At 37.5% G+C, this 144,179-nt stretch overlaps 4 protein-coding genes and 1 pseudogene across 14 annotated transcripts; 3 read left to right on the forward strand and 2 right to left on the reverse strand.

Annotated features, from left to right (window-relative positions):
• The first annotated feature begins 28,405 nt into the window (after positions 1-28,405).
• On the forward strand, positions 28,406-30,564 carry LOC145805501 (uncharacterized). The gene is made up of 2 exons (XM_082900648.1): positions 28,406-29,604; positions 30,015-30,564. The coding sequence occupies exons 1-2, from the start codon at positions 28,406-28,408 to the stop codon at positions 30,562-30,564; spliced, it is 1,749 nt and encodes a 582-aa protein (XP_082756774.1).
• A 19,233-nt stretch (positions 30,565-49,797) lies between these two features.
• LOC114309711 (BTB/POZ domain-containing protein POB1-like) lies at positions 49,798-56,498 on the forward strand (annotated as a pseudogene). Its single transcript, XR_014349071.1, has 6 exons — positions 49,798-51,042; positions 51,838-51,959; positions 52,055-52,118; positions 52,442-52,712; positions 53,123-53,827; positions 56,170-56,498. The product of XR_014349071.1 is annotated as a BTB/POZ domain-containing protein POB1-like (transcript).
• Positions 56,499-83,125: 26,627 nt separating this feature from the next.
• Positions 83,126-94,020, forward strand: LOC114309707 (BTB/POZ domain-containing protein POB1). The gene is made up of 7 exons (XM_082902573.1): positions 83,126-83,577; positions 89,139-89,291; positions 89,650-89,771; positions 89,865-89,928; positions 90,190-90,469; positions 90,855-91,354; positions 92,892-94,020. Exons 1-7 carry the CDS (start codon positions 83,316-83,318, stop codon positions 93,695-93,697), a joined length of 2,187 nt encoding a protein of 728 aa, XP_082758699.1. The 5' UTR covers positions 83,126-83,315; the 3' UTR covers positions 93,698-94,020.
• Positions 94,021-95,185: 1,165 nt separating this feature from the next.
• On the reverse strand, positions 95,186-100,491 carry LOC114309709 (6-phosphogluconate dehydrogenase, decarboxylating 3, chloroplastic-like). 2 transcript variants are annotated; one of them, XM_082902572.1, is made up of 3 exons: positions 98,746-100,478; positions 96,104-96,144; positions 95,186-95,474 (listed from the first exon to the last, which is right to left on the reverse strand). In XM_082902572.1, exons 1-2 carry the CDS (start codon positions 100,205-100,207, stop codon positions 96,125-96,127), a joined length of 1,482 nt encoding a protein of 493 aa, XP_082758698.1. In that variant the 5' UTR covers positions 100,208-100,478; the 3' UTR covers positions 95,186-95,474; positions 96,104-96,124. The 2 variants fall into 2 exon arrangements, with proteins under 2 accessions (XP_082758698.1, XP_028111289.2); XM_028255488.2 differs by lacking the exon at positions 96,104-96,144 and having other exon boundaries at positions 98,746-100,491.
• Positions 100,492-103,615: 3,124 nt separating this feature from the next.
• Positions 103,616-119,060, reverse strand: LOC114309706 (ABC transporter C family member 10). 9 transcript variants are annotated; one of them, XR_014349072.1, is made up of 13 exons: positions 118,895-119,033; positions 112,107-112,211; positions 108,472-110,540; positions 107,458-107,946; positions 106,723-107,310; positions 106,480-106,644; positions 105,799-106,093; positions 105,249-105,463; positions 105,076-105,166; positions 104,861-104,963; positions 104,722-104,785; positions 104,399-104,638; positions 103,616-103,916 (listed from the first exon to the last, which is right to left on the reverse strand). XR_014349072.1 is itself a non-coding variant. In XM_028255484.2 (13 exons), exons 3-13 carry the CDS (start codon positions 110,515-110,517, stop codon positions 103,789-103,791), a joined length of 4,455 nt encoding a protein of 1,484 aa, XP_028111285.2. In that variant the 5' UTR covers positions 110,518-110,540; positions 112,107-112,211; positions 118,895-119,060; the 3' UTR covers positions 103,616-103,788. The 9 variants fall into 9 exon arrangements, 8 of the variants coding, with proteins under 8 accessions (XP_028111285.2, XP_082758703.1, XP_028111286.2 ...); XM_028255484.2 differs by having other exon boundaries at positions 104,861-105,166; positions 107,458-107,544; positions 107,626-107,946; positions 118,895-119,060; XM_082902577.1 differs by having other exon boundaries at positions 104,861-105,166; positions 107,458-107,544; positions 107,626-107,946; positions 108,472-110,545; positions 118,895-119,056.
• Positions 119,061-144,179: the final 25,119 nt, after the last annotated feature.

The raw sequence follows: 144,179 nt of genomic DNA on the forward strand, positions 1-144,179 counted from the left end.
ATTTTTAACGACAAATGCAAAAAATCGTCACACAAATTTAAGTCCAATTATTAGGACCTATTGGTAGTTTACCCAAAATGAAATCTATATTGCAATTATTTTGTAAGTATCCCATTGAATTATAATTTTTCCAAACATTAACTACTCTGATTTTTTATGGGAGATTTGGTCAACGTCCTCTTATAATAAAACTTTAATGCATTAAGGACAAGCTCAAAAAAATTTCCTTGAAAAGTCCAGCACATACCACTATTACTAAAATATTAAACTTTAAAATAATATAAATTTTGATTTAAATATTGACTTTTAATAAAATTAATATTTTTAGGATCTTCTCATCAAGATCTATCAAAAAAGATCCATGTTAACTATGAAATTCTTTAAAAACAATATTATTGCCATTAAAATTAATATAAACAGTAACATGTAACATGTTAATCTGTCTCATAATAACATGTTATTTTGATTCGCAGTAACATGTTACTCTGGCAATATTGTCCAAAAAAAAAAAAACAAGGATATTTTTACTTTGTCCATACTCAATTATGATTCGTAGTAACATGTTACTCTGGCAATATTGTCCAAGATATTTTTACTTTATCCTTACTTAATTATGTGTGTCCTCCTTATGAGGTTTATGAAGTAAAATAAATTGGATTGTCCTTTTTACCAAATAAAAATCCAATGGAAAGATTTGGACTAAATTTACCATTTTTGGGGAATGTCCACGTCTGCTAGAATTTTTCTTCATGTTGTCTAATGTTGGTTTACAACCTCATACAAATGGAAAGCCCAAAGGAAAGTCTAAGGCCCTCATTCAATCTCATTCATGTCGATTTGCATCCATCTGTCAATCTACCAATTCACTCAATCCATATTTGCCAATCTGGCGAACGGATGTAAATTGATTTTTTTTTAATCCGCCAATTTGGCAGACGGGTGACGAATTAGAGATTCCCGGCCACAACTGAACCACGAACACTACTAGTATGATGAATTAAGAGTTTTTATTTTTTGAAATATAAAATATCAATTGACTAATATCATAAATCTTGCTTTAAATACAATGCCAGTCTCTCTACCTGTAACGCCCTCAAAATAATACATAATCCCAACACCCGACAGTTCTATATACAAGATAGATAGATCACATTTCCATACATACATCAGAGTTAATAATACAAAAGAGTATTTCATATAAGTTACAAATGTTTACAAAAATAATAGAATGCCATGCGGGCTTACATCTTTCCAAGTTGTTACTTGGTTACATAAAAAAAAAGTTCTAACTCTTTTACAGGTAAAGCCCTCGGCTTGCATTTACATAAAATCAGTAAAACAAATAACAAAATCGAGTCTTCAATTTCGAAAACTCCTAAGCAAAGATTTTGAACTTGGCACGTCTCCGATACCTGAAAATGGTGTCCCAAGTAGGGTGAGCCAAAGCCCAGTAGAGATATACTATACCCAAAATGAGAAATAACTAAAACATTATCATTCAACAAGTGATTAACACGTGTAAAACCAATTCACATCCTTCTCATAGCCCAACAACGATTACATCCATGTTTCCATCCACCTCCCTTAATTACCCAATTCAATTCCTAGATATGGTTCATTATCTAACCCAAACAATTTAAGTGAGACTACAACTCGACTTATTAACACCTCCGTTTCCCACAATTCAAAATGAGACTACATCTCACGTAATTACTACTTCAATTGACAACTTCATTCCTGCACTTCAATTATAAGGTTTCAAGACTTTTACCCCGAACACTCCGGCCAGCTTACTTATCTATGGAGTACATCCCCCATCTCCTCCCAAACAAAGATACATAAACAATGTGTTAAAGTATATAAACACATATGGAGTACATCCCCCATCTCCTCCCAAACAAAGATACATAAACAATGTGTTAAAGTATATAAACACATATGGAGTACATATAAGCACATATGGAGTACATCCCCTATCTTCTCCCAAACAAAGATACAAAAAAACAATGTGTTGAAGTATATGAACGCATATGTGTGTGGAGTACATCCCCTATCTCCTCCCACACACTAGAGTGCATCCCCTATCTCCTCCCAAACAAATATACATATATAATGTATTTAAGCACTTCATCACATACAATGATCAATCAATACACATATTTGCTGTATTATTTCAACCATCATATTCAATGACACAACACGTTCGATTAGTTTCAATTTTCCCTAATCAGCATACAGTGTCTACAACAATCAAGACTATCCTCCACCGATAGCCCAAAGCAGTTATCTCTAAACAGATAATAATTTTATCAACAGATAAAATATCGACATTTTCATAGGTGAGTGATTAAATTATCCAACTACACCATTTACTCCCACAATTTCCCAATTTCATTATCCTCAACTCAATTTCACATTTTTCCAAATTAATTATTCAACATAATTAGGGCATTTTTTCCCCTTTCTCAATATCAACCCTAAGGTTTAATTTCATCAATTTAACAACAATAATTCCATTTTTCAAGGTCTCTCATACACATGGAGTTTAATATTTGAAACCACCCCCCCCCCTTTTTATAACCACCAAACAAACCCTAACTTTCCCTAAATTTCCCAACAATACCAACTAATCAAAATGAATAATATTTATGTCAAAACCCATAAGATGGAGTATGATATCCCTACCTCGAAATGAAGAGACCAAAGGAGAAGATGATGAAAACCCGAAGTGCTCCAAATCCACTATTTTTCAAATTAAAGTGAAGCCCATGCCACCCTCTATCTTTCTTACAAAGAGGTTAGGGTAGAAACACTCTAGAAGTAGATGAAACCCTAGAGAGAAGATGTATAGAGAGAGAGAGAGGTCGGATATAGGGTTTGAGTGAAAGAAGAGATGAAAAAGTGAAGTGTAATCCCACTGCTGTCTACTGATATAATCGAGCTCGCTCGAGCGAATGAGTGGTCGCTCGAGTGACCAGACACAAGAAAACCTCGCTCGAGCGTAGAAAGCCTCACTCGAGCCAACAATTCGAAGCTTCAGGTCTGCAACCCAGAAACACACTCGAGCGAAATAATGCTCGCTCGAGCGAAGAAACCCAAAACATAGACCTCGCTCGCTCGAGCGAAGGAAAGCTCGCTCGAGCCAAGAAACACAACCTTCAGGTCAAAAAGAGACGCAGACGCACGCTCGAGCGCAACACTTCTTGCTTGAGCCACCAGACACAAAACTCAACTCTCACTCGAGCGAAGGAACCCTAGCTCGAGCGAAGGATCTAAAACAAAGAGCTCGCTCAAGCGACAAAAGTCTCGCTCGAGCGAAGACACCAAAATCTGGGCAGCAACCATTTGTTCCCAAACACAAACAACCTGTTACAAACATGCCCACCACATCCTAAAACTCATACATAAGGAATTAAAGGACGGAAAAGAAGTATAACAACAACCAACACATGGAACCTAAGTCCGGAATACAACAACCAAATAGGGAAAACCGGGATCGCTATACACCTATAAAGCTAGATTCCTTATCTCACTAGAAATGCATCCCTACTGCAAAGCAAACCCCACACACTATAATGGCCTCTTCCACGTCTCAATTATTAGTTGTTAAATTAACACACTTATAGGAGTTTTTTTTTTTTTTTTTTTTGATAACTAAGTGTCCAGGCCAGCATCCCTTCGAAGTGTCGCACCTCAACTGATCTCGGTGCCCTGAGCTTTGTTTTCTAATCCTTTATAAAAAACTAAATATTTGTCTCCTTAATTCAACTCTCCTTAAAAGAGTTGAAACCTAAAGTCTCTGCCTACCATCAACTCTAGAATAGTGTCGACGAAGACAACATCAAAAATTTTACTTATATGAAAACAAAAAATTGTATTAATTCACCAAAATTTATGATTTCCATAATTTTAAACTAATAAAAATATGTGTTTTACTTAGATAACTGATCAACTTAATGATGGGTGGGTCATAGGTTTTTTTTTTTTTTTTGAACAATGTAGGTCATAGGTTGAGCCTTGTTTTACGTTTTATATCTAACATTTGCTAGCGACGTAGCAGAGGTCTCTCAGAGCATCTCTAATGGACTCTTTAAAAGAGGATTGTTGGCTATTATAACTTGCCTCGGCTTGTTTTATCTCCTTCAACGAGCTAGCTACTAAACTAGCCATTTTAACACAATTTCCAAGCTAGCTACATTTGGAGAAACTTGGGATACTCTCTAAACAGTTTGTGTAGATAAATAGGTAAAAAAAAAGAGTAGTGTTGGAGCACATAGATAAAAAAGTAGTTAGGTAAAATAAAGGGCATTCTTTTTTTACACTTTAGCTAGTGAAAAATAAAGAGTAGCGTTGGAGTTGCCCTCAAGCAAGTAAGCTAATACCTCATAAGCAGGTCCCAATAAAAGATAAATAGCAATAACATGTAAACATCTGTCTCATTAATTAGTTGCCATGTATATTATATAAATATTTTGAAAAGGAGTTGGATTTTCATTAGTTAATAATATGAAATGGAGGGCATTATTCAAGATTGTGGAGTTTATCATTGGTTATGTTTCGATAATTTGAATTATTTATTTTGTCAAACATTTTGTATATATTATTCACATAATAAATTGGATTAATTCAATAATCATAGCATATTTAATTATTACGTTTATCACAATAAATAAATATATAAAATGAATTGTTTATTTCAAAAATGCAATCGTCATTCATTTTTTGGGTGAATCACACTCACCATAATCTAAATTGGAGGGTGTTGTTTGGAACTATGGGGTTCACCATAGATTTCGTTTTGACAATCTGAACTGTTTATTTTGTCAAACACTTCGTGAATATTATCCATACAAAAAATTAGACTGATCCGATAATGGTAACCTATTCAATTTATCGCGTTTGTCATAATAAATGAATAAATAAAATGAATAGTCTGTTTCAAAAATACGTTCATTCTTTTTTTTTGGGGGGGTGAATTACACTCACCTCCCTTGAATTTGAAAAAATATACAGTTAATCTCACCCTTTTATATAATTACACTAACCTTCATCAAATTTTTTAACTCACATAACATTTTTGTCATTTTTTTTTCTTTATTTTTTAAGAATCTAAGAAGTTTATAGGCTTGGTATTAGTGCGTAAGTTAACTTTTTTAATTAATTTTTTTAACTTCATCAAAAACAAATAAGGACTAGCTTATAAAGATAAAATGCTTACATATCTAAGAAAGGGTTATAGAGCACGTAGTAGAAGAAGAAAACTTAAATCAAAATAGGCAACATTAACATTTAGGACCCTATCTATAAATATACACCTTTTTGCTGTAACAACTGAGCTTGAGAGGAGTAATAAAACACTTGGCCCATGATATTCGACTAGTACATTGACAAAGCCCCCAATTTACTGTCTATATATAGGGTTTGGATTAAGAGTGTTTAGGTTTGGTGGACTTTGAGACTAATTTTGGTGATCAAAACTATTCACTTTTTAGGACTTATTAAGTAAAATATTCATGTAAAAAATCAAGATAATCAAACATCGATAGATATATGTTTGAATCAGGGAATAATCTAACAAAAAGGGGAGAGAGAATGGGTGAAAGAGGTGAAGGTTCAAAGGGTGGATGGATTCCAGTGTTTCGTAGGAAAGCATGGTCAAACATGACATCTCAAGGTATTCACACAATTTTTGTAGACAACCCGCTTAAATCATTGGATACTAAGGGTCTGTTTACATTGTTCTCCAAGTTCGGAGTCGTAATGGATGTCTACATCCCCAACAAGATGAGGAAGATAACAAGTTCAAGATTTGGATTTGTGAGATACAATTGTCCAGTCGCGGCGAGAGTGGTTGTTCAAAGGCACATGGTACTTAGTGTGACAACCGCAAGATAAAGGTAAAAATGGCAGAGTTCAGTAAGGACCAAAACAAAAATGGAAAACAACAAGTATTGTAGAAAGATGAAGGCACTACAGTCCAAAGAAATCGAGTTGGCACAATATAGCAATCCCGGTTTTACCCCGGCCTTTATTGCGTTCCAGACTCGGGTCCCGTGGTTGTGTGTTGTTATCTTTATCTCATTTCCATCATTTAATTCTTTGTATTTGAGTTTTGGGATGTGTTGGGCGAGTTTCGAACAGGTTGGTTGTGAGTTGGTACAAATGATTGCTACCCGGGTTTTTGCTTCTTCGCTCGAGCGAGGGTTTGTGCACTCGAGCGAGTATTGTGGATCTTCAGGTTTCTTTTTCAAACGCAACTTCCGCTCGAGCGAGATTTCTTGCGCTCGAGCAAGCCTTGTGTCTTGTGTCTCTTTACTCGAGCGAGCTGTCTTGTGCTCGAGCGTGCGTCTGCGTCTCTTTTAGACCTGAAGGGTGGCATTCTTCGCTTGAGCGAGCTTTCTTATGCTCGAGCGAGCCCTGTGTTGTTGGTTCCTTCGCTCGAGTGAGAACTCATGTGCTCGAGCGTGCTTCTGCGTTGCAGACTTGAAGCTTTGCATTGTTCGCTCGAGTGAAGCTTTATGTGCTCGCGCGGGGTTCTTTTGTGTCTGGTCACTCGAGCGAGCCCTGTATATATCAGTTCACAGCAGCGTGATTTTACATCACTTTTTGATTTCCTTTTTACTCCAAACCCTAAAATCGACAGCCTCTCTCTCTACACTCTCTCTCTCTCTCTACAAATACTCCATGTTCTAGAGGTTTTCTACCCTAGTCCCTTTGTAAAATGGCTAGAGCATTGCGTGGGCTATCTATTGATCCGAAAAAGTTGGGATTTTGAGCATCTTGGGTTTCTCTCTTCTTCTCCTTTGAGCTTCTCCTTTTGAGGTAGGGATAATCTACTCTTTAATATGAGTTTTGATCTAAATATTAGTCATTTTGTATAAATGGTGGGATTTGGGAAGTTTGGGTGAAGTTAGGGTTTGGATTTGAAATTATGAAAAACGGGTTTTCTATTATTGCACTCCATGTATATGTGAGGTCCTGGATATAGGACTAGTTATGTATTATGGGTGAAATTTGGCCTTGAGTGCAATATTTGAGAAAGAGGGGAAAATGCCCTAATTGGGATTAAATAAATTATTTGTTTAAATGATGAAATCAACTGTGGAAATATGAAATTTGTTTGAGAATCATGAAATTGGAGAAAATTGTGATTAAATGGTGTTGTTGGATTGATAAATCACTCACCAATGGAAAAGTCGATAAATTATCTGTTTGATAGATTTATTTATCTGTTTAGAAATAACTGTTTTGGGCTATCGGTAGAGAATAGCCATGATTGTTGTAGAAACTGCATGATGATTAGGTGAATTAAAACTAATCAATCAAATTATGTCATTGAATATGACGGTTGGATATAAACATTGAATATGTTGTTTAATTGGTCATTGTATATGACAACGTGTATAAATACATTGTATATGTATCTTGTATGGGAGGAGATAGGAGATGTACTTCATTGTGTGGGAGGAGATAGGGGATGAACTCCATTGATAACTAAGTTGGCCAGAGTGTCCAGGGTATAGCGATCCCGGTTTCTAACTCGATCTTGATGGTGTTTCGGACTCGGGTCTTATGGTTTAATGTTGTTATTATGTCTCTTCCTCCTCTTACGCTTTGAATTTAAGTTTTGTGATGTCTTGGGCGTGTTCAGAACAGGCTGGTTGGTTGTTAGTCTAGGACCTTGTTGCCCAGAATTTTGGTCTTCTACTCGAGCGGGTCCCATGGCGCTAAAGCAGGGTTTGCAATCCTTCAGTACTTTGTGCGTCTGCAAAAGATACTGCAGAAGTGTATTTCACGCTTGAGCGGAGTCTCTTACGCTCGAGCAGGTCTGAGCTCGAGTGGCCTTTCTTGCGCTTGAGCGACTGTCTGAAGTCTGTAAAATACTAAACGAGTGTATTATACGCTCGAGTGGGTCTCATTGCGCTCAAGCAGGTAGTGCCTTGCTGTTGTGTCTTGGTACTCGAGTGGCCTTTGTTGCGCTCGAGCGGGTCTAATTTTTGTGTCTGACGCTAGAGCATCAAACTCTCCGCTCGAGCAGACTGTACGTTTATCAGATCGCGAAAGTGACATTTTAAATCACTTTTTCTATCCTTTCTCTCTCTAAAGCTTTCCAAAACCCTAAATTGAAAGCTTCTCTCTCTAAAATGCCCTCTCTCTTTACATTTTGGCCTTGATCTAGTGATTTCCAACCCTTGTGTCTTCATTAAAAAGTTGGAGCTTCTCAAGATCTTCCATTTGATCCGAGTAAAATCAAGTTTGGGCGTCATTGAGGTTTCTCCACTTCTCCTTTGAGCTTCTACACTTGAGATAGGGATATTCTACTCTCATATATGGGTTTTAACATAAGTATTAGTCATTTTGTATAAATGATGGGTTTGTGGAAGATTTGGGTAAAGTTGAGGTTAGGGTTTTGATATTTGAAAGAGGGTTTTCCTATTTTGGGTTCTATATGTATGTGAGACCTTGTAAATGAGGTTGTTTGTGTATAATGAGGAAAATTTGGCCTTGGGTGCACTATTTGAGAAAAAGGGGGAAAATGCCCTAATTTGAACTATATACATTATTTGTGAAAATGACGAAATCATTATGGAAACATGAAATTGGTTGGAGAATCATGAAATTGAAGGAAATTATAGTTAAATGGTGTAGTTGGATCGATGAATCACTCACCTATAGAAAATGTGTTACATTATCTGTTGAGAAACTCATTTATTTGTTTAGATATATCTATTTTGGGATATCGGTGGAGGATAGCCATGATTGTTGTAGAAACTACATATTGATTAGGTAAATTGAAACTAATCAATTGGAATATGTCATTGAATATGACGGTTGGATTAAAATGTTGAATATGTGAATTGTTGGGTCATTGTATATGCCAACATGTTTAATACATTGTATATGTATTTTTGTATGGCAGGAGATAGAGGATGTACTCCATTGTTTGGGAGGAGATAGGGGATGGACTCCATGGATAATTAAGTTGGCCGCAGTGTCCAGGGTGAAAGTCCCAAAATCTTATTTATATTTGGGTGTCGGTTCTCTAGGACGTAGTTCCGTAAAATGGCAAAGTTATGAAAGTGTATGAATGATGTTTATAATTGAAGTGTTGGTGAATGAGTTGTAGTCTCATTTTCGAATTGTTTATATGATAAGGAATTATGTCAATGAATTGAAATGTGGGTATCAATGTTGATTGATTATGGAAAACGTTTAAGATGGTTCATAAGTGTTAAACATTTATCGAATGCTAATGTTTTAGTTAATTCTTATATGTTGTTTAGCATATCTCTACTAGGCATTGGCTGTAACGCCCTCAAAATAATAACATTAAACCCAACAAATAAGACATGCATTGATATGTAAAAGTTCCACATTCTTCCATTTATCAGAATTCCATTACATAAGTATTACATGTTAACAACAAAAGCAAATGCCCTAAGGGCTTACAGCTTTCCAAGTTAACACTTGGTTACAACAAAAGAGTACTAACTCATACACATTAAGCCCTTGGCCTGAGTTTACATGTAATACATCAAAAAGTAAAACGACAAAAGTATGTCCGCCTCTAGCCTCCCAAGCTATGTCCTTGGAGGTGGCATGCTACCTGTACCTGAAAATGATATTCCCATATAGGGTGAGCCATAGCCCAGTAGAAATATACTAAACCAACCATGAACAATGACTAAAAGATTAGCAATTGATAGATGGCCAACACTGATACATTCACATAAATCACATAGTTATGTCATACGACTTATGAGTCCAAGTTACCTTTCATTTTCCCTTTTTCAATGGATAGACATATAAGCACTACCCACATTCTCAACAGATATGTATAACAACAATATCCACATTCTCAGATAAGCAAATAAGCTATATCCACATTCTACAACAGATATGTATAACAACAATATCCACAGATAAGCATATAAGCTATATCCACACTTCACAAAGATAAGCATATGAGCTCTATCTTCACTTCTCTAGACAAGCATATGAGCTGTATCTACGGAGTTCATCCCCTATCTTCTCCCAACACTATCCGGTTTAGAGGTACATCCCCCATCTTCCCCTAAACCGCGGAGTACATCCCTCATCTCCTCCTCTACACATAACGTATACAAACACATTGGTTCTATATACAATCACTCAATACATGTAGTTAATGTATTCTATCAATCGTCAAATTCCATGACACATTCCATTGATTAGTTTTCGTTTGCCTAATCATCATGCATTGTCTACAACAATCACGACTATCCTCCACCGATAGCCCAAAGCAGTTATTTCTATACAGAAAATAAATGCACAATGGATATTCAATCAACATTTCATTTCCTCATTCCTCACAATTAATTATCCCAATTAATTAAACAATGTAATTAGATCAATTCCCATAATTAACATTTCAACCCTTAGGTCCCATTTTCATCAATGATTTAACATTTATTCCATTTCTCTATGCCAAACATGCATCTAGGTTTATTATGAATAAAACCCCAACTTTTGTAAAATAACACAAAAGCCCCAAACTTTTACCAAATTACCAAACCAATCCCAACATCTCAAAATACTAAAATTTAAAGACAAAATCCATAGAGAGGAGTAGGATATCCCTACCTCGAAGTTTAAGCCAAAAAGGAGATGAAGACTCGAAGATCAACGTGCTCCAAATCCAAACTTTTTCAGATTAAATCAAAGCTCTCAACGCCCTCTATCTTTTTAACAAAAGCCCTAGGCTAGATTCACACTCTAGGGAGATCAATTCTTAGAGAGAATGTAAGTTTAGAGAGAGAGAGTCTCGGATCTAGGGTTTAAAAGAGAAAGTAAGTGAAAAAGTGATGTTCAAAAACGCTACTGCTCGCTGATATAAAACACGCTTGCTCGAGCGAAGCCTTTGTCGCTCGAGCGACCAGACACAGAAAACTCTCGCTCGAGCCAAGAAGTTCTCGCTCGAGCCAAAAACTCAAAAGTGCGCTCGAGCGAAAGAATGCTCACTCGAGCCAACAACTCAAACCCTCAGGTCTGCAACCAGAAGCACACTCGAGCGACAGACCTCTCGCTCGAGCGAAGAACAAACCAGACCGCTCGAGCCAAGAAAAGCTCGCTCGAGCCAAGAAATACAACTCTCAGGTCCAGAACTAGACGCCATCGCTCGCTCGAGCGAAGCCACTCTGGCTCGACCCACCAGACACGAACTCAACTCTCGCTCGAGCGACCAACTCCTCGCTCGAGCGAAGGTCAAAAAATCTGGGCAGCAACACTAGGCTCCCAAACACAACCAACCTGAAACAAACCTGCCCAACACATCCTATAACTCAATATACCAGTAAAGAGGATGCAAACAAGATAATAAACAACTACCAACATCCACGGACACATGTCCGGATCACTGCACAACAAGGGTAAACCCGGGATCGCTATAACCTCCCCCCCTTAAAGAATTTCGTCCCCGAAATTAAGCACAAGTTTTCAAAAACAAGTTTTTCTCCATTTTAAACAATGTTACATTTTAACATTTAACAATTCAACCCATTACCGGTCATCCCATCCCTTTAACAAGAGGCATTTCACAATATGTAAACAACATATTCAACATATATAATGTTACATTCAACTTCCATATGAGGCAAGTTCCCAAAACATACTTCCAATAAACCAAACATTTTCAATGTTTCACGACCTAAGACATATATAAAAGCTCTTAAGTTCAACAATTGTTCAAAATTTAAATACAAGATTACATATCAACAAACAAGTCCGGATATTTTTCACGGACTTCCAACTCACGTTCCCAAGTGGCTTCCTCCACTCCGTGATGTTTCCACAAGACTTTCACCAAAGGAATGGTCTTGCCACGCAGGACCTGATCCCGCCTATCCAAGACCCGAACCGGTCTCTCCTCATACGAGGCATCCTCATCTACCTCCAAATCGGTCCAATCCAACACATGTGATGGATCTGGCTCATACTTCCGAAGCATACTCACATGAAACACGTCATGCACTCCGGACAACTGCGGCGGTAAGGCTAACCGATAAGCAACCTCGCCAATCCTCTCAAGGATCTCAAAAGGACCAATAAACCGAGGGGATAACTTTCCACTCTTCCCAAACCTCATCAAACCTCGCCTAGGTGATATCTTCAGAAAGACATGATCACCTACCTCAAACGCCAAAGGCCTCCTCCTACGATCGGCATAACTCTTTTGTCGACTCTGGGCTGTAACAAGCCTCCTACGGATAAGCTCAACTTTCTCCGTCGTCTCCCTAACCAACTCCGGACCCAACAAAGGTGCATCACCCACCTCGGCCCAACAAACTGGAGACCTACACGGTCGGCCATACAAGGCCTCAAACGGTGCCATACCGATGCTAGACTGAAAACTGTTGTTGTAGGCAAACTCTACCAAGGGCAAGTGCCTCTCCCACGTCCCGCTAAAGTCAAGGACACAACCCCGAAGCATATCCTCAAGGATTTGAATAGTACGCTCGGACTGCCTGTCAGTCTGAGGATGATAAGCCGTACTAAAGGTCAACTTAGTGCCCAAGGCACTCTGCAAACTCTGCCACAACCTAGCAGTAAAACGAGGATCTCTATCTGAGACGATCATCACTGGGACCCCGTGCAATCTCACTACGTCCCGAATATACAGATCGGCAAGATGACCCACCGAATCTCTCACGCGCATAGGAATAAAGTGCGCAGACTTAGTCAACCGGTCTACAACCACCCAAATAGCATCACTACCCCGCTGAGTCCTCGGAAGACCTACAACGAAGTCCATAGTGACATGCTCCCACTTCCACTCGGCAATAGGCAAGGGTTGCAACAAACCCGCTGGCCTCTGATGTTCGGCCTTCACTTGCTGGCAAGTAAGGCACTTCGATACGAAAACCGCCACATCTCTCTTCATACCCCGCCACCAAAACTAGCGACCCAAATCCTGATACATCTTAGTACCTCCCGGATGCACCGCAAGGCGCGAATGGTGAAACTCTCGGAGTACTTCCTCACGGCAAGACTCCGGTACAAACAAACGGTCTCGGTATCTCACACTCAGGTCGGGATACACCGTCAAACCCTTATCAACTTTCCCACTGGAGATCTTCTCTCGGAGGGATTCTACCTCGAGGTCACCCCTCTGTGCCTCTAACACTCTAGTCACAAGTGTAGGCTGCGCAACAACAGAAAACAAGGCCGCAGCCTCAACAGATTCGCCCAGTAGCAAATCAAACTCGCCAAGTGCTCCCAATATCTCCCATTCCCGGATGGCTATACTAGCTATATCACTAATGGATTTCCTACTAAGGGCATCAGCCACAACATTGGCCTTTCCCGGATGATAGTGCAACTCAAAATCATAATCCTCGATGAACTCCATCCACCTCCTCTGCCTCAAATTCAAGTCTCTCTGTGTAAACAGATACTTCAAACTCTTGTGGTCCGAGAAAACCTCGAACCTCTCACCATAAAGGTAGTGCCTCCAGATTTTCAAGGCAAAGATCACAGCGGCTAACTCTAGGTCGTGTGTGGGGTAATTCTTCTCGTGTATTTTCAACTGACGTGAGCCATAAGCTACCACTTTCCCTTCTTGCATCAACACACAACCCAAACCCTCTCGTGAGGCATCACAATAAACCGCATAACTGTAGACACCCCATTTTTGACCGACCTTAAGACTCAGACGTCACCGATTGAGCGCTTGGTGATGTTGCATAATGTGCTTGTTCAGAAGTTTCAGAGTCACGGCCGTGAGCCCTGCCTCCGGACTTCCGAACCCTCTTTTGTACTTTGCCTCGGTTTGCGAACCAGGCTCGGTTTTCTTTGTTTCTTTTCCTGAGGGAAGGGAGAGGTCCCGTAGACCATCTCTCAATGTCCGTAGGCTACATTTGGTGGTCGTAGGCCATTTTGCCCATTTCGGAGTCCGGTTTCCGGTTTTTCGGGATCGTTGGCCGTGTGCCTTGGTTCGGGACCACCTAACCATCTCCGTTTGTTCTGATTTTTGGCATACTTCCGTTATACTCCCTTTTGAAGGACACTGGGGGCTGAGAAACCCACTTCGTGGCCGAACGCCACTTTCGGTGCTTGACAGCCCATTTTCGGGACCTCGAACTGCGCGTTTTGGTCCCCGAGCATTCATTTTGCAACGATTTTCGTTCATTTTTGGCAGGTACCTCTGTTTTATCACCGGGGAGGTCACTGAAGGGGGAGAGGCCAGTAATTGTTGCAGCAACCAGTTATACATCCTCCGACGACCTCCGGCGCCCGTTTTTCACACTTCCGGGCTAATGTTGAACACCTTGGGCCCACATTCTTGAACTTTGAACCACATATTTGTGATGTACACACATGGGAGGACCCTAAAAGTTGGTGGCCGGCCATTAATGTTACTTGACCCTTTTGACCCCCTCCTTCCGGGCTAATGTTGAACACCTTGGACCCATTTTCTTGAACTTTGAACCACATATTTGTGATGTACACACATGAGAGGACCCTAAAAGTTGGTGGCCGGCCAGTAATTCCACCTGACCCTTTTGAACCCCTCTTTCCGAGCTAATGTTGAATCCCTTGGACCCACTTTCTTGGACTTTTAACCACAGGGTTGTGTTGTACACAGATAGGAGGACACCATCAGTTGGTGGCCGGCCACTAAATCTGGTTGACCCTTTTGACCCCTAGCCGGCCGGCTAGGGGGTGTGGCCGGCCGGCCACCTGGAGCAAAAGTAACTGGCCGGCCGAGTTCCTTGCACTGTGCACTTTACAGCTGTGGAGCTTTATCCCCCAGAAAATATCTTTATCCGGGGGATATTTTGTAGGGGAAAGTTGCTCTCCTTTTCCCCCACCTTTACACCCCCTTTTTGGCCCTTATAACCAGCATTCCATATCATCTTTTGGGGTTAGAAAAATTTGTCTTCAAGCTTCCATACACAAATCCCTCTCTATACTTCTCATTTCCTTGAAAATTCCTAAGTCCCTAAGCACCATTTCTTCTACACCACCAAGCTCTACCATCACCACTTCATTTCCAGAAACAAGGAGGGCTTCTCAAAGGCTAAAGGAGCTGCAAATTGATCCAAGAAGCAACAAAAGCTTTAGTCTTCAAGGGTGAGTGATATTTCTCCTCTTTGACCCTTTTTCTTGATCCATTTGTAAGCCCCATATGCTTTTTGTTTCAAGCTCCGGCCCTAACTGAAAGTGGCCTTATTTTGAGCTCATTTTCATTCTTCATTAAGGGCTCAACCCTGTTTGAGCCCTCCATGATGCACTTGCCTCATTGATCCTCTTATATGTCATAATCTTGCATGCTATTTTTGGCCCATGAAAAATCTGTTTTTGAGCATGTTGTAAACTGATATTAGGCTTATTTTGAGCCCCTCTTCAACATTGAAGAAGGGCTCAACACCATTTGGGACTTCCATGTTGAACTTACCTTTATACTCCCCTTTTGGTCCCATTTTTGCATGCAATGGCAGCCTACCATGCTTTTGTTTTTGGCCATTTTACAGTTCTGAAAAAGTGCTTATTTTAGTCCATTATTCATGTTTTATTTGGGTCCTTTCATGGTTTGGGACCTCCATATGCCACTTCATGTTATATCTCTCTTTTATTCCCCATTCTTGCATGTTTAGTTACCCTATCATGATTTTGTTTTTGGCCATTTTACAGTTCTGGAAATAGTCCTATTTTGGCCCATTCTACATGTTTTATTAAGGGTCTTTGGCTGTTTGGTGATTATTTTGTATACTTCATGTTATAGCACCTTTTGAGCCTCAATCTTGTGCCTTTTTTTTAGCATGTTTGTATATTGATTTGAGGTTTGCCATATACTGTAAATATTCATATTTTTAGTCCCTCTTCAATGTTGTAGAATGAAATTTTTCAGTTTGGATTTTGCTTATATCACTTGCTTCATTACCCCTCTCTTGGCCCCTATTCTTGCATGCCATTTTTGCCCTACCTATGCTTGCTGTTTGGCCATGTTTATAACTGTGAAAGTGCCTTTTTTGGGACTTCCTAGCTTCTGTCTTTGCATTACATGTCCATATTGTGCATGTTTGGCATAGCTATAGGCCATTTCGGGTGCCTAAATTCTCATTTCGGGGCAATTCCATGCATTTAGTGTCATTTCGCCTCATTTCGGGACTGTTTTCCCCATATTTTAGTGCTGAAATTTTATTAGAATGATTGCTTTCCATTTCTATGTTATAGCGATCCCAGGTTTACCCTTGTTGTACAGTGATCCGGACATGTGTCTGTGGATGTTGGTTGTTGTTTATTATCGTGTTTGCATCCTTTGTACTTTGTATATTGAGTTATGGGATGTGTTGGGCAGGTTTGTTACAGGTTGGTTGTGTTTGGGAGCCTAGTGTTGCTGCCCAGATTTTTGGTCCTTCGCTCGAGCGAAGAGTTTGTCGCTCGAGCGGGAGTTGTGTTGCGTCTGGTTCTGGACCTGAGAGTTGCCTTTCTTGGCTCGAGCGAGCTTCCTTCGCTCGAGCGGTCTGGATTTTTCTTCGCTCGATCGAGAACTTCTTGGCTTGAGCGAGAGTTTTCTGAGTCTGGTCGCTCGAGCGACCAAGCCTTCGCTCGAGCGAGCGTGTTTTATATCAGCGGACAGCAGCGTCTAAAACATCACTTTTTCACTTTCTTTTTTATCCAAAACCCTTAATCCGACACTCTCTCTCTCTCTAAACTTGCACTCTCTCTAAGGTTTGATCTCCCTAGGGTGTGAATCTAGCCTAGGGCCTTTGTTAAAAAGATAGAGGGCGTTGAGAGTTTCGATTTAATCTGAAAAAGTTTGGATTTGGAGCAAGTGATCTTCGAGTCTTCATCTCATTTTTGGCTTAAACTTCGAGGTAGGGATATCCTACTCCTCTCTATGGGTTTTGTCTTTAAATTTTGGCATTTTGAGATGTTGGGCTTGGTTTGGTAATTTTGTGAAAGTTTGGGGCTTTTGTGTAATTTTACAAAAGTTGGGGTTTTATTCATAATAAACCTAGATGCATGTTTGGCATAGAAAAATGGAATGATTGTTGAATCATTGATGAAAATGGGACCTAAGGGTTGAAATGTTAATTATGGGAATTGACCTAATTACATTGTTTAATTAATTGAGAAGAATGAAGAAATGAAATGTTGATTGAATATCCATTGTGCATTTATTTTCTGTTTAGAAATAACTGCTTTGGGCTATCGGTGGAGGATAGTCGTGATTGTTGTAGACAATGCATGATGATTAGGCAAACTGAAACTAATCAATGAAATGTGTCATGGAACTTGACGGTTGATAGAATACATTAACTGTATGTATTGGGTGATTGTATATAGAACCAATGTGTTTATATACGTTTTGTGTAGAGGAGGAGATAGGGGATGTACTCCGCGGTTTAGGGGAAGATAGGGGATGTACCTCTAAACCGGTTAGTGTTGGGAGAAGATAGGGGATGAACTCCGTAGATACAGCTCATATGCTTGTCTAGAAGTGAAGATAGAGCTTATATGCTTATCTTTGTGATGTGTGGATATAGCTCATATGCTTATCTGTGGATATTGTGGTTATACATATCTGTTGTAGAATGTGGATATAGCTTATTTGCTTATCTGAGAATGTGGATATTGTTGATATACATATCTGTTGAGAATGTGGTTAGTGCTTATATGCCTATCCGTTGAAAAAGGGAAAATGAAAGGAAACTTGGACTCATAAGTCGTAGGACATAAATATGTGATTTATGTGATTGTATCAGTGTTGGCCATCTATCAATTGCTAATATTTTAGTCATTGTTCATGGTTGGTTTAGTGTATTTCTACTGGGCTGTGGCTCACCCTATATGGGAATATCATTTTCAGGTGCAGGAAGCATGCCACCTCCAAGGACATAGCTGGGAGGCTAGTGGCGGACATACTTTTGTCGCTTAACTTTTGATGTATTACATGTAACTTCAAGCCTAGGGCTTAATGTGTAAACGAGTTAGTACTCTTTTGTTGTAACCAAGTGTTAACTTGGAAAGCTGTAAGCCAGTAGGGCATTTTGTTATGATGTTAACATGTAATACTTAAGTAATGGAACTCTAATAAATAAAAGAATGTGTTTAGTTTATATGTAAATGCATGACTTATCTGATGGGTTTATTGTTATTATTTTGAGGGCGTTACATATGTCATTGCATCGCATTCTGTCATTGCCTCGGTTTGCGTGCCTGTGTGCACGCATTTCGAGGCACTTCATTTTCATCCGCCAGCATCCTATGTGAGTGTGGCTGAGGCTCACTCATGTTGGTATAAGCCCATATCATGTTTTCATGCCATTACATCGCATTCTACCATCGCCTCGGTTTGCGTGCCCGTGTGCACGCATTTCGAGGCACTTTATTTTCATCCGCCGGCATCCTATGTGAGTGTGGCTGAGGCTCACTCATGTTGGTATAAGCCCATATCATGTTTTCATGTCATTACATCGCATTCTACCATTGCCTCGGTTTGCGTGCCCGTGTGCACGCATTTCGAGGCACTTCATTTTCATCCGCCGGCATCCTATGTGAGTGTGGCTGAGGCTCACTCATGTTGGTATAAGCCCATGTTACATTTTCCATGTCATTTGCATTGCGTATGCCATCGCCTCGGTTTGCATGCCTGTGTGCACGCATTTCGAGGCATCTCATTTTCATAGCATAGTGCATACTAGGTTGTATCTTAGATTGCATTCTGTCATTTTCTCTGTTTGCGCGCCCGTGTGCACGTATTTCGAGGCATGTCATTCCATAGCATGGTGTATGTTAGGATTGCATCTTAGTTGCATGTCATGCATATTGCATCGTGTCCGGAATAGGAGTTAGCCCGGGCGCGGGAAACGAGGTGCGTTTCGTACTCCGAGTGACGGAACGCGTCTCAATTCCCCAGTCACCGACACTCCGGATCATCCATGATGGAGTTAGGTTTTGTCGTGTTTTCATGTACATTCATTCTACATTGAATTGTGCAATTCAGCTCCTCGGCCATCATGCATCGATATGCGTGATTGGTGGCACGAGGATCGAGGCATGCATATATTCGTGAAATACATTGCTATGCCCCTTTTCTGCTCTCTGTTGCAGCAAAAAATCAAGAATCAGCAACTTTCCGGAGTTTGGCGCGCATTTCAAGAAAAAATGCAAACAGAGGCTAATCGGGGCATCGCCGTGGATTTCCGCGCAAGGCAGCCTAAACATACATCATTCATCAGAAGCAAGGCAGTCCCTGGCTTGCACGCCAGTTTTACAGCTTTCTTGATTAATTTGATTAATTAATTAGGAATTTGTATATTATTTGGACTGTAATATTTGGACTGTAATATTCTTTTATTAGGGACTGTATTATTTATTCGAACCCTCTGCGCGGGGGCACAACTGTAATAAGTGTGCGTGTGTGTGTTGTATGTCTTCCAACCCCACGTCTTTCTTCCCTTTTATTTATCCGCTTATGATGGTTAGATTAGGGCATATTTCAATTAGCATACAGTATGATAGCATGTTTGCATTCATTCATCTGTTTTGCATGCACCGGGCTCGGCGCACCATACGAACTGCATCGTACTTTCAATTCCAAATTGAATAGATGTTAGTTGTAGCATTTCATATGCCATGTTTAGAATAGCCGAGCCTGCTATAGTTGGATTTTTGCATGTGTTGCATTAGGCATTTTTGTATACTTAGGATCATGCATGATTTCTAATGTAGTTTCTATTTTGGCTTGGAGTACTCGGTAAGTTCTATGCTTTAGCATCCTTGCATGCGTGTGAGTGACTGCCATGAATAACATGCTTACTATGAGGCTAATTGCTTATGTGATATAACTGCCTGAGTGCCTGTGGGTGAAGGTTGGGTTATTTGAATTGGAATAAATCATCAACTATTTGTTTTAAGCCCACTAGATAGTGGCAAAACCATCTTTTCTAAGCCCACCCGAGGGTGGCAAAATCTGCATTTTAAGCCTACTTGCGAGTAGCAAACCATCTTTCAAATAAACAAGCATGAAATGTTTTGTTCCAATTCGGGCGACCCAGTCTATACTTATATGCTGTGTGCATCACATAGTAACCTAGGCTAATAATCGGAATAAGGATACACAAAGTTTTCAAAAATAGATATCATGGTTAGTAGAGGCCGATCTTTGATCGGGCGAGCGGGGGTGCTCACGAAGTGACCTTCCCCAATCGTACCCAAGTTCCCGAGCCGAGGCAACTTTGGTGATGACGGACACGTGGCCTTAGGCAACGAGTCAGGGTTTCCTAAATTTCCCATTAAAAAAACATTTAGGTGGCGACTCTGTATCTGGCAAAGCAGTCCATGTTTGGCACTTCTTTCAAAAATCTGTTTTCTCAAAACGATTTGCCGGATTTGGACTCTTTGGTTCAGACTTAGAACCGTGACAAATTTGAGAGTCCTGAGCTGTAGTGACCCCAATATGAACAGAACGGGAGCTCGTTCCTCCCGGGGCGTTCGGGGACGTCTACAATAACCCAACCCTCTCTCCGGAATAATCAACACCGGAGCGGTGGTCAATCTAACTTTTAGCTCTTGGAACGACTTTTCACAAGTCTCACTCCACACAAACTTGACTCCCTTCCGAGTCAGTCTAGTCAACGGTGATGCTAGCCTGGAGAAATCTTTCACAAACCGACGGTAATACCCAGCTAATCCCAGAAAACTGCGGATCTCAAACACACTCTTAGGCTGTGCCCAATCCTGCACTGCCTCAACCTTGGATGTATCAACAGACACCCCTTCCCCAGATACCACGTGGCCTAAGAATTTGACTTCCCTCAGCCAGAACTCACACTTCCCAAACTTGGCATACAGCCTATGGGCTCTAAGCAACTCAAGCACCACTCTCAAGTGTTCCTCGTGCTCCTCCTCTGAAGGCGAATAGATAAGGATGTCGTCCACGAAGACGACCACAAATCGGTCTAAGAACTCTCGGAAATTCCGGTACATCAAGTCCATAAAGACTGTCGGTGCATTGGTAAGCCCAAATGGCATCACCAGAAACTCATAATGGCCATACCGCGTACGGAATGTCGTTTTCGGAATATCCTCTTCCCTGACCCTCAACTGGTGGTAACCCGATCTCAAGTCTATCTTAGAGAAACAATGGGAACCCTTCAACTGGTCAAACAAATCATCTATACGGGGCATAGGATGCTTATTCTTAACCGTAGCCCGATTCAACTTCCGGTAGTCAATACACAATCTCAAGGCACCATCTTTCTTTTTAACAAAGAGGGCCGGTGCTCCCCACGGCGAAACACTAGGGCGAACAAAGCCCTTATCTAGCAATTCCTGGAGCTGAACTTTCAACTCAACCAACTCTGCTGGAGCAAAATGGTAAGGTGCCATAGAAATCGGCGCCGTGCCAGGCACTAAATCAATAGAGAACTCTATCTCTCGGTGAGGTGGCAAACTAACAAGATCTTCGGGAAAGACATCCGAATACTCACAAACCACCCTCGGCAACACAATCTGGGTCTCACCACTCCCACCACTCTCAAAGCTGGCAAGTAGACTACTAAGCTCACTTCGCCCTCGCGAATCATACCCCGGTGGCAACACACAACCAACCCGGTCTCCCAAGAAATGGAACCACTCCCCGCTCAAGGTACATAACGTGACCCTCTGGCGGTAGCAATCAATAACAGCCCGGTATGACGATAGCCAGTCCATACCCAAAATAACATCAAAACCCTTCATGGGCATGACAACAAACGGAAAAGGAAGCCTATAGTCGACGACCTCTATATCACATCCTCTAACACCCTGTTTCAGGATCAACTCACCACCCAAAGGCGATACCACACAAATAGGAGATGCTAACAGTGCTAACTCCAATTCCAAAACAGATGCAAATGCAGCAGATACAAAAGAATGAGATGCACCCGTGTCTATCAACACACTAGCAACCGAGTTGCAAAATAGAAAAGTACCTCTCACTACCGATGGAGCCGGTACTAAATCCTGCGCGGTAACAGCATACACGCGCCCCGTAGGCCCCTGGTCTACCTGCTCACCTCTCGGAGCAAAAGACTGCTGCACTGACTGGATGACGAAGCTCCTGGATTGGCCCTTGAGGCCTGCACAGACTGAGCTGGCTGAAAACCCTGCGTCTGCCTAGAACCAGACGCTCCCGAAGTGGCACTCAACTGCGGGCAAAACCTCTTCAGGTGCCCAGGCTGTCCACACTGATAACAAGACAAGGGCTGCCCCCTGCCCAAACTCTGACTCTGCGATCTAGCTGAAGAAGAAGCAGCTCTCTGACCCCCACCCTTCTGCGGGCAAACAGAAACCTTGTGACCCAACTGGCCACACTTGTAACAGGTGAAATCCCCCTGACCACCTCTCCCGGAGCCTGCACTCGGCACTGGGAAAGTCGATCTAGCAACACCACCCTGCGACTGCTGAGGGTTAGAACCCCTCTGCCTCCTGCCATCGCCCTGACCATCTTGGCTCCTCTTGGAGCCTCTCTGCCCCTCATCCTCCTCCTGCATCATGAGCTCCATATGAGCTGCAGCGTCCACTAGGTGTCTGTACTCCCCGATGTAAGACCCACCAACCCTCAACTTGAGGCCCCGCCTCAACTTCCGCTCAAACTCATAACAACGGCGTTCCTCAGACGCCACCAGTTCCGGTGCAAACCTAGACAGACTGGTAAAAGTAGCCTCAAACTCGGCCACTGACAGGCCCTGCTGATTAAGCCGGCTGAACTGATCCCTCAGCTTCTCCCTAGCTGCTGCAGACAAAAACCTCTCCTGAAAAGCATTTACAAACGCCTCCCAAGTACCACCAACACGAGCCTTCTCGTACTTCCACCATTGACCCGCATCTCCCTTCAGTTGGAAGGATGCCAAGGTCACTTTCAGTGCTCCGTCCTCGATGCCAGGCATCTCGAACGTCTTACTCATTTGCTCTAGCCACTTATCAGCCTTCAGTGGCTCCTTCAGATCCCCGATAAACTCATCCAGATTAGATCGGAAAAACTCCCTCTTCAAGAAAGAAGGCCCCGCCTCAGCTGCCTGATTCCCAGCTCTAAGAATACCCAAAGCTCCTGCTATCTCTCTGGCCAAGGCACCCATGGCCTGCTGACCCGCTGGCTCGGCCACATTGGCCTGACCAACACCCTCCTGCACTGCCGGAATCTCACCCGGTAACGGTACTTCCTGCCTTGCAGGTCTACCCCGCCTAGCACCTCTTCCTCGTCCTGACATCCTAATAAAGGTAACACAGAACATTAGCACATTCACAAATGTGCCGAAACTAAACACTCATGTCCTAATGCATGGACAACTGTAATTTACTCCACGTAAGCACATAAACACATAAGCACTTACGAATTTCATTTCCGGATAATGATAGTCCCAAGGCGTTACTAGAGTTCCGATTAGAAACAGCATTGATCAAGTGCTTTTCCAACAAGACTCCCAGAAACCCAAGGATCCGATCAACATCCTAGAAATTAAATCCCATACCCACATAGTCACATAAGCATGTTATCATTTAAGCACATAGCATATGATACTACATCTAAGTCTCTATCAAGCGAGACAAGCCCATTGTGATCCTAATCACTTCCCACGTACCCAAAGTATTCGAACCCGGTACGCTCTGATACCAAGTTGTAACGCCCTCAAAATAATAACATTAAACCCAACAAATAAGACATGCATTGATATGTAAAAGTTCCACATTCTTCCATTTATCAGAATTCCATTACATAAGTATTACATGTTAACAACAAAAGCAAATGCCCTAAGGGCTTACAGCTTTCCAAGTTAACACTTGGTTACAACAAAAGAGTACTAACTCATACACATTAAGCCCTTGGCCTGAGTTTACATGTAATACATCAAAAAGTAAAACGACAAAAGTATGTCCGCCTCTAACCTCCCAAGCTATGTCCTTGGAGGTGGCATGCTACCTGTACCTGAAAATGATATTCCCATATAGGGTGAGCCACAGCCCAGTAGAAATATACTAAACCAACCATGAACAATGACTAAAAGATTAGCAATTGATAGATGGCCAACACTGATACATTCACATAAATCACATATTTATGTCATACGACTTATGAGTCCAAGTTACCTTTCATTTTCCCTTTTTCAACGGATAGACATATAAGCACTACCCACATTCTCAACAGATATGTATAACAACAATATCCACATTCTCAAATAAGCAAATAAGCTATATCCACATTCTACAACAGATATGTATAACAACAATATCCACAGATAAGCATATAAGCTATATCCACACTTCACAAAGATAAGCATATGAGCTCTATCTTCACTTCTCTAGACAAGCATATGAGCTGTATCTACGGAGTTCATCCCCTATCTTCTCCCAACACTATCCGGTTTAGAGGTACATCCCCCATCTTCCCCTAAACCGCGGAGTACATCCCCCATCTCCTCCTCTACACATAACGTATACAAACACATTGGTTCTATATACAATCACTCAATACATGTAGTTAATGTATTCTATCAATCGTCAAATTCCATGACACATTCCATTGATTAGTTTTCGTTTGCCTAATCATCATGCATTGTCTACAACAATCACGACTATCCTCCACCGATAGCCCAAAGCAGTTATTTCTATACAGAAAATAAATGCACAATGGATATTCAATCAACATTTCATTTCCTCATTCCTCACAATTAATTATCCCAATTAATTAAACAATGTAATTAGGTCAATTCCCATAATTAACATTTCAACCCTTAGGTCCCATTTTCATCAATGATTTAACATTTATTCCATTTCTCTATGCCAAACATGCATCTAGGTTTATTATGAATAAAACCCCAACCTTTGTAAAATAACACAAAAGTCCCAAACTTTTACCAAATTACCAAACCAATCCTAACATCTCAAAATACTAAAATTTAAAGACAAAATCCATAGAGAGGAGTAGGATATCCCTACCTCGAAGTTTAAGCCAAAAAGGAGATGAAGACTCGAAGATCAACGTGCTCCAAATCCAAACGTTTTCAGATTAAATCAAAGCTCTCAACGCCCTCTATCTTTTTAACAAAAGCCCTAGGCTAGATTCACACTCTAGGGAGATCAATTCTTAGAGAGAATGTAAGTTTAGAGAGAGAGAGTCTCGGATCTAGGGTTTAAAAGAAAAAGTAAGTGAAAACGTGATGTTCAAAAACGCTACTGCTCGCTGATATAAAACGCGCTCGCTCGAGCGAAGCCTTTGTCGCTCGAGCGACCAGACACAGAAAACTCTCGCTCGAGCCAAGAAGTTCTCGCTCGAGCCAAAAACTCAAAAGTGCGCTCGAGCGAAAGAATGCTCGCTCGAGCCAACAACTCAAACCCTCAGGTCTGCAACTAGAAGCACGCTCGAGCGACAGACCTCTCGCTCGAGCGAAGAACAAACCAAACCGCTCGAGCCAAGAAAAGCTCGCTCGAGCTAAGAAATACAACTCTCAGGTCCAGAACCAGACGCCATCGCTCGCTCGAGCGAAGCCACTCTGGCTCGACCCACCAGACACGAACTCAACTCTCGCTCGAGCGACTAACTCCTCACTCGAGCGAAGGTCCAAAAATCTGGGCAGCAACACTAGGCTCCCAAACACAACCAACCTAAAACAAACCTGCCCAACACATCCTATAACTCAATATACCAGTAAAGAGGATGCAAACAAGATAATAAACAACTACCAACATCCACGGACACATGTCCGGATCACTGTACAACATGGGTAAACCTGGGATCGCTATATTGGCTCACCCTACTTGGGACATCATTTTTCAGGTACAGGTGATATACCGCCTCTAAGATCTTAGCTTGGGAGGTTTAGGAGTTGAAGGCTCCATGTTTTGTTATTTTGTTTTGTTGATTAAATGTAAATTCAAGCCTACGGGCTTTATATGTAAAGAGTTCGAACTCTTCTTTTCTTGAGACCAAGTGGTAACTTGGAAAGCTGTAAGCCCGTAGGGCATTTACTTTGTTGATAACATGTAGTCTTTTTGTAAAGAAGACTCTGATGAATGAAAATGTATTCTTATCCCTATGTTCATGAAACTTGTTAATGAATGATTTATGTCTTAAATTGAGGGTGTTACGTCCCGAAATCTTATTTATTTATGGGTGTCAGTTCCCTCGGACGTAGTTTCGTAAAATGGCAAGAAATGGAAGAGTATGAATGATGTGTATGATTAAAGTGTTGATAATATGAGTTGTAGTCTCATTTTAAACTGTGTAGATGATAATGAACTATCTAAATGTGTTGATTTAGATAAGTAAATACAGGTGAATTCAAATATGAAGGTAGATGTTGATTGGTCATGGAAAGGGTGTAAGTTGGTTATATGTGTTAAACATTTATCGAATGCTAATGTTTTAGATAATTCTCATATACTGTTTAGCATATCTCTACTGGGCTTTGGGTCACCCTACTTGGGACACCATTTTCAGGTACAGGTGACATACCGCCTCCAAGGTCATAGCTTAGGAGGTCTTGGGCTGAAGTCTCTGTTTTGTTGTTTTATTTATGTTTATATGTTTTTTTTTCTTTCCAAGCCGAGGCCTTTAAATTGTAAAGGGCTTCTGACCTTCTTTTGTTGTATCTAAGTTATACTTGGAAAGATGTAAGCCCGTAGGGCACTTATTTTGTTAATAGAACTTAGAGTTCCATGTAGCAACTTTTGTAAGGAGGACTCTGATGAATGAAATATATCTTTTCTAGCATGTTTGTGGATCTTATGAATGATTGTTTTAAGTCTTATTTTGAGGGTGTGACACACAAAAAGCTTGCTTATTAATGGGCAAAGCTATGATAATGTGGTGGCTGATAGGGTTGGTGATGTGAAGGGTAATGGGCTGATAATCAAAGTACAAAAGTATGGAAACAATTGGCTATATGGGAGTCTAGTCGTCAAACTCAAGCCTTTTTGCCTTATCTCTGATTTCAAACAAGAAGTGTTTAACAAGTGCAGAATCGATGTTCAGCTAAGAGAGATTAGAGGCAAGTCAGTGATCCTTACATTCAATTCAGAAGAAGTAATGAGAAGTAAAAGCAAGGATTTGGAGCACTGGGTCCATGACTGGTGTGAGTCCATCACATAATGGACCAAAGACATAATCATTGAGCAGGAAAGGAAGGTATGGCTTAGCTGTTATGGAGTACCACTTCATCTTTGGAATTCTGTCAATTTTAAAAATATAGGCATGTTATGGGGTGATGTTATTAAGATTGATAGAGCTATTCTTGAAATGTCATCTCTTTGCTGTGGAAAAATTAGAATAGCAACCAAAGTTTTGGACTGCATCAATCAGGTGATAACCTTAGACTGCAAAGGAAAATTTTAGCAGATTAGAGTTTGTGAAGAACAAATAGTTGTCATGCAAAAACCAAGCAATTCTGATAGTCCTTTGTGGAATGACAGCTCTGTAAGTATAAACAGAGGTATTGAGCACTGTGTTGACAATGGACTGCCCTTTAGAGAAGATGATGATGATATGGCAATTGGTGATGAGTTGGAGAAGGAGAAGAGTTTGGGAGTTGACATGTGTACTACCTCTCAGAAGAAGGAAGTAGATTTGGCAGATAAAGATAGCCTCATGGCTATCTCTGTAATACAAGAGACGGCTAGTGGCTTGGGAATCATAAGTAATGGAGGTGTATGTATGACGAAGAAGACACTGTTGTTAGATTGCAACGGCCTCAATGATGATGGCAAAAGTCAAAGAGTCGATGGGCATGTGGTTACTTTAGGTTTTTTGAAAAGCTTGAGTAGGTCGGATCCCTCTCGGCCTAATGTAAATTTAGAAGTGTTTTTAGGCCTAGTTCAGATGGACAATTTAAATCACACCAGGTCTCAACCCAATCATGGCCTTAATGAAGTGGGCCTAGTAAGAACTATGAACCCAATCAACTCTGGGTTGCACAATTCAAGTGTACAGATTCCCTTATAACAACCAAAAGAGGTTGAATGTAAAAGCTCCAGGCTAGAGGCTGAAGTCAGTAAAGCAAAGAAGGTCAAAGGCAATCTTCATTCAGCAAAGAAAAACCCTAGGAAAGCTTCAAGGAGAGTCAAAGCCATGGAAATTGGAGGTAACTGAATCAAAAAGGATGCCTTATTCAGAGCTACGATTCAGGCACTATTTGACTTAATCTCTTTAACTAGCAATTCAAGTAAAGGAAGGCATCTCCTAAATGAAGCACAAGCAACCCTACGAATTGGGAAACTTCTTGGATTAAATTGTGAAGGAAATGAGAATGAAGTAATAGAGAAGATAATGGAGCTTGAAAACCAGGATTTGGTGAGAAGGGAGCAGTTAGATGCTGCTAAGTAGTCCTAATTTGTAGGATATGGTGGTTTGGGAGTCTTATCTAGTGTTCTAATGAAGTTAATGTCATGGAATGTCAAAGGATTAGGGAAACCTGAGAAAATGAGGAAATTAAAGGAGATAATTAGAATAAGAAAAGTGGACTTTGTATTAATTCAAGAAACAAAAAAAGCAGAGATGTTAGAATTATTTGTCAGATCATTATGGCCTGGGAATCAGATGGAGTTCACGGTTGTGGACGCAATAGGGAATACGGGTGGTCTGCTGTGTATTTGGAAACCAGAGGTTTTCACTTTGTCTGCTTGTTGCTGTCGTAAGAATTTCATCTTATTTTTGGGTACCACTTCTTCAAACTTCATTTGTAACATTGTGAATGTTTATGCTTCCAATGATATGTTGAAAATGAGGCATCTGTGGGAAACATTCACTAATCTTAAAAGCTCTTTTATCCATCCATGGTGCATTGAGGGAGACTTCAATGAAGTCAGAATTATTAGGGAAATGAAGGGTTTTGTTAGGAGGGATGTTGGGATAAAGGATTTTGGGGATTTCATTGAAAAGATTCAACAGGTGGATTTACCAATTCTGGGAAGAAAATACACTTGGGGCAGTTCTCAGGACGGATTTAGGTGGAGTAGAATTGATAGGTTTATCCTTAACCCTAAAAGGCTTAAATTATTTAGGTTCAAACTTTGGGGCTTGCCCAGAACCTTGTCTGATCATTGTCCTATTCTACTAATGGAAGATGACAGAGATTGGAACCTAGACCCTTTAGGTTCATCAAGGCTTGGACCAAGGACACCAACTTCTTTCAGACAGTCAAGCAAAATTGGGAGAACTCAAGTTCGAAGGGCTTCCCTAAAACGTTTTCTGAAAAACTGGAACAAGGAAGTATTTGGCAATATCAATGAAAAACTTAAAGAGAAAGAAGTTGAACTTCACTCATGGGATTTGATAGATAAGGATAGACCACTCCATGTTGATGAATATGATCAAATAAAGGAGTTATTGGGGGAAGTATGGAAATTGAGAAGATTTGAGGAAAGGCTATGGCTTCAGAAATCTAGGCTCAGTTGGGCATTGAAAGGTGACAAGAACACCAGGTTCTTCTCTATTATTGCCACAAGCAGACAAAATAGAAACTCACTTGACTCAATAGAAGTTAATGGGGTTTCAGTAGTGCAACCTGGAGAAGTTAAAAATGCAATGGTGAACCATTTCAAAAATCTATATGCAGAGCATTTGAAAATTAGGCCTAAACTGTGAGGGTAGTTTAATTCTATTAACACTCTTAGCAATGCATCTACCATGCTGGAAAATGTATTCACTGAAGATGAAGTTTGGGCTGCCATCAAAGACTATGATGGGAACAAAGCCCGAGGCCCTGACGGCTTCAATCTATCATGTTTTCAAAAGTGTTGGAAAATTATGAAACGTGACATTCTGAAATTTATGTTGGAGTTCCATGAGAATGGAATTCTAGCTAGGAGCCTCAATTGCTCATTTGTAAGTCTTATCCCAAAAAAAGAAAACCCCTTGTCTCTATCCGATTTCAGACCCATTAGTTTGATTAGCTCTGTCTACAACATCCTTTCCAAGGTCCTATCAAATAGATTGAAGCTTGTTTTGCCTAGCATAGTAAGTGAAGGACAGTCTGCATTCCTGGGGGCAGGAGTATATTGGATGGAGTGCTCATTGCTAATGAGATTTTAGATTGGTGGAAAAAATCAAATAAACAAGAGGTGATCATCAAGCGTGATTTCGAAAAAGCCTTTGATACTGTAAATTGTGAGTTCCTTTTTGATTTGTTGATCAAGTTTGGGTTTGGTTCAAAATGGTTGGGCTGGATGAAATCATGTTTAACAACTGCTAGCATTTCCGTTCTTGTCAATGGCTCACCTACAGATGAAATTCAACCAGAAAGAGGGCTTAGACAGGCTGATCCACTCTCACCCTTCCTTTTCAATATTGTTGAAGAGGGGTTGAATCTGCTTCTAACAAGAGCTAAGGATCTGGGCCTAATTAAAGGGGCTATTTTTGGACCCAATGGCTTGCATTTCACTCACATTCGATTTGCTAATGACACCATCCTCTTTTGTAAGGTTGATTTACTGGAGATCACAACCTTGAAGAGAATACTTAGGTGTTTTGAAATTATGTCAGGCCTAAAAATAATTTCCACAAGAGTACAGTTTGTGGTATTGGTGTCTCTGAGACTTTAACCAATGACTTTTCGTCAAAATTGAATTGCCTCAATCAGAAGCTACCTTTGAAGTATCTTGGGCTTCCACTTGGTGCCAATCCTAGAAGGAAAGCCACTTGGAAACCAGTTTTGGACAAATTCAAGGGCAAACTCTCTGGCTAGAAGAAGAGACTTTTATTATTTACTAGTAGACTCACCCTCATCAAATCCACTCTATCTAGCCTCCCAATTTTCTACATTTCCTTGTTTAAAATGCCAAAGTGTGTAATCAAAGAGGTGGATAAAATTCAAGCTTCTTTCTTGTGGGGGAGACTCAGATGTCAAAAGAAAGGTTCACCTGATCAGTTGGAAGGATGTTTCAATGACAAAGAAGCAAGGAGGATTAGGTGTAAGAAATTTGGGTCAAGTCAATGTTTGCTTACTTGCTAAATGGTGGTGGAGGTTCTGCAATGAAAATTAATTTTGCAGCAAGTATAGCTCCAGATCAGGTAGTGGGTTCCATTCTCATGGCAATATTACTAATTATTCTTGGATTTAGAAGGACATCATGGGCCTTGCTTTAGAAAATCCTATTTTATTCAATTTCTTCCTGATTAACTCAGAATTAGTTATTGATAATGGGGCCAGCATATCTTTCTGGAAGGATATTTGGGTGGGGATTGACTGCCTTCAATCTCAATTTCCTATACTATTAGCCTTTCTTCTGATAAGGATGGATCTCTGAAAGACTTTATTGGTAGGAAAATTAGCTATTCCAACTAGAATCTCAGGTTTAGGAGACCCCTATTAGCTTGGGGAAATGAAGAAGTCCATAATTTGCAAGTTTTACTGGGTGATGGGCCACCATTAAGGCATGGGGTGAAGGATAGCATGAGATGTAAAGCTTTATCTCAGGGTGTCTTCAAAGCAAAGGATTTATTCTGCTGATGGCAGTCCAACAGAGGGCCGAATTTGTCTATGCCCAAATTCATTTGGAATAACATCTCACCACCAAAAGTCCAATTCTTCTCATGGCTCGTTTGGAAAGGTAGAGTAAAAACATCTATTTTCCTTCATTATATTGGTGTTCTTAGAGAGGAGGATGTCACTCAGTGTATCTTTTGCAAAGCTGAACCTGAGTCCGTCAATCATGTTTTTCTTCTTTGTCCCTTTAGCTAGAAAATTTGGTTTGATATCATTGATTGGTGGCGTCTATTTTGGGTTTGCCCAGGCTCTGTTGTGGATTTGTTTGATTGGTGGCTTGGCATAAAAATTAGGAAGAAAGAATTACAGGTTTGGAATGCCATCCCACTTGCTGTTGTGTGGTCAATTTGGAAGCTCAGGAATTATTGGGTGTTCAAGAGTGCCTAGCCCAACTTCTTGGAGATCATTGAGTTTATCAAGGTTAGAATTGCAGTTTGGTTGAAGAGCCACTCTTTTGGTAATTTATATTCCATCCATGATTTTGTTTCCAACCTAAACCAAATTAGGCTGCGTATTTGATGGTCATGGTTAGCTGCTGTTGGTAGCTCATTGGCTTGGTGTTGGTGCAAAGGCACATCTGCTCTGTTATGTTGATTGTTGTTACTGCTGTTTTTACACTGCTGATGTATTGTTCCTCATTTTTTCTTTCTTCGTTTGCTTTTGATTGGTTTCTCATCAATCTTGCGTCAAGTGCTAGCAAATGATTGTGCTTCCTTTGCGGTGCCAACCTAGTTGGGATTGTTGAGGTTAGCTTTGATACTCAGTGCTCTTCCCTGCTTTGTTGATGTATTTTGCATATATGTTGTTTTTTTCATCAATAAAGCTTTTTTTGTTGATAAAAAAAAATGTTTGAATCAAGAGTAGGTTCATTATTTGGCTCACCCTGAAACATTTTTAACTGCTATCATATATTGCTATTATATAAATATATATATATATATATATATATGTTCAATAAGTCCTCCCATTAAAATTTTGAACACCCTGTTACTCCAACTCTGAACACCAAACAAGAAGTTTTTTGAATTTAAGAAACAAAAATCACCATAGTAGAGGTTTAAATGGTTCATTTTCGTCATGATTGAAGACAAAAAAAAAAAGTGTCAAATTGAATTTTTCGGTTTGGTTGGTTGAGAAATTGAAACTGACTTCGTGCTACAGTTTAGTTTGGTCGATTTAATATAAATGAGAGGTTTTTATGAGATTTTATAGAAATTTGTAAGATCTCAATTGGAAATAAATGAAGAAAAATGGTGAAATATATGATAAATATTGATATGTAGTTTCTTTTATATAATATATAAAATTTAAGTTTTGAAATATCTACCCTAATAAATATTTAGGTAAATTACACTGACACCCCCTGAGGTTTATGTTTATTACAGTTCCCCCTCTCACCTTTTGGAAATTACATCTCCCTTCCTGAGGTTTAAAGTTTCATTACAGATTTCCTCCTCAGTAATTTAATTTTTTTAAATATCAATTTTTCCCTCACTGGTAAATTACATTGACACCCCTCATATTTTAGAAATTACAATCTCCTCCCTAAGGTTTAAAGTAGCATTACCAATTGCCCCTCAGTTAGTATTAGTTGGAAAAAAAAATTATTGAAAAAAAATTTAATTGGAAAAAAAATTATTTGAAAAAAAAAATTTGTTAGTAGAATTTTTAAATTTCTGTTTAAAAACCAATGTAAACTCATTTTTTGAATTTACGTTTTTTCCTCAAATTTACAAACTGAGACAACCATTTACAAACCAAAAAAATTATCAAACAAGTTTTTATGACAGTTTTTAAAATTTTTGTAAATATAAATTGAAAACTGAAAACCAAATGGTTACCAAACAGGCTTCAGATAGTAAAAATGTTGTAAAATTAACAATTAATTAATTAAGTTACCAACGTAAGAAATGACTTATCAAAAGATTCAAAAGGTGACCTTGGCATCCTTCCAGCTGAACCGATCCATCGCATTTTGAACGGATGCGTGATGACGAGCGGACGGTTGCAGATTGATTTTCTCCAATCCGCCAATCTGACGGACGGATGGCAGATTTGAGATTCCTTTGGCCGCAACCATACCGCCAAACCGCGAGCACCCCTAGTAATTTATAAGACTTTGTGTTTTCAGTTTGTTTAAATATTCTGTTTGTATTTTCAATTAAAAAAGAGTTTAAATATTCTGTTGAAAAAAAGGTTTTCAACTTGAATATCTTTTTTGAATTGAAAAAAATAAACGTATTATTTATCTATATTTTTTAGTTTTTAAATCTATCTCTAAAAATAATAAATAGAAAATATGATATATGCTGATTAGTTTTTGTTTTCAAAAACAGATATAGACATAACAATACAGAGACATACAATCTCTACTACTGCTCTGTTTATGGTTTTGGTGGTTTGAATTGTTTTTATATTTTAAGAACCATAGATTGTAATACTTTATGTAGATAAGGCATGTTGTGACTGTGATATTCTAAAGTTTCAAATTTTCTTGTTTTGGATGAGGCATGCAGTGATTGTAATATTTTTTTAAGTCATTGACTATAATTCTTTCTTCTTTTCTTTTTCTTTTTTTTTTTTTTGAGGAAGTGCACAAATTGAATTATGTTGAAAATTTATAAAATTTTAAACCGCCAAACCCATTCGCATCCATCCGCCAAACTACCAATCCGCTCAATCCACATCCGCCGGATTGGCGGACGGATGCGGATTGATTTTTTCCAATTCGCCAATCTGGCGGACGGATGGCGGATTGGAAATTCTGTGGCCGCAACCGACCCGCGCCCACCCCTACTTTCTACTATTTTATGGAGTTATGCAGTTGAGAGAAGCTAGACAAAGAAGTAGGCAACAAAGAGATGGTGAGAATTTTACATTGCTTCATTTGTTGGCTTGAATTCCAATTTATAAAATACATCTGGTTGATACAAACAAAAACCAAAAAGCAATCCTAATCCAAAAAGTCTATCTAGAGTTATTACATATCTAAAAGTTGCACAAAAGTCTACAAGCCTAGGCATACGCTTACACAAAGTTTCCACAAAAATAAATACAAAGAAAAAAGTCTTTAGAAACATAAATGAAAAACTACAATTATTTGTCATCTACTAACAAATTACAGTTATATACGTTGTCTACCGTCCCAATGGTTCAAAGAGATAGACTGATATAGATAAGATTTCGTTGATTTTATTTGTCATGTAGTGTCGGCTAAAAGGATTTATCTGACCACTTTCCGCCTAATAATGTAAGTTGCTCCACGTGTCCTAGACAAGGTTGGAGTCGATCATGAGATAACTGCATGTGAGAGTGGAGTCCACTAGGCTTTCATCCTGTTTACGAGATTGTGACATTCTTTATTAATCTCTGATGGAGGAGAATCAGGATCCTAGCTGTATTGCTCATTTCGAAATTGTTCTACATCATCTGCGGTCATGGCTAGGAGAAAAAAATAATATCATCATTTTTAGTTTGAAAATGACACATATAAGCAAACTTAATATGCTCAGATTGTCTTCTTGTTCTTGAAAAAATAGGAATATGAACATTTGTTGAAGTAATAGATTCTTGATTAGAATTATTACTCGATTCACTAATGCTTAATTTTGGAAATACTTTGTTAGGAAAATCTCTTTCAAATATAGAAGTTGGTCTTTTAATTTTTTGAACTATATTTTGAATATATAAATTTTTTTCCTGATGCTTACGTTTGTATTTGTGCAGGATTTTTTGTTTTAGACAATTCTCCTTGTCCCAATAGATCATAGAGTAACTATAGTCGAGGGACTTCTAAATTGCTCCAATTCATTAGACGCGGTTGGATTTCCGTGTCAAATGGTTTAGGTTCAAAGATTTCAACGATTTTGTTATCGTTTGATCTTGTTTTTGTTTCCGGAAATTTGGTCAATTTGTGAATTGTTTTCCAACGAATAGCCAAATCATGGGAATTCGATTTCATTCCTAATCCTTGTGTTTTGATTCTTATTCTGACTATGTCTTCAAGATTAGGATCATTTATGGAAATAAATAAATTTGGTCTAACATTAAACCAAACTATTCCATTAGCCAAATTAGGTTAAATTCCTCCAATGATAGCTTTCATTGGGTCGGAAAATCTTTTATCAAAAATAACTGCCAAAATAGGAGTATCTATCCCTTGGCGGAATAAGTCTGTTATGGTTACTTATATTAATCCAATATGAATATATTGAATCTCAGGATGTTTCTTTTTCCATCTTGCAACATTTTTCTTATTAAAAAAAGGAATACCAATATTTCCTTCTTCTGACTATTTTGCTTGAGTGTTACCATTGTATTGTTCAAACACTCTTGCTGAAAAAAAGTTGAATTTTGAAAGTATGTAAATTTCTAGCACAACAACTTCTTGCATTTTTTCGAATTTTGCTAATTCTTCTTCGGTGAAAGTTTTTCTTCTCCAATTACATCTCCAAGTCTTATTGCTTGTAATTTTTCTTGAGATATACCATCTGCTTCTTGAGATATTTCTTGACTATCTATGTTAGTCACCATGAAGATTAGTTCTTCATCACTAGAAATTTCGTACGAGATTTCTTCTTCATCAGAAATTTCTTCGCCATATATTATTTCAAAATCTTGTTCTTCAAGAGCTTTGATAATTTTTTTTGCATTTTTTTCCCTTTTTGGGCATTTGGGTGCATAGTGACCCTCTTCGTTACTAATGTAACATGTAAAATTTATAAGTTTTCTTTTTTGAAACACTTATTGGTTTCTTTTTTCCAATATACTTCTTCTTTTTTGAAAAAGTTTGGTTCTTTTTTCAAAGTTTCCATTTATATTTTCTGCGTTTTTTGGAAAATCCTTTTCACTTGGGAAATGTATTACAACCAATATTTTAGTTTTCTTTCAAAATTTTATCACAACATTTTTGACTATATTGTGAGTTGAAAATTTGATTTTTTATTTGTTTTTTCGCCTTTGCTTCTAGACACTGATTTGCTATCAGTCTTAGAACATAATTAATGCGACAACCAAGATTATCATATTCTTCTTTCTCCATTTTTTTGAAAAAGTCGGGATATGTTTTAATAAATAGCTCATCCCACGGATTAGGGAGTTTATGGAAAAATTAATCTAACCACGGTTGATTTACTGGTGGATCAATAAGATAATAATATTTTTAAAAATTTTGAACATAGTCTTCAAAAAGATAAATGTTACATAATTCTAATTTAGTCAAAATATAATTTGCATTTGCTTGCAAATTAGTATCTCCTGCAAAACCACATAAATTTTCTTTTATGATTTTTTCAAACTCCGCTAATATTGTATCATGTGTGAGAAAATTTGCTAACAAAATTGTTTTTTTACTTTTTCCAATTTCAAATTTTTCCCACTGTCTTAACCATTGCAACACATCTCCCTGGAGAGTTGCTGCAATATAATCAAAGAATTTTTTCTTTGACCAACTATTTTTATAATTGGTAATAATAATGGACAATGATTGTGCCCAATCATCAATCGCCTATGGCTGGTCCTTAAATGAAACATGAGACAAGTCTAAATAAGTACCATTCTGAGCTATTGGATACTTATGATTATTATCTTTTCTAGATATTATTAGCTCAGGTGTAGGATTTGAGGTACTTCCAGTGTTAGTATCATTTTTAACTTCATTTGTTTGAATAAAGTCAAAATTTTCTCTATCTCCTCATGTGCCAAACAATTAGGGATCAATCGGCTCTTCTGCCTTTCTTTTTCCCTTATTTATTTCTGGTGAAACATCTTGATCTATTGATTCGTTAGATGAGGATGATTGACTATCATCACTATTAGTTGACATATTAATATCATAATTAAAGTGTCGTGAAAGGGTTTCATGTTCTAGATAAATTTCTCTTATCTGATCTAGTAGCCTAGTTCTTTCATCAATACCTAAATCTGGGTCTTTATATAATTTTCTCCAATAATCCAATATTTCAACAATATTTTCATATACAGTCCTATTATAAGTATTGGTTTAAAGTACCAGAATATCTTCTGTACCATAAAATAGCCTAGGAATGGAGTTATCTCCTTGACTATCCATTCCATCATTGTTTATGAAGGATATAGTTTCTAATTGAGTTACCAAATTGTTTATTTGGGTTTTTGCTTCTTTGTTTAAGTCAATAGTTATTATGGAACCTAAATTGTCTATTTTAGATTCTATAGACTCAACTTTGGATTCTAGATAGTTTTGATTTATTTTTTGATTTTTATCTAATTTAGAAAACCAAGAACACATAATATTTGTAATATTATTTAAACTAGAAGACACACTATTTATATTTGCAGACTTTTTAGTAATATGCAAGCTATTGTCATATTTATTCTTAACCTTATTTTTTGTATTTTCAAAGCTTATTATATCTTCAGGGTTAACTGCCATTATAGATTGTTGTTGGTACCTAAGACCTTCCTAGTGTATTTATCCGGTGCCTAAAACCTCTCTTTATGATCTTATAGACTTAAAAATGCCTAATTATGGCCAATAGTCAAAAGATCTTAATGAGTACATGAGCTTTGACATACACTAAGTATATAGGTTTTACAACCACTATAAATGAAACAAATAATTATGAAGATATAAAAAAAAAAAGGATACACAATTAAAGACTAAACTTGACTAATAATATTTTTTTGATTTTTATTTTATTTTATATCATTAAGCACACCATACACACTTATATATATATATTAAAATTAATACATAGATAAAAATACTCACATGGCTTGATCTTGCTTTCAAAAGCTCTTCGCCAAGTTCTGATACCAATTACAAAATAACAAAAGGAAATGAGCTTTCTGATATTTTTATTTTACTATTTTATGGAGTTATGGAGTTGAGAGAAGTTAGACAAAGAAGTAGGCAACAAAGAGATGGTGAGAATTTTTCATTGCTTCATTTGTTGGCTTGAATGCCAATTTATACAATACATCTTGTAGATAGAAACAAAAACCAAAAACTTATCCTAATCCAAAAAGTCTATCTACAGTTATTACATATCTAATTTGTTGAAATTTACAACACCAATACGTCCAAAAACTTTGCGACTTTGTACAAAAGTCTGTAAGCCTAGGCATAGGCTTACACAAAGTTTCCACAAAAAACAAATACAAAGACAAAAATCTTTAGAAACATAAATTAAAAACTACAATTATTTGCCATCTTCTAACAAATTACAATTATAACAAATCTCTCTAATTAAACAAAAACAGAAGCTTCAGGGGGCTTCAGAGACGATCGAAAATTGTTCTGATCATCGTCGGGAGACTGTTCTATTCTGTCCCAAAAGAAGTTGGCTGGCCGGCCAAAAAGTTGGCCGGCCGGCCGGCGCCAAGCCTAAAACTCTGTTTTGTTGCAAACACCAGAAAAACAAATGGAAAATATGCAAGTAGCTCAACTAACCACTTCTAGTTAGCTTACAACAGGTTTATAACATGAAATTAAAGCAAGAAAAACAATATAAGAAAGAAAAAGCAAGAAAATAAAAGTGTGCGAAATTCACTTCCAAGGAAATGATTTTATATCTAAACTTCCTGTTGATTACTCTCAAGTTTAGGAAGTGTGTCCTCAATCCTCAGTTCGAAAATTCGAAATTCTTGTTAGAATGGTGTTTTGGGGTTGTTTAACAGTGTGTTTGAGGGGAGTTGTTCAACTCTCTGTTTTTCTTTCTTTCAAGAACACTCACTCTCTTTTGAATCAAAGCTCTTGAATATGGTTATAACAGAATTTCTGAGATGATTTTCGTATATAGAAAGATGGTATATCAGTGTACATAGAAAATGGAAGTTTTTGGTTCAAAGCTTAAGGCTTTCTCTCTTTTCTCTATCTCTCTTCTCTTAATTCATTCTTCTTCTTTTCTTCCCCTCGATACATACATTCTGATCTCCCCCATATAGACAATGATGGAAGGCAAAGTCAAGAAGGTGGGAGACAAGGTTGATGGGGTGACAAGGATGATTGCATTGGATGCTCTCTTTTTGGAAGAAGATAAACATCCTTTTGACAATGGAGGCCAAATGAGGACAATGAAGGGAAGTAGGTATCCATCTCGTGCATGAATATCTCAGAAATATCTGAAATGGCATGACCCACATGCATTCAACAAAAATTCTGCCGAAACTGCCTTGCTCCTAGGCAAATTAGCCAGCCGGCCAATAGCTTGGCTGGCCGGCCAAAAAGTTGGTCGTAGCTTGACTAGTTTGCATGAAACAGGATTTTTCTCATCATTTCCTCCTATTTCCATATTGTCCTTTGCTCAATTTCCTTAGAAAATGTTTTATTTTGAAGTTTAAAAATGAGCCTCAAAACACTATGAAAATACTTGGAACAAAGCACAGAAAGAAAGTTTTGAAATAGAGTTTTGAACAGGTCATGAACACTTGGCCAAAACAGGCTTAGGGTTGGGAATGAAGCACAAATTCCATCTTTCTTATTGAGGATTGTGTGAGAAAACACATTCTTATTTTCATCACCAGGTAATCAAAAGAAAGTGCCCAGTCTTAGGGTCGGTCAAAATGGGGTGTATACACCCCGGTTGGGAATGGAGACAAACTGTAAGCCGATTAAATGTGTTTCCGTTTCTCAGACAAAATATATCATGTGCCGGACGGATTCATATATCTGCCCCTGCCCCAGTTGGGAAAGAAGGCAAACTGTAAGCCAATTAAATGTGTTTCTGTTTCTCAGACCGGGTATATCATGTGCCGAACAAATTCATATATCTACCCCAACCCTGATTGGGAACGAATGCATTGAGATCAGCACAATGAATCCTACCGAGTTACAGGAAGGGCAATGTGTACGCCAAGTAGATTCATATATCTGCCGCTGCCTCGGTTGGGAACGAAGGAAAACTGTAAGCCAATTAAATGTGTTTTCGTTTCTCAGAAGGGGTATATCACGCGTCAGACAGATTCATATATTTGTCCTTGCCCCGGTTGGGAACAAATGCATTGAGATCGACACAATGAATCCTACCGAGTTACAAGCGGGGCAATGTGTACGCCAAGTAGATTCATATATCTGCCCCTACCCTGGTTGGAATGGTATGCCAAAAATGAGCCGACTACGTAAAATGCTATTGGCAGCTTGTTCTTTGATTATTGATGGGAAAGCGAACATGTGGAATCGTTAGGTGTCATTGAAAATGGCACCTCCATGATTAATTTAAAGTTGTACACGGTCCTCCTATAATTAGTGTGATTGCTTCAAGTGGGTTTTTACTGCGAAGAGACGTTTACTTTGCCAATGGTCCATTGCACCTCAAATTCCATCGCCAACGAAGCGTAGAACGTAGTGGGGAGACTCATCTCTAGCGAAACTCAGAAGCTCGTGTATGTCAGGTAGACTGTTCTTTAACAACAGTGGGGAGGGGAAGACTTTAGCAGAACTAGACGCAGAAATAAATCAACAAGTGCCCAGGCGACAAAGCAGATCTCTCAGAAGGGATGAATGAAGTAGATCTCCCAAAAGTGAGATCCAAAAGAAAGGAAACACTAGAACTACTGGTGCCCAGACCTCAGTTCGAAATGAGTCGAGTACACCATCACGTCCATTGAGCTTCTCCATTTTTATTTGGAACAAACTCATAATCGAAGTCGATTTAATCGTCCACGACCCGAATGTGGTAGTTGAATTTACACGGCAAATCTTCCCCCCTAAAGTACACTAATCAATGACCAATCGGGGCGACTATGAGGTTTTCAGAGAAGGAGTCCACGGGGCTATCAAAGGACTGTACAGTTCATATGAAGTTGGCATGTGCCTTCACGCCGCCCGGAAGGAAATTGATCATAAAGATGGGTGGATCTAAAATTTAGAGCGCCGACTTGAGGAAGCCTAGGAGAGGGTAGAGAATGAGAAGTAAGCCTAGCATGTGTATTTTGATCACGAGTAATCTGATTCAGTTCATGGCTTTCAAACTTCACGAGTAAGGAGTTGACCATCCTCATGTAGGCTGCCATGCGGCCATTTTTAGTTGCATATTCACCCTTTAACTGGTTTATGACCAATTTCGAATCACAAAAGATATGCAACCGTCTAGCTCCCATTTGAAGCGAGTTTCTAAGGCCGACCAGCAGGGCTTCATATTTGGCCTCGTTGTTTGAGGCGTCAAAGCCAAGTTTAACCAATTGTTCTACCACTGCTCCTTCGAGGGTCATAACAACTACTCCTGCCCCACTGCCACGCTGATTGGATGACCCGTCACAATACAACTGCCAAATATCCCCGACATACATTCTCCATTCCGGCTGTGATTGGGGAGCTGACTAGTTCTAGAGGTTTAACTCGACATGTGAAGTAGGCGTAGTAAACTCAACAACAAAGTCGGCCAAGACTTGCCTCTTGATAGCCGTCCTTGGTGAAAATTGGAGGTCTTATTGCCCGGGTTCCAATGCCCATTTGGAAACTTGTCTCGATGATTCTGCTTTGCAAAGGACTGAACGGAGAGGGTGATCCATTAATACCTTAATGGTATAGGATTGAAAGTAATGCATCAATTTTCTGGCAGCCACTACAAGAGCTAGAATTAACTTCTCCAAGGGTAATTATCGGGTTTCGGCGTCCACCATTGCCTTTCTAACATAAAAGATGGACTTCTGCTCACCGAGTTCCTCCTTAAGCAAGACGGTGCTTATTGCCCGATCGGATACCGCCAGATATAGGATAAGCACGTCGCCTAGCGAGGGGTAGCCAAAAGTGGGACGGAACTGAGATAGGTTTTCAACCATTCTAGAGCGGTTTTGCTCTATGGAGTCCATTTAAATAATTTGCCCTGCCGAAGTGTTTGAAAGAATGGCCTGCACCAATCTGAGGACCGACTGATAAATTTGTTAAGTGCTGTAGCCATACCCATTAACTTCTGAACTTCTTTAGCCGACCCTGGTGAGCCAAGTTCTATGATGGCCTTGATTTGTTTCAGATTAGCTTCGATTCCATGATGATTTACAATATAGCTGAGGAATTTTCCTGAACCAATGCCGAATACACATTTTGAGGCGTTGAGCTTCATTTTGTATTTCCGGAGAATATCAAAGGTTATGGCAAGATCAGCTAAGTGTGCACCCTTTTCTTTGGACTTCACTACCATATCATCGATGTAAACTTCCATGGTTCTGCCCATTTGATCTTTGAACATGGTAGTGACCAATCTTTGATATGTTGCCTCGACATTTTTCAGTCCAAAGGGTATGACCTTGTAACGATAGGTTCCCTTTGGAGTGAGAAATGTCATTTTGTCTTGGTCGGCCGGATCCATGGCAATTTGGTGATACCCCCTATAAACGTCTAGGAAGCTCATGCGTTGATGTTGGGCGGTTGCGTCTACAAGTTGATCAATTCGGGGTAAAGGAAAACAATCCTTAGGGCAGGCTTTGTTCACGTCTATAAAGTCTACGCAAACACGCCACTGTGAGAAACCATATTTACATAATATTCACTGTACTAATAATATTAGTATAGTATATATTATATGAATATTGTTTTCACAGCCACAACCCTATCTTCTTTTTCACGACAGTATTGGACAACCACGTGAGATGGGTAACTTCCCGAATTGCCCCAGCTTCCAATAGCTTGTCAACTTTGTCAACTACGGCTGCGGCATATTCGGCAGCTAAATGGCGGCTTCTCTAAGCGATTGGCTTAGCTTTGGGTTCGTCATTCGGGCTATGCATAGCTATGGCATGCCATAAGGTGACCATACAAAAACATCAATGCTGCCGTAGAGGAAAGAAACCATCTCTTGTCGCTCGGCAACTCTAAGACTTGTGTCGGTCACGTCCCAATCCCAAGTGCTTAGGATTGGATTCACAGCTAGCTAATTAATTCTAATTTTAACACATTAAGTGGCGTGGGCAGAGACAAGATAAAGTAGTAAAGAAATTAAATAAGGAAATAAATAATCGAAATACTCAATAATTTTGTTAAAAAAAAATTCCTTGAGACTTTTTATTAATTTTATTGATGATTAGACAATTATAACAAAATACAAAAAGTCCGCATTAAGTCTTGTGCTAGTCCCGTTACACGAGGTTACCACTTTTCCCTACATATCATCACCTGAAAGGGGATAACAGCTATAACCACATGGCAAAGTGAGAAATATTATACTGAGAGCATAAGGGTATAAAATGACCATGGATATTTATTTAAGTCAAACAAATAATAGTTTGGTTCGAGTAAATCATTTAAATAACATAAACAAAATGCAGAATTATAGCAAAATAATCGTAACCATGGTAATAGATCCATGACACACAGAGGGTTACAAAGTGACTAATCAGAGGCCCATGATTATTTAAATCCCCCAAGGCATGAGACCGTCAGAGAGTCACTTAAGTGACAATTCAAAGGCCAATGGTTGTTTAAGTCCCCCAAGGTATGGGACCTCCATGGTGGTACTTACAAAATAATTGCTCAAAACATATTTAATGCATGGTTATATCCGTGGGTTTCCAATTTAAGCAAATAGGGTTCATAAATAATTAACGTAATTGAAACATTAATATAATTGATAAAATATGAATTTTATAGAATAGTTTGTAATAACTCAAGATATACGTAAAATATTTTATGGTGACTCATGGTATAATATTACTCACCTTAATATTAACCCCTTACTTTTGCTTCTGCGTTCACCGAAACTCCCTCCTTTACTGACTGACCACACTTTCTTTTGTTCCTCTTCCTTGCTCCATGCCCTATTTATAAGTGCTCTAGCAGCACCTAGTGCATTTCACTTGGGCAAGGTGACCACGTGGCAAGTCCCTTAATTCCCCAAGCTTGTCCTCTTTGTATCCTTGTCACTTAATTCTTTTTGTTTTTTGTTTTTTTTTAAGCACAATGGCTGCTAACTTAGATTAAATTACATTTTAGCACATACAACTATTAAACTAAATATATTAACGCGGTGTTAAAATTAATTAACTATTTGGGGTGTTACAGTGTCGACCAAAAAGAATTTCTTAGGATCATCGTTAATTATCACTCAGTCCAGATCTTCTGTTACTTTCTCAGCCAGGGTATTCCCAGCATCCTCAAGACTCTCCTAATCCAAAATTTCAATTGAATTCACCTCCAGTTCCTTTGGCTTCTTCGCCAAGGCTGTGAGATAACAATCATTCACTGACTTCTGAGAACCACAAATTTGCTCAATGCCGTATTGAGTTGGATAACAAAGGAGCTAATGGTAAGTACTCGGTATGGCCTACATTGCGTGGAGTCATGTTCGGCCCATGATTATATTATAAGGTGATGGAAGCTTGACGACTAGGAATTCAACCTCTAGCGTATTGGTGCCTACACGCACTAGTAATACGATCTTACCCAGGGGGTATTCCGAATTGGCATTAAAGTCAACAAGATGGTAGTCGGCCGGCATAAGATCCGCATCCTTAAAGCCGAGCTTGAAAAACGTTCTATAGTACATTATTTCAGAGGTGCTCCCTTGGTCGATCAAGATACGCCCAACGGTGAACTTATTTACTCGTATCTCGATCACGAGAGCGTCATCATAAGGCACGGTGACCCCTTTGAGATCAGCGTCGAAAAAGCTAATTTCGTTTGACAACCGCGGTCATTTGGCTAATATACTGGGTTTGAAGTTGGGTTGGGAGGATTGTTGCAATATTTTATTCACCCTGTTTGGTGGGGGTAAGCTATATATCATGTGAATTGCGCTAAGTGGAGGTGAATTGGGACATACGACAAGTACACCTCATGGGTCAATGTTTTTTAGGAGGTATTCAGTTAATCGGCCACCCTGGACCAAGTCTTCCAAGTTCCAAATGATCTTTCAGAGTGTAACATTTGTCGATCACGTGTCCATGGTCTTTGTGATACTCGCATCTCTGGTATCTCTGTCTCATAACAGGGGGCCTGGGCATCTGTGATCGGCTCAAACAGTTCTGTGTATGTTTTATCTAACCGCCTGGAGCGCCTGTTTTCCACTCGATATTGTTCACTCTGTTGGGGCGAATCTCAACAGTTCTCCCTTCTTGATCGGCCTCTTGGCTCTGGGCTCCTCCTTGGTGGGGTTCTATTTGGCGGTGCAGTAGTCAGCGGCTGTACCAGAATAGGTGGTGCCGATTCCGCAGCTTGTAGTTCGATTTTAACTCGGATTGTATCATCTTTCACTTTTCAATACTCTTCGACCCTCTTCATCAGGGCCCAGACAGTCTTGGGAGGCCTTCGAGTCAATGAACTCCTAAGCGGGCTATCGGGATGCAATCCTATCTTGAAAGCAGTGATTGCCGTGCAGTTGTTGCAATCGTCATCCACCAAATTAAAGCACTCCCAATAGCACGTCAAGTACTCGCTCAAAATCTCGTTCGGCTTGATTTTATTGCCCATAAAGAGTCTGCTTGTTTTGGCTGAGTCTCATTGGTGATGAATCTAGCCTTAAAGGATATTTTGAGTTGATGAAAACTTTCAATCGAAGCCGGTTCAAGCTTGTCATAACCATCTGACGGCGAGAGGTCCCAAACTGTTGGGAAATATTCGGCACATGAGTGCCTCGTCGTCTGTATGCAGTGTCATTGCTTGCTTGTAATGACGAACGTGATCCGTGCGGTCCGACTTTCCATCGTATAGAGTGAACGACGATGCTTTAAACTTCTTAGGCAAGACGGCGTTAGCGTTAGCTATACGTCTTATGAAAGAATCATGTTTGTCTTCTGAATCTGAATCATTGTCTCTTTTTTTACGTCTGCATCGCACTTGCAGAGGACTTCCATCATATGACGAGCTAGACGCATCTACTTGGCCTCGCTTTCTAGGTTCTTCCCAAGAGGAATCTGACGTACTACTACTTTCATCATGCCTCTGGGATTGATGTTGCTGCTTGACTTTCCTTCTTAGCGATTGACCCCGTCCATGCCATGGTGCAATCTATTGGAATTTTGCTAGTTCTTGGCGCAGGCGGTCATTGTTAGCTACCATATCCTCCAAACGCTGTTCATTCTACTTTGCTTGGTTTATCAAGGTTTGCATGATGTCTTCTGCTGACGTAGAAGGCAAAGAAGGTGTTGTCGGGCCAAAGTTCAAAGACCTTTGTGCGGAAGTATCTTCCGAACCGAAAGTTGCTCCTGCTATAGCATTATCAACTTCGGTGACTAGAGGATGTTGATTTGGGTTTGCCATGGATGAGTTCTAGTATTCTCACAGATGGCGCCAATTGTGGGGAGGTGGTTTTGGAATACTCCTTTAATCCAAACAAACCCTTGTACGATCTTCCCAGCTGTCACCTGAAACAGAAGTAAAACTCCGGTCAGTGGTGCCAGAATTAGCACTCCGATGAGCAAGTTAGCTTTTTTATGAAGAAGAATGCTTTTTTTCTTGAAGTGCAAGTTTTTTGGAACATACCTCTCTCTCCAACTTTCTCCCCCTTTTATAGAGTCACTCTTCTTGATATTTTTCTTGTAGCTTAGGCCCTCATCATCACTTTGTCAAGGCCCATCTTCCTACTATATTCTTTTGAAAGGGATAGCCTAGATCCACCCAACGAGATCTCGCCGACTTATATGACATACTCAGCTCAGATGTGGAGCCCAAGTACCCTTAACTTGGTGCGCTTCTCATCTTGCTTTTTGTATCTATTCGGCAATGACCTCAAGTCCAGTGGGCTTTGGCCTCATCTGGTTCATCAAAGATGCACCCTATTTGCCGTTTTAGGTTTATTTTTATTCGGCTCCCATAGACGGTTAAAAGGGTAATTTAGGTTTGCAAAACACTGTGTCCAAAAAGATTCATACCAAGAGCCCTGTTTGCTTTATTTGATAGTATATTATAGTATAGACAATATAGATAGTATAGAAGTTTTGTAAAGATAAAGAGTGCATTTGGATTAAGGGTTTGGGTCATCTCTCTATACTACTATTATTATACTATTATATAATGTCAATAGGTCATTTGTTAGAACTGAAGTTGTGGAACAGTATTTTTAATTCCAAATTTATCCAGTAGATTCCATGTTTTTCATGTTCAAATTGTTTTGTCCTTCAATAGCTGTAAGGGTTTGAAAATTCTAAACCCACCCCCCTCCCCCGAGATATAGATTTGTGATTATGATTCAATTTTAAACAATGAATAACGATCCCAAACAAATAATCAACAAAAAATCAACATAACGATTTAACATGGAAAAATCATAATTGGAACACTTCCAATTGTGATAAAAAAAAAATCACAAGTCAAAACCACAAAACAATTTACTAAGAAGACAAAAAGAAATTACACACGAGAACCCTCAATTACCTAGAGAATCCACGCCAGAATTGAACTGAACCTGATATACCTCTTCCATCACCGTCTTAACTTCGGAATTGCTTTGCCCAACGTTGAATCTATAATGTCGATGTCGAATCCATGACGATGAGCCACTCTGGAATACACCAAATCTTCAAACCCAAGTTTCCCGAAATCCACCGATGAACACCTCTCTCTTTTTGTGAATGAAAGAACAAAACTACCTTTGATGATGGTCAATATGAAGCTCGTTGATCAATCGATCACCCTCAAATCATCAAGAAAAACAATATATAAACACCCTCCAATATAGAATACTTTGTTTTCTCTTCCTCTCTAAAAATATGGACGGGTTAAACCCTAAAACGAGCAAATGACACTTTATGACAAACAGAGCCACGAAGATTGCTCGAGCAGTGTGACTAAAGGCGGTGTACACATATAGGTCAATCGCTTGAGTGCAACATCTACTACTCGAGCGGTAAAACATGCTTCTCAAAAGTTCAGAACACATGCAGAGATACTGGATGAATCACTTCACCACTCGAGCATGCGAAAGACCACTCGAGTGGTTAAGCAACTTTGATTTCGATCCCCGTGCTTAGTCAGCAAAGTGGCAAATGAGGAATACTCAAGTCAAGATACAGAATGTCAACACAAACTCCTTTATATAGGCACAATTCGGGTTGGATTCGCATCTAAACTCTCATAACTCACAGATACAATAGAGTGAATAAAAATATAACTGAATGGAGTTTTGTTCAACAGGATTGCTAATTACAAAAACCTAGCAGGGTTAAAATGAGAATTTTGTATTCTTCAATTTTTTGCCCTTTAATAACCATCAGAATTAAAACACAACAATTGCTTTTTCTTTTTCTTTCTTTTTTTTTTTTTTTTGTTTGAACAACGAAAATTAGATTAGGAAACCAAGGCTAGAGCCTTACACAGTCCTTCGGGAGGATTACAAACCCAATTAGAGGGTAGAACACCATTAAGAAAGGCCCTAGCTGTCCAATGAGCAGCGCTGTTAGCCTCACGAGGAGTCCACAAAAAAGAAAAATTACACTGGTTAGCCAACCTTCTAATATCCTCAATGTTGGGAGCACAACTCCAAGGCGGATCATCCTCAGACACACAAACAGATCACAGCTTTGTTATCTCCAGCGATTTCCACTTGAGAAGGATTAAGGGATCGGGCAATAAGACACGCCCATCGAACCGCCATAGCTTCACCTTGCATGACTGACCGCACTCCCTCCATTCGAACTGCCCCTTCCACAACAGAGCCTTTACAATCTCGCAAGAGCACAGCCGTGGATACTCTTGAAGAGCCAGGCCTTATAGCCACATCACAATTGGCTTTAAACCTCCCTTGCCGAGGGGGAATCCACGACCTTGAGTCTTCTCTCAAAGAGCTCGAATGACTGGTACTATGTTGACTGATCGGTGACACCCTAGCAAACTCACCAAAATCCTTCTCAGCTTTGAAGATGATGGAACAGGGATCAAAGGGATGATATTTGAAGACAAAGTCATTCCGACTTTTCCAAATATGCCATGCCAACCATATCATCTTACAAAAATAATCCACTCGATTAAACCTACTATCAACAGCCTGTTACAACTCGTAAATCCATCTTTGGATCGAGCCAATGGTCCCAGAACTGAGAGTGATATTTAAACTACTCCCAAACCACACTGCCCTCGTCCAATCACAGCCACATGACAAATGCTCCACCATTTCAGACTCTAGTTGGCAAATGGGACATACCTCATCCTTAGCACATCAATGCCGGAAAATGAGCCAATGCTTATTTAAATTTTCCAATTTTTCAAGGACTCTCAAGTCGGTTGTCCACCATATGTCCTCTCAATTAACCATATCAGAAAACCAATTATCTTTGGCAACTCACCAGCATCAATTTTTTGCCCAAGTTTACTGCTGCGAATCAAGCATTTTCATTACTCGTTTCATTGTTCCTCTTCATTAGTAAGCATTTTCGTTGACAAACAATGCTCAATGTAGTTAAATGTTTCCAATTCTGTGAAAAGATGGGAGTTTCTAATAATGAGTTCACTCTTTTCATCTTTGCAACACCGTCTGGTTTTTCCAAATGATTTACTTACAACAGATTTTATTACTATAGTTGGTTTCAATTGTTAATTTCCTTTGATTTTGTTGTGGGATTTCATTTTCTTGCTCTGATTTATGTTATTATGGTTCGTTTTTGGTTTTGATAGTCCTTTTGGAAGTGGTTACCTTCCTGGTTGCTTGCTGAAAAAAAGAAAAAGAAAAAAACTACAACACTTATTACGTTGCTTTCACAACCATTTGAATGAAGTTAAGAGTTGTTGGCTGTTGGAAGATGTATACTAATGAATTGACCCAAACTCCAAACATATAAATTATATTAAGTCTGTTGTCAAGATCACACTAAACATAGTATTTTATGGGTTGTGCTCTACAAATAGTAATCTATATAAAAGTTACATTCATAATGATGTGATTCATTTATATTTATTCATTGAAAATTAAATAATACATCACTTTGGTTTGGTTTATTTTGTGTGCTTTCTTTGTCTCATAGCATTGATGATTATAGTGAGATTGTGTTTGTTTGAAGGTGTTGATAATTGTCATTAATAGCTAGGCCGAATAAATCACTGCTATTTTAATAGATTAATTTATGTTTGTGATGATAGTCAAATAGATAAAATTGCATATGCATTGCGTGTGCACCAACCGCTAGTATGAGGATATATGTGAAGATTGGATCAGTCAATTTACACCCTGCTTTGTTAATGGGATTCAGTTTTGCTAACTGGGTGCATTTTTTTAAAGCATAGCAACTGTGAATGCCTTGCTAGTATTTGGACTTGTGAAACTTTATTGGGCCACAACCTGCAACTTCATTCGCACAGATGTATTGATTGTAGGAGAAATGTCCTATTGGGGATTTTTTTTCGTGATTCAGTATCCCATAGCACCTCGAAGTTTTGACTTACCCATTTTTTGATTTTGAACTATATTTGATTACACGTATACATGCTAGCTGCCATCTGGAAAGTTTAAACACAAGCACATTTGCATGAAGCTTTCATTCGATCAATTTTGCTTTACTGATTTGGGTTATAAAACTCTTTTACCCTTTGCTGTGGATGTGCTCATGCATCGCGTGGAGAAGGTTTTGAACTGTAACATGCCAGAAGATGAGGCGTCACTGTCCGGTGGTGGAAAGAACACAAATCCACTTGGTACAAATTTTCCTTTCTTCTTTGAACTTTGTTCTTCCCTTCCTGAAAATAACATAACAATAGAGCAAGTATAAAGTAACAGAATATTAATTTTATGGAACCACAACAAGAATGATGCTAATAATAAAAAATAGTAGTATCATCTAGAGTACCTATCTAAGAAGCACGGACATTGACACATAACACGACATGGACATGCGAACATACAAATTTTCAAAAAATGCAAGACACAGCACGTCAAGGACACGTGCAAGACATATATTTTATATATTTGTTAGATGTCATATTTTTTGATATTATGTATTTATTCTATATCAAATATTTATCCTTATCAAATTTATCAACCTTGGGATGCTATTCCAGCACCCAAAAAAAAAAAAAAATAATAATAATAATAATAATAATAATAATAATAAATTAGAAAAAAAAAATAGGAGACAACATGTCTCCACCGTGTCCCTAGCATGTCCCCAATGTGTCCCTAGCATGTCCGCAGTGTGTCCACAATGTGTCCAAGTGTCACCAGCGTGTCTGGCACGTGTTAGACACCGGTACATGACCTCTGGAGAGGTGTCCATGCTTCATAGGTACCTATTCTAACTGTTTTGGTATTAGTAGAATGAATTGTGTAGTTTGATTTAATGCAATACTATATGAAATTATCTGGTGAGAAATTTGAAGTTATAGTATTGCCAAATGTAGATTGCTTTGGTTATCAGTGATCTGTAATTCCATTTCCATGATATTAATTGGTTGAGTGGCTCGGATTTTAAGACTGATTACATGCTTCTGCAGGTGATAAAGCTGCTCACAGCAATGATTCATCCCAGAATGTGGACTGTTCAACAGTTCTTTGTGTCAAGACTATACACATCAGCTCTTTTATTTTAGCAGCAAAGAGTCCATTTTTTTATAAGGTCAGGACTTGTGAGTCTTTCTCTGCTTTATGTTGGTTTTGTTACTTGGTGTAATGGCTTGCCCAAACGGCTGGTTGATCCATCGTCTCTTGCAGCTTTTCTCAAATGGAATGAGAGAATCAGAGCAGCGGCATGTAACTCTAAGAATCCATGCCTCTGGTAAACATAGAAATGTAAAAGTTTTTCATTTTTGGTGAACTGATGGAAATAATTGGTCAATTTTTTTTTTTTGATGACTGGGTGTCCGGGCTAACTTACGCACACCTCGCCTATTTCCGAGACCCACACAAAGTGCCCCCTCCAAGTGGATCGGGCAAATCTCAAGCAGAGGCCGCGGGCATGGTCTTTTTGCTATTTTCTTCTTTCTTCTTTTAGTAAAACATTTAGTAAAAAAAAAAGTAGATGAACTGAACTGACAAGAGCATTCTTTTCTCTTTCTTTTTCTTTTTTTTCAAAAATTTTTGATAATTGTTGTGGAACAGAGGAAGCTGCACTCACGGACCTTCTGAATTTTATGTATATTAATACCTGATCAACAACTGCACCTTCTGTTTTGCTGGATGTGCTGATGGCTGCGGACAAATTTGAAGTTGCTTCATGCATGAGATACTGCAGCCGGTTATTACAAAATTTGCCTATGTCTGCCTTGCTCTGTTTGGATCTTCCTTCTAATGTTTTAATGGCTGAAGCAGTCCAGCCACTGAAAGAAGCCGCAAAGGAGTTTCTTGTTGCTCGTTATAAGGACATGACTAAGTTAGTTTCTCCGCATCATAACTTTATTCAATTTCTTTGTGATTGGTCAGTTGAGAATTAAAAGGTTTCATTTGCTTACCGGGAATACAAAGTGAGGGGAGGAAAATATGTGGACATGGTTTGTAAATTCATCACAAGTAATTGAATTTATGCTTTCTCTTTTTGCCATTTCCTTTTTTGGCTTTTTTAGGTTTTTATTTATGTTTGTACTTGTGGTTTAAATTTATATTTTATTGCTTACTTTTTTGGCTTCATGAAATCAGATAAGAATCGTGACCTCTATATAGGATTTTTATGGCAAGTTCAAAGTGCTCTGGATTTAGAACTTTTTTTTTTTTTTTTTTTGAGTGAACTCAATTTCTGGGATCTTTTGTCTGAGTATAATAAAATTTGAGGCATTTTCTTTCCAGGTTCCAAGAAGAAGTGTTGAATTTTCCATTAGTTGGAATTGAAGCCGTACTGTCCAGTGATGATCTCCAGGTAGCTTCAGAGGATGCTGTTTATGATTTTCTACTAAAGTGGGCCCGAACCCATTACCCAAAACTGGAGGAACGACGAGAAGTGCTAGGCACACACATTGGTCGCCTCATCCGCTTCCCATATATGACTTGCCGAAAGCTGAGGAAAGTTCGAACATGTAATGACTTCGATCCAGAGCTTGCTTCAAAGGTTGTCTTTGAGGCTCTATTTTTCAAGGCAGAGGCACCGTATTGGCAGCATTCTCTTGCTGCAGATGAGGCCAATGCCTCTGGTCGTCGGTTTGTAGAGCGGGCATACAAGTACCACCTAGTTAAGGTTGTGGAGTTTGAATTGCCTCGTCAACAGTGTGTTGTGTACCTGGACCTGAAGCAGGAAGAGTGCGCACATCTGTTTCCATCTGGCCGGCTTTACTCACAGGCCTTTCATCTTGGTGAGCAGGGGTTTTTTCTTTCTGCCCGCTGCAATATGGATCAACAGAGTTCATTCCGTTGCTTTGGGTTTTTCTTGGGAATAATAGAAGAGGGGGCAGTTACTGTTGCAGTTGACTATGAGTTTGCAGCAAGGTCAAAACCTACCGAGGAGTATAGGTGCAAGTGTAAAGGGAACCGCACGTTCACTGGTGGACAATTTGTTGGGTATCTGTAGGAACCCACATTTTATGTCTTCGTCATGTTCATGAGCATATGTATGATTATGGCTTGATTAAGTCTGCATGTGTATGTTTGTGACTTGTTTCGCTTAAGCGAGTGTGATCCATGCCTTGTTTTGAAGCCTTGTGATTTGTCTAAGTGTAGTGTGCTTGTCTTGTTCCTTCCTTGATGTGAAACTTAGGTCACGCCTTGCCTGAGTTATGCTAGCCGATGTTATTCCAAGCCTAGGTTACGTTACGCCTAGATCATTCCAAGCCGAGGTCATCCTCAGTCTAGAAATATCTTGGAACCCCTTGTTGACCTCCGTCCTCGCCTTGACACATTAGCCGAGATGTTACCTTGCACCCAAGTGATCTCGTCCTGGAGTGGTATGACCTAGACCGAGGTGTGGCGCATCTAGGCCAAGGTGTGGCACAGCTTAGTCAAGTGTTGTCCTTCCTAGCCGGGGTCATTGTCACCTTAGTTGCCGAAGTCCTTTTGTTAGCCGATGTCACCCCTTGCCGGAGTGCCATTCCGTGTAGCTTGTTAAATACGCCTTGTTATTAGCCGATGTCATTGCCTCGTCAGAGAGCCCATACCGCTTTACTTGTTGAACACCCTTCCACCATTCTTTGTCTGGTCTGTCAGCCACCTTTTCAGGAAAAACCCAACCAGTCGCCGCCACGTGTCTCAGCAGAGGGTTAACCCCAGAACCGGGTAAAGAAAACTATCATTTGGTATCATAACCTTGCCTTGTAGAGAGAGAAACTCTAGGAGGAAGAAGGAGTTTTAGAGTGAGGAAGTAGATCTTCAAGCTTGATTCTTAGAGATCGAACCGTTAGATCCGTGTTCTAAGGTTAGATTATTGATCTGCTCATGATGTTCTCTATGTTCATGTTATTGCATTGCATGATCGGATATGATTTGTAAGCCATGCATTGTTTTGAAGTTCGATTTTAGAAAGAGAAAATGACATTCATGTGTTCTTCAAGAAAGTCTTGTTTTGATCCGAAAGCTTGCATAAAGAATCATGTTTTTGTGTTTATTTCCGCAAGAATTCCAAGTACGGGTACCCAGGTCCATGTTTTCAAACTCATAGCATGAAAATCCCAGATTTGTGATAACAGATTGTGATCGAACATTCATATTTTTCATGTTTTCACACTCATGTTCTCCATGTTCATCAGCAGAGGGAAACCCAGAGTTTCCCGACCTCTTTTCCTTGCATGTGGCCCTCGGGAACACACCTCGGCGAGGAGGTGTGGAACCTCGGCCTAGACCTGGTTGGTGCCCAGCATGTTTTCCGAAATCATTTGTGTACATACGAAATTTGTTGAAGGTGCATTCAATAGGCCTTGCCATGTGTTTGTAGGACTTGGGCTTGTCTCGACCCCGACGTTTGAAGAACTATGTGAGTGGTATTTTTAATAAAGCTATGTTACACTTGCTTTCATAAATCTCGTCTTGCCTTGTTTTGAAAAGTACTTGATCTAGCATGAATGACTATCCCTACTTGTATATTAAGCACTATCTTGTTTTGATGACATTTCTTGAAAGTCCTTAGTTGCAGGGGACTATAATGCAACTGCACTCTTGTCTTGAAAGTCCTTAGCTGCAGGGGACTATAATGCAACTGCACTCTTGTCTTGAAAGTCCTTAGCTGCAGGGAACTATAATGCAACTGCACTCTTGTCTTGAAAGTCCTTAGCTGCAGGGAACTATAATGCAACTGCACTCTTGTATTGGAATGTCATCACCCCCTTGTATTAAGTAGATGTAATAACATCCAAGGAACTTGAAAGGCCGGCAATGAACTTGATTTCCCCCTTGATTGTAAAGTATGCTATGTATTGTTTTGAAAGAAATCTTGGATATCAATCATGCAAAACCTTTATTTCTGATATCATTCACTGAGTATCCAAGCTCACCCTCTCTATATATATATGTAGGTGATGAGCAAGAAGGCAATGAGGCCTAGACGTGTAGCCGATGTGTTTTTGGGTGCATTGCCGACGTGTTTTGGATTAGCATTTTGTACCATCTTGAAGATTATGCTTCTTAGCTTATATTTCATGTGCACTTGTATATGTCGGCTTGAGAAGCCTTCTGGTCAAGATGTATTTTGTATCTCATTCCCTTATTGTATCTAAATTGTAAGACTTTGTAAGAATGTATGTCATTTTATTGGACTTAAGCACGGCTCTCATGGACTATTTAGATTCAGTATATGTATATATGTTGCTTCCGCACTTGTAAGCCCCATATTTTATACTCTGATTGCGTGTGATTCTTGTAAGTCGGCCTTCGGTAATCTCGGATTACTGGCCATCACGGCACCAAACTACTAGGGGCGGTTTGGGGGCGTGACAATATCGGAACCTTTTCAGTCTACCTTGGACTTCATTCATGGCTGATGAAAGTTGCTATTATTTCATCAATGAAATTCTCGATCTCCAGGCTGTTCTCACCATCAAACAATGACTCTTTCCTAAATCTCTTCTTGCGAATGTGGTTTATATACGGTTGCTCTGACTTTTTAGATGTCAGGCAGGGGCAGGGGCAAAGATTACAGTAGGGGATTAGTTTGTTGTAATATGTGAAACTGAGTACTTGAGAAATATTATTCCTATAATGTGCTGTTGTAAATGTATATGCAGTAGTTCTCTCTGTGTTTCCATATGTGAAACTGAGTACTTGAGAAATATTATTCCTATAATGTGCTGTTGTAAATGTATATGCAGTAGTTCTCTGTGTTTCCATATGTGAAACTGAGTACTTGAGAAATATTATTCCTATAATGTGCTGTTGTAAATGTATATGCAGTAGTTCTCTCTGTGTTTCCACTTGTTCTTCTTCATAATAGTCGATAAATTATTTTTCCATCCACCTTAAAAGTCGGATGTAATTCCTTTTATATTTGGTATTACTGTGGCAAAGCTACTTCTGTTATTTATTTAAGAACCCTCTTATTGGCCATGTTCTTGACCTGCATACATTGTGGAAGAAGTAGCTGTTTTCCATTATGGATTGGCTGCCTCTGTCAATAATCTGTGTTTTATTCACCCGAACCTCTGGAGCTCTAGCAGTGGCTGCAATCCTCACAAGTGCAAGAAAGCTGGGAGGAATATTTCCCCTTACCTGTTCCGGTGTTTTATGCTCCTTGATAAAAGTATTCTGTTGAATTTAATTTTTTTTTTCACTACCATGTGCAACAATGGTACATCTAACACAGTCCATTGGTAGGCTCCACACCAATGTATCTGCAGCAATGGATCAACAATAACTTAATTTGATCTCTTTTGTGAAGTTAATATTGGTCTGTGTACTGATGTTTAGGCTGTTCTGGTAAGAAAATGGACTTGGGTTGAATTGCTATTTAGATTCTGCTACTACACAAAAACATACAAGCTGTCACTCTTGTTGCTATCATTATTATCAACCCCCTTCACCTTTGGTTTCATTCCACAAATTAGACTGCTAAAATGCTCCAAAGAGTGGAAGAGAGGTAGGTGCAATCACTGCCAGTTTTTAATCACCTCCCCTCATTTTCTCTCACTGTTGATCAACCACCTTTGATGTGATTGCATCTCTCCCTGTGGGAATCCACAAGCATGCTGTTTTCTTCTTATGGGACCCATTATAAGCATGATTTTTCTGTGGAGAATACACACCTTAATATATATTTTTGTGATATATGTTATATATTTTTGTGTTAAATATTATGTAATTATTTTATTTTATTTTTTTTGATATATTTAAGACAATTTGTGATGAAGTAACGTATTTTTGTGGTTAGAAAATATTTGAATAAAAAAATGTATAATATTATTACAAAAATGCGTAATTTCATTTCTAAACTATAAATTATGATAATTTTACCAAAAAATACTTAACATTTATTACAAAAATATATCTGATACACACTATTTGAGGGGTATGTACTACAACATAACTGGAGAAAGAGACAAGGAGCTTGTTTAGCATAATTTTTTGTGGTTAAAAGTTCTTCATCAGGAAAGACTTTTTAAAAGACAGACTTTTAAGAGAATATGATTGTTTGGTAAATATATTTTTAAATATTACTACATTAATAATATATGATTCATTATACAAATATTTAATAATTGCGTTTACATATGAATTTTCTTATCAGTGTCTTTTTTTTTTAAAAAAAAAAAAATTAAACAAAAAATTTTTGGAGAACCCTTTATTAAGGGTTCAATTGGGAAGTATTTTTTAGTAATTTTTTTGTTTTTTAACAAAAACATGGGGTGAAAAAAAAAATCAATATATTTGAAAATGAAGTGTTGATTTTATATATATATATAAAATAAAAAATAAAAAAAGAGTAAATAAGAAAGAATCTTTAACTTTTTTTTATATAAATTAAAAATTTGTTGATTTTTTAATTTTGTAATATTTTTTTACCTAAAATAGTAACTTGGCAAATAAGACCTCAAAAATGATCGTAGAGATAATTAATCATGGAATGATTGATGAATGAATAATATTATACAAATAAAAAAAAATTATATAACTTTAAAATTAAATACACAATAATAACAATGCCACATTATTTTTATCAAATTTTTTGTAGTATAAATTTTAGGATTTTTTATTGATAAATCCTAGTAGTATTCTAATTCAATAAGTTCATTAAGAAAAATTATAACCTAATTAGTCCTATATAAATCAAACCAAACCAAGCCTTAAGTCCCATCAAATGGGGTCGGCTACATGAATCCTTCTTCTCCACGCAGCCCTATCAAAGGCCATTTCATTAGTTAAATTAAGTAGATTCATATCTCTATTTATAACGCTAATCAATGTTAATCTAGGCCTACCACGTCCCTTAACACTTCCATCTACCGTTACAGGATCGCATCTCTTCACTACTACCTCTGTTGGTCTCCGTTGAATATGACCAAATCATCTCAAACGATTCTCTCTCAACTTATCTTCTATCGGTACTACTCCTACCCATTCTCAAATACACTCATTCCTAATCCTGTCTTGTTTAGTTTTACCACACATCCACCTTAGCATCCTCATCTCAGCTATACTCATCTTATCTACATGTTGTTTCTTGGTTGCCCAACACTCCGTCACATACAACATAGCTGGTCTAATAGTCATTCTATAAAACTTACCTTTTAGTTTAGTGGGTATTCGTTTATCGCACAATACCCCAAACGCACTTCTCCACTTACACCATCCCACCTTAATCCTATGGGCCACATCTTCATCAATCTCTCCCGCTGTTGTGATAATCGACCCTAAATAACGAAAATGTTCACTCTTAGACAGTTTTTGATTCTCAATCTTCACTTCTCCTCTACTTTCATTGTTACTGTTACTAAATTTACACTCCATGTACTCTGTCTTAGTTCTGCTTATCCGGAATCCTTTAGATTCAAGAGCTTTTCTCTAAATTTCCAACTTTGTGTTAATTCCGTCTCTAGTCTCATCCACTAACACAATATCGTCTGCAAAAAGCATACACCATGGCACGTCATCCTGAATATTTATCGTCAACTCGTCCATAACTAAAGCAAAAAGATAAGGACTTAAGGTAGATCCTTGGTGTAACCCTACAGTGATAGGAAATTCATTTGTCTCTCCAGTTGGTGATCTAATAGTGGTCGCCACCCCTTCATACATGTCCCTAATCACGTCAATGTAGCCTTTTGTCACCCCTTTCTTCTCTAACACCTACCATATTATATCTCGGGACACTCTGTCATATGCTTTCTCAAGGTCGATAAACACCATATGAATGTCTCTTTTCTTTTCTTTATACTTTTCTATTACTCTCCTCAAAAGATAGATCGCTTCCATTGTTGACCTACCAGGTATACACCCAAATTGATTCTCTGACACCTCTGTAATGTCTCGCAATCGGCGTTCCATCACCCTCTCCCACACTTTCATTATATGACGCATTAGTTTGATTCCTCTATAGTTGTTACAATTCTGGACATCACCTTTATTCTTATAGATTGGCACTAAAATACTCTTCCTCCATTCATCTGGCATGTTCCTAGTCAACAAAATTTTGCTAAACAACCTAGTCAACCAAGCAACTCCCTTTTTACCCAAACACTTCCAAGCTTCAATAGGGATATCATCGGGTCCTAAAGCCTTATTTGATTTCATCTTCTTAAATGCAATCTCCACTTCAAAGTTCCTAATCCTGCGACAGAACCTATAGTCTTGGTTTATCGTATTACTGGCTATTTCTTTCCCTATTGTCGTACTTCCATGTTCCTCATTTAACAGTTTCTCAAAATAATTCTTCCATCTTTCCTTAATCTCATCATCCTTCACCAATACCTTAGAATCCTCACTCTTTATGCACTTTACTTGATTAAAATCTCTTGTTTTCCTCTTCTGTATCTTAGCAAGTTTGTATACCCTGTTCTCTCCCTCCTTATTATCTAGTCTAGTGTATAGGTCATCATAAGCTTTCAACTTAGTTTCTCTCGCTACTATCTTGACCTCCTTATTAGCCAATCTATAGCTCTTAAGGTTTTCCTCAGTTCTATCTTTCTGTCATTTTTTAAAGCACTCTTTTTTTGCCTTAACTACCGCTTGAACCTCTTCCCTCCACCACCAAGTTTCCCTAGAGCTGGGTCCCGTTCCTTTCGACTCTCCAAGCATTTCTCTTGAGATTCTCTTCATACAATTGGCCATCGAATTCCACATAGTGTTAGCATCACCTTCTAAGTCCCAAGTACCTTCCTTATCCATTCGATTCTTAAATATTTCTAGTTTATCCACTTTTAGGTCCCACCATCTCGTACTACGACGCCCACCATCCTTTCCAGCTTGGTATTGCCCTCTAAAACATAAATCTAGTACCAAAATCCTATGTTGAGAGATCAGACTCTCTCCAGGAATCACCTTACAATCATTGCATTTTAGGCAGTCCACTTTTCTCACTAAAAAGTAATCTATTTGGCTCTTAACTAATCCACTCTTAAAGGTTATCAAATGTTCCTTCCTCTTTTTATACATAGTATTGGCCACCACCAGGTCAAAAGCCAACGCAAAATCTAAGATTTTCTCTCCAGCCTCATTTATGTCACCAAAACCGTATCCACCATGCACCCTTTCATAACCTAGTTTATCTATGCCCACATGGCCATTAAAATCTCCACTTATAACCAGGTTCTCTCCTACGGGTATCTCCTGTAAGATCTCATCCATTTGCTCCCAAAAATCCCTCTTAGTCTGATCATCTAATCCTACTTGAGGGGTGTAAGTGCTAATAATGTTCACTATATTTCCTCTAATAACTAGTTTAACTAGCATAATCCTATCTCCTTTCCTAGTGACCGCCACCACACTTTCCACAAGACCCTTGGCAATTATGATTCCTACCCCATTCCTGCGTCTATCCTTACCACTATAATAAAGTTTAAAACCAGTATCCTCAATTTCCCTAGCTTTCTCTCTTGTCCACTTACTTTCTTGTATGCAAGCTATACTAACTCTCCTCCTAATCATAACATCTACCAATTCCATTGTCCTACCAGTTAAGGTTTCTATGTTCCAAGTGGCTACCCTAAACCTATAGTCATGGACTAGCTTCTTTACCCGGGTTCGTCCAGAAAAATGCGGAAACCTTTGCCCATTTTTCACCGCACCTAGGCGTCGATGCGGCGCCCCTTGCTCACTTTTCGAAACACCCGGAGACAGGCACAACGCGTCACTTGAGGGGAACGACCTAGCATTTAAACGATTCAAAGTAGGATTCATTTTCATAAAGGGATCCGAGCGGCTTTTTTACGTGTTGGCTGTCGGCTACCTAGCACACAACCCTCCTCCTTTACCCGGGCTTGGGACCGGCGGAGTTGTTAACAACCCTGGCGGAGTTTTAATCCTATATATTTATATTTTTATTCTATGAGGCCTTTTTTCCTGATTTATATTGTTTGTTGGGCATTATACCCTTAGATCTATTGTTGATATGTATTACATAGAAAAATTATATACACATTTCATTTTTGTTACTACCTCTATTTTGGTAGTTTTCAATATTCACGTTTTTCTTTTTGATCAGTTTCATTCATATTTGTGGCATTGTTTCATTGTGCTAGGGTTTCGAAACTCTCTATTTGGTAGTGTTTAGAAACTCTAGTTTATACATGATGGTAAAATAATATTATGTCCCTTCATTGTTGAGGTAAAACTTTGTATTCCTCCATTGTCATTTTGTGTTCGAAGTTCTATATTCGTCCATTGTTACTCTGTGTTCGAAACTCCATATTTCTCTATTGTTATAAGTCGAAACTCTGTTTATGTCCGATCAATTTTGTTACAAACATATTCTTCAAAGGTGAGTTTGGTTTGATTTGGATTGGTGCAATGGTGAAATTGCATAGATTGTTAATGATAGTGATAATGATAAAGATGATGACAAAGATGATGATGAAGATGAGAATATTGGTGATATTTTTTTATTTTTAGAGTGATTGAGTTTTTTTTTTTTCTTTTTGGATTTCTAATTCAATTGCTGTCATTGTTTTTATTTTTTTGTCAATTAGTGTAAATATTCACATTTCATATTGTTTGAAAGTCCGAGAAATAAGTCTTGGAATATAGATATGGATATAATTATATATTTTACAAGATGTGAATGTTCACATAGTATTAGTTATTTATTACTATACTTGTTGTTTGAATAATCATTTTTTGTTACCATTAAACAATTGAAATAATCTCATTTTTTTTCTTTTCAATTTTGTTTCATGTTGCAGTGTGAATGTTCAAATTGGTATGAATTTAATTTTTCTAAGGTTAGTTGTATGTTAATTGTAAATTATGAACATTTACATTGTATTTTGGTATGGGTTTTTTTTTTTTTTTTTTTGAATTTTTTTTCGAAAGTTAGTTGTATTTTGTTATTTTTTTTTATTATGTTTATTAGTTGAACAATTATTTTTGTTATCATTGAACAATCAAAATAGTTGATTTTCACTTTTTTTAATTTTGTTTTATTGCAGTGTGAATATTCACATTGGTATGAGTTTATTTTTTAATTTTTTAAAACTAGTTGTATATTAATTATAAATTGTGAACATTTACATTGTATTTTGGTATAAGTTTTATTTTTTTGAAAGTTAATTGTATGTTTGTTGTTTTTGTTACTATACTTATTAGTTTAACAATCATTTTTGTTACCATTGAACAATTGATCACTTTTTCTAATTTTGTTTTATGTTTTCACGTTACAGTATAAATGTTTGCATTGGTATGAGTTATTTTTTTAAGACTAGTTGTATGTTAATTATAAATTGTGAACATTTACATTGTATTTTGGTACAAATTTTATTTTTTCAAAAGTTAGTTGCATATTTGTTGTTTATTGTGAACATTCATATTGTACTTTAGTATGTGTTTTGTTTTTTTAAAAGTTAATTGTATGTTTGTTGTTCACTGTGAACATTCACATTGTATTTAGATTTTTTGTTGCGTTATTTTTAAAAAATTTAAATTATAAAAAGGTTCAAAATTTATAATTTGAGTTTTTCTCCATAGAATGCAAGAGAGATTTTCTCCTTAGAATAAGAGTGAAATTTTCTCAATGGAATAAGGTAAAGATTTTCTCTTTAGATTTAGAGAGATATTTCTTCCATAAAATGAGAGACTATTGTTACGTATTAGTTTCAAAATAGAAACATGTACAACCAATTAGAAATGATGATTTGATTATATTACATTAAATAAGACTTAATAGAATACTCAAACAAATATAAATTAATGAAATAAAACACTTAAAAAAAAGATTTATCAAAAAAATAATCCTAAATTTTATGTATAAAAAAAAAATTGTTGATGAATTACACATTTTCCATTTGAAGTTGGACTCCTCATTGAAGAATCTTACCTACTAAAATTTTGTTGATTATTAACCTCATGATTACTAAAAAAATTCTATTTAATACGGTAACCTGTCACTTCCATATCAGTATTCAATAGCAGGTTGTTTTCCCGTTATTAAATTAATTAATTAATTAATTAATTAATAACAATACATTCATTTTTTTTTTGGTTAGTATCTATATTTTATTTTTATTAATTTTATTAAAACTCACATTTATAATGATGTTTGATTGAATTTATTTTTAAAAAAATTCAATTTATAAAGATATCAGTATATTCATTTAAGAAATACAATTTGTAATTTAATTTAATTATGGAATATTTTAATTTTATTTTGAAAAAATATTTGAGAACACTTAACTTATCATTCCTACAAATCACACAAAATGACATGTTTGACAAGTGTCAAATTTTAATTTGTTAAACATTTGGGGATTAACCTCAATACTACATTATTAGGGGTCATTTAAGAGTGATAAATTAGGAGATGTAGCATTGTTGAAAACATGTAGTCTAAGTGATAGGCTTAAGATTTATAATTATTTTTTAGGTCGACCTTAAGCAGATGCAGAGGTCTGATATTTGCGTTGAACCGAGTTTAGATAGATACAAAATCTTTTATTATATAATGTCAGCCCAATACAAACTCATCCCGACCCGGCGAATGCAAAACCCTAATAAAGTTACAACAAATTTTTGAATACTTATAAACATTTTGGGGCTAAAAAAATATAAAAAGACAAAACAGGTTATATAAGTTAAAAAGATAAAATGTCACATCAAAATTATAATTATTACACTTTTTCTCTCACAAAAGTCAAAAAATCCAAAAATATAAACCAAACGAAATTAAAAAAGTCAGGCTAAAAAAGTTTCAACACAAAAAGGGAATTGGGGATGTTCTGCACAGCAGCTGCTGTGCAGCAAAATGGGCTAATTTTGGAATCCATTTTAATAATCTGAACTATTCACATTTTAGAATATATCAATTAGAACATGACTGCAAAAAATTGAGTTAATCGGATATCGTTTACCCATTCATCCACTCACATTTATATTTACAAAAATAAATAATAGTTGTAATTTAAAGTATTAAAATGAATACAAATGTACGTAGATGAATCGGTAAACGTTATTCGATTAATTTAATTTTTTATAAACATATATTACTTGATATATTTTAAAATATAAACCATTTGAATTATCGAAATGAATATATTTCGCCGCATAACAGCATCCCCAGACTCAACAAAAAGTTAACCACCGTGGTCCATGCCAAAATGAAGGTTTCATGAAAATATGTTTTAAGATGGACCGTTTCAATACAATCTCTTTGTTTTATATTTTAAAATAGGCTTGCTATTAATTATTTGAACCTTTTTTTTTTTGGTTGTTGTAGTTGCATAGAAAATGATTTTTTAACTGGAAATATTAGTTTAGTGCAGATTTATAAAAAAAAAAATTCAAATTAATGGTAAGATTTATTTTTTCATTAATCAGCAATTATTTTTTGGGAGTTACAAAAACTTTAGAGGTTAACTTTTATAATAAAATAAATCTTAGAATTTTAAATTTATTGATTTAACCCCTAATCTTTTAATTTATTTTTAATCTAAATATTTGCCTATTTTCATTTAGTAAAATAGATAAAAAAGAGTATTTTAACCATTAAACTCAATGTAAGTGTAAATAAAATATCTAAAAAATCCTTTTTTTTTATCGAGTTTAATGATTAAAATACTAATTTTTTCGTTGATTTTACTTAACGGAAATAGATAGATAGTCTAAATTGAAAAAAAAAATTAAAAGATCAGGGTTCAAATTGATAAAATTAAAAAATCAAGGTTTATTTTGTTACAATGGTCAAATTCTAAATTTTTTTATTTATTTATTTTTATAATGACTCCTTATTTTTTTTAAGTACTACCGAATTGCAATTCTCTACTTCTTTTTTTTTTAATTTGTAATAATTTAGTTCTAGTATATGCGAGGGAGATTTTCAAAATTATTTTAAATAAAATCTCAATAAACTTTAAATTTTGAGAGAGATATTTTGTGAGAAAAAACGAATGGGAAGGAAACAATACAAACTAATTATCTTTTAGTAATTGTTCAATTTATAAGAAAAATTAGGTCAAAAAAGTTAAAATTTTAAGGCAAATTACATTGACACCCCCATAAGGTTTCTATTTAATACAGATCTCTCTTCACATTTGAAAAACTACACTTACTCCTCTGTTAGATTAAACTGACATATTTTTTCCTTAGCCTTTATACATATAAAATAATCAAATGTACGGGGAAGAAATAATTCTCCTCGTATAATCCTGTTGACTAAGTCCACGCTCCTCCGTACGACGTCGCTTTGTCACCTGAAAACACAAACGTGAGCTAGCCGGCGGGTGTGTGCCGGAAACCTCTCCGATGCCTAAGTCAGAAAACTTGACAAATTGACAAAACTCAATGTATTCAGAAAGCAAAATTGTATGTTGTGTTCTGTTACCTTCTCTAAGGTGATGCTTGTGAGCTTTTATAGGTTTCGAGTGGCACAATCCTAGTAGGACTTTTATTTCTCCATGTAGAGTCCTCCTAGGATTCATACTCCTAAAGGATAATGTTTATCATTTTATACCCCCTGCTTAAACCAAGTGGGATGGTTTTTACTACGGCCGAACTACCATTTAACCGAAGCAAACTGGCTTAGCTGAGCCACGAGGTAGGCCGAACTATCCTTAGTTCGGCCCTTCCTTTTATTCCGTATCTCGGTTCTCCCATGTATGAATCATGATATGTTGGGACCGAGCTACTGAGTAGCAAGGTCTTGACCGATCTACCCAGAATACGCCATGACCGGACTAACTCGGAGACCGGACTAACTCCAAGTTGTCCAAACCGAAGTAGCTTTACAATTCCTGAGCCGAAGTAACTTCATCACTTTTGACCGAAGTAATTTATCTCTCTTGGGCCGGAGTAACTTCTCGGCCCTTTTTTACCCAGTCCGTCATACTTTGGGCCATAAAGTCCATCTCATAATTCGGCCCAATTTTCACCAAAAATTACCCTCTCAATTGCCCTTTAATTTCATCTGCACAGCATGATTGGGATTACCTAGTGACCAGCCGAGCCAACGTTTTTAAGCCTTTCCAGCCGAACTAAAAAATCGTTTTAGCCTCTCCAGCCGAGCTTATTTTACTCCGGCTCTACACGTTCGGTCAAAACGTCTCTTCAATCACTGTGACTGTAACGTTTCACTTTCCAACGACACGTGGTAGGCTCTGATAGGCTGTGAGCAGCTGTCACGCCGCCCTCATACTACGAAAATTTTGAACAGTTTCCCGCTTTTTCTCTCTCCTTTTTCACAAAACAACTCCTCCAGCCTTGAATCATTCACCTACGCATTTTACCCCTTCCTTTCTTCGTGCTTCTGTTATTCTAATCCTGAGTTCGTGTTCTTCTTTTGCTGCTACAGTTTTCATCTCCAGTCCCCTTTTCTTCAATCTGGTAAGCAAATCTACTTTTCTTTCATGTTTTTGCTTTCATATTTGCCCTATGCATCTTGTTTACTGTATTTTTGCAAAATATGTTCTTCCATTTTTGCTTCGCTTCTGTTCTTTCATGAAAAGAACTTTAACAGTAGAACGCATGTGTATGGATTAATCTGTAGAAAACTAGTCTTAGATCCAAAATCAAGTAGCAACCGAACTAGGATACTATTTGTCCTATATAGGTAGATCACTTTAGATAATAACCGAACTAGGACTCCAGAAATCAGTAGTTTCAGTAGGTTATCAACTCCTGAATAACTCTAGCCGAGATAAGCCCACCGAACGAAGTTCGATTTTAATAAATAAAGAACCTCGGTCTTCAACCGAGCTAAGCCTTCGGGGCTAAGCCAGCTTTCCTAGTTTCTAAACCAAACTCTGAAAGTTGCCCCTAGAGGCTCAACCGAAATAACAAAACTCCTAGTTCAACCGATTCAGGCCTTTGGGGCTAAGCCAGCTTTCTTAGTTTTTTAGACCAACTCAGAAAGCTGCCCCTAGACAATGAACCGCTCTAACAAAATTGTTTCCAAAGCCAATATGCCGAGATGCCTTCCAAGATTTGATCAATAAGAACTTTGCTCAAACCGAGCTTCCAATCATTTTTGCTGAACCGAGATAGAACCTGTCTATAAAGCCGAAGCAGGGCTCTTTTACCATGCTTTTTAATTTGTAGCACGGTCCAACGATCTGTGCTTAACCCCTTTGTTTTCTACTTTGCAGACTTAGGTTGCCCAGTCACTCCGTGCGCTCGACCGTACTACCGAGCACAACTATCGCACCGATATAACTTATTCATAATTTATACCTTAAATGGGGAAGTATAGGCACCTAGTAAATACTCCGGGCGGTCTAGCCGAATTTAGGAAAGACTACCAAATACCTGATGATGTCCATCTGATTTTGGCCGAAAAAGACGTTATTCCCTGGGACAATGAAGGCTTCGTCCCTTTTACCCTTTTATCCATTATAGAAACCGGACTACGGTTTCCAGTTCAACTATTGATTTGCGAGTTTCTTAGGCAGACTAGATTATGCCCAACCCAACTATCCACCAACTCATATCGCATAATTATGGGAATAGTCGAACTGAACCGCCAAGCCGGACTAAACCTAGGCCTGGCCGAAATCTTCCATCAATATTCTATCGGCTCAAAAGAAGATGGATGGGTTTATTATCTTAGAATACGTCGCCGCCGAGAGAAGATAATTAAATATACACCGGACAAAGACATAAATGACGATGATTTTTTCTGGGTCTCTGGGAACTTTGAGGATTTTCAAGCCCAAATTCCTGGCCGACCTATAAATTGGAAAAAAGGAGAGCCCGGTAATTTAACTTCGGTCTTCTTCCTTGCATTTTTTATTTCGGTTTGTTTGTGTATCAACCGAACTAACAGTTCTTCTTTCGCAGGTTCTGCCCACCTTTATTCCTTATACGGTTATCCAAACCTTGCAACTTTGCGAGCCGCACTACGATATCCAGGACGTAGCTGGGCCAAATTGCTGCAATTCGAGCCGACCTACCGATACAGCGGTCGCCGGAAAGCCAGAGTAACTAACTTTCTTCTTGAAGACGCCCCAGAACCGGACCCCTCCGTGCCCGAGATCAGACTGATCCCACTGACAGCCGAAGAAGAGATGGCGAAAAGGAACAGAGTCAGGGCTCTTTTAACCGAGACAACCAGGACCGAAGTAACGCCACCCAGCCAATCGCAACCTGCTGTTGTGGCCTTCCCTTCTTAACAGCCGTCCTCTTCCCGCCGAACCAAGCGCACCCGGACTACTAAAACCGAACAAATTTTGGTTGATGAAGCAGAACCCGCACTTCCACCGAGCTTGCCACCGAGCCCCCAACCGGAACCTTCTAACCGAACTACCGGCAGCTGGGCCCCAAAACTTACTTTCAACGACCGAGACATCCGAGATACAGACTCGGTTGTTGCTGAGAAAGACCACTTGTTGGCCATCAATCTGGCCAAGGGTGTGTGCCTCCCCAAAGACATGGAGCACCACCAAAAACAACTGAACACCGAACTAAAGGCCATCCGGTCAACGACAAAATCCATGATTCTGGTAAGTGACTTCGGTCGCCTCTCTGTCTACTTTTCTTTTTTCAACTTTTACTTTGGCTAAAGGGAAATATTTACTTTGTCAGGCCATTCAGAAAAACCAAATTACTCATCGGAAAGTGCTGGAGCTTAGGAAAGTAACAAGGCAAGCAGCGGCAGAAGCTGAGGCAAAAGCGGCCGAGCTGGAGGAGGCCAGAAAGGAAATGGCCGAGCTACGAGGTGAGATCGGCAGACTGACCGAACTAGTTAGTTCGGCCGAAGCCGAAAAACAGAAGGCTGCCATTGCTCTGAAAGACAAGTACCTGCGTGAGCTGGTAAAGCTTGAGAGGAAGAAGGATGCCAAAATATCCCAAGCGAAGGAGAGCGCAAAAGAAACCGAAAAGAAAGGCTTTAAGGAGGCAGAGGATATATATGTCAAACAGTGTGGGGCGGCCAAGGATCTGTTCTTTAAGTGCAGCTGGAGGGGAGCCATTGAGAAGCTCGGTCATGATCCACAGACCGAGGTTTTCAACCCTCCAGCCTACTTTATACCGAACTCCCTTATGGAATATGCAAATGCCATGCAGCAGCAGTTTCTTGAGGGCTCAGACTCTGATGAAGACTCTGCCCCTGAGGATACTCCGGTTGCGAATGTAGATCAGGTAGTTCGGTCGGAGCCCATGGTGGAAGATCTAACTATTGAACAACCAGGTGAAACCGTGGTTCCGACCGAAACCACTCTTGCGACTGAAAACGTCATTCCGCTTGAAACCGGTTTTCAAGTTGATGCCGACGCTGCCTTTGACGCCGAAATTGAAGATCTTTTTTCTTGATTTTGCACTTTTTTTTTTTTGGTTACCTTTTTGTCTTTGTAACCGAGCTATGCCCCTCTGTACTTGCTTTTCAATTTCAATGAATGAAAATTGTTTGACTCTTATTCCGGTTTTGATGTGTGCTTGCACTTGTAATGTCTTCTATTATTCCAACTGCCATTCTGGTTTTAAATGATTAAACTAACTATGCTTACCAGCCAACCACTCCTTAGCCGACATAATTACTTCGGCTGAGGAGTACTCAGAGTTGGTTTAATTCAGCCAACCACTCTTTGGTTGACATAAGTCACTTCGGCTGAAGAGTACAAAGAGTTAGTTTAATCCAGCCAACCACTCTTCAGCTATACCCATACTTCGGCTGAAGAGTACAAAGAGTTGGTTTAATCCAGCCAACCATTCTTCAGCCATACCCATACTTCGGCTGAAGAGTACAAAGAGTTGGTTTAATCCAGCCAACCATTCTTCAGCCATACACATACTTCGGCTGAAGAGTACAAAGAATTGGTTTAATCCAGCCAACCACTCTTCAGCCATACCCATACTTCGGCTGAAGAGTACAAAGAGTTGGTTTAATCCAGCCAACCACTTTTCAGCCATACCCATACTGCGGCTGAAAAGTACAAAGAGTTGGTTTAATCCAGCCAACCACTCTTCAGCCATACCCATACTTCGGCTGAAGAGTACAAAGAGTTGGTTTAATCCAGTCAACCACTCTTCAGCCATCCCCATACTTCGGCTGAAGAGTACTAAGGGTTGGTTTATTCCAGCCAACCTCTAAGTTAGTTTTTTCCAGCTAACTTAGAACATTGTTTGGTTATTCCGCCAAAACGTCCTGTAGCCTGGTTCCTTATCCTGGGCTTAGGAAGGGTGTTGGTTTATTCCAGCCAACCTCTAAGTTAGTTTCTTCTAGCTAACTTAGAACATTGTTTGGTTATTCCGCCAAAACGTCTTGCAGCCTGGATCTTTATCCTGGGCTTAGGAAAGGTGTTGGTTTATTCCAGCCAACATCTAAGTTAGTTTTTTCCAGCTAACTTAGAACAAAAGGTTTGTAATATTCCTGTCTTTACTAAAACTAATTTTTACAAAGAACAACTCATGCTGAAAAAGAATTGGTTGTTTTATTGAAAAAAAGAAGAAATTACATGTTTGAAAGAAAAAAAGCTAAAAATAAAACAGCTTGAGATTGGCCGTGTTCCATGGCCTAGGGATTGCTTTGCCGTCCTTGTCTTCTAGGTGGTATGCCCCTTTGCCTGCTAACCCAACCACTTTGTAAGGACCATTCCAGTTTGGCCCTAACTTGCCATCTCCTGGTACCAAGGTGTTTCCCATTACCTTGCGCAGTACCCAATCGCCGATCTTGAATTGTCTTGGATGCACCTTTTTGTTATATTTTCTAATTAATTCTCGTTGGTATGAAGCAATGTGAACCAATGCCCTTTCTCTTCTTTCTTCTGCAAGGTCGAGTTCCAATGTTATGGCTTCTCCATTTAAGTCTGGATCAAAGTTTTCGCTTCGAATTGTGGGGAGGCCAACTTCCAGTGGGATTACTGCTTCTATTCCATAGGCTAAGGAGAATGGTGTCTCTCCTGTTGATCGTCGAGGTGTGGTGCGGTAAGCCCATAAAACATGAGGAAGTTCGTCCGCCCACTTGCCTTTTGCCTTCTCTAGTCTTTTCTTAAGTCTATCTAAGACGACTTTATTTGATGCTTCTGCTTGGCCATTCGCTTGAGGATATGCCGGTGTAGAATTGTAGAACTCTATCTTATACTCTTCACAAAAGCCTCTGAAGATTCTGCCGTCGAATTGAGTGCCATTGTCTGAGATTAGGGCCTTTGGTATGCCAAATCGAGTGATGATGTTTTGCCAGACGAACTTCTTCACATCTTTTTCCTTGATTGATGCCAATGCTTCTGCTTCAACCCACTTTGTGAAGTAGTCTGTTGCCGCGAGAAAGAACTTCCTGCTGCCGGGTGCTGTTGAAAGTGGTCCTACTATGTCCAAGCCCCACATTGCGAAAGGCCATGGGCTAGTCAATGGTAAGAGTTCTCTAGCTGGTTGATGTATTTGATGTGCGAATTTCTGGCATTTTTCACACTTCTCCACATATTTCTCTGAGTCTGCCTGCATATATGGCCACCAATAACCTTGCGAAATGGCCCTGTAAGCTAGTGACCTTCCCCCTTGATGGCTTCCGCACACTCCTTCGTGTATTTCGAACAAGAATGCTTCCACTTTGCTGGGATGGACGCACTTTAGGTAAGGCCCTGAGAATGACTTCTTGTATAATGCCAAAGATGGAGATAGCTGAAATCGCTGCGACTTCGCTCGTATTCTGTTGGCTTCTTTTTTCTCTTCTGGTAGGATGCCGTCTTTTAGGAACAGGATGATGGGATCCATCCAAGAGGGGCCTAATTCTGCGCAACATACTTCTTCTGCTTCAGGGTCTTCTATACTTGGTCTTGGTAAGTAGTCGAGTAGTAGTGGATGAGGTATGGAGGAATCTGCTATTGAGGCGAAGCCTGCTAGTTCGTCGGCTCTGCTGTTTTCCTCCCTACCGATTTGCTCTATCCTTACCACTTCAAATTTCTTGATTTTTGTTCTGACCAACTCTTGGTACTTGGCCATCCTATTGTCCTTTGCTTCGTAGTTGCCAGAAATTTGATTTACCACCAGCTGCGAGTCGCTGTAAACCATTAGTTCGGTGGCCTTCATGTAGTATGTTGATTTGAGTCCTGCGAGAAGCGCTTCATACTCCGCTTCGTTGTTTGATGCTGGGAAGCCAAGGTTGATTGCTTGCTCAACAACCAGGCCGTCTGGGGAGATGAGGACTATGCCAAGCCCTGCACCATGCCGGTTGGATGCTCCATCCACAAAGAGCTTCCACATCTCTCCAACGAACAACTTCCAGCATGTGGAGGGGTCAGATGATGTCGTGGGGTCAAGAATGGTGTTTTCTTCAAGGTCCATGCTTGCTGTTTGCCCCTCGCCATCTGATTGTACTGTTGGTGAGCCTTGGTTTGTTTATTCCTTGTTGTCCTTAGTCTGGTCTGCCTTGGAGTTTGACTGAGTACCTTCTACTAGGGGCTGCGCTACTCCGGCGTCAACTTCTGTCCCTAGTTCGGTTGTGTCAGTTAGGTCGACTGGGCAGATATGATGACTTCCAGGAGTGAACTCTACGACGAAGTCTGTCAAAGATTGGGTTTTTATTGCGGTCCTGAGTTGGAACTTGATGTCGAATTGTCCCAACTCTACTGCCCACTTCAAAATTCGTCCAGAAAAGTTCGCCCTTTCAAACAAAGCTTTTAGTGGGAAAGCTGTGAGGACGACTATGGTGTGGGCGTGAGAGTAGTGTGCCAATTTCCTGGAGGCCATCATCAAGGCTAATGCCAGTTTTTCCAATGGCAAATACCTTGTTTCGGCTTCTAACAATGTCTTGCTGACATAATAGATAGGCAAGTGTTGAATTCCTTCTGCGCGAACCAACACTGCGCTGACTGCGTGCTGAGAGACTGCCAAGTACAAGAAGAGTTCTTCACCAGATACTGGGGTAACAAGTAGTAGTGGGAAAGACATATACTCCTTTAAGCTTTCCAGAGCTTGGTCGCATTCTTCGTTCCACTCAAACTTGGCCTTTAATGCATGGAAAAATGGTCGTAGTTTGTCTGACGATCTGCTTATGAACCGGTTGAGTGCAGCTGCCATGCCGGTGAGATGCTGTACTTCTTTCACAGAGTTGGGTCTCTCCAAATCTTGGATTGCTTTGATCTGGGAGGGGTCTGCTTCTATTCCTCGGTTGGTCACCAGGAAGCCCAAAAATTTGCCAGATCCTACTCCGAATGCGCACTTGGAAGCGTTGAGGCGCAACTTGTGTTTCTTCAAGATTTCGAACATCTCCCCTAAGTCCTTGAGATGGTCATTCTCATCCTTGCTTTTGACCACCATGTCGTCGATGTATGCCTCCATTGTTCTGCCTAACAATGGTTCAAACATCTTGGTGACCATCCGTTGGAATGTTGCCCCTGCGTTCTTCAGGCCAAAGGGCATGACCTTATAACAGTATAGTCCTTTTGGAGTTGTAAAGGATGTGACCTCCTGGTCTGGCTCATGCATGGCGATTTGGTGGTAGCCTCTGTATGCATCCAGAAAGCTTAGTCGGTTGTGCCCCGCCGTTAGGTCCACCAGTTGATCTATCCGTGGTAGAGGAAAGCTGTCTTTTGGGCATGCCTTGTTGACTGTTTTGTAGTCGACGCAGACTCGCCATTTGCCATTTTTCTTTGGCACTACGACTGTGTTGGAGATCCATCTTGGGTAGTGCACTTCTCTAATTGCTCCTGCCTCCAGTAGGTTGCCTACTTCTTCTGCCACTATTTCCGCGTGGTGGAGTGCCGATCTGCGCGTGCGTTGGATGACTGGCCTGGCGGATGGGTGGACATTGAGTTGGTGACTGATGAAGTTTGGATCAATGCCTCGCATGTCATAGGGCGTCCAGGCAAACACTTCGATGTTAGAAGTCAAGAATTCCAAGACCTCTATTCTCTCAGTGCTGGACAACGACGAGCCAAGCAAGAAGAACTTATCCGGGTTCTTCTCATCTATTTTTACCTTCACCAAGTCCTCCACCGCTTTTTGATCAGCCTCTTTGCCGACGTCCGGAAATAGTTCATTGCTTTCTGGTTCCTCCACTGAATGGACGTATCCTTTGGCAGCGCAGCTGCCATTTACCGTGGTGAAACACTGTTTTGACATGATCTGATCTCCATATACTTCTTCAATTATACCGGTGTCGTTGGGGAACCGCATTACCTGGTGGTAGGATGATGCCACCGAACGCATGGTGTGTAGCCATGTTCTGCCCAAGATGATGTTGTAAGTGTAGGGGACCTTCAATACCCAGAACTCCACTTGTTTTGTTACACTTCCTGCTCTGACTGGAAGAATTATTTTGCCGACGGGCCACTCTGGCATGGAGTTGAATCCGATTAGGGGAGAGACTGCAGGCGCCAAGTCTTTGTCTTGTAGCTTCAGTTGTTTAAATGTGTCGTAGTACATGATCTCACATGAACTACCCTGGTTAATCAGAATCCGCTTGACGTCAAAATCCTTGACTCGGACAGTGACGACCAGAGCATCATTGTGAGGACAGTATATTCGATCCAAGTCCTTATCCGAAAAGGACATGACATTTGTTGCCTCTGTCTTTCCCTTCTTGATGGCAGGTTGGGCACTTAACACCTCTCTAAAGTGCTCAGCCTTTTTGATTGATCCCCTGAGCTCGCATACACGCTCAGGTTCAAAGACTCCATGTATTACATTGATAATGCCTTGAGGTGGGGCGTCGATTGGCATTCCGTTGGGGTTATTGTGATCCTGGGGGGCTGGTTGCGTTCCTCCTTCAATGTATTTGTCCAAGTGGCCCGCTGCCACTAACTCTTCCAGGTGTTGTCTCAATGGTGTGCAATTCTCCGTGCGGTGTCCCTTTTCTTTGTGGAAGGTGCACCGCGATCTTTCGTCATAGTCCTTCTGGGCTTCTCCTAGCTTGGCTGGCTACTTGACGAAAGGCTCATCTCTTATTTCGCTAAGAATCCGATATATCGGTTTCTTGAACACCGTGGTTATGGCAGTGCGGATTCTCAACCATCTTTTATCCGGGTCTTCTCCGTTATCTCGTCTGCCACGTCCGTTTTTGCTCTGACGATCTACTGTATTGACCTTTGCTGAGGTCTTCTTTTCTGGTACTGCGGTCGCACTAGATTTTGCTTTTGCTCGTGCGCCATCCTCTTCTACCCTGATGTGCTGATGCACTCTTTCCATCAGGGCTTCCATAGTGAGGGGTGGCGTCATGGTGATCGAGTCCCTTAGTCTATTTCCAACTGGAAGGCCTCTTTTATACTGTGCAATGGCGAGATTGGTGGGGCAGTCCCCAATCTGATTGAATGTCTCCTAGTAGCGACTGTTGTAGGATCTTAGGGTCTCTTTATCGCCCATGTCGATGGAGAGTAGCTGGTCGATCTCCACCGGGGTTTTAGTGTTCGTTCGGAATCTTGTTACGAAAGCTTTTGCCAACTGTGCCCAAGAGGCTATGCTGCCCTCAGGAAGTTTCTTAAACCAAGTCAAGCCTAGGTCGCCAAGGCTAGACGGGAAGAGTATGCACATTAAGGCCTCGTTTCGTCTATAAACGGCCATGACTTGGCGAAAGTGGCTCAAGTGTGAGTAGGGATCCGTCTTCCCTTCATATGTAGTGAATTTCGGCTGAAGGAAGCCTGATGGTAGGGGCGTGTTTTCGATTGCTGGAACAAATGGTGAAGTCTGCAGCCTTGCTAATGCCTTGTCCGTCGATTCATAGGCAGGGCGTGGTATTGACATTCCAACCTCGACGCTTCCATGCGTCCGAGGAGCCAACCGCTGCAAGGCTGAAACTCTATGTGGATCCCTTGCCCTGGCATCCTCCTTGCATCGTGCTTTCTCTTCGAGCACGGTTCGTAAGTCGGATGATCTGGGTAATTCTGTCTGTCTAGATCTGGTTTGGTGCGAATGTGAGGGCCAATATGTGCTTCCTTCAATGTATGACCTTTCAGATCTCGTCCTCTCAAACCTGAAGTGATGAGTTCTGGAAGACCAGGATTGAGTGTCGCCTGTCCTGAGGCTTCTGCTCTCTCCTTGCGAGGGTGTAGTATTCCTACTACGATTTTCTGAGTGGCGAGGGGGCGTTTTGTTTTTGCGCCCCTCTCCTGTCGCCACTTATTTTTTCTTCATCTGGCGCTTTAAGGCCTCCATGTCCGCCGCCATCTTCTTTATCAATTCATCTTGCTTTTTCACGCGATCTTCCAGAGCTTGAGGGTCAATCCTCCGTATTTTCCTGTCGGGACTTTTAGAATGGGATTGACGGGGGCTGTGAGTCCGTCTCCCCTTAGCATCCCTCCTGGAGGTATGTCTTTGGGGCTCCAAGTCCGCTATGGGAGGGACAGAAGGTAATCCTTCACGCCTTGCGCCCCCTTTTGGAGTTAGTCCGTCGACGGCGGACTGCGGCAATTCTTCAATGTGTGCTATTGAATGTAAAGGGGAGAAGCTTTAATCAAGAGGTTTTGTTCTGTCTGTTTTTCCCACGGACGGCGCCAATTTACGGGGAAGAAATAATTCTCCTCGTATAATCCTGTTGACTAAGTCCACGCTCCTCCGTACGACGTCGCTTTGTCACCTGAAAACACAAACGTGAGCTAGCCGGCGGGTGTGTGCCGGAAACCTCTCCGATGCCTAAGTCAGAAAACTTGACAAATTGACAAAGCTCAATGTATTCAGAAAGCAAAATTGTATGTTGTGTTCTGTTACCTCCTCCAAGGTGATACTTGTGAGCTTTTATAGGTTTCGAGTGGCACAATCCTAGTAGGACTTTTATTTCTCCATGCAGAGTCCTCCTAGGATTCATACTCCTAAAGGATAATGCTTATCCTTTTACACCCCCCCCACTGCTTAAACCAAGTGGGATGGTTTTTACTACGGCCGAACTACCATTTAACCGAAGCAAACTGGCTTAGCTGAGCCACGAGGTAGGCCGAACTATCCTTAGTTCGGCCCTTCCTTTTATTCTGTATCTCGGTTCTCCCATGTATGAATCATGATATGTTGGGACCGAGCTACCGAGTAGCAAGGTCTTGACCGATCTACCCAGAATACGCCATGACCGGACTAACTCGGAGACCGGACTAACTCCAAGTTGTCCAAACCGAAGTAGCTTTACAATTCCTGAGCCGAAGTAACTTCATCACTTTTGACCGAAGTAATTTATCTCTCTTGGGCCGGAGTAACTTCTCAGCCCTTTTTTACCCAGTCCGTCATACTTTGGGCCATAAAGTCCATCTCATAATTCGGCCCAATTTTCACCAAAAATTACCCTCTCATAAAATAATATAAATATTTTGTTCATGTCATTTAAAGAGAAATAATAATCATCTTCTTTGAACTCATACAAAAAATCAATTTTTTTTTTCTCTTGTTTCTTTATTTTTACTGATTTTTTTATAAATATTTTAAGTAATTTTTTTATTTTATTTTTTAGATACTCCTAATCTAGATATACTTAAGAAGTATAATATTTTGTGATTTTTTTTTTAAATTCATCAAATACAAATATATATATATATATATATATATATAAATTTAATACATTATCTTATTTTGTTGTATTCAATGATTTTTTAAAATTTTTTTGTACAAATTTTATACTTTTTAATATATTTAGATTAAATTGATCTAATTTACATATAATAGTGGAAATAAAAATAAAAAATTATATTCATATATAAAAATTTATACAAAAAATATTATAAAACTATTGTGATAGCAATATTGTTATAAATATAAATCATGTTTATGGGTATTTTATTTTAAAATGAAAGGTTACCATTAAACTATATCATTGTGTTTGAAAATTCTATATAAAATTTATATTTGTATATCATTACTCAATAAGAATATGTTTAAGTAGAATTTAATGATTGAAAGCTATAGAATATAGTAATGATGATAGGAAAAAAAATAGTAGAAAAAATGTCAAGATGATCGTTTAAAAAATTTAGGGCATGACATCAGCAAGTCATGAGATAATTTGTAATGAGATTACAAACCTCAGGGAATGAAATATAATTTTTCAAATGTGAAGAAGAAATCTGTATTAAATAGAAATCTCAGTTTGTGTCAGTGTAATTTACCCTTTAATTAATTATTTTTGGGTAAAATACAATGTTGAATCCTCTAGTTTGAGCAAAAATTCAATTTGATCCCAGTACTTTTAATTTTAACAATTTAAACCTTGCCTTTTATGTTTTGTTGCAATCTGATCATTTTTTTCATATACTACACTATTGTATGTGTTTGATTTGAGTTTTCTAGATTAAGTTTTTTGAAAATTAAATTTTTTGGTTTTCATATTCTTTTGTTTTTAGTGAATATTTTTTAAATTTTAAATATTTTTTTTACTTTTTTAGATGCACCTTAGTTAGATATATCTAAAAAGTAAAAAATTTGTGAAAAAATATTTTAAAAAATTAATAAATACATAAAAATACAAAAAATGTACTGAATTCTTGTATTTTTTTTTGTATTTTTGGTATTTAGTGAATTTTTAAAAGATTTTTTTTTATAATTTTTTTACTTTTTAGGTGCATTTATGTTAGGTGTGTCTAAAAAGTAAAAAAATTGCTTAAAATATTAAAAAAATTCAGTAAAAATTAAAAAATACAGAAAATAAGAAAGTAAAATTTTCTGAATAATATTTTCTGAAAAATGAAAACAAGTAAGCTGATTAGAATTTTGAATAGAAATAGATTACATGTAAAACTAGATAGATAAAAATGGAATTTAAAAAAAAAATTATAGGAACTGTTGATATTATTTATTCATTACAATGATAGTTCTTATGGTTTTTTTTTTTAATTTTATTTTGATTCTTTTAATTTTACATGTGATAATTTCTTTTGTTTAAAATGTTAATTAGCAGTTGACCCTATAATGCATGTACTATTTTTTTTTTCAAAAAATATTTGATAGTACAATATGTATTATAAAAGAATAATTTTAATTTTAAATAAAGTATGATTTTAATTATTTATTTTGATAATATTAGAACTATCGTTCTATAAATTTGTTACTTAAATACTTTTATATATATATATATATATATTAATTTTAGTTAAATTATTTGTTTATTTTGATCATTTTAATTCTATCATATTATAAAAATGTAATTATCATCTAATAATTTTGTATGATATATATTAAATTATAAAATATTGAAATAAATACTCATTTTGATATTAAAAATAATAATTAAATTAGAAGAAGAATTAGTAACATAAAATTAAAAGTAATTCTAACTATTTAATTTTCTTTTATATTCATTTGAAAAATAAAAATATGTAAAAATAGAAATTATATAAAATTTATTAAAAAAATTATATATAAATATATTGTGGTTGGATTATCATATAATAATTTTATACGATATATATATTAAATTATATAATTGTAAAATAAACACTCTTAATTAAATTAAAATATCAATTATATAAAAAAAATCCAATAACTATTAGCCAAGAAAGAATCATATAATAACATCTAAACCTAAAAAGAAAAAATAATGAAAATATTCAAACGATAGATATATCTCAATATGTGAAGTGATTAATTATATGTAATATGATGTCAAAATATAAAAGAATTTATTATTTAACAATTGAAAAACTAACTCAAGTAGTAAATCTAAACTTTAGAGATTCCTCGAGAGTATCATTGTTGTGTAGTTTTTTTTCTCCTGTGAATTGTGATTATATAAAATAATATAAGAAATGAAATATAATTTTTTATATATAATCACTATAAAATTTAAACGACAAATCCGTAATAGAGAATTGGTATTAGGTATAGAATAATGCATAGAAAAATAAGAAGAAAAAAAGGCAATTTAGCATTAAAAAAAATCTTAATACCCTTGAAAGAATTACGAAAAAAAAATGTGAAACGCAAAATTTGATATTAGGTTAGTGGATTATCTCAATTTACTATGAAAAATATATGGAAAAGAATTATTTGTCAAATGTAGTCCATATAAAATATATAAAATTATAATTTAAATTAAGTTTGGATTTATGTAGAACTTTATATTTAATTAAGAAAATATATATTGACGTGACTCTTTTAAAAAAAAAATTAAGTTTTTGTAATATGTTACTTAAACATAAGAAAAACACTAATTTTAGTAAAGGTCCAGCTTGTCTCATATTGGGATAGACTGGACCTATCTAGTCCGGCTCATGGGCCCATTTTTGGGCCCTATTTCAATAATTTGAATTGTTAATGTGTAAAACTCGTCGAATATTATATCTCTATAAAAACTTATGTTGATCGGATATCGATAGTTATTTAATCGGATTAGATTTGTATTAAAAAAATGAACGGTAAAAAAATAAACGCTTGATAGAATTTTAATCCGATCAAATAGCTGTTAATATCTGATCAACGTGATTTTTTTACAAGGATATAATACTTGTCGAGTTCTACACATTAAACGATTCATATTATCTAAACGAAATCCAAATATGGACCCATGGGTCGGATAAAACGGGTCCAATCTTGATGTCAACGTGAGACTAAAAAAAATATATATATATTTTTTTCGATACATAAAATATATATATATATATATAACAATGATTGAGACCTTTTTTTTTTTGAGACCTCACAATCCCTTCTGGATCTCAACTATTGATGGTACGTGTCCCATACATATATGAGTGAATTTTACACCTACATCAATAATTGAGATCTAAAAAAATAATTAAGTTCTAAAAAAAAACTGTGAGAGTTCAAAAAAAAATATAAGCATTTTTCGTATACATATGACATGATGACACAAAACGGAAAACAAAATTGAAAATTATTTAAAATGATAAGAAGTAAAATGACACTTTGGCTCAAACTAGAGGACAAAAAGTGTAAATTACCTTAAACATGGAAATAAAAATAAAATAATAATACAACATGTATCAATTAATTAATATATATATATTAATATATAAATTAATATTATGTCATCTTACTACTTCAAAATCTCTAAAATTAAAGGATTGTTTAGAATGACCTAAATAAGTATATTTTTTTATCTTTTTATGAAAAAAATATAAAAAAATAAAAAGATGATGTGATAAAAAAAAGATAAAAAGATAAAAAAATAGATTATTTTGATGTTGCCAAACTTGATATAAGTTATAAAATCTCTAAATTTAGGATAAATTACCAATAAATCCCATTTCACAAACTGTTAAACCAATTAGTCCTAACTTTATTCTTTTGTTCGGATAAGTCCTATTAGTGGAGAGGGTTGTTTCTGTCTGATCCTATTTTCCATATGTGGTGTCACTGTGTGGACAATTTCACCCTTTATTGTTATGTTTTCATATTCTGTTATGGGATCACGTGATTCTTTCGATTTTGTGGCTATCACAGTTGATATTTCAATGGTACATGTTTCAGCCTTTTCGTCTTAGGGTATTCTGTTGTATCTCGTCCAACTTCCTCACCCATTTCGTTCTCTGCAAGTTCTTGTCACCATATTAGAAAGAGAGAGAGGTCCCCCGTGTGTCGTCCCTGTCCATCTCCCTCAAGCGCTCAAGTATGGATGCATGTATGTGTCTGTGTATGGTGTGTGATGCTCTCTCTCTCTCTAAACCGTGTATGTATGTCTGGTCTGTTAGGTGTAATCCTCTCCCTCCCTCAACCGTGTGTGTGTCAACGGTCCCTTGGGTGTGTGTCCAAATCTATCAATGCGTATGCATCTCGGTCTTCAGTGTGTGTTGTGAATGTGTGTGTGTCTGCCTGTGTGGTGATGTGTGTGTGTGTGTGTGTATCTGTGTGTGTCTGCCCCAGAATCACGTGTCTGCCCCTCGTAATGTATGTGTGTATCTGTGTGTGTGTGTGCGTGTATCTGTGTGTGTGTGTATCTGTGTATCTGTGTGTGTGTGTATCTGGTCGAGAGGCTGCTCGAAGTACCGGGTTTCGTACTGGTATTTTTGTTGGGTCATGGATTGGGGTTTTGTGAGGAGAGAGGATTTGCCGAGGAATCGAGGGACCCATTTGGAGGAAGATCAAAACGAAGCTGAGGCTGCGGAGAGAGAGAGAAGGAAGATCAGACAGAGAGTGAGAAGTGGAGTGATGGGTTTAATCGCCATTGTTATCTGAGTGAGTGAGTTGGGTCAACAGAAGAATTCGGGGTTGGGTTTTTTAGGAAGTTTGGTTGGTGCAGAGAGAAAGTGAAACATGGTACTAAACGGTTAGACGAGGGTAATTACGTCCCTCACAATTAAATGGGACTAAATGATTTATTAGAATAAAAATAGGATCAATTGATTCATAAGTTTACATTTTGAGATTTATTGGTAAATCTCCCCTAAATTTAAGTTATCTGTTAATTAGTATATTAATCGATACCTATTATTCAAAACCAAAACAATTTGGCGTGTGAAGCTGAAAATGTCTCAGTTTTCAGAGATTGTTTCGGTTTTTTCGACAAAATTTCGAACCAAACACAGTGTAACCGTCCTTTGATCTTTATCGGAATCTATTCTTCCTAACTAGGGTTTATTCATCTTCATCTTCATCTTCTTATCTCTCTCTCTCTAGTTCTGTTGTGTTGATGAAACAATTGAACGTGGACCTCCTCGATTCTCGGACGATCATGGATTCGGACTTCTCTCCAGGCGGTGGCCTCTCTGGGTCGGGTACTGACACCGATTTCGCCTTCGCCTTCAACGACAGCAACTTCTCGGACCGTGTGCTTCGGATCGAAATCGTACCCGATTTGCCGGAATCCAAGTTGGATTCCGAGGGTTGTAGCAGTATCGCCGTTTGGGATCGCAACAGAAAGCGAAGAAGAGAAGACATCAAGAAAGAAACTGGTAACTCTTTCATACATACATACATGTGTTTCTGCTATTGTAGACTAATTTTCTCTTGATTTTTCTTGCATAATTCGTAAATTTATTGGGTTTTGATTGCTGGGTTTTTGTTTGAGTGTTCGATTTTTGTCTGTTGTGTTCTTCTTTATGACATTTTTGGTGGGATTTCAATGAAAAGGGAATTTTTTTTGAAGAAAGTTCAGAGTTTTGATAAGTAAATAGTTTAATTTATTGTGAAGCTTTGTAAAGATAAGATTGTACTTGAATTAAGGGTTTTCTTGAGATGTTTGGTGGAATTTCAATGAAAAGGATATATATATATTTTTTTTTCAAGAAAGTAGTTTTGATAGGTAAATGATTTAGTTTGTTGTGAAGCTTTGTAAAGATAGGAGTGTACTTGAATTAAGGGTTTTCTTGAGATGTGCCATATGAGGATATAGGTGAAGATTGGGTCAGACGATTCACACCCTGCTTTGTTAATGGGATTGTCAGTGTGCTGACTGGGTGAATTTTTTTGAAGGATAGCAATTGTGGATGCCTGCTTGTACGTAGGGTTTGTGAAACTTTTTTTGGGCCAAAACTAGCAACTTCATCAGCCTGGATTTATTGGTTGTCGGAGAAGTGTCCTATTAGGGTGTGTTTTTGTGATTCAGTATCCCATGGCACCTCAAAGTTCTGACTTTCCACTTTTTTTTTTTGTTTTTTTCTTCTCTTTTTCTTAAGGGACTTTCAAAGGGGTGGGTGGGGTTGTGGCGAGGATCTTGAATAAATTTCTTTTAATTGGACTTGATAGAGGAGTTGTAAGAATAGAGGAGGAATGATTGATGAGTGGGAAATTGATGTGAATGGGTTAACTTTGGTTCTTGTTCTTCTCAAGAAGAAAAATTAGTTAATGATTAATTTTATGCCCCTTTTTTATTTTTTTTAAGGCCAAGTTTGGGAAGAATAAATAAGTGCACTTTTTGACTTTTTTTGTATTATGTGTGAAAAAAAGTAGAGAGGAGATGTTGATTGATGTGACCCAAAAAAGATAAAAAAATGAAATAAGTGCACTTTTTTATGTTAGCCAAACTTGGCCTTAATATTAAAGATGGATGGCTGTTGCCATTGCCATTTTAGCTCCTGCTCCATTTAAGACTTTAGTCCATCTAATTTTAAGCGAGGTTGTACTTGATGGGAACTGTTTTTGGCAGCTAGGTTGATATTGGGCGTGAAAAAACCATGAAGCCAGCAAAATTTCTTGTGTGACCATAGCATGGTTAATAGGGCCAAATTATGAGGTCTTTGTTGGGTATGAACTATGAGGCTCTTATCTCCATCATAGAAGAAGATGATAGGTCCAACTGTATGACAATACAATACTGGTATTGTTCTCTGCTATGGCTCCTGCCAGACAGTGGTTGCTCTAACTCTCACTCATCACATACTAGGGTTTGTAAGTTGAATGGGACATTTCGAAAAGGTGAGAAATTTGATGGTGCATATTGTTGGGTTGGGTTAATGTGACAGCTCATTAATCATTGAATCAAGGGGTGGGAAATGGAACAACAATATGTGTGGACGTGTTTGGTTGGTTGGGGTTTTCTTAGACCTCTATCTAAAGCAAGGTTGGGTTTTGATTAATCAACCCCAAACCTTCCCATATTCGAAAATAAGCTGCCCAAACCTAATGTTTGGGTTATGCCTGGTTGACCTCAATCAAGTCACGGCCCTTTATTTATGTTTATTTTTTGATAAATAAGCGAGCGAAACTATATTATAAAAGCATCAAAGATGATACAAAGAATAACAAAAATCCCAACAAAAGAAAACACTCTCTAACCAATAACCTCATCCAAAAATTCTAAAAAACCCAACATATCCGAATCAGCCTTCAATTCTAACCAACTATACAAAACAAGAAGTAAACGACTCTCAAGCCCACTAACACTACGCTAAGGGGTTGTTTGGGGTGTCTTAAATAAGTTTACTTTTTGTCTTTTTGGACTAAAAAATTGAGGGAAAAAATATGAATGTTTGGGTTAACTTTTTGACTTTTTATGGAAAAATGTGTAATAAAAAATTGTAAAAATTGGTTTGTAGAGGAAAATTAGGATTGGGAGTTGTGCATCCGTAATTGTTGACTTTTGGTGAATAGTGTTAACTTTTTAACTTTTTGAGGCCTCGTTTGGGAACAGGCTAATTTAGTAACTTTTTGGCTATTTGGCTAAAAAGGTAGGTAAAAAAAACTTGTATGTTTGGAATGACTTTTTGGCTAATTACGAAAAGATGTGCAAAAAGTAGAGAGAAAAGAGAATATTTGACTTTTTGGTATAGGTTGTTGGCTTTTTGGCTAATTTAGTAACTTTTTGGCTAATTGGCTAAAATAGCCTCTTGCCAAACGAGGCCTGAGTAACTTTTTGACTTTTTTTAAGTATCCCAAACTTGGCCTAAATCTCTTGAAACTTGCATCTATTCCGTTTCAACCACACTAACCACATCAAACAAAAAGGAACCAAATACCACACACGCCGTCGACGACGCCCAACCCGAGCCCCACGCCAGCTCCACAACATATCCACCACCCTCCGTGGCTGAACCCAAACAATCCCAAAAAGAGAGTAAACAAAACCCATAGACGGAATGCCACGGAACAATGTAGGAACAAATGATCGACGGACTGTTTATGAAATCTTTAACTGCAAAATATGTTCTTGTTTTTAGCTGCAAATTAAATATATAAAACTTGAGATGTGAAGAATGCTAGTTTTCTATTTATCATGTACTTATTAGATTATTAGGGGGAAAATGTATCATTTTCATGTAGTACACTTCTTTATAGGTAGAATGAAGATGTTTTGTTTGTTTGTTTGTTTGGTTGTTTATATTCTCTAGCAAGTGTGTAGATAGATGATATTGGCCCTGTTTGGTAGAGCTGTGGGAAAGTGTTTATAGCTTATGCCTTGACAGCTTATAGCTTATAACTATTAACATAAGCTGATTTCTGACTTATAAATTATGCTTCTCCTGCTCCACTCAAAGAATAAGCTGATTTCTGACTTACAAAAAGTTATAAGCTGTATTGTTAAGTTAAAACAAACACATTAAAATAGCTTAAATTAAGCTGAAAGCTGAAATAAGCTGAAAAAAAGCTGTACCAAACAGGGCCATTATGATATTTTAGAGATTTAAGGTGAAGGAATTGGGTTTATGATTTTAAATTGTGCTACTCTACCAACGATTGGCTTCCTATATTCTATGCCGACCTTGAGACTCATTTGATCCTACTATTTATCCCCCATTCGCCTTTGTTATTCTGGTGGCAAATTAAATATGGTTATGAAATTTGGACATGTGGGGTGGAAAAGGGTTTTATATTTTTTGGGGGGTGCTCTCATTCACTTAGGTATGTATGGGGCACAAGGTACTGTCTAAGGTGGCGTTTTTTTTTTTTTTTTAATATTTATTTTGTGTTGTGCATCTCATGGTAAGGTCCTCACCATTGATAATTTGATTAGAAAAAGACAAATGCATGCCAATTGGTGGTGTATATGTATTATGTGTAAGCACTATTTGAAAAGCACGAGTCACCTTCTTATCCATTGTGAGGTGGTTGCGGAAGTTGTGGTTGTTGATTTGTATCTTGTTCGGAAGGGACTGGACATTCTCTACGAATGTGAAGGATTGTCTTTGTTTTTGGAGAGGTGTTAGTGTGGGGAGGAGGAGGAAGAAATTGTGGTGCTTAGCTCTCTTGGCAATCGTGGATAATTAAGGGAGAAATGAATAGAATAACTTTTGTTGGTAAAGAATGATCAATTTTGAGGTTAAATAGTAAAATTTTGGCTGTTTTGTATAGTTGGTTTTTGGGGATGGTTAACCCGTTCTTGACTCAATTTTTGGACTTTGTGGAGACCTTTGAATAGGTTTCTGATGTATAATTTTCCTTGACGCTTTTTATACATGGGTTGCACCCTTTGTTTTCTAATAGAATCTTTATACTTATAAAAAAAAAAAAAAAAAAAAAAATTAATTGTTATTTATCATGATTTATTACTGATATAGTGGCAGTTTGACCTGTAGCGTAAGAGTTTGTTATGGACTGATTTCATGGTACCATGAAATTAGGGTTGGGGAATCGCAAGACCACAGCAAGTATATGAACATTTTGTGTGTTCCAACAATATCAGCTTTGTGTATGGAGTGCTATTGTTTCAAGTCGTGCTATATTCTCTCATGACACTTTTGGTTGGAAGAATGAGGAGGAATAAAGTCAGAACAATCTTTATGAAATGCTCAGATATGTTTCAAATGAATGTTACAGTATCTATAAATGTGATTGGCTTCAACAGTTCCTCCCAACATCTCAATATATTAGAACTGGTGTTGAGCATTGTTGAAGGAGTATGCAAGGGCTTCATAGAATGTAAAGTTTTCAGTTTGTGATTCCTTTCTAGACTAAGATAAGAGCCAACATTATAGAAGGGGTCAAGTTGAGGTCGTAGTTTTTAGACTTTGTGCAACATTTTCCCCCCCTTGGTTTTTAATCATTCTACATTTAATATTTTGCAACTTTAATAGGGGTCAACCAAAGCTGCATTTCAGTTGGTTGTGTTGTGTAGTGAACCAGCTACCAAAATGGCATTGGGTGGAGAGAGCTGAGAGAGATTAACCAAGTCACAGTAGCCTATTTCATAATGTATTTTTCTAGTTTCTCTACCAAATTACCAATAACTTGAGGGGAAAAATGAACTCTTAAAATGTGGTGGTGTGTGACTAATAATGTTCTTGATAATTTCTGATAAGGATGGTGCTATTTATAAAAGTTCATACATAATTTGTCTCTCTTTAGTGGACTTTTTTCAAAATTTGATATATATATATATTAAATTTTAAGGGTCTTCTCTAGTCTAGTAGGACCTAAAAGTGAAAAGCTTTTTTGGGAAAAATTAAAACTAAAAATGAAAAAAAAAAAAAAAAAGCCAACCAAAAAGTTTCTAAAAAGCAATTGCCAAACCACCTTTTAATGTTGTATTAAATATGTAAGTTCAGAGAGAGGGGAAGGAAGATGATGAAAGCTGTGGTAGTGTAAAGATGTTGGTGGGTGATGGTTACGGTGGATGGAAGTGGTGAAGGTGGGTGGTGAGAAAGTGGTGAAGGTGAACAATAGTAAAAAGTGAGGTGAAGTGGATAATATGCATAGAGAGGAGAGAGAAAGGAAAAGGGAGAAATAGAAAAGGATGGCCTTTGTGTGTTTTTGTCTTTTCAATAATTTGACTTTTCAACACTGATTTTTTATTGCAAGACTACATATGTAATATTATTTTTGTCGTTACCGTTGACAGCTCTGACAGGGGAGAACATTTTAATTTCAGAAACTACAATAGAGATCCATGTAATTATCAGAAACCTTAGGGGAGGTCTATGGAATCCCTTTATTTTATGTTTTTGAAATAGGTTTGATTACATGTATACATGCCAGCTGCCATCTGGAAAGTTTAAAAACAAGCACATTTACATGATGCTTTCATTCCCATTCAATTTTGATTTACTGATTTGGGCTATAAATACTCTTTTACCCTTAGCTGTGGATGTGCTAGTGCATTGTGAGGAGCAGGTTTTGAATTGTAACATGCCGGATACAGAGGATGGTGTTGCCTACGAAAATGAAGATGAGGAAGTTGTGGCAATGCTTGAGGAAACACCGTCAGCTGGTGGAATGAATACACATCCACTTGGTACAAATTTTACTTTCTTCTTTGAACTTTGTTCTTCTCTTCCCAAAAATAAAATTACAATTGAACAAGTACAAAAATATTAAGAGATTGTTAATTTTATGAAACCAAAACAACAATAATGATGCTGACAATAAAAAAAAAGAAGAGAGTAGTATGATCTAGAGTACCTATTCTGTCTGTTTTGCTACTAATAGAATGAATTGTGTAGTTTACTATATGAAATTATTTGGTGAGAAATTTGAAGTTATAGAAATGCCAAATGTAGATTGCTTTGATCATCAGTGATCTGTAATTCCATTTCATTGATATTGATGGGTTCAGTGGCTCAGATTTTAAGATTAATTAGATGCTTCTGCAGGTGATGAAGCTCCTCACAGCAATAATTTGTGCTGGAATGTGGAATGTTCAACTGTTCTTCGGGTCAAGACTATACACATCAGCTCTCCAATTTTGGCAGCAAAGAGTCCATTTTTTTATAAGGTCAGGATTCCAGAGTCTTTCTCTGGCTTTATGCTGATTTTACTTGGTGTAATGGCTTGCCTAAATGGCTCATTGATCTATCTTCTCTTGCAGCTTTTCTCGAATGGGATGAGAGAATCAGAGCAGCGGCATGTAACTCTAAGAATCCGTGCATCTGGTAAATATAGAAATGTATCAACTTTTCATTTTTGGTTAACTGTGGAAATTACTGGTAATGTTATGTCAAAGCTCCATAAACTAGTAAAGTCTTATGTTGTCAATTTTTGTGTTGGTGTTGGTCTGTATCTGTGTACCTTTGGAACCCATTTGTGTTCTTTTCTGCTATTTTCTTCATTCTTTTTGTCTGAAAAAAACTGAGTAGATGAATTGAACTGACTAGCTTCTCTTTTTTTTTTTAATAATAATTGTTGTGGAGCAGAGGAAGCTGCCCTCATGGACCTCCTGAATTTTATGTATAGTCATACTTTATCAACAACCTCATCTTCTGCTTTGCTGGATGTGCTGATGGCTGCCGACAAATTTGAAGTTTCTTCATGCATGAGACACTGCAGCCGGTTATTGCGAAACTTGCCTATGACTTGCGAGTCTGCCTTGCTCTATTTGGATCTTCCTTCTAGTGTTTTAATGGCTGAAGCAGTCCAGCCACTGACAGAGGCAGCAAAGCAGTTTCTTGCTGCTCGTTACAAGGACATAACGAAGTGAGTTTTCTCTGCTACATAACTTTATTCAATTTCTTTGTGATTGAGTAGTTGAGAATTAGAAGGCTTCATTTGCTTTCTGGAAATACCAAGTGAGGGAAGGAAAATATGTGGACATTGTTTCTTAATTCATTACAAGTAATTTAATTTTTCGCTTTTTTAGGTTTTAATTTATGTTTGTACCGGCAGTTTAAATTTCTATTTTAGTGCTTTCTTTTTTGGCTTTATAAAATCAGATAAGAATAGTGACCTCTGTATAGGATTTTTATGTGGCAAGTTCAAACTGTTTTGGGTTTAGAACTTTTATTATTATTAGTTTTTGGAGTGAACTCAATTTCTGGAATCTTCTGTTTGAATTAATATAATTTGAGTTATTTCTTTCTAGGTTCCAAGAAGAAGTGCTGAATTTGCCTTTAGCCGGAATCGAAGCCATACTGTCCAGTGATGATCTCCAGGTAGCTTCGGAGGATGCTGTTTATGATTTTCTACTGAAGTGGACTCGAACCCATTACCCCAAACTGGAGGAACGACGAGCAGTGCTAGGCTCACGCCTTGGTCGCCTCATCCGCTTCCCATACATGACTCCCCGAAAACTGAAGAAAGTTCTCACATGCAACGATTTTGATACAGAGCTATCTTCAAAGGTCGTCCTCGAGGCTCTATTTTTCAAGGCAGAGGCACCATACCGTCAGCGTTCTCTTGCTGCAGAGGAGGCCAATGCCTCTGGTCGTCGGTTTGTAGAGCGGGCATACAAGTACCGCCCAGTTAAGGTTGTGGAGTTTGAACTGCCACGTCAGCAGTGTGTTGTGTACCTGGACCTGAAGCGGGAAGAGTGTGCGCATCTGTTTCCATCTGGTCGGGTTTACTCGCAGGCCTTCCATCTTGGTGGGCAAGGTTTTTTCCTTTCTGCCCACTGCAATATGGACCAACACAGTTCGGTCCATTGCTTTGGGTTGTTCTTGGGAATGCAAGAGAAAGGGTCGGTGACTTTTGCAGTTGACTATGAGTTTGCAGCGAGGTTGAAACCTACCGAGGAGTACGTGAGCAAGTATAAAGGGAACTACACATTCACCGGTGGAAAAGCTGTTGGGTATCGTAACCTTTTCGGTATAGCTTGGACTTTATTCATGGCTGAAGACAGTCTTTTTTTCATCAATGGCATTCTCCATCTCCGGGCTGAGCTTACCATCAAACAATGACTTACGAATTGTGTTTATAGACAGTCGCTGATTTTTTAGATGTCAGGCAAGGGGCTGGGTTAAAGATCATAGTAGGGGAGTAGTCTGTAGTATTATGTGAAAACTGAGTACCCCAGAAATATTATTCATGTATGTGCTATTGTTATGTATATGCAGTAGTTCTCTTGTGTTTTCATTTATTATTCGCAGTTGATAAATAGTTACTTCATTTGATCTGTTTTATGAAGAGTTCATATTTGATCTGGGTATTGAATATTGATGTTTAGGTTGTTCTGGTAGAGCAATAGATATGGTTGGACTGGCTACATAGATAAATAAACAGGGAATGGGCATGCAGAGAGAGAATCATTACTGTCATTACCAACTTTCTTCGCCTTTGGCTTCTTCCACCATTTAATGCTAAAATGTCTCCAAAGAGTGGAGAGAGAGGGAGGTAGGTGCAATCAGTGCCAGTTGTTAATCCCCTCATTTCATGGGCTAAGATTCTCTCACTGTTCATCAGCAACCTATGATATGATTGTATTTCTCTGTGTTGAGAATCCATGGTTAAGGAAGTCATTTATCATTACAAGCATGACTTCCAAGCATCATTTGTCTTATAAATGGTACATTACATGTTCGTCTGTCGTGTGTGTGTTTTTATGTATTTATTATAGTCGTACAATTTGATTTTTATTTTTAAAAAAAATTAAATCATTTAATTGTAAAAGATATGACAGAAGGAACAACACTTTTTCAGAGGGAAAGGATCCTAAAAAACCCCTTTTCCTTAATGCTGTGTTTGATTGAAGGATTTGAGGAGGGATTTGGAAAGGGAAATGGAAAAGGTAGGTGAAATGTGAAAAAAATATACCTACATTTCACATAGTTTCACACACCTTTTCCCTTTCCCTTTCCAAATCCCTCCCCAAATTTCCCAACCAAACACAGCATAAATGACCCCTCTTTGTGACCGTTAACTTGATATTGGTGAAAACTTTTAGCAGCTGGGGCTATATGGTACTCAAGAACCCAAAAAACACTCCATAGATGACTAGACTTGCCTTTGGGAAAGTCAAATTGAGCTGACAATTCTCATTGTTAGATAGATCTTCTTTCTCTTGATGCAATGGAATACAAGGTGTTGAATTGTGGTTCTAGCAATATTTGCCATTACTTGCCATGCAGTGAGCAACAAATGTTGAGATCGGCTCTGTTGATTCTCTCCATGTTCTTTCCACTAGTTCACAGCGTTAACAACTTTACCAGTGATGAATCTTTAGATGTTCTTCTCCAAGATCTTGCTTTCAAAGCTCTACTTCAGCATCGACCTCACACCGGTGCTCTGTACAAAGCCAGCCTCCCTGCCAATCTAGCAGGCATGGAAATCTCAGTTGTACGTCTTCGAAGCAAGACATTGTGGAACAGAGGTGCTAATTTTAGCTACATTCACATCCCACTCAGGTCTACACTTCCAATGCCTCATGTGAAGAGAATTCTCATAGTCTATACAGATCTTGGCAATTGGTCTTCTTACTACTACAAGATCCCGGGTTACTCACTTGTGTCCTCTGTTGTTGGTTTCATGGCTTATGATGTCTCAAATGTAAGCTCCAACGGTGTCACCAAGATCAGTCTCGACACCACTGGAAAGCCAATGGAGATTCGATTTCGCGACTTGACATTCCCACAAGACAGAATCCGAAGAAGGTGTGCTATGTTTAGTGCTGATGGGATGGTTTATCTCAGCGACCTGAGCACAGAGAATGTGTGCAGTAGTAGAAATCAAGGGTACTTCTCAATAGTTGCTCCATTGAAGAGGAAGAAGACGGTGAGGAAGGGGTTTGTGCTAGGATTTGTAGGAGTGGTGTTGGTTTGTGTTGTTGGGATAGTAGTTGTGAAGTTCGTGGCAGCGAAGAAAATTCACAAAATGGAGAGAGAAGCTGGTGAAGGTGAAGAGCTCGAAACAATTTGGATCGGTACGAGCAAAATGTTTTCTGCAGCTGTTACAAGAACTCATCCGGATCTTGAGGATGCAAGCCTTTCATAGATCTTTTCTTTCTTTGTTTCATTTTTCTCAAAAATACCAGCTGAAAGTTTATTGGATGGATCTCTTTACAGGTAAGAAAGATATTTGTCTTTGCATCTTTTTGGAAAAAAAAAAAAAAAAAAAGAAAAAAGAAAAAAGAAAAAAGAAAAAGAAAAAGAAAAAGAAAAAAGAAAATAAGTGATTAAGAGCTTAATTTGCCAAAATATAGCTTTAATAATACGATGCATTGTGGGGGTGACATTTTCATATAGAAGTCCGTCGTCATTTTCAGTGTATGGTATTTTCTCCGTCTAATGTTTACCTTTGCTGAATTGGTGATTTCATTTGTATGTATTTTCTGTATGAGCAGCAAGTCTAAAGACACTAATAGATCATTGTTTGATCATTATTCAGAAGAGGAGAAACTTTCCACAGAATTTTTTTTTAAAAAAAAATAATAATAAGAACAAGAACAAGAAAAAGAAAGGTTTTTCAAGTCTGTGCTGTAGTATGATTTCTATCAATTTTCAATATAAGGCCTTATGAATAGACTCCAAATAACAGGCAAAAAAATAGCTCTAGATACAAGCAATCACTCGCAAACCACATGTATTGAATAAGCTAAGTGACTAAAACTATAAAGTTGAGAATAGCAGAAAAATAAAATGCAAATCCAGACTGCTTATGCAATCAGTTACGCCCTCCGAAAAATACCTTCACCGACATGTTCATCTTAAGCAATATTAATGTCAGTACCAAAGAAGCAGACAGACAGTTCACCATCATTAATCATCACATAAACATGATGATTTTTTGCTGACTTCAAAGTGTTTTGATATCTATGTTTCCAATTCACTACATAAATATAGGCCCCATTTGGTAGAGCTGTGGAAAAGTAATTATAACCTATAGCCTAACAGCTTATAGCTTATAACTGTGAACATAAGCTGATTTTTGACTTATAAATTAAACTTCTTCTCCCCCATTCAAAGAATAAATTGATTTTTGATTTACAAAAAGTTATAAACTGTATTATTAAGTTGAACCAAATACGTCAAAATAGCTTAAATTAAGATAAAAGCTGAAATAAGTTGAAAATAAGCCCTACCAAACAGGGCCATAATATTCTTCCTAACATAAGGACTACCTTCCTCATTTTCTTAGACAATAGAGCCACAGCCACAACAATAGGCTAGTTAGTTAGACGTTTAAACAAAAATAAAGGTCCAAGTGAGAACGCCACAATTCAAGCTCTAAATTTTACCAACAAGCATCTGTATCAGAGATGACGAAAAAAGTACAAGGAAACACAAGCAAACACAAAAAACACAAGCAAAGGCATCATATTCATCACATAAGCTACCAATTTTAGTTTACAAATCTGTGCTTGTCACGACCCCAAACCGCCCCTAGTAGGATGGTGTCGTGATGGCCAGTAATTCGAGATTACTGAAGGCCAATTTTTAAAAATCCACACACAACAGAGTATAAATATACGGGACTCACAAGTACGGAAGCAATACATACAAATCAGATTAGTCCATGAGAGCTGTGCGTAAGTCAAATGAAATGGCAAACATCTTCACATGGGTTACAACTTAGTACAAATGAAGTAAAGTACTTAATACATTTTGATCAAAAGGCTTCTCAAGCCGACGTGTGCAAATTACAAGTATTACAAGTCGAGAAGCATAATTTTCAAGACTGCCGAAGTGATTACAAGTCAAGCCGACATAACCAAAAATCCAAAACAAGCTCGCGAATCACATCTAGGCGTCACCGCCTTCTTGCTCATCACCTACATATATATAGAGAGGGTGAGCTTGGATACTCAGTGAATGATACAAGTAATAAAGGGATTTTCATGAATAATAGCCGAAGTCTTTTCGAAACGATACATATCAAAACTTTATATAACAAGGGATGGACCTCGTCCATCTAGCAAATCTTTAAAGCTTCAAGGGATGCTTACTAGCATCAACACATTACAAATGATAACATTCCGAACAAACAACCCACGCGGTAAACCGTCAGTGGCAAAACAAGACAAAGCAAGGGAGATATCTCAAACAAGGGTGCTACAAAAGTTTAGAGTCCTCTAGCACAAGGACCTATGTTACAAAGGCCCGTAGCCCCCTAACACGAGAGTACTGCGAAAGTTTAGAGTCCTCCAACACGAGGGACTTTCAAAACAAGATGTGCAGTTGCATTATAGTCCCCTGGCACTAAGGACTTTCAAAACAAGATGTGCAGTTGCATTATAGTCCCCTAGCACTAAAGACTTTCCGAGAATGTCATCAAAACAAGATAGTGCTTGATATACAAAATAGGGACAATCATTCATGCTTAACAAATACTTTTCTAAAGCAAACAAGGCAAAACTTTATCAAAACTTAATAACATAACCTTATTAAAAATACCACTCACATAGTTCTTCAAACGTCGGGGTCAAGGCAAAAGTCCGAGTCCTACAAACACATAGCAAAGTCGATTGAACGTACTTTCAAACAAGATTTACATGCAAACAGATGATCTCGGCGTTCGTCAAAAACTAAGTTAAATCAAAACAAAACACTGTTTTTTCATCTCGGGGAAATATGCTGGGTATCAACCAGATCTTGGCCGAGGTCCCACAACTTCTCGCCGAGGTGTGTTTCCGATGGCCACATTCAAAAGCGAAGTCGGGAAAATCTGGGTTTCCCTTTGAGGAATATGAAGAACATGAAGATGGAGAAGATGGAGAACATGCATGCTAAAATCATAACTTGTTATTACAAAGTCTGAGATTTCGTGCTATGAGTTCGAAAACATGGACCTGGGCACCCATATTCAAAGGTCTTGTGAGAACAAACACAAAAACATGGTTCTAGATGCAAACTTTCGAATCAAAACAAGACTTTTCTTCAAGAACACAAGAACACTATTTTCTCTTACTAAAACCGACTTTAAATCAATGTAAGGCGTGCAGAACATGTTCGATCATGCAATGCAGCTAAATGATCAATAAGAATAACAAGAGTAGATTAAGATTCTAATCTCAAAACCCGAATCTAAGGGTTCAAACTCCAACGATCAAGCTTGGAAGTTCACTCTCTTACTCAAAGGCTTCACCTTCTTCTTCCTAGAGTCTTTCTCTCTAAAAGGCAAGATTTGATACAAAATAATATGTTTCTCTCGACAGTCACTGACTTAACCCTCTGCTGGGACACGTGGCATCGGCTGATTGGCTCTACTAAAAAAGGTGACTGGCTGACAAGACAAGACTATGACAAAGTGTATTCAACAAGCTAGACGGTAAGAGCACTCCGGCAAGTGATGATCTCGGCTAAGGGCAAAGCCTCGGCAAGTAGGGTGACAACGACATCGGCTTGGAAGGACAACACTTGACTAAGCTGTGCCACACCTTGGCCTAGATGTGCCACACCTCGGTCTAGGTCATACCATTGCAGAAACAAAATCACTAAGTGCAAGGATCAGCGATCTAGAACGCCTAGATAACAGCATCTCGGCCTAGATGATGCACATCTCGGCCTAGGTGACGCACACCTTGGCCTAGATGATGACATCTCGGCCAATATGTCAGGGTGAAGGTGGAGGTCAACCGAAGTGGTTCCAAGATAGTTCTAAGTGTGGAAAGGTTCCAAGGTGTCTAGGCTTAAGATGACCTCGGCAACACACCAGGCAAGAACACAGCATGCAAGCAACACTCAAGCAAAACAAGACAGGATTTGCAAATGCACATAACAAAACAAGATCATACATAAGTGTATGCAAGTATGACTAAGTTGAAGGGAGGGTTGTTACAGTGCTCAACCATGTTTGTGTGAAAACAAAGTAGATGTTTGGAAGTAATTACCAAACAATCCATCAAAGAAAGGACTATCCCTCAAGTGAATAAAAAACATGGAACTAAATGTTTGGGAGACCATTTCAAATTTACAATCAAATTGCCCTTCAGAAGACAAAATGTTAAATTTATAATCAGTACGCAACTTTTTTCTTGCAGATTCACCCCATCTTAACTTTTGTTTTTGTTTTTTTGATCGGCAAACTTTTGTTTTCTTCCATGAAAACAAATGCTTAAAAAATGTTGGTATAAAGTTTTAGGCACAGATACCAAATGGCTATCGGGTATGCATCAAAAACACATGTCAAATGCATAGCAACCGGTGGAACTAACGCAGAGAGTGTGAAACTAAGCTAACTACAAGTTCTCCATAACGCACCCAGCACCACAGAGCCCTTCATCTTACTGGGGTGTAAATACCAAGAGACATCTCAAACTCGAAGCAAAGGTTTGTCAACATTTAACACCTAGACCAACTTGTATACCCAAATCCAAATACATTACCATGGAAATCAACAGCCAGCAACAGAAAACAACATGAATAAGAATCAGGAGAGGTGAATGAGTAGAGACATGCAGGACCGTCATAGAAATAATTGAGAACATTAGTATTTGGAGCTGACATTTTTCAAGTTTGCAAACCAAGATTCCACCCATCCTTCTGTCAAAGATCATTAATTTTTGCAATCATCAATCATCCTATATCTCCATAGAAGATGCCACCTTCAGTTTACACAAAACATATCCCACACTCGAGACAAGTGATTGGAGTTAAAACTGACTCCCAATTACTCCATTCCTTTTCCTTCAATAGAACCAAAACCATGAAACTAAAATGATGTATTTCTGAAACTAATGTTTTAATGTGTAAATCTATTATTAGATTCAACAAATTTAGAAGCATACGAACACATCATACAGGTGAAAAGGAGAACATCAAGGACAAGCAAGGTTGTATAATATTCAAAGAAGACTACACAAAAGTTTCACTTGCACTGGCAAAAATCATTCCAAAATACTGAAGCTTCTGAAGGCAGACATCATTACTTATTAACAACAAATAGAAAAACACTGCAAGGCTAACAAATTGATATGCCTAAGCAGGGAATCCTCAGCAAAAGACACAACCCGAATTCAATAGAAACATCAATAACACGCAATGTGAAAATCAACTTTTAGAACAATCAAAAAGCTCAATTGAGAGCAGCAACAGGGTTGTTACCCTTTTGAGCAAGCTTTGTCCATTCAGTATGGAATGACCCCGAGCGATCAATCCTCTCATAGGTATGTGCCCCAAACAAGTCCCTCTGAGCCTGAACAAGGTTTGCAGGAAGCCTTGCCCGCCTATAAGTATCGAAATAAGCAAGACTAGCACACATGCCCGGAGTACTAATCCCGGCTGAAATCGCCAACCCAACAACTCTCCTCCACGCCGCTTGCCTCTGCACCATCTCTCTAGCGAATTCCGGGTCCACTACCAAGCTCGCCAAATTCGGATTCCGTCGATAGGCCTTCTTAATCCGATCCAAAAACACAGCTCTAATAATACACCCACCTTTCCAAATCCTAGCCAATTCCCCCAAATTCAAATTCCAACCCTTCTCAACACTCTTTGCCCTCAACAAGTTCATCCCTTGAGCATAACTACAAATCTTTGAAGCATACAATGCTTGCCTCACATCATCAATCAATCTCTTCTTATCAATCCCACTCCTAACTGCCCCAACCTCCTCTTTCAATCCCGCCTCTTTCAAAACCTCGGCCGCAGATTCCCTCTCCTCCTTCAACCCACTCAAGTACCTGCAATCCAAAGAGGCCGCAATCGTCGGCGCCGCCATGGACAGCTCGGCCGCCTGCTGAACCGTCCATTTCCCAGTCCCCTTCATCCCGGTCTTGTCCAAAATCTTATCCACCAACTCCCCATCTCCATCCTCATCCTTCACTCTAAAAATATCCGCAGTGATTTCAATCAAGAAACTCTCAAGCTCCCCTCTGTTCCAATCACTGAAAATCTCACCCAATTCAGCATTCGACAAACCCCCAACATTCTTCAACACATCATAAGCCTCGGAAATCAATTGCATATCACCATATTCAATCCCATTATGAACCATCTTCACGAAATTCCCAGACCCTCCTTCCCCAATATAGGTGACACACGGACCATCCTCGACTTGGGCTGCAACCTTCTTGACGATGTCCTCGATGTTGAGATAAGCCTGGTAGGAACCACCGGGCATGAGAGAAGGGCCATGACGAGCGCCCTCTTCGCCGCCGGAGACGCCCATGCCGAGGTAGAGGATGCCCTTGTCGGCGACCTGGAGGAGGCGGCGTTCGGTGTTTTCGTACCACTCGTTGCCGCCGTCGATGATGGTGTCGCCGGAGTCCATGTGGGCGGAGAGGGCGGCGATGGTTTGGTCAACGGGAGAGCCGGCTTTGACGAGGATGATGATGGATCTGGGGCGGCGGAGGGAGAGGACGAAGTCGCGGGGGGTGTAGTGGCCGGTGAGAGGGAGGAGGCCCTCGCGGTGAGCTCGATCTAGGGTATCGTCGACTTTGGAGGTGGTGCGGTTGTAGACGGAGATTGGGAAGCCTTTTTCGGCGATGTTGAGAGCTAGGTTTTGGCCCATCACGGCGAGACCGGCGAGGCCTATGCGGGAGAGAGCTGGTGAAGCTGCTTCCATTTTTGAGAGAGAGAGAGAGAGAGAGAGAGAGAGAGAGAGAGTTTTAGAAATGGAGGATGGATGGAGTGTTGGAGCCGAATATGTATGTATGAGAGAGAGAGTGACGAACTCGTCGAGGGAGCGAAAGGGTGGCGACCTGAGCCACCAACGAGAGGGTGTCGTAAACGACGGTGAATCCTAGGCCGAAAGGACGCCTCACTCACTCACTGGGAACGACGTCGTTTCCAGTTTACTATTCATTTCCCCACTGGATGCCATGTCACATGAATCAGTTTATGGTTTTCATCTTTGCGAAAATAGACAGCTTCAAGTCACCAAACCCTGCGTTTGGGAATTGGGTTGGTTGTTTTACTTTTTAATTTTTTTTGATAAAATTTGGGATTAAAAAGTTTGGTTTGAAAAGAATTTTTAATTTTTTTAATTTTTTTTAGAGAAAAAATGTAATAATTATGGATTGAATGTGATATTTTTTCTTATTGAATTAAAAAATTTATTTGTTTTTTGTGACTATTTTAGCCCAAAAAACCTTCAAACCAACTTGCTAAATGGAGGTTAATTTTGTTTGGGATGTCTTAAATAAGTGTACTTTTTGACTTTTTAGGCCAAGTTTGGGAAGATGCACTTTTTGACTTTTTATGAAATATGGATTGGATTTGGGTTGGGTTTGAAGTGATGTGTTAGAGAGGTGATGTGACTTAAATAAGATGATGTGACTTAAATAGGATAGTGACTTTTTGAATTTTTAGATTTTTTGGAGGATGCCAAACTTGACCTTAGACTAAAAAGTTGAAGAAAAAAATATGGTTGTTTGGGTTAACTTTTTAACTTTTTATGAAAAAATATATATTAAAAAATTATATAAATTATTATGTAAGGAAAAATTAGGATTGAGAATTGTACAGTCGTACTTTTTAACTTTTAATAAATAGTGATAACTTTTAAACTTTTTAAATAACTTTTTAACTTTTTAACTTTTTTAAGACCGGTCAAACTTGACCTCAATCACATGAAAGATGAAGATAAGTAGGGCTGAGCAAGGAATCCGTGAAATCCGTAATCCGATCCAGTCCAGTCCAATCCGATAGGTTTGGATTGGTTTTTTGAATCCGTGGTTCGGTTCCGAATTGAAAAATTAAAAATCCGCAGTACACGGATTGGTTCCGGATTCAACCCCACGGTTCCGGATTCAACGCCACGGTTCCGGATTGGAACCGATCCGGACCATATACAAATAGTATATATTTTTATTATATATCCTCCTCCATAGTATTTTCTCTTATTCTATATAAAATCTAAACTCAAACCTAAAACCGTTTAATATCTTCTTTTATTACTTTTGTTTGTTAGTTTTTAGTTTTAATTTGTAATGGTCTAAATACTTATGGTGAAACCAGTTTTCTTATGGTTGTTTAAATTCTAGCACAGTATGTCGCTCTTATAGAAATAGATGTTGCTATTGTGGAACTAATATAGCGCTATGTTTATGTTTTTATGAAATTAAAGTGTTATATATATTTTTTTGTTATTTAATTATGTGAATCCGTGGTCCTAAACCGATCCAATCCGTATTTAAATGGATTGGTTCGGATTGGTTCCATGATTTAAACATATTGGATTGGTTCCAATTTTTCAGGAACCGTAGATAACGGATTGGTCCTGGTTTTATTCCAATCCGGTCCAATCCGAACCATGCTCACCCCTAAAGATAAATAGTTTGCTTTTAGGGTAAATTACGGTACCACTATTTTAAAATTTAAAAAAGATGCCTCTGTTAAGTAGTTTGCTTTTAGGGTAAATTACAGTACCACTATTTTGAAATTTAAAAAAGATATAGCCTCTGTTTGGGAAGGGACTCTTTGGACTATTTTGGTTAAAATAATCACAAAAAATAAAATAAATTTTTTAATTCAATAAGACAAAACATCACATCTAATCCATAATTATTACATTATTTCTTTCATAAAAAAGTTAAAAAAAGTTAAAAAAAACCAAAAGTCCTTCCCAAATTAGATTTTTTAGCCCTAGGTTAAAATAACCAAAAAAAACTAAAAAGTCAAAAAACCAACCCATTTCCCAAATGACACCATTAATTTTATACTTTTGATATATTATATTAATTTTTCATTTAGTAAAGTTAAATAAACTGAATCTAATGTATATAGTGACTAAATATTAAAATAAATAAAGATAAATACATATTTTTGCAAATAAATGATGATATCAATTTTTTTAATCATACGATTAATGAATTATTTGTTGGAAAAAATTATTTTTGATTATTATTTTTTGAAAACTTTTCACTAATAATTAAGTGAGATCCACACATATGAGTCGAAGTGGTAACGTAATCGTTGCCGTGCGATGAAGAAGAGTATGTATTTAGTTGGTGAAAATCAATTTTCATGTAAATGGAACATGATGTTGAACTGTGCCTCATGACACATGTCATATGTTTGAATAAGATGCAATTCTCTTGTCCCACGTAGGAAGTATAGAAGGAGGTTGAAGTGTTTATGAACCAAGTTGGGTTTTAGCTCTTAGGGCATCACAAATTTTGTAAAGAGGGGAGTTATGAACCAAGTTGGGTTGAATCCAAAAACAATACATGTGCTGCCATCCCACCCAGCATTGAATCAGGTGTGGGTGCAAGTGTGGGTTGGGTCGGCTCGTTTTGCGCCAAAATATTTGAAATTTGAAATTGAATTCTAATTGTCTTCTCCAAACAAGTACCTTCCATCTAGTCATGTCCGTCTATCATACTTTTTGTGTAGTTTCAAACAATTGCCAACAAAGCCTATAAAAAGGCAACCTCATTCAAGGTATAGTTTTTCTTTCATTCCGAAAATTCCTTCTAAAGCTTTCATACATTTGTGTGTGTAAGGTATAGTTCTAGTTCGTTGTACAAGCAAAGAGAGATCTATTTTTACTTGTAGCGATTGCTGTACTTTAAAAACAAGACATTTATTGTTCTTGAACACTAATAGAAAAGATGAAATTCTGTTTTAAAAAACAGTGTTCAAATACTGACCTGAATCACAAACTTGTTCGTAAACAATCTGTAGAAGTTCTGTATAGTTTAATTTTATTATTTATTTTGTTTGCTTAAATTAATTATTTCTAAAATTATCTCCAACATTGTTAATGAAGAATACCCAACTGTTATGCAAATGAAAACTTTTAAAGAAATTTTAATTTCTCGATTTAAATTACTCATCCATCCACATTGTTATTGTGACACCAAAAAAAAAAAAGAAATCAATTTCTTTCCAGTTTAAGCAGAGACTAGACCCTCCAGACAAGAAAATTGCGTCACGCCAATCATTTATCGCTTTTCATTGCTCATATCATGACGTGTGTACAATTAACACAAAGGTTAGACGATGTCATTTATGCAATATTTCTTGATAATTTTGACAAAATTATGACGTTTCTCAATTTCTTTGCATAGATTGGATAGTCCATTTTTTCTTAAAATAAAATACAATACAATACATTACATTATGAATTGATTATACAACAAAATTGACAGAAAAATCATGATGTCCTGAAATCAAAATTTCAATAAGCAAAAAACCTCATTTCTAGCAATCTTCTGAGCATCCATTAGCATTGTTGTTGGAATGAGCCCAATACTCCTTCACAAGCTGTCCAAAGAGAGACCCCTCCTTGTTCATGAGCTTCATTGGCTGATCATACTCTACTAGTTTTCCTGTAAATGCAATAGCATCTTTCATTGTTCCAAATAACTTCTTTCTGTGAGAAAGCAAATATAATTTTTTTTTTTTGGATAATAAGGAACCTCTCCGTCTGTTTCAACGCAAAACATTCTCGTGGCGATTGTAGGGGTGGTAGAGGAGGTGGTGGTGGTGGTGGAGGCAGTGTGGTGCCATTAGTAAAATTTTAGTCTTGATATGTTTTTCACTTTTCAAAAATAGAAAATATTTTCCGTCAACACAAGATTGTTTTCCATTTAACCATGAAAAATATTGACTTTTGTTTCTATCATAACTGACACAAAAAATACGGAAAACGTTTTCCGCCAAAACAAACTAACACACAGTTAACTCCAAATTAGGGTTATCAATTAAGACAGCACAAACACAATACTGAGAGGAGTTGAACCTAGGATTCCAAATTTATGATTCATCTCAAAGCAAGTCATTAATCATTGGGTTAGAACGCAAAACTCACCGTCGCTAATAGCAAGCACCATTGTGCAGTCCATCACGGTTGGTATTCTATGGGCCACTGTGATTACGGTGCAGTCTTCAAATTCTGTTCTTATTGTTCTCTGGATTACAGAATCAGTGGCATTGTCAATTGAGGCCGTGGCTTCGTCAAGCACTAATATCTTCCTTCTCTTCAACAGTGCTCTCCCCAAACAGAATAACTGTCGCTGTCCCATGCTCCAATTTGATCCGTCTTGCACAACTGCCACGCTACATGGGTTAGTACAATTTTTAATTCCCAAAAACACCTAGAAAATAATACACATTCTGTTTCTTAACTCCTACCTAATGAGTCCAAGCCCTCTTCTTTCTTCTCAACAAGCTCTCGAAGCAGACACTTCGCAAGAACCTTCAAAACAGAAGCTTTTTGAAATGTTTGAGTAAAATATATCTTAGTCAATTCTAGGATCTTATAGAAACATACCTCCCATATTTCATGATCAGTATGCTCTGATAAGGGGTCTAGATTGTATCTGACAGATCCGCTAAAAAGAGTTGGATCTTGTGGAATGACTGCAAAGCGTGATCTGAGGTCATGAAGACCGATATTAGATATATTGAGGTCATCTATAACAATCATTCCCTCTGTAGGCTCTACCAGGCGAAACAACACACTGATCAGAGTTGTTTTCCCACTACCTGTCCTTCCAACAATTCCAATTTTGTGTCCTCCTTCAAATATGCAGCTAATACCGCGCAGAACTAGAGGAGCATTGGGCCGATATTGTACCTGCGTGTTTTTTTGTATAAACCCTGTATTTAGAGTTAGGGAAAAGAGAGGAAAATAATAATGATTTCATTGTTGTATTTACCTTCAAATCACGGATCTCCACTTTACCAATAGATGGCCAGTTGAATGCAGGACGGTAAGCTTCAATTATTTCAGGGGCTTCGCTAGGTATGTGCATGTACTGTTCTAACCTTTCTACAGAAATGATCAAATTTGCTAGTATGCACTGGCATTGGACCGCAGAAACCAGATAGATATTCAATGAAAGACCATATGACAGAGCCATGCCAATATATCCTGCCATCAAAACATTGATAACCCAACGTTGGAAAATTGTCCGATTGAAAACTTAGTTTTTATGACTTTTTGATCAAGAATTAGTTGAGCCAAGTTAACCCCCTCTATCAGTAAGAATTCTTCTTGATTATAATTCTGTAAAGGCCTGACTAATAAGCTGAAGTGGCAAGGCAAGTTTTATGGTGCCATCAAAAGAAGTTTGATTAAAATGTTACTTCTGGAAAAAAATTTATATATTGAGGCTTGGAGAATCAACAACACTGAAATATACAACCACCAGAGGTATATGAAATTATGTGAGTGGAGTTTTAAAGGCAAAGATAACGATCACTAACCTGAGTCAGAAGCTCCAAGATGAAACAAAGTCATGGCAAGTGCTGAGCATGACAGAACAATTGCGCATATTATCTCCAGACGTTGAATCAACCACTCGTTTGCTGAGAAACTATGGAAGAATGGACTTGCATTTGTGTCAATAAGGTGTAAAAACTCTGCAAAGAATCGATCTTCTTCTCCAAAAGCTCTAATGGTCGTTGCACCTGCAATGGATTCAGCAATATGGCTTGCTACCGAAGACTTAGTTGTGCCATCGATTCTCATCAACTCTTTTGAAGAAGCAAAGTAGTAGCTCTGTAGAACATATGCTTAATGAAAAAGCTAAGAAATCAAGCGAATCTTCATACAAGAAAGAAATATATTATGCATTATATTTGCGAGATATGGTGACATTTTGCATACAGGCTTGTGATTAAATGACTAAGACTTTGGCCCTTTGTGATAAACAGAAACTGTCTAAACTCCAGATTCTTACCAATTGCACTTGATGAACCAGTGTTTTTCAAATTGTGACTTTGTAGTAGGTTTATTCTCCAAATAACTAATGCATTAATGGCTGATCCAATAAAAAAAAACATGATGCAATCAGCCAAAAGATTAGCAAAGGGAAATGGATGCCCCCCTTTTTAATTAACATTGTTGTTTGAAAACCATGCAGAATGTTGGGATTGGCATATTACCTGTAACAGTATGGTTGCATACACCGTGGGTATAATGACAAACAACATAGGCCAGGTAAGAAAAACCAATATTCCATAGCTGAAGTATGTGGTCATTGTTGATGCTAGCGTCATACTTAATCTCATACACAATTCAAGGTCCACGATACTCATATCAGAAGACACCTACAAAAGGAATTAGAAATATCAATACCTCATTATTTTAAGTATTATTTTCATCTTAGTAAATTAGGAGGTCCTTACCCGACTGAGGATCCTTCCCAGGGGTGTTGAGTCATAAAAGGACATTGGTGCTCGGAAAAGAGATGTCATTAGCTTAGAAAAAATAGCCTTCGATGCCCTGAGACCTAAAACCACTACTACATAAGATCTAAGGACCAAGAAGAGTGACATGCCACACCCAATCACCAAGTATATCATGAGGAGTTTCGATCTGCTTAAATTAAAATCATCCAACTCAGTAGCCAACCAAAGATTCTGTACCAACTGCCCAACAAGATACATGAGGTGGGATATAATTGCCAAGGTGAGGTACAAGAAACCCTTGCTCTGATTCAGATACTGCCGGTAAGGCTTGAGACCAGTGTTTCCTATTTCTCTTTCTTCTTGCTTGATCAATTGGTCTCCAACAGGTTCTCCTAACTGTTCCTGGGTATAAGTTTTCTGAATCTCTTCTTTGGGGGTTTTAGATCTTTGTTGAGAACCATTGATACCATGTTTCTCAGAAAAAGCAGCATCATTGTGTGCATTGACAAGGTTTTGAAACTCTAGACTAGAAGCTAGCAACTGATTGTAGGTAGCTGCTTTTAGTATTTTCCCTTCAGACATTAGCTACAAATGAAAACCTCTGCTTAGAATGAACAAATTGTTAACTCAATATTAGCTAACAGATAACAGAAATCACGTGAGGAAAATCTAAGTTTGCTATGGTGGAGGTAGAAGATTGATGGAGAAAGTAGCCATAGTTAAAAGACTAACCAAAACAGAATCAAACGCATGAAGGAAGTCGACTTGGTGGGTCACCAGCAAGACTGTCTTCCCTGACAGAGCTCCCATGACATATTCCTGATCATAACCCATGTTAGCTTTGAATTGAAAAGCCATTTTAGAAGTAACATAAATTTCAGTAAGACAAGAGTTAGGCACATTAAATAAACCAGTTGCAGTATGAGCATCAACGGCACTGAACGGATCATCCAAGAGATATATGTCTGCATCTTGATATAGAGCACGTGCAAGTTGGACTCGTTGCTTCTGCCCACCACTGAGGTTTACACCTCGCTCTCCTATAACAGTGCCGTCACCAAACGGAAGCATCCCAAGGTCCTTTACTAGAAAACACTTTTCAAGTACTTGTTGGTATCTGCATTCATCCATGGCAGATCCAAAGAGAATATTTTGTTGTATAGTCCCAGTCTGAATCCATGATGTCTGCGAAACATATGCAATCTTGCCATAAACTTGAACCTGAAAAAAGAAAAACCAAAAAAACAGACATAGGTTGAATGAAGTAATAATCTAGAAGTGTTTTCAATGTAAGTTATTACTCCATTCCTCCCAAACATTTATGCTTAGTTTGGTTCATTGGAATGAAATGGACTCATTCCTTTAGACTTCTAAGAAATGATCATTCCCTTACAATAGTGAATAATGATTCCATTTGCAATGCATTTTTTATCATTATTTTAGTAACCCAAACGTGAGAATAGATATTTTGATAGAATGATTATTCTATTCCATTTCATTCCAATGAACCAAATACTACCTTAGAACTTTCTAGGAGCAGTTAAAACTCTACTTTTCTGTCCCCAGATGTGATCTAATTATTTAACAACCTGTTGATCTGTGTAGTTTAGAAAATGCAGCATTATGCATGCTAAATTTAGATGATTATTTTGTTACTTCTCATCTCTAGAAAATGCCAAATTTCAAATTGAAGGCGATAGTTCATTAAAAACCCATGTTTCAAAACTAAGTGAAATGAGAACTTACAATGCCATCAGTGTATGGAACCTCTCTGAGAATTGTGGCTAAAAGGGTTGATTTACCTGAGCCAACTCCTCCACATATAGCTACCTTCTCCCCACACTTAATTATCAAATTTATGTTTGTCAGAGTGGGCTTTAAAGAATCAGCATCCCATGAAATTCTGGTGGAATCGATAACTACAGACTGCTCACGTTCCTCCCCATGGCTATTTTTGTTGATATGCCTGTTCTGCAGTTCAGGTGCCTCGAGAAACTTCACAATCCGAGTAAATGAAACATTTGCTTCGATGAACACTCCAGCAATGTCAGGGATTAACCGAATTGGCTCCTGAACAATACGCAAAGTTGCAAGAAATGTGAAAACATTACTAGTATTGAGAGGAATCCCGAGCATGTAGCATGCCCAAAAGGTAGCAACTGATACTATGATTGGAGAGGACCAAAATAGAACTATATAGTAACCCTTTTGTGACTGAACTGCAGATAAACAGTCGGCTTCTCCTTTCCTAAGCCGTTCTATAACATTCTTGAAATGTGTCTCCCAAGCATACATCTTCAGAACTTTCATGTTTGCTAGTGCTTCTGTGATACCCTTTAGCCTCCCGTCTTGTGCCATCATGATCTTTGTCAGATAATTGTGCTGCAATTTGGCCACTGGATAATTTCCAAGCACAGTTAATATTATTACTATAAGGGCTGCAATAGTTGCCAACCCCACAGATAAGTAAATAATAATCAAGGCGAGACATATCTGTAGGCCTGTTGTCCATATCTGATGAAACCAATATGGAAATTCACCAATTTTATACGCATCTACTGTGACATAATTCATTATCTCGCCAGGAGAATGAGTTGTCTTAGCAGCATTTGAGAGTCGGAGTTGCTTCTGATAAATTGCTGCGGATAGCAAAGATCTTACTTGGAGTCCAATTAGTCTAGTTTGGAAGTACCATTGCCTCTCCGACAATGATTCTAAGCATTTCGCAAGGAAGAGCCCAGCAGTCAGGGCATAGGTCTCGTATTTAAAAGTTTCTCCCCCTTCAGCAATCCTAATGAACGCATAAAGAAACATCGGGCCAGTAGACAGTGTGAGTATCTTGATCAATGCAAAGAATCCAGAAATTAAAATAGCTTTGCGTTGGCAGAAGAGTATTGCCAACAGATTGCTTTGTTTCGATTTACTCAGTTGTTCCATAAACTGTAAGTAGCATGTCTCCGCTTGATCCGCTTTCCGTAAATGTGGAATATCTTCATCCTTAATAGTTTTCTCTTTACCCTTCTTCATTAATGAATTCAACCACCAAAATGACATTCTACTAAGTAATCCAGCAGTGGCAAAAGGAGTTTCATTATTGCCCTTTGAATTAATTGTATCAATGAAATCAGTTTCTTCACCTTTCAGATGTCTATACAAGGCATGGTGACTAATGTCTCCTTCATTTTCTACATAAATGTGTCCCTTAAATGCAGAAAACAACAGTAAAATCGCTCCAGGAAACGACAGCATGTCTAATACCATTTTGACAGACACTAGTTTGTCCACAATTGATTCCCTCACAGATGCAACGCAGAGAAATCCTGCTAGCACGAACCCAAGAATTAAACAAAGCTTTCGTAATGGGATAACTTGAGCTTGTCGTTTCTCAAGGCTCAACGATAAACTTAACAATAACCACACGAACCCCTGGCACAACACTCCTAGCCATCCATGGAGAGGCAAAATGGTCTTCTCCGCATTCAAGTTCTCTTTAATTGTCCAAACCCCCAAGCACAAGTAAGCCAAACCCAGACCGCCATTGAAAATGGCAGAGGAAATTGACAATGGAGAAATGCCTAATTGGGGTTGTGAGGGGGACATGGTCTTTCTCGAGGAAAATTTACGAATGGCAAAGAATAAGAGAATGAACAAAAGCAGCATATCAACAGAAGTGACCAAAAAGTGGTTGATGCATGAATGTGGAGAGAAAATGGCTGAAATACCAGAACTGCAATTCGTTTCAACCTCGTCTGAACAATTAGAACCTCCACAGAAAACAGTCCAGAGACCCATAATGTATCCTTGTCTTCAAAAAGCTGCACTAGGACATAGACAAGAAACAGGATTTTTCAGAGTTTGTTGTTAACTAGTAAGTATTAGATTTCAATGCTTGTGGAGTGAAAGATGCCATAGTTGACTTTCCATTGTATCATCTATAGTTGACTTTCCATTGTATCATCTATGTGCTTATAGATTGACAAGTCATTCTAGAATTTAGAAATGATTAAAGCAAAGATGTCATAGTGCAAGTGTTGACCATTAACAAGTCATATAACAAAAGGTTTAAAAAAAATAATTCATAGCATTGATCATTGATATAAAAGAAAACAGTTGTGCATCATTTCTGAAACCAGGTAAAAAACTGAATGCGCATTGATCTAAAAGCTATTAAAATCAAGACATCTCGTTACTTGTGGAAGAAGAAATCAAATTACATATAATATATGTCACTTGGTTTCAACATTAATTAGTCACATGCAGCTTGTCAGTCACATTAATTATTTCAATTATTTGTGATATAAAAAATGTCATCTGGATCTGCCTGACAGTCATTGTCTGCTGAAGAGCATGTCTACTAGTAGGTGGAAATGTCTTACTATACATACATACATACATGAAGTTATGCTTCTCTGCAAGGGGTGAAAGCTTAATCTTTGACATTAGCTATGAAGCATGGCTACTTCAACAAACATGCCATACCCGTACCGAGTACTTACCGACGTATGATACTTCTGCATACGTACCGAGTACACGAAAAACGTACCCAAATTTTTTCTTCTAAATTTTTACCGTACCCAGATGTACCTAGTATATACTCAAGCCGTACCGTATTTCAGTTGAAACAATAATTTTTTCTAGTACAGAGATAAAACTCATTTTGCTAAACTTTTATTTTATTTTATTTTTAGTTTTATACTTAGCATGATTTAAAATTAAGCTACAGTTTGCAAGTTATTTAATATATTGACATTTAATTTTGATTCAAACCTATATTTTTGGCATTAAATATTAATTATATATTGGATCTTAACAAATTAAACTATTTAATTAATTTTTACATTACTCTAAATTAAAAATAAATATTTTTTTACAAGCGTACGAAGCCGTACCTGTACCCTACTTTTTTTGGATTTTGACGTATCGACGTACCTGCATTGTACCAGTACTAGTACCCGTACCCGTACCCGTACCCGTGCTTCATAGGACATTTGTTACACAATTGACTACATTGAAAAACTAAAACCCCAATCCTTAACCTTGTCTGTGAAGGATGTTCAGTTTAAGCTCAAATGTGAGATTACTACTTAACATAAATGTTAAATCATAAACAAGGTAGCATACTTAACTTGACATGGGGCCTTTAAAAAAAAGAAAAAAACCCTTGAAAGAATATCACCTCAAATACAGAGATTGTTGTTGGACAGTTTCCCGCATTGATTTCCTTCAATTTGAAGAAGTTCAATAATCTCTACAGTTTCTAGGCAGATCAAAACACTTAAATATTTTATTTATTTATTTATTTCAATGAAGATCATCAGGTATATAGATAAATTAAAGGGTAGCAAAAAAGATAAATAAATAAATAAAATAGTGATACAAACCTTTAAAATGAGTTTAGAAGTTAGTTTCTTTGTCCACAGTCCACATCCCCAAATGCACAGCAAAAGAGCAACATATGAGCCTCTTGCATAGTGAATTCTTTGCAGCTGGAAAACCAAATTAATACAAAAAAATAAAAATAAAAAATACAATGATGATTGGGTAACCAACTATGCAATAATATACAAATGTTATCTCTCTTCAAAACATGCATCACATGTGACCACCACAGTGTGATTATTAGTGTCAAATTGTACCTAACAGTAATGATAGAGACCCCCACAAAACACAACCCCCAAATAATTTGAACCATTCATGTCACTGTCAGACACAACTCCCAAAACAAATTTAAACACATCAATGATCAATACATTAGTGGGGGTCATGGGGATCCTGTTTTGTGGGGTCCCAAACATTTTCCTTGTACCTAATTTGTGCCCTCACACATCTCATTGAATATATATTTAAACAAATTTCTAATACATATATATTAATGTGGAATCACCATGAATGTCAAAATATAGTATACACTCAGGTGTTCTGTATTTGAATGTTCAAAATACAAAATTTGTACTCTTGTTGATGATGTTTCAGTCATACGCTTGCTGGCTACCATTTTAGTTATTTTAAAAATTGCTGAGCTTGCTCACTATTAACAAACAAATATAAAGCATGAATTGCAATACAAGCACACCACAACATTAAATAACTACTAAAATGGGGAAAAAAAAAAAAAGGAGAAGGAGGGTTGGCAATGGCATTGATGACAATCGACTTTTGGTTTGTTGTTTTTAGTCTATGATTTGTGTTGGCATAAATAATATATATATATATATATATATATATAAAAGAAAAAAAAAAAAAGAAGAAAAGAAGAAAAGGCATAGAAAAGAAAGAAAACGACGAGGACTCGGTGCCGGATTTTCCTGAAGTTGACGGTGCCGTTTCTGCTGCACATTTATATTGTAATTTTGTATTTGTTATTTTATTTATTTATTTTCTTTTGTTGGAGTTGTTATTTTATTTATTTATTTTCTTTTGTTGGAGTTGTTGGACTAGGGGTGTAATTTTGGCCCGTGGTTCGAGGGCGGCCCGAAGCCTACCCGCGGCCTAGAGGTGGGCCCGGCCTGTTAAGATCTGAGCCCAAGTCCAACCCGAGGCCTGGGCCATCGTTTTGAAGCTCGGCTCGGCCCATGGGCTCGCTCAGTGCCCGCCCAAAAGCCCAGCCCACCCGAGACCCAGTATTATTTTTAATAAAAAATAATAAAATTTTGGTAGAAAAAATTAAAAAATTTGTTTAGACCTGCCCAAGGCCCAAGCCCAGGGGCCTGCCCAAAACCTGAATACTCCTGGGCCTGGGCCTAGTTTTCTGGCCCGTGGGTCGGCCCGACCCGGCCCGGCCAGATTTTTGGGGGGAGCCCGCAAGGCCCGACATGGGCCTAGTCCGGCCGGAGCCCGGATAGGCCGGGCAGGGCCAAAATTACACCCCTATTGTTGGTGAACAAAGGCGAATAGTATATATAGAGAAGGGGTTTGGTTTGGGTAGATCATTTTGTGATCGATTTTGGTAATTTGAATCCCTTACTTTATGAGATTTGTTAAATATAATGGCCTCGTTTGGGAAGTGGCTATTTTAATAGGCTATTTGATTTTTTGGCTATTTTAGTAGGCTATTTTAGTTTTGTGTTTAGGAAGATGAGATGAATTTTTAGTTGAATTGTTGTATTGGAAAGTGTGTTGAAATGATGTTTAAATTTAAAATGATAGATTTATCCCTAACCTTTTATTTTTAAAATTGATATAAAGGGGCAAAATTAATTTTGCCCTTGCTGTAACACTGTTCGGCTGTGACAGTGTAGGCTATGCCTACACTGTCCGGGCAGCAGCCTATTTTTTTTTTTTTTTTGAAAATCAGTAAGAAGGTGCTACAGTCCTGGCTTTTGGGCTAATTTTCCAAAAGAAGCTATAATAGTCTCAACCTCTGATTGCCAAACACCCCCAATATTTATATAAAAAATTAAGATGATATTATCAATATTTATATGTTTAAATCATAGTTGTTTTAGAAAAAAGACGACAAATATAATTTTTAGAATATCTATTCATTTTTTGTAATACAAATTTGATTCAAACATATAGACATCGATATTCGATCATCTTAATTTTTAACATGAATATTCTCCTCAATGAGTTCTAAAATGTGAACGATTTAAATCACTGAAATTAGTCCAAAATGGGCCTACTAAGCCCAAACTCTGTCTTAAGCTAAAATGACTTATTTGAAAGAAGCCAAACCCTAGAAAATTTTAGGGATTGACTTCTCTCCAGTTCCAAATTGGTTTAGACAGTCCAATCCGACCCATTGAGCCCACTCTTAGGCTCTGTTTCGATAATTCGAACCATTTAGATTTTAAAATTCATTATGTACATCATCTCTACAAAAAATCAAATCAATTGAATAACGAAAATCACATGTTACGAGGCCTAAAGTGATTCGGATCATCGAAATGATGCCCAACAATGGGCTCAAAGTTGGACTGTCCAGTCCAGTCCGATTTGGTGTTGGAGACAGGCCATATCCAAATTCTATTGGGGTGTGTACAATATGCATATCTAGTTACGACTTTTGTGTCTTTAATTTTAATCTATTATGTTATTAGTTATGAGTTATTATGATATTATTTTAGTTATGATTTAAGAATTCTTTATTATATCTTATGTAATATTTAGTTATAACTCTCATAATATTGAATTATGCTATTAATACTAAAAAATCTATAAACATAACTTGCATATGATAAGAGTGTATACTATAATATTACCTGAATAATATATTTTTTTAATTTATAAAATAAATATGGTGATAGATTATTCTACCTATCCGAATAATATAAGGCGGATTAACAACTAATAAGAGCACTAAAGTGTGTTCAATCTCGAAGCTCAGTTTTACAATATGTTTGATAATTTGGGAGGGAAAAAAAAATGATTAATTGTTTGAAGTTTATTTATTTGAAGATTTTTTTTAAGACTTATTTTTGTTTTAGTGATTTTTTTAAAAAAAATGTTTTTCAAAAAGTTAGGCTTATAGTTTCAGCTTAATCAAAAGAACCGAAATATAAAAATAAAAAAAGTTCAACATGACAAAGATAAACAAAAAATAGTGAACTTTTAAGCTTATTTTAGCTTTTTTAAATTTTTTTCTTTTTGGAATTTTTCAAAAAACATAATTTAAAAAAAAAGTATTAAAGAGAAAAAAATTTAGAAGGCTTTCAGAAAAAAAAAAAAATTAACATAATTTTGAAAAAGAAAAATGTTTAGTGGCTACAAATTTTGTGACTCAAATGGCCCGAATATATCAAAACGACGTCATTTTGCACTAAAAACGACGTCGTTTTGGGTGTTTCGAGCCATTCCAGCCATGTATTTTTGGGCCACCAACCATTGCTGAGTTTCACACACCCTTTTCATTTTTCTTTTCAAATTCCTTTCCTAAATCCCTCAATTAAACACAGCGTAAGTATTCCGAAACACCCAATTATAAAAGAAAAGAAAATATTGTGATTTCTCTTATTGTTTGGATAAATAAGAGGTAAAAGAAAATATAAGATATTGATTTATCTCCTATTATGTTTATTTAAGCTGTATAAAAGAAAAGAAAAGTACAATACATTTTATAGCCAAATTAACCTTTGGATAAAAATTGAGAGCTCTAATTTTAGATCTCTAGAGAGAGCTCTAGTGATGCAGTAAGGAGTGAGGCCGATATGTGATGTAATGTGCGTGGCTATGTTTTTTTTGTTTTTGTTTTTTCTCTCTTGTCACATTATTAGAACTCTGTTTAGAATTCCAAAATTAGAACTATCATTATTGATTAACCTTTTATAGCCATTGGGGTATAGTTGATTTCTTTTCTCTGTCAATCTCTTCACTTTTGGAGAGAGTCATAACAGAGATTATGAGAGAAATGAGTTTCTCTTCATTTCTTCCCATTTTACCCACTTATCCAAATGAGTGATATGGATCAAGAGAAATGATTTTTTTTTTCTTAACAAAAATAAGTAAATATTTTAGATTGAAAATAATCATAATAAAAAATAGAGTTTAAATTGATAAAATTAAAAACTCAATATTTATTTTATTACCAAACCCAAACCTTGGAGTTTTTTTTAAAGTTAAATTTTCCTTTTTTTAAATTTTTTTTTGTCAATTTAATCATATAATCTTCACGACAATATTATTATTATTTTTTTATTGATTGGTGATAGTGTCACATAGGCCTTGTTTGAGAAGGGATTATTTTAGTAAAAAATAAATAAAAAGACATAAAGGCATCAAAAAGTTAAAAATTTGACATACATACATCTGAAAAAATTGACTTTTACTAGTTAAAAAAAATTAACATACTCTCACATTAACTTTTTCCATAAAACTAAAACAAGAGAAAAATAAGAATTTCAGACAAAAAGCTAAAATATTACCTTTCACATTTTTTCTATACAACTAAAAACAAGTCAAAAAAAAAAAAAAAAAAAAAATTAACTTCCAAACTTTTTTCACTCATGAAAAAATTAAAATGTCAAAAAATTATTAAAAAAAACCTCATCTCAAACAAGACTATAGCATCACTACTATACCCAATATTTCCTTGATCGATGATACAAACAGAGAACAAACCCACTGCAACAAATTAAGGCCTCGTTTGGGAACAAACTCATTTAGCCAAAAAAGTTAAAAAGTTACTAAAAAAATCAAAAAGTCAACAATCCATACCAAAAAGTCAAAGATTCTCTTTTCTCTCTATTTTTTGCACATCTTTTCGTAAAAAATCAAAAAGTCATCCCAAACATACTAGTTTTTTTAGCTCATATTTTAGTCAAATAGCCAAAAAGTTACTAAATTAGCTTGTTCCCAAACGAGGCCTAAGTTTTCAAAAACAAAAATCTAGTTACAGAATCATTTTTTAGGGATAATATTTTAGTTTTCAAAAGAGCTATTGTTGTATTTTTAGCAACGAAATTAGGTAGTTAGTGACAAATTACTAATCTTTTAGATCAAATTTTTTTTGTCTAAAAAGGTAAATTTTTTAGCACCAAATTATTATGTCTTTAAAAATACACTTTTTAGTGACATTTGTAAAATTTTATTGTAAAATATATATATATATATATATATTCTCTTTGGGACAACTTTTTTGCATAATTCTAAATCGCGGCATCGGATAACGTAACGATATAGATCGCAGAGTATCGATATTAGTATTATTGATTGGTATGTATTTGGAATTGGGTGTAACAGTCGTGAAATTTTAAAAATCATTAGCAATTCCTCTAAAACTCAATTTTATGCATTTTTTTTGTGCGACTCTTTTAGCCTTAATTTGTCATATTTTAATCAAAATTTTAATATGTAAGAGCACTTTTGGCTCATTTTTAACTAAATAATATATATTTGTTTTAATCTCAAGTTTTTTTTGGCATGTGTTAAACTTTTAATAAAAAAATTGATTGGAAAATATTTTAAAAATTGATATGTTAAACTTTTAAAAATTGATGTAGGTGTATAAACAAATAAATAGGAAAAAAAAAAAAAAACCCTTAGACATTTAAAGGTTATTTGGGATATTCTAAATAAATGCACTTTTAACTTTTTATAAAAAGATATGTAGAAAAATAAAGATAAAATATTGATTAATATGACCCAAAAAAAGATAAAAAGATAAAAAATGTAGACTTTTTTAATCTATCCAAACTTGGCCTTACAATCTACAAATTCACCAAAAACACAGGCACCTTCATATACCTCTCTCTTCTTATCCATTTCAATCTCCCATATCATAATATGACCACAAACATTCCTATCCCCTCTCTCTTTCTCTCTCTCTAAAAGATGGCTGATGTTGCCCGAAAGTTGCAAAGCGATGGCTTTTTTGGCCAAATGCAGACAACAGCTTTAGACCAACACTAAAACAAGACCAAAAAAAAGAAAAAGAAAAAAATACGAAACAAAAATAGAGCATAGCAAAACCCACAACAACTCACCAAAAACAGAGCAAAACAATAACAAAACAGGTTCTCTGCTCCGATTTCATCCGTATCGGCAATTGCAAATATCGGATTGTATCACCCCATATATTAGATTCAGGCCGCTATGTACCGGGAATCAGACGCTATAACTACGAATTTTATTCTCACTGGTATACCGGTCCATATCCGAATCGGCACTCTAATTTTCCGATACGAATAAGCCGGTACGGTACATACCAGCCGATATTTAGATTTGTGACAATTCTCGCAATGACAAAAAATTGTTTCCAAATATTTTTTTATAATAAAATTTTTACTTTTGGTGATAAAAAATTTAATCCTTAAAAACCCATACACACATATATATATATATATATATAAACCAGCTCTTGCAAACAAACTCGTAAGCCAGCTATTGTTGAGAGAAGTCAAAAGCTAAAGAAAATATGCTTACAAGTTTACTCTTCGGATAATCTTACTTATCAAAGAAGTCAAATGCCAAAGAAAATTCGCAAACTTTGAATATCTAACATACCCAAGAGTTGTTAATGAATGATGGGACACAAAAAAAAAAAAAAAAAAAACATCAAAAAATTAAATCCTGAAAATTTAACAAAAAAACTTGCATATATACTAAATCATTCTCTAAAGTCACACAAGTTCAAAAGCTGAATTAGCATTGAACAAATGTTTATAATGAAGCTATATATAGAAATATATTGAAAGCCTAGACATCTCTTTACTATGTAGAAAATTTTCCATACCTGGTTTGGTCTATGAAATCTTCTGAACTTGTGGAAGAGATTTGAATGCGGAGAAAACTTAGCATGACATAGCACATAGACAATGTTTTAGTTTCAAAAAGAATATTCTAATTAACAAGTTGTGGATTAGCTCCAAGAATTGGTTTTTGTGGGGTTCTATTTATATGATGGAAAAAAAATCAAAATACTGATAAAAAGGAAAAGGCAGTGTGAGCCACACGTCAAACACATATGCTTCGTTGGGAAGAATATTTTGCTAGTGGTTGGGGGAGAAGTTATTTGGTGGTATAGAAACATTGTTTGATATCACATAAATTATGACAACTTGTTATGTTATCTCTTTATAGGAGATAAAAAATGACGAGACTCACTATTTTTACTAATAAAATGCATGTTGCAGCATCATTTGAATTTGTCCCAGGGCAAACTATAATTTCTCAGTAGTTGGCTGACAAACGTCTAAATTCAAAAACCTTTAATCATTGTGGGTCCTGGCATGTCTTGTCTGAGAGGGTTTTTACTAGGCTTTGACAAATGCGGTGGTCCAGAAGCAGTCACGTCACGTCTAGTGATGGGTGGAAAGAATGAAATATAAGATTTTGTATTAAATGATTAAAAAAATTGATGGCAAAAATATTAAAAAAATTATATTTTATTGATAAATAATGTTAAAAAATAAAAATAAAATACAAATAGGTCAGTTGAGGCATGAATATTTTATTTTCTTTAAGGAGATCAAACCTACTGCGGTAAGAAGAACCCAAATACCAATACAGCAGTCACTAAACTCTGACCACTTATCGTATGGCTCAGGTCAACTTTGCACAAGAACTCAAAACTCCACAAAACAAAAACAAAAAACTCTTCTTTGGCTATTAATCTCTCACGTGTAAAAAAAAAATTGGTCTAGAAATAAATAGATGAGAGGAACAATTTATAGGCCACTAGGATCTTACAAATTACACCTAAAAATAATGACCATTAAACTAGAGAAAATGGAGAGTCCCAAAACCTCCAAAATACTAACTCACCACCAAGCCCATAACCTTCCAATTAATCTCCATTTATGGACAAAACAAAAAGTCACAAAAAAAAATAAAATAAATAAATAAATAAATAAATAAATAAAAATTAAATAAATAATTAAATAAATAAAAGATATTAAAATGGTCCAACAACCCCACACTCATTGTAATATCAACAAGGACAATAGAGATTACCAAACAAAGATAGACTAGTATACATCATGAATGTGTGCTTTGTATTGAACCGTCATTAGTGAAACAACAATTTCTACTCCAGAGTCAGTAGTGGTATCAGATTTGAACTATGACTATTTAGGGGAAATAAAATATTACTGCTCACACATAATGATTTAGGTGTTGACATGAACTTTTAATAGCCAGCACATTATGACCTTCAGCTAATCCTAATTTTCATGAGCATATTTGAGAAAAAGCCATGTTCTCATAGAAAGCGGTCCCACTTCCATGCTCACATAGGTGAAATCTGTTAAAGATGTTGCTGTAATTTACACACTCCACTCAACAAGAGCTATAGAATTTCATTAAGAGTATAAAGATTCAACCCTCCAACATTACAGGACAAATACACTTACATCATTGGGATAGACAACAAACTACCATATGATTCGTTCTTTCCATTGAACCTAGTTATAGGATCTCTAGTCCCCAAGTTAGGTATCCTCATACATGGTTTATGATTTTATAGGCTTCACACACATCTCCTTCGATGTATTCCAAACCCCATCTCTCGCCAAGGCCATGGCCACAAAATTATCACAAGATTTTACATAATTTACTGTTATGATGCCATTACTTAAATAGGATCTCACATTACTATGTTTTCTTCTAATAGGTTTGGAGTTACCATTATAAAAATGGTTGTTCACTCTACCAATAGCAGCAGTGCTATCAGAACAAATTAACATAGGAGGAATTGATTTTTTCCAAAAAGGGATTTCAAGTAGCAAATCTCTCAACCAATTCGCTTCTTCACATGCTGAAGCTAACGCTATAAACTCAGCTTCCATTGTAGAATTAGCAATTATAGTATGGTTTTTATACTTCCAATATATAGCACCACTACCCAAGATACAAATATAACCCGAGGTAGAGAGAATCATCTGACAAAGTGTTCCAATTAGTATCACTATATCCCTCAAGTACAGTATGATACTTGCTATAAAACAAACCATAATTTTTGGTACCAGATAAATATCTCATAATTATTCCCATGGCTAGCCAATGATCTCGGCTTGGCTTGCTAGTAAACTTGCTAAATACTTCAACAATATTTACAATGTTAGGTCTAGTACAGTCAGTAGCATATCTCAAACTATCAATTATGCTAGCATATTCCTTTGATTAATCACTTCTTTTCATTTGTTACAACAGATAAATGTATACTTGCATAAAAAAGAGTAGCAACATGTTGCGGTCTAGAAAATTGTATTTCTTTAAATTTTCTCAACATAATGCGACTGATCAAGAAAAATGCCATCATTAGTCTTGGTAATTTTAATTCCCAAAATAAAATTGGCTTCACTAAGATCTTTCATATCAAAGTGGCTATTAAGCATATTTTTAGTCTAATTTATAATATGCAAATTAGAGCCAACGATAAGTAGATCATCCACATGTAGGTTAATAATCACATGTGCATTCTCATAAGTTTTATAATATATGCACTTATTACATTCATTAGTCATATAGCCATTCTCAATCATGTAGGAATCAAATTTCTCATGCTATTGTTTAGGAACTTGTTTTAAATCCTAAATGGATTTAGTTAGCTTACACACATTGCTTTCTTGGCCAGGCTCTGCAAAGCCCTTGGGTTAATCTATGTAAAACTCCATTTAAAAATGTTGTTTTCACATCCACTTGATGAATTTTTAAATCATAAATTGCAGCCATTGCTATCAACAGTCTAATGGATGTAACTCTAATAACCGGAGAAAAAGTGTAGCTATTTTTTCATGCTTCTTGGAGGGGTTTAGCCTCCTCAGGTATGATAGCCTTACAGCTCAGACTCCTGTGGTTTTGACTCTAGTCCTGCAAGTGCAATGTGAAACAAAAAAACGAATGAGAGTCCAAATCTGGCAAATCTTAGAAAATCCATTAATCATCAGAGATGCCAAAAATGGACTACATTGCCAGATTTCTGAGTCGCCACCTAAATATTTTTGAAAAATTTAGGAAACTCGTGACTCATGCCAAAGGCCACTCGTCTGTCATAACCAAAGTGTCTCGACTTGGGAACTTAGGTATGAGAGAGGAAGGTCATAAATTGAGCACCACACTCACCTGATCAAAGATCTGTCTCTACTAATCATGATGTGAATTTTATGTACATTATATACTTATATTCTGATTATTAATATACTAACATTACTATGTGAAACAAATAAGTATAGATTACGTCACTTACTTTGGAATGCTTTGATTTCAATCGTTTTTAAAAAGAGTTTTGAATATGTGTAACTTAAAGGAAAAACTAGCTCATATGTATAATAATCAAAGTCATTCCAATTTAAGCAAAATAGCCTTCATCCACAAGCATTCAAAGAGGTATTTCAAATCAGCACGTAGTAGTATACTTGTCATGGCAACATAAACACACATGTAATGCTAAAGCAAAAAAATGCTCACCTGATACTCCGAGGCAAGTTGAAGAAAAAAAAAAAACAATTAGAAAATGCATGACCCTAATAATGTACATGACTAATGCAACACATTACAAAATGCAACTACTAGGTTTGGCTTATTAACATGTCATATGGATTAACTCAAAGCATGCGGTAACACACGTATTCAAGTAAGTAGGAAATGACAATGATATTCAAGAATGATGAACTGAACCTTAATGCATGCAAAAATAGATACAAAGCATGAGAATGATAAAAGAAAATATGATGTTATATACAACCACAGTAAACATGTAAATAAAAGGGAGAAAGAAATGGGGGTTAGAAGACATACATCAAATGTTACAAATTTGCTCTCGTACAAGAGGGTCTGACTGGACTAATTCCAACTAATTATTACAAACACCGAATGAATTAACTAATTATTACACTTGCAAATATTATAACAAACAAAAACAAGGACAACATGCACGTGAGTAAGAACATCCTTCAGAAACTGCTCTGTCTGCCCTCTGAAGAACTACCCCATTTTGCCCTTAGCCAATGCTATGTTCTTCCAACAATAGTATGCTGTTTGTACACTCTGAAGCCTAGCCGGACCACAATGAGGCCCGACCGGATCCAATGAAATACGGCCGTGCCTCAGTTTGGCCCAAAAAACTTGTTTTGTTTTGCTAAAAAACCACCACTGCCATACAACATGCTTAGCCGGCCGACCTGATCAGGTGGTCGACCGTACAGAATAATGGCCGACCGGCCACTATTTCTGAGGAAACCCTACTGCAACAGAACTGGAACAGAGCAAACAGAGTGTTTCCAAAAGATGTTCATCTTTCTGCTCCCTCTTGTCATGAAGATTTTCAAGGAGAGAGTAAGTTTGCTTCACAAATAATCAACTATCGCAAGTTTGTTGCATGATAATCTTAGAAGCAATAGGAAAATACTTTGTTAAACACAAAAAAGGCTATTTTCCATATGTCTTTCCTATCATGAAATTTATTCAAGGAAGGGGTAGACATGCTTCACAAATCATCAAACATCATAAGATAGTATTTGATGGTTATAGAAGAACCTAAAATGAAAGATGATAACAACTCAGAAATTGTGAAATCAAGCTAACTATCAAAAGCTTAAACACACGACTCACCAAAGTTGTTGACAACTCCTCTTTTGTTCATGGAATAAGGATAGGACATCCATTTCCATGTTTCGAAAATGATCGGAAAGAGAGTTTCTCAACACTTTGACACGAAAGCTGCTACCTAGCTTCAAGGTGGACAATAATAATATGAAAGTAAGAAATTTATCGCTAGGTAAGCAAACTTGTGGCGGTGTGGTTAAGCCTAAGCTCTAATCCTCCCATGACCACAAGGTTCCATGGCATATAGGGAAAGCTATAACAAAGTAAAACGATTAACTTAAACAGATTGACCGTTATGTCCTAAACATGATAAATCCGTGAGGGCTTACAACAATACAATTATGATATTCAAAGCATAAATTAGCACACAAACAACACAAAAAAAAAAAAAAAATGCTGAAAATAAGCTATAGGAGGTGGAAAAAGTGAGAAAAAATGAATGAAAACCAAGAGGTTTCATCTAGCAAACAAGCTTAAGGATGGGTAGCTAACCCTTCCATTTTTTGTAACTTTAAATCACATATTTCAGGCCTAAAATACTCTGAAAAATAGTATGTAATGACAAGAAAAAAAGAGAGAAAATGTGGTGAAAATGGTTCAAAGTTCAATCTCTTGAGAAGATGAAGAGCTTCTTGATTCACAAACCTTAATCTAAACACTCTCAAGTATCTAAAATTATGTTCAAAGATTCAGCAAAAAGCTTCAAGTTTGAGCTTTAATGGTGTATGTATTGTGAATCTATAGTCAAGAAGGTAGAGAAAAGCTTTGAACAAGCTTCTAAGCCTTTCGGAATTTGTTCTAACCCTAAAATCTGAGGGGAGGTGCTGTATTTATAGATTTTTCACTACCTTTCAACGTAAATATCTTTAAAAGAAAGCAGCTGGCCAAATCCCGTGCATAGGAGCAGCTTGCTGCTGCAAAATATCTGATTCGCTGAACATGACCGGTTGGCCAATCAATTATACGGATAGCCCAAAAAAGTGGCCTGCCGATCATTTTTTGGTCTTGTTGCTACTGAGAGCCGGCCGTGTCATGACTCGAACCCGCCTCTATAGATTAAGGTCATAACTAGCCAATAATCATGAGATTACGTATAGCCTCAAACAAGATTAAAGATAGCTCATTAGTAAAAAAAGGGCCAAAATGGAAGCAGACTTAAAATTTTGTCCAATGAGCTGTGCTTATATGGCATATCAAAACATATACCATGTACTTAGTAATAACTCACACATAAAGCAAAATTAACTTCTTGTACATCCAAGATCATTCAATATATAGTCAGCCAAACTGAAAATTTATATACATAGGCGATTCAACAGAACCACCATGGTACCAAAAGAGTAAAACAAAAGAACAAAAAACTCATGCGTGAGACGTTCGGGCTGACTCCACAAAATTTGGATTTCTCTCTCATTCTTCACTAGGGCTAAGGTTGGACATCTCTTTGCTCACCTACATACATATAATAAGAGTGAGCGAAAGCCCAGTGAATAATACCAAAGTAAAGAGGTTATAGGAATAAAATTCTCTAATAGGCAATGTCCTTGACAAACACATCAAATGGCCTTAGACCCATTCATATTCTTATCAAATATATCAAACGGCCTCTGGCCCATCACATCAAATGGCCTCGGGCCCAATTTATTTGTGTCAAACGGCCTCAGGCTTAATCATCGTATCAAACGGCCTCTGGTCCAATCATATCTAAGGGTCTCTGGCCCATCCTTTTCATATTCATATTTGTGTGCATTTCATATTCGTGATTATGATCATATTCATATTCAAATGGCCTTAGGCCCAACGCATTCGTATTCAGACGGCCTTAGGCCCACTCATATCCTTATCAAATATATCAAACGGCCTCAGGTCCAATTCCTATTCTTCACAGAACCTTATACAAAAATTAGGCATATAGAATACTCATTCATAATTCAAACCAACAAATCCATGAAGCTTATACTGAAGTAGCAGCTGGAAAATAACATGCTTGAAAATATCTTTACTAAGTTATTACTCACAGTATTGTGTTAATGGATTTTCTCTTGCGTTTGACCGTACACATTTCATAACATAATGGATCACATGCAATTCAATCCGTTCTTAATTTGATTATTTCTCTTAGGCCTCTTTCTTCTTTCTTTAGTTCATTTACAATATTCAATGCATGCCTAAGAGTGCTAAGTAATGAAAGAGAACGGAAAACCAAGCATAAAATAACTTTTCAAAATTTCTGAAATAGGGCTTTTTGCTTGAGCACAGCTTTGGTCGCTCGAGCGGTCTGTAAAACTCTATAAAAGTACTGGTTGCATGAATTTTATGCTTGAGCAAGACTATTTCGACTCGAGCGGGGAGTCTTGCAAAGCAGGGTTTGTTCGAGTGCAAGATTTACTGCTCGAGTCATCGTGCAAATCTCTGCAAAAGTTCTGGGAGCTAAATTTTCACGCTCGAGCGAGACTTTCTTCACTCGAGCAGACAGGTCGAATACTGGAATTTCCAGAATTGTGTTTGAGCTCCCAATACACATTTAAAGGTCTAATTCCATGCTAAACTCACTCAAATATGCAAGAATACTCCCAAATACATATATTTGAAGATGACTTCAACCATAGATCAAAATTCCATAAGTTTAACAAATTTCAAACCGTAAACTTCAAATATACATAATCCATGTTTTGTATTTTGTATAGACAAGCTTCAAGGCTTGAAATTAAGCTTCAATACATGAAAATTCTTACATGCATGTGTCAAACAATCCTCAATATAACATGATCAACATGCTTTACATTCAAATATGCAAAATTATGGCCAATTCCTAAATGCATGCATCCAATGATCTTAAATTTACCAAGATTAGCTTAATTCATGTATTTAACTTCATATATACTTTGAATTCACTTAGTTATGAACTTAAACTCATGAATTTAAGTTCAATTACTCACCTAGAAGCTTCAACCCTTCCAATTATGGCTAATTCTTGAGCCTAGCTTTCAAATTCCCATGCTTTTAGTTCAAACCTTCAATTTTGTGCTCCTTCTCTCTCTACAATCTTCTCTCTCTCTCTCTAGAGTGTATTTCCAGCCAAGTTATGGAAATGAGCTCAAAAGAAATGAGTATGAGGGTAACTAAGCTTTTATATATGCTTGCCTAATCAAACTTGATTAAGGCTAATTAATTGTGCTTAATTCAATCAATTTAATCTAATTAACTTGATCCGAATAAATTTTTAATTAAATTTCACCGTAGGTTCTAAAAATTGTGCTAATCACAATGACACTGCCAATTTTAGTTTTTGTCGCCTCTATGGCCTTCAATTTAATCTTATAGCAGAAAATCAGACAATTTTCCTACAGTGAACAGATAGAAAGTCAAAATCACATATAATCATATGATTGGCACTCAAAATCATATCAGATACATAATCACAATCATAATTAGGATTAATTAACATAACAGAGAACAAGCTTACCACAAGCCAGGCCCAAATACCCACGGTCGAGCCCAAATAACCACGGTCGGGCCAAAATACACACAGCCGAGTCCTTAATTTTGAAAAGATGATTTTTAAGGGTCTAAAACATATTGGTCAAAATGGAGTGCAAGGTTTGGGTTCGAAGCTGAAAATTGAATTCTTTTGCTACAGATTCGAAAGATTGCACAGTGTAATGCTTCATCATTGAGTGTTCAGAATGAAGCGCCCAAGTAAGGTAGTTAAAATGGGTGTCTACAAAAAGTATCAAAGAAATCAAAATCAACTTGTTATTTAAAACCTTTAGTGACAAGCCTCGTTTTATATTTATCTATAATTCCATCTGGTTTAAGTTTTTTGCAAAGGACCCATATACATCCAATAGTTTTATAACCTGAGGGTAAATCCACTTGCTTCCATGCTTTATTTGAAAGTAGTGAATCCATCTCATCATTTGCTGCCTCTTTCCAGAAAATAGCATCAGGTGATGATAAAGTTTTTTGCACCGTAAGAGGAATTTCTTCTACATTGTAAAGATAACAGTCAAGGCTAAAATCTTTTTTAACTCTTGGTTGTTTACTCCTCCTTGGTTGGATTTGAGAATTTTCTTGTTCTTAAAAAACCTAAGATGGAGTAGAAGAGTTAGGTATTGATAAAATATTTTCATAAAATATTTGACCTCCCACTATTTCTAGATTTGAAAGAAAAATTATTTTCATGAAAAATAGCATCACTTGATTCAAAAATAATATTATCTTCCATATCAAAAAATCTATAACCTATACTATGCAACGCATACCAAAGAAAAGCACAAGTGGTAGCTGGTTCACCCAATTCAGGCTGTTTAGGATCTGCAAGCCTCACAAAAGCTAAACAGCCCCAAACCCTCAAATAATCTAGATTTGGTTTATGCCCCCGCCATAACTCATAAGGTACAATTTTAGTCTTTTTGTGTGGCACTCTATTTATTATATGGCAAGCTGTCAAAATAGGCTCACCCCAAAGATTTGAGGGAGTACCTGAATTAATAAGCATAGCATTCATCAAGTCAATTAACGTTTTATTCTTTCTTTCAGCTATGCCATTAGATGAAGGTGAATATGGTGGAGTAGTCTTATGAAGAATTCCCAATGACTGAACAAAAGAGTTGAATCGAAGAGATTCATACTTCCAACCTCTATCACTTCTAATTCTCTTAATCTTTTTACCGAATTGATTTTCAACTTCAAGAAGGAATTCTTTAAATTTCTCAAAAACATCACTTTTATTTTTTAATAAATATACGTCTATATATTTTGAAAAATCATCAATTGATAAAATAACAGTTACCACCATAAGTTAAAATTCCTTCAAACTCACACAAATCAGTATGAAATAATTCTAGCAATTTGGTATTTTCTCAATACTTTTATGAGGTCTCTTGATAATTTTTGCTTTATTGCAAACTTCACATTTCTCAATTTTTTTTTTGTCAATTTAGGAATTAATCCTAAACTACTCATGATTTCCACATATTTACTGTTAATATGATATAAGCGAGCATGCCAAAAATTAATAGAAGACAGCATATAAACCGAATTAGTAGATGGTTTATGAATCTCAACATTTAGTTTGAACATCTCATCACAACCATAACCCTTATCCACAAAAATATCATTCTTGATAATCACATATTGATCAAATTCCATAGTTTGCTTAAAGCCAGCCTTATTCAACATATAACTTGACATCAAATTCTTCTTCATGGACAGTGTATAAAGCATATCTTTTAAAGTAAGCACATGTCCAGAGGTGAACTTAAGGTCAACCTCACCACTTCCAAGTATTTTGGTTTGACTAGAGTCACCAAGCATAATTGGTTTCTCATCATCAAAAGGAGTATACACCTTGAACCAAGCTTTATCATAACAAACATGTCTATTAGCACCAAAATCTGCCCACCAACCTTCCAGATAAATTACCAGAAATGGCTCCTCGATAACGTTATCCTTTGGGGCAGGTGCACGTTTTCGGAATTTGTAAGTTCGAGCAATATGCCCACTTTTGCCACAGACAAAGCATGTAAAATTTTGTGGAGGTGGTGGACCTTGGTTCTTATTTGGATTAATCCATTTATTATGAGGTTTACCATAATTCTTTATATTCTTTTTATAAGGCTTTAAATAAGCATTCTTTGAATTTTGACCTTTGGGTAAGTTGTTATTTGCTGAAACAAAGTTTACCTTTGTGGTGGAATTGTCATTACCCTCTTGTGTTATCAATGCATCTTGGCCTCTAGACTCCTTTTCGACTCGGATGCAAGTGATCAACGCCTCTAAGGAAGTCTCCTTTTGTTTGTAGCACATGCTCTTTTGGAACTCTCTCCAAGATGGCAGTAACTTGTCAACAAGTCTAACTACCAAGTTGTCACCAATCTTGATGCGTTCAGATCTTACTTCTGCAACTATCATTTGGAAATCTTGTGCTTGCTCCACCACAGATTTTCCATCCACCATTTGGAAGCAAAAAAAATCAGCTAGCTGCATACTTTTTTTGCTCCTGCCTCTTTAGTATCATACTTAGTTTGTAAAGCTTTTCAAATTTTCTTTGTGGAAGTGTAAGTGGTGTTATAGTAATCATAAAATTGATCAGCAAGGTAATTTAAGAGATAAAAGTGACATTTATACTCATCTGTATTGTATGAAGCCACTTTTGCTTCATGTGCCTCGTGGTCTTCATCATTCATCTCCTCGGATGAGATTTTGTTTGGGTTCTTCTCGGTAAGAACATAAGCAACTTTCAAAAGGCTGAGGTAAAAAAAAAATTTTCCTTTTCACCTTTTAAAATGAACTCCATTGAACTTGAAAGGCTTGTTAAGATCTGTAATTCCGTCATTAGCTTTCTCTGGTACTTGTTCCATTTTGATCTCCTTAAAATTGATGGTGAAAAAACCAAAAAAATTATATTTTATTGATAAATAATGTAAAGAAAATGGATACAAATAGATCAGGTTGAGGCACAAATATCTCATTTTCTTTAAGAAGATCAAGCTTACTACGGTAGGAAGAACCTAAATATTGATGTAGCAGTCACTAAATTTTGACTTGTCTCCTCTAGGATATAACAGCCCGACCACTTGTCATATGGTTCAAGCCAACTTTGCACAAGATGGTGAATCCAAAACTCCATAAAAAAAAAAAAAACACCCTTCTTTGGCTAGTAATCTCTCAAGTGTAAAAGGAAAAAAAAAATGGTCTTGAAATGAGTAGATAAGATGAACAATTTATAGGTCACTAGGACCCTACAAATTACACAAAAAAATAATGACCATTAAACTAGAGAAAAGGAAGAGTTCCAAAACCTCCAAAATACTGACTTACCACCAAGCTCATGACCTTCCAATTAATCTCCATTCATGGACAAGACAAAAGGTCACCAAAAAAAATAATTAAATAAATAAAAGATATTAAAATAGTCCAACAAATAATAAATATAATAATTTATGGTTAGCCAAGATATGATCATGATTTATGATTAATCAAGATATGATCATGTGGTGTTACTAGACAACAAAATAAATTTTTGTAAGCTTAGGAAAATATGTGGAAGTCAGAAAAATTAATTATCAAAAATGATAAATATAAATACGAATAATTATAATTATAATTTTTTTTAATATATAATTATTTTTTTCTAACACCACTATACTGTAATTGTGATAACTGTGGCCTGTGTTATGTTAATTAATCTTAATTATGATTGTGATTATGTGCTTAATATGATTTTGAGTGTCATTTATATGATTATACGTGTTTTTGAATTTCTATCTGTTCACCGTAGGAAAATCTGTTTGATTCTCTGCTATAAAATTTAATTAAAGACCGTAGAAGTGTCAGAAAGTGAAATTGACTGTATTTTTGTGCTTAGCATGATTTTTAGAACCTACGATAAAATTTAATTTAAAAAAAATTGATTCGGATCGAAATAATTAGATTCAATATGATTGGATTAGAGCACCATTACTTAGCCTTAATAAATTGGGTTAGGCAAGCCTATAAATAGGCTTATATACACTCAAGTTCTTTCCTTTGAACTCATTTTGGTTGAGAATACACTAGAGAGAGAGAGAGAGTGCACGGTTTAGAGAGAGAAAGAGGCTAAAATTGAAGACTTTGCTAAGAAATTGGAAGACTAAGGGAATTGGCACAAGATTTAACTACATTTGTGATGATTGGAGCCTTTAGGTGAGTAATTGAACTCGACTTCATGGATTTAAGTTCATAATTGAGTGAATTCAAGCAAGATATGAAATGAATTACAAGAATTGAATTAATTATGATAAATTTGAAGTCAATATAACCATGCATGTAGAGAATTGCCATAGAATTGCATAATCGAGCATGTAGTATGTTAAATATGAAAAATTGAGTATCAAATCATACATGCAAGCATGGTTTTGTTGAGCTTCATGATTATAAGCATCATTTGTGCCATTTGAAATAGTATTGAGACCTATATTACACATGCATGCATAATCCATGTAGTTATGAACTTTGGTTACATGTGTTTTGAAATTGTCAAGAAGAATATGAGATGATTTGAAAATTGAATCATGATTTTGAACAATTGGTCTCAAATTACCTATGTTCTCATGCTATGTGTAGACACCCCATTTTTGACCGTCCTCAAGACTTGGATGTCATCGTTTGAACACTCGATGATCATCTATGCTCATGTTCATTTTGAGTTCCTGAAGGTCTCGGCTGTGTGCCTTGCCTTGGAGCCTCTCAACTTGTCTGTTTTGTGCTTGGTTGTGGACCAAGATCTTGTGGCTTTGTTTTTTAGGGAAGAGGGTGGCTTGCTGGCCATCCCTACAACCCATCGGCCAGGCCCCCTGCCCATCAGCCGTGCCCTCTTTCCATCGGCCATCAGTGGTGGCCGGTCCGCATCATTGATGGCTGATCGACCCCTTTAATGACCGGTCGACCATACTTTTTGGCCGAGGCCCTTTTCTTTGCTTTTGCAGATATTTTGGTGCCAGCTGTTGGGCACAGAGGACATCCTCCATACACGTATATGGAGTGATTGTAACAAGCCTCTAGCTTGTCCAACAAGCTTGAGACTTGTGATTCTATATAAGGGGAGGCTCCTCTCCCCTTTCAAAGGTTCAGAATTTTGATTAAGGCAAAAACATATATCTCTCTCTCAAGAACTCTCTCTCTCTCTCTCTCTCTATATATATATATATATATTGCTTGAAAGTGAGTGTTCTTCACACATTTTGCCTACAACCCCTTAGCCAAACCTCTTGACCTTGGAGCTGAGATTCCATAAGACTTGTTTGGGCATCCTAAAGTTGGTTTTGGCTCAGAAAAGCTGCTGGTTTTGCAGTTCTTCAAGGGTGAGGCCTATTATCCTCTTTAAAGCTTTATTTTAATTGCTTGTTTGGCTATTCTTGCATGCTCTTTTAGGCCTTGCTCTCAACTACAAAAAGTTCTATTTTTAACTGTTAAGGATGGTTGTTTGAGGTATTGTTTGAGTTAGGGGTGATCTTCCCCCTTTTGTGGCTTGTTTTGCTTTGCTTTGAGCTATCTCTTTAGGCCTTTGAGATCACCTTCTCTTGGCCTTTTAACCACTGAATTCTAGAGGAATTTCAGTGGTGGAAAGTGTGTTTTGAGGCCCCAAATAGGAGGGGGTCATCCCCTCTCCTTGTGCGTTGATTGCTTGTGTTGTTGGCTTAACACTTTGGCATGTTTTTCTACCTCATTGAGGCTCTATCTTAGCATGTTTTAGGCCTTATTTTAACATGATGTAACTCTGTTTTGGATTGGTTTGATTGCCTCTTGCATTCTTCACACTCTTGTAGTGCAATCCCCTAGTTAGCCTAACATGCCCCATGCTTTGTACCATCATTTCATCATGTTTTTGGCTCCACACCAGTAGGCTTTTACTCATATTTTGGCATGCCTTAGCTCTAATTTTGGTCGACAAGGTCACCTCTTGCATGCTTCTTATACTTGTAGTGTAAACCTTGTTCACTAGCCTAGTATACTTGGTGTTTTGGCCCATTATTCTAGCATGTTTTGGCTCCACTCTAGCAAGTTTTTACTCATGTTTTAACATGCTTTAGCTCTGTTTTGAGGTTTCTTGGTCGTATGGTGCTTGTTATGCATGCATGTAGTGCAATAGCCTTGAATAGCTTTGAGTTTTGAGGTCTCTTGCATGCTTGGCTTGAGGTATTTGCATGTTTTGGCATCATTTGGCATGTTATTTTAGAGTATATAGTGTTGTCACATTTCCATGTTTTTCACTCTTTAAGTGCTCTTGAGAGTTGTACCTTTGTACCTTGCTTGTGAGCCATGAGTTGAGCATGCTTTTCTTGCTTCTTGTGTTTAACTTTCAGCACATTTTGGCCATTGTTTGGGCATGCATGAGGTCTGTTTGGGGTTGGTTTAAGTCCATTGAGCATTGTATTGCATGCCTCTTGTATGATGCTCTTTACTTGCTTTGATGCTTTAGCCTCTAAACATGCCATGCATGCATTGCTTACATGATGGAACCTCATGAGTGCCACTCTAGCATTGACAGATAGTATGTTATTTGCATGTGTGATATATTGCATGTGTATGGATCGGACGTTAATCCAAACACGAGAAACGAGGAACGTTTCATACTTGAAGTGATGAAACGTGCCTCATTTCTTTGTCGCCGTCCCCCTTGATTGTGCATGATAGGGTGGAGGCCTCTCAAGTCTTGTGTGTTACTTGTGCATTCATCAACATTATGTAATCTTGACTCTTTGGCCATCATGTATTGAGATGCGTGATTGGTGGCTCGAGAGCCGAGCACTACACCCTTTTAAGCTTCAGACATCATAAGGAGTGTAGTTGCACACACATTTCCTTGCAAATACACTGCCATGCCTTTGTTTGTGCTCTATTACAGTAAAAGGAGAAATTGCAGGAAGCAGTGGCCGACCAGCCATCAAAGCTGCCGATCGGCCACCAAGGCTACCGATCGGCCACCAAGGCTACCGATCGGCCACCAAGGCTACCGATCGGCTATCATAAGTGGCCGATGGCCATCAACTTTGGCCGATGGCCATCCCTCTTGGCCGACCATCCCTCACATGTTCCTAAGGTGGGTCAGAAACATTTTGGAAGTTGGCATAATTTTCAGAAGTATAGAAGTGTGCAAACAGAGGCATTTAGAGGCAAGGCGGTGGATTTTTGGGAGGACGCAATCAAGCATGCATGCCCGCCTCGCTCGTGAGGCCATTTTACCCCTTTACTAGCTAGTTGTAGTTAATTAGAATATTTGCTTTGTAATATTTTGAATTAGCTTAGCATAGTTAGTTTTCAATTTGTGTTGTAATTAATTAGCTAAAATAACATAGTTAATTAGTTGATTTGTAATAAGTAGTTAGTTTAATTAGTGTAGCTAGTTAGCTTTTTTCCATTCGGACCCTCTGTCGAGAGGGCGAATGTTGTAATAAGTGTGCGTGCGTGTGTGCATGTCTTCCAATCCCATTTCTTTCTCCCATTTACTTATCAGCTTTCGATGGTTAGTTTAGGGCATATTTCAATTAGTATCCTTATGCTTTGCGTGCGTGTATCATTCATCTGTCTTGCATGCACCGAGCTTGGCGCATCATACAAATTGCATTGTATTTCAATACACTTTCTTGAATACGTGTTTCAAAGCATATTATCAAGTGTTGCATTCATATGCCATCTTAGATAGCTGAGACTATTTAGTTGCATATTGCATGTGTTGCATTAGGCATTGTAGCAAAATTAGGATCATGCATTGATTTCTAACTAGTTTTCTGTTTTGGCTCGGAGTACACTGTAAGTGTTTTCGCTTTAGCATCCTTGCATGTATGTAAGTGATTGCCATGATAGCATGCTTGCCATGAGGCTATTTGCTTAATTGCTATAACTGCATGAATGCTTGTGGATGAAGGCTTCATTGCTTGAATTGGAATAATTCATCAAAATGTGAGTTTTAAGCCCATTTGAGGGTGGCAAATCCGCGTTTTAACCTACTTGCGAGTAGCAAATTCCAAACCATTTTCGAAAAACAAACATGAGATGTTTTGTTCCAAATTGAGTGATTTAGTCTATACTTGTATGCTGTGCGCATCACATAGTAATGTTAGCTAATAAACCGGAATAAGAACGCATGTGTTTTCAAAAATAACATATCATGTTTGTAGAGGCCGATCTTTGATCGGGCGAGCGGGGGTGCTCATTTCAGGACCTTCCCCTCTCGTACCCAAGTTCCCGAGCCGAGGCAATTTCGGTGATGATGGACACGTGGCCTTAGGCACGAGTCAGGGTTTCCTAAATTTCTCAAAACAAAATATTAAGTGGCGACTTTGAAAACTGGCAAAGCAGTCCATGTTTGGTGCTTTTTGATTAAAATCGATTTTCCAAAACGATTTGTCGGATTTGGACTCTTTGGTGATTTATCAGTCTTACATTGCACTTTGTGAGATTAGATTTAGAACCGTGATAGGAGTCCGAACTGTAGTAGCTAGAACTACAATTCGCGTCTTCGCGCGCGGAGTGGAGTTCTAGGAGGTCTACACTATGTATGTCTTCCCATGTTTTTGTATAAAAAACACGAGCTTTGGACCCTTGAATATCAAGTTTGAGCTTCAAACAGAATTCTGGAAAACCCAAAATTCGACTTGTCCGCTTGAGTGAGAAAAGTCTTGCTTGAGCGTGAAAATCAAGCTCCCAGAAGTTTTGTAGAGATTTGTATTGTAGCTCGTGCGAAAAAGTGTGCGCTCGAGCGAACCCTGTTTTGTGAGACCCCTCGCTTGAGCATCAAAAGTCTCACTCAAGCGTAAATTGCAAGCAACCAGAACTTTTGCAGACAAAGGGGGTCCGCTCGAGTGACCAAAGCTGCGCTCGAGCAGAGAGCCCTGTTTTAGAAATTTTGACAAGGCGTTTCATGCTTTGTTTTCCATTCTCTTTCATTTCTAAGCACTCTTAGGCATGCATTGGGCATTGTAAAGGAGCTAAAAGGATGAAAAAGAGGCCTAAGAGAAATAAATAAATTAAGAATGGATTGAATCGCTTGTAACCCGATATGTTATGAAATGTGTAGGGTCAAGCGCAAGGGCAAATCCACCGGCAGAATACTATGAGTAATATCTTAATAAGAATGTATTGAAGTATGATACTTCCAAATGCTCACTTATGTATGAGCTCTACAGAGTTATTAAATTGAATTGGATATTCGTCCTGCGAATGATTGGGCCAAAGCTTGTTTGCTAGAAATGATTGGGCCAAAGGCCGTTTGATATGAATAATTGGGCCAAAGGCTATTTGACATGAATGATTGGGCTAAAGCCCATTTGCTAGAAATGATTGGGCCAAAGGCCATTTGACATGAATAATTGGGCCAAAGGCCGTTTAACATGAATGATTGGGCCAAAGGCCATTTGCTAGAAATGATTGGGCCAAAGGCCGTTTGACATGAATAATTGGGCCAAAGGCCGTTTGATAAGAATGATTGGGCCAAGGGCCGATTGACATGAATGATTGGGCCAAAGGCCGTTTGACACAAGCAAATTGGGCTTAAGGCCGCATGATAAGAATGAATTGGCCCCAAGGTTGTTTCATACGTTTGGGCCTAAGGCCGTTTGATGTATTAGATAGAAACATGAATGGGCCTAAGGCCGTTTGATATGTTTGTTAACAAATTTTCATTCATGTAACTTCCTTATTTGATATTATTCACTGGGCTTTCACTCATTCTCATTCATGTATATGTAGGTGAGCAAAGAGATATCCAAACCCAGCCTCGGTGAAGACTATGAGAGGAAGTCAAGTTTTTGGGGAGTTCGCTCAAATGTCTCACGCACGAGACTTTGTTTTGTCCCTTTTGTTCTTTTGTAACTCTTTTGCTATTTTGGTGAACACGTTAGATCACCTATGTATATGAGTTTTTGTTTGGTTGACTGCATGTTCGAAATTTCCTGGATGTATATAAGATATTAGCTCTATTTATATGTGTGAGTTATTATAAATGCCTTTGGAATGATTTTGCTATACTATGTAAGCACAGTTCATTGGACAGAGTTTTTAAATCTGCTTCCGTTTTGGCCCCTTTAATATTTCTGAATTTATTTGAGGCCGTAGATAATCTCATGATTATTGGCTGGTTATGACCTTAATCCTTAGGGGCGGGATCGGGTCATGATAGTAATTGTCCTTTTAGTATTCCTTATGGAATGTTTATCTTTTGGATCTATGCATGTTAAACCCCTTGTGGGTTTGACTCTGTTGTAAAATTGATAAAATAAAAAAATAAAAAAGAGGATAAATTATAAATATATTTTTTAAAATTTGTTTAAAATATAAATTATTTTATGTGATTCTAAAAATTGTAAATGTCTCTTTGTTAGAATTTGTTATTTCAAGGAATTAATAAAAAAAAAATGAAATTCTTATCTACTCTTCTATGTAATAATAAAGTTTTCAAAATCATTAATTGAAATATATATATGATATCATTAAAAATTATTAATTGATTTAATTTTTTATTAATAAAAAAGGTTATTTGTTATGTGATTATAAATTTGAATGAGCAAGATGTAATTTTCAAAATCACATGAGACAATTCGTATTTCAAACAAATCTCAAGGGGTGTATTTGTAGTTTATCCAAAATAAAAAAATAATTATAAATACACCTTTTGGAGTTTGCCAAAAATGTAAATTTCTCCCTCACATTTTGAAAATTACAAATACCCCTTATTAAAAAATTTTCCTCAATTAACCTAATAGAAAAAAATAAAATTACACAGCTATCCTTTAATACTAAAGTGAAATTATCACACCACACTCATTTTTATCCGCCTACCACTAAATCCCTCTGTTTACATCACGACAATATTCCCTAATCTTTCGTAACGACACAACAAATACTTGTAGACAATAATGACAGTAGTTCTGATCAAAAGGGGAAGAGGGTGGTGCGATGGTTGGACAAAATAGTGTTATAGTTGTGACAAATGAAGAATAAGGCCGGTAAGATAGAAGAAATAATAACGAAAATTAAGTGTTCAACTTCATAAAGATTAATATAGGTATTTCCATTTTTTTTTTACTTATGTCATGCACTATTATTTTGATTTAATGGTTGATTAACGGAAGGAGTTATTTGTTATGTGATTAGAAACTTCAAAGGATAGAATATAATTTCTCACAGTCATTTGTTATGTGATTAGAAACTTCAAAGGATAGAATATAATTTCTCATATGTGAGAGGGAATCTATATTTTTAATAAATTTCAGGGGTGTATTTGTAATTACTCTAAAAAAAGACTTAGACTTGTACCAAACACAGAAAATGACTTATACCATACACAGAAGGGACTTGCACCCCATGAAAACGAAAAAGAAAAAAAAAATTACTATCCAATTGAAATTTAATTTTCCTTAAAAACAATTAGACTATTGCAAATGACTACCTATTGAGGGTTTGTTAAGAGTCAAATAATATTAAAAGACTTATATATTTTATAACAATTATGCTATATCCCCTAACATAGCACCATTATTTTGACCCCTAATGAGGTGGAAGAGAGAGAATAAAGAGAGATAAAGAGAGAAGGGATGGGGAGTGTAATGCCCTAAAATAATTGCTATAAACCATCCACGATATTAATTACATAACAAAACATGATGAAATAATTCGCTTTCATTTATCCCAATCACTTGTACAAGAGGTGACATATGCAGATATAAATTCATAAGTCTAATCCTGAATCTATAACATATGTGTAATAAGAGATAGGATTAAGAAAGCAAAATAGATAAATAAATGCCATAAAGGTTTACAACTTTCCATGATAATTCTTGGTTACAATAAAAGTGGACTTAAGTCCAATACAGTTAAACCCTTTGGCTTGTACAAAAAAATAAAAATAAATAAATAAATAAAAATACAGTAAATACACAAAAGAAGCTCTCACTCGAGGTCCTCCCAAGCTATTGCCTTGACAGAGGCATATCATCAGCACTTGAAATGTTTTTTCCTACATAGGGTGAGTTAAAGCCTAGTGGAAATAATCCAATACTGTATATGAATCTTAACAAAGCTATAAGGTGAATACATATGCAATGCTCGTCCAAAACATTTTTATATCTCTTTCCAAAACCATGCAATGCCAAATTAATATCATGGTTCATAAATCATTTCCTTTACAATAGGAAATAGGATAGTGAATCGCACTCTGGGAATTTTAAAACAATACAACCTTTTTCAAAAATTTCATCTGGAGGAAACCGTAAACTGGGACCCATGTAAACGTACGCTATACAATCACTACTATTGCCATTTCATGGAAATGTCGTCCGCAGGATTGGCACCCATGTATATGCGCGGCTTTTGGGATTTTCACTCTAAACACACATGCGAACTTATTTGATGTTACAAGAACTCCTTTCCCAGATTCACCCATTTTCTCAAAACGGTAACGTTTCCAACATATATGTGTGAGATAATGCTCAATGCAAATGAGTGAGGAAATGGTTTCAATTATCCTAATTTATATGCAATTTCTACAACACTCATAGCTATCCTCCATCGATAGCCCAAAACAGATATTTCTAAACACATAACCAATTATCAATAAAGATAAACTTTTCAAATTCGAAGACGTGAGTGATAATACATATCAAACTCCACCGTCCTTATCAACATCAACCCAATTTCACAATTTCAATATCAATCCCATAATTTATATAAAAGCAATATTTGGGACATTTAGGGCAAAATCCATTTTCTTTCCAAAATCAATCCCAAGTGTCAAAACCAACCATTCTTTCCAGCTCAACATTATTTTCAACATCACAATCATTTTCAATAATCCATTTGAGAAAAATTGCTCTTTTGATTTTTATCCAAAACCCTAGTTTTGTTCCAAATCTTCTAAAATTTCAATATTGATTAGAAATAACAAATAGCTAAGTTAAAGCTCATAAAAAGTGTGAAAATATCCCTACCTCAAGCTAGAACACGAGAGAGAGAGAGAGAGAGAGAGAGAGAGAGAGAGTAGGAAACTCAAAGACACCAAAAACCAACTTTGCTCCAATTATAACAAAGCCCTCGCCGAGCTCTATCTTTTTAACAATGGCACACAGGAACAAAGATCGACAAATCTAAGTGGATTTGTAGAGAGAAGATGAGTTTTAGAGAGAGAGGGTCTCAATTTAGGGTTTTGAAATGTTTAGAGAGAGAGAGATTAAAAAGTGACTCAAAAAGAGTTATTTACGAACTAATATACGCATAGTTTGCTTGAGCGTAAGATGTGTCGCTCGAGTGACCAGACATAATAAGTTTTACCGCTTGAGCGCAAAAAGCTTCGCTGGAGCACAGAATACAAACTCCCAGTAGTTTTACAGACAAAAGCCGTCGTTTAAGCGCAAGAAGCTTCGCTCGAGCGAAGAATACAAACTCTCAGTACCTTTGGAGACCTGCAAAAGTACTAGATGTTCATAAGGACTGCTTGAGCGCAAGAAGTGGTGCTCGAGCGAAGGAACAAAAATTTGGGTAACAAAGGTTTGAAAAACAAGCTACCAACCTGTTCCCAATGTAATCAACACATCCTAAAAGCCAAACTCAAAGAGAGATAAGGGGAAACAAGACATGAATAACTATGTATGACAACGAAACCTGTATCCAAAACATCAAATGAGTCGATCCAAACCAGAATCGCTATAATCTTCCCCCTTTAGGAATTTCATCCCCGAAATTTTAAACCAAACATTAAAACCATGTTTCAACCTATTATAACAATGACAATAATTCAAATTCATCATCATGACCTATCCACCAATAATTCACTCTCATCAACATGATAAACGAATTTTCAATATCGAATATGCAATTCACACTTCCAAAACATGTTTATATTTCATTAACATAACAAAGTTTTTAATACATGTTTATATATCAATAAACAAGTCCGTATATTTCTCACGAAGTTTCGCATCACCCTCCCAAGTGGCCTCCTCAACCCCGTGGTGTCGCCACAACACTTTTATTAAAGGAATCGTCTTACCACGCAAGACTTGGTCTTGAATATCTAAGACTCTAACCGGTCTCTCCTCATACGAGGCATCTTCATCAACCTCTAACTTAGTCCAATCCAATACGTGTGAAGGATCCGGCTCATACTTTCGAAGCATATAGATATGAAACATGTTATAGACCCCAAAAAGCTCAAGGCCAAGCGATAAGCTACCTTCCCAATCCGCTCTAGGGTCTCAAAAGGCCCAATAAACCTAGGAGACAACTTTTCGCTCTTTCCAAACCTCATCAAACCCATCTAGGTGATATCCTCAAGAAAACGTGGTCCCCCACCTTAAAGGATAACGGTCTCCTCCTACGGTCGGTATAACTCTTCTGAGGACTCTGAGCTGTAACCAACCTCTTACGGATAAGTGCAACTTTCTCTGTCGTTTCCCAGACCAACTCTGGACCCAACATAGGTGCATCACCTACCTCGACCTAACACACAGGAGATCTACACGGTCAGCCATACAAGGCCTCAAATGATGCCATACCAATACTCGACTAGAAGCTATTGTTATAGGCAAACTCCATTAAGGGCAAGTGCCTCTCCCACGACCCCTTAAAGTCAATGACACAACCTCGAAGCATATCCTCAAGGATTTGAATAGTACGCTAGAATTTCTCGTTAGTCTGAGGATAATAGGCGATATTGAAAGCCAATCTAGTGCCCAAGGCATTCTGCAGGCTCTACCACAACCAAGCCATAAAACGCGGATCACTATTCGAAACAATAGTCACAAGGACCCTATGAAGTCGAACAATGTCCCTAATGTAAAGGTCGGCTAGATAATTTACCGAGTCACTTGTGTGCATAGGTACAAAATGCGCTAACTTGGTCAATCGGTCAACTACCACCCAAATGGCGTCATTACCCCGTTGAGTCCTCGGAAGACCCATAACAAAATCCATTATGACATGCTCCCACTCCCACTAGGCTATAGGCAAAGGTTGCAAGAAACCCGCAGGCCTCTAATATTTGGCCTTCACTTGTTGACAAGTATGACACCTAGACACAAACATGACTACATCCTTCTTCATCTCCTTCCACCAAAATTGGAAACTAAGGTCGTGATACATATTTGTGCCTTCCGTGTGCACTGCAAGGCATAAATGGTGAAACTCTCGAAGTACCTCCTCTCGACAAGACTCCAGCACGAAAAGACGGTCAAGATATCTAACACTTGAGTCAGAATATACGTTCAAGCCTTTCTTTAGATTCCCACTAGATATCTTCTCCCGGAGGGTTTCTATCTCAAGATCACCCTTCTGTGCTTCTATAACTCGGCTCACAAGTATAGGTTGTGCAACCATTGAGAACAAAGTTGTTGACTCAACAGACTCACCAAGTTGCTAGTCAAACTCACCAATAACACCCAACATCTCCCATTCCCGGAATGACAATACTCGCTACACTGCTAAATGACTTTCTACTCAAGGCATCAGCCACTACATTGGCTTTTCCTGGATGATAGTGCAACTCAAAATCATAATCCTCCGTAAACTCCATCCACCTCCTCTGCCTTAAATTCAGATCTTTTTGTGAAAGTAGGTACTTCAGACTCTTGTGATCAGAAAACACCTTAAACTTCTTACCATAAAGGTAATGCCTTCAAATTTTCAGGGCAAAGATCACAGCTGCTAGTTCTAAATCATGGGCAGAATAGTTCCTCTCGTGTGTTTTTAACTGACGTGAGCCATAGGCTATTACCTTTCTCTCTTGCATCAAAACACAACCCAAACCTTCTCGTGAATCATCACAATATACTGAATAGCCCAAACTCCTCTCTGGAATAATTAACACTAGAGTAGTGGTAAGTCTAACCTAAAGCTCTTGAAATGACTTCTCACAAGTCTCATTCCACACAAATTTGATTCCTTTCCTCGTTAGTCTAGTTAACGGTGAGGCTAATCTAGAGAAATCCTTCACAAACTGACGGTAATACCCGGCCAACCCCAATAAGCTAATGATCTCAAAGGCATTCTTAGGTTGTTTCCAATCTTGTACTGTTTCTATCTTGGATGAATCCACAGTCACTCATTCCCTAAATACTACATGGCCTAGGAATTTAACTTCTTTCAACTAGAATTCACACTTCCTGAACTTAGCATACAGTTTGTGGACCCTACGCAACTTAAGCACAACTCACAGGTGTTTCTTGTGTTCCTCCTCTGAGAGTGAGTAAATTATAGTGTCATCAACAAAGATGACTACGAAACGATCTAAGAACTCACGGAATATTCGATTCATTAGATCCGTAAACACGGTTGGTGCATTAGGTAGCCCAAAAGGCATCACTAGGAACTCATAATGGCCATACCACGTACGAAATGTCGTCTTCTGGATATTTTCCTCCCTTACCCTCAACTGGTGATAACTCGATCTCAAGTTTATCTTAGAGAAACAACATGACCCCTTCAACTGGTCAAACAAATCATCTATGCATGGCATTGGGTACTTGTTCTTAACAGTTGCTCGGTTCAACTTTCGGTAATCAATACAAAGTCGTGGTGCACCATCTTTCTTCTTGGCAAAGAGAGCCGGTGCTCCCCAATGCGAAGTACTAGGGCGAATAAAGCTCTTATCTAGCAATTCTTGGAGTTGAATCTTCAACTTACTCAGCTCGATGGGTGCAAATCTATATAGTGCCATAGAAATCGGTGCCGTGCCAAGCACTAAGTCAATAGAGAACTTGATCTCACGATGGGGTGGAAAACTAGTGAGATCCTCAGGAAAAACGTCTGGGTGTTCACAAACTACCCTTGGCAAATCAACTTGGATTTCATCACACTCACTATCCAAGAAGGTTGCAAGAAGGCAACTAAGCTCACTCTGACCACGCAGATTATACACCGGCAATAAAACTCTATCAGCTCTGTCCCCCATGAAATAAAAACAATCGTCACTTAAGGTACATACAGTAACCCTCCGACGG

This window comes from Camellia sinensis, chromosome 13 (assembly GCF_055761805.1).
Source record: "Camellia sinensis isolate YWXY chromosome 13, ASM5576180v1, whole genome shotgun sequence".
Lineage (NCBI taxonomy): Eukaryota > Viridiplantae > Streptophyta > Magnoliopsida > Ericales > Theaceae > Camellia > Camellia sinensis.

Bases quoted from the DNA above. Each gene is read 5' to 3' on its own strand.
- LOC145805501 (XM_082900648.1), top strand. From the start codon at position 28,406: ATGTCATGGAATGTCAAAGGATTAGGGAAACCTGAGAAAATGAGGAAA. The intron at 29,605-30,014 runs GTGAGGGTAGTT...TCCTGGGGGCAG, and splicing joins TTGAAAATTAGGCCTAAACT to GAGTATATTGGATGGAGTGC.
- LOC114309707 (XM_082902573.1), top strand. From the start codon at position 83,316: ATGAAACAATTGAACGTGGACCTCCTCGATTCTCGGACGATCATGGAT. The intron at 83,578-89,138 runs GTAACTCTTTCA...TTTTACCCTTAG, and splicing joins AGACATCAAGAAAGAAACTG to CTGTGGATGTGCTAGTGCAT. The intron at 90,470-90,854 runs GTGAGTTTTCTC...ATTTCTTTCTAG, and splicing joins CGTTACAAGGACATAACGAA to GTTCCAAGAAGAAGTGCTGA.
- LOC114309709 (XM_028255488.2), bottom strand. From the start codon at position 100,207: ATGGAAGCAGCTTCACCAGCTCTCTCCCGCATAGGCCTCGCCGGTCTC. The intron at 95,475-98,745 runs GTAACAACCCTG...ATATATATGTAG, and splicing joins GACAAAGCTTGCTCAAAAGG to GTGATGAGCAAGAAGGCGGT.
- LOC114309706 (XM_028255482.2), bottom strand. From the start codon at position 110,517: ATGGGTCTCTGGACTGTTTTCTGTGGAGGTTCTAATTGTTCAGACGAG. The intron at 107,311-107,457 runs GTTAGTCTTTTA...TTTCATTTGTAG, and splicing joins ATGCGTTTGATTCTGTTTTG to CTAATGTCTGAAGGGAAAAT. The intron at 106,094-106,479 runs GTAATATGCCAA...TATGTTCTACAG, and splicing joins ATGCAACCATACTGTTACAG to AGCTACTACTTTGCTTCTTC.